The sequence below is a fragment of the Lytechinus variegatus genome, chromosome 13 (assembly GCF_018143015.1).
Source record: "Lytechinus variegatus isolate NC3 chromosome 13, Lvar_3.0, whole genome shotgun sequence".
Classification (NCBI taxonomy): Eukaryota; Metazoa; Echinodermata; class Echinoidea; order Temnopleuroida; family Toxopneustidae; genus Lytechinus; species Lytechinus variegatus.
Window position 1 is genome coordinate 8,503,874 of NC_054752.1, and position 144,179 is coordinate 8,648,052.

Here is a 144,179-nt window from a genome sequence, read left to right on the forward strand (position 1 = left end):
TTCCGGCCATTATGTCCTGACATTTTCAGCCTATTCCATGTTTGAGAAGGTGCTTTGTATAAACAAGACAAAAATAATGCAGATATTCTATTTTGATCAAACTCAAGTCTGAAGTAATAGTAAATTTATCCAATGACACACATTTTATCAAAGTTTATGTGTGTATATATATATATAAATATATATATAATATATATATATATATATATATATATAATACTCCATATCACACCTGTTTTGGAGCACATGCATTTGTGTAATGTAGTACTGATGAAATTGAATAGTGACATGCCCTTTGGGGGCATTTACCAAAATTAAAGACAGGCTTCGAAAGCAGTTTCAAGTGTTCCATAGCAGATGAAGTAAACAATGAATCATTCTGATTTTCTAGTCCTATGCGGTGAGAGAATAAAAAACATGTACATTTTTTATTATATTTTATGAATGCTGTTGATTTATTCATAATCATTTTTTGCATGCAGTCATATGGGATATCTTAGTCTTGCCAGTTTAATTCACAATAAATGAAATTAAATCAAAAGTGAAATAATTAAGATCAAAATAATTTTACTGATTGATAGATCATATGTCTTTTTTATTGGCATTACATGAAGTTATCGTTATATAATATACTGGAAGTGATTTGTATACATATTTCATGAGTTCAACAGTAAATTTTTTATCCATGTTTTTCTTTGAAAAATTATACCTTTTATTGATAACTAAACACTGACAAGAGGAAGTGACATTCTCTTGCTCCTTGTTGAAAACATTTTTTGGTCATATCTCCATCTGGCAACCTCAAACACCTCCAAAAAATACATGCACATAATATAGAAATAAATTAGATAAATGCAAACAACTTGTGGCATCTCTCTTGGCATTCGGAGCCAGGGACCTGGGTTCAATACCCGGCGGAGGCATTTTTTTTTCAACCTTTGATTCAGAATGGCTGACAGCTCTGAGGGACATTGAGTAAAGCTGTGTATCTTATTCTCTCATTATCACTTCTTTCACTATACAAATACAGTTTTACTTGTAGCAAAACCCAAGTTGCTTTTGGGTTTTCTAGGGATGACTAGGCCCAAATATTTTTCCCCACTTGTTAAAAGATTTCGTACAACAAAATGGTCTCTGCATGGGATTTTTTTTTTTTTGGGGGGGGGGGTTGTTGTGCCTGGCAAATTCGTGAGTGGTGTTAAGCAGTTTCTTTTCTTGTTGTTTTAACCCTTGATTTTGTGGCTGCTGTTAATCTATGCATTTCATAAAAGGCTTATAGGCTTATTCCCACATATATTCTCATATTTTATATTCATTTATATTTGATGGTAATATTGTGTTTGAAAAACCAAGCTTTTACTGGAGTATATTATTTTCAACATACAGTGTGATGATTTTCTGTCCATTTTCAGCTAAAGTATATCACATACAAAGATATCTGCTTCACAGCTGAAAAACATTGAAAAATAGTTTATAGGAGAAATCAAAACTACATATTGTTTAATTGCCAGTACATTAGAAAGTACTCTTTATTCGAGGTTTTCAGAATTAATATAAAATTGTATCTTTATAACTCTCATGGTAATAGGTTTGAGAGTTGAAGTATTATGCAAGAATTTTTCCAATGTGTGTGTACTTTTTGATCGCAGTTGATTTTATGAGAAAAAATATGTGCTCGTGTGTCAATTTAGCAGTTACTTTTTGTTTTAAAAAATATGTATAAAGCAAGGTGATGAGCTTTGTATGATTCAGGGAGGTAAATGGATTATTTTTATTGTAAAATAGTATACTTTACCTACTATAGGCATTTTTTTTTCAAACAGAAAAAAAAATTGCAGTAATTTTGTTAAAGAGATATGAACGAAATGCATTGCATTGTTGCATCAAAACGTTAAATGTAGGTTCCATGTGACCTTGGTTGCTTACATTATTGAACCAGTCTTGAATGTGTCACACTTTATGTATATAATATTACTTTTTTCCATTAAACAGCCACAAATTTGATCAAACTACTTACAAAATGGCAGTAAACACTATATGTTTTTTAACATTTTTCCTTTTCAGGATATTTATTATTGATAATTATTCAACATGAATTATTATTTACAGTTTTAACACTGAACATCAAAGTTTCGCCAAATATTGAAGACCTTCTGGAATACATTATTATGTCGTAGTACGTATACTTATACATAATGGAAATATTTGGGTATATTCATGTATTACTATTTGCGAATTTCTACCAAATTATATTATATGTAGAATGTTATTTATATACATTTGTGCTTCCTGGTGATACACATCCTTTGAAATCAAATAAAATTCTTCCTGAAAAAAAAAAAGTTAATTCATCTCTTTCTTTATGTGATTCTCCAACCCATATTATAAGCACAGTTCTTACTTCCCTCAGATATGTTTGCTCCTTGAATTGATAGGTATAAAATGAGTTTAGAACCTATTGCATGGGATAATTAGAATAAATGATATATGCTACATTTAATAAATAAGTTCATATGAATTTAATACACTGAAATCGCAATTGAGATCATAAGGGGATCTGATTCAGCCCAGCCCCCCACCCCCATCTTCTTAGGCGCCGAAATAGCCCAGTCTATTTTGGGTTAAATATATTTCCAGTTGCTTGCAGCATATGCTTCATCACATTGGTCAGATCATGGGCATGAGATGAGACATGCTCTAAAATGTTCATCAATGACCTACATGTATATGTGTGCATTGGCTCTCAAGCCAGAAATTTATCTAGACATTTGTAAAACACCCCATCCCCCGTGGGCACAGGAGCTCATTTTATAAAGACTTGTTAACAAATGCAAAATATCTATAACAAGTTCATCAATGACTTATGTGTGCATTAGCTTAAGCCTAAAATAATGTTGGACTTTACTATTTATGAAACACCCCCAGTCAATCATCTAAAGGCACAGGGGCTCATTTAAAAAAGACTTATTATACTAACAAATGCAAATTTTTTTACAACAAGTTTACTATTAGCCAATCAAATTGAATGATTTCACTAGCTTTAAACTGTACATGTACTTATTGCAAATTTGTTATCTTAACAAGTTTTATGAAACAGGCCTCAGGAGTGGTGACAGGAGAAAACATATTTCTTTTTGTTCAGCATTTTAACATGCCAGGGAGAATATAAAATTAAGAATGGTGTCATTAATTTGACAGGGTGACTTCATCATTCTTAGCAGAAAGGACTTTCCTGAGATAATACAGAACTTTGTGCTCAAAAGTTTGTGAACCCCACCATAAAATTCACCCCTTCATGCTGAGTGTTGAATTTAGACAACAACACTACAATATTTGGTGAGCCTGGAGGAACAAACTTTATTGAATAATATTTTATCACCTAATTTTACAATTACATTTAAAGATCTAATACATGGCAGAACTAGAAGACTTTATACTGTCTGTTTCTCTTCTGGTGGGATTCACTATTCAATTCAATTCATCTTTATTTTTTTCACTAACTTTTGAACACCTCCTATACAGCTCAAGGTACATGTGAACTTAAGTCATAAATTAACATGACACAGCATTCATTCATTAATTTGACGAGGCAGGCAGGCACTATATTGGGTATTTATCAACAAATTTGCATAACATCATGTAAAAATTCATGCACACGTACGTGACTGGCTCCAATTAACCCTTCATGTGATAAAGATTCTGTTCAAAATGTTTTAACTATGTGACTTATACATGTAATCAACCAGATATTCTTATCTATTCTGTGTCAATATAAATTGCTATCAAGGGTACTTGTGCCAGATATAATTACTTTTTTGATACAAATTGGACGGAATGAATAGACTCCAAACCAAAATCATTTTATCGTAATGATTATATTTGTTGCTATTGTACAAGGTGCAATACATGTAATGCTCAACAAATTTCCATTTATTACGTTTCAAGGCACGATTCTACTGTTCATCATATACATGTATACCTAACACTCGGATTCCTTTTCTTTGAGAGAATGCATAGTAAAGATATTTCAAATAGAGGACGGTTTGAGACAAAGAAGCATAAATGACCATGGAAGAAAGAAATGAACAATTCTTGGTGTGATTTTACATCATTTCACCCTGAAATATAAATTTTCTGATATTTACATACATGTATCTATATACAGGCATACTTAAAAGTTCTGATGATGTCATAAACCAGTTCTCTGACCATTCATCTCCATTCTATTCAACAAAGATATGTTGGCCCAAATACTACAAATTGTAGATAACGTGTTGCTCATATTATGAAACAAGTTCTTTTTAGAGACAAACAATGTGCAGGGAACCTCAGATATGGCAGCACTGTCCAACTAGTCCAGTTTGCGGTTTGAAACATCTCTAACTATCTACCAAACAAATCCTAGACGTTTCCTTGTGTTGGAGGGCTTCCCGATATGTGCGTATTTAACCTCGTCGGTGCTTCCCTTCTGGTAGTAAGGCAGCTCGACCCCGACTCTGTCGTTGGTCAGATAGCTTGGTCGGATACCACCCTTGCCATCGAAGACTGGTCCGTGGCCACCACCATGTCCTTCCCTGGCTGCCTTCTCAAGAGGATAGACGTTGCGCCCTCCTTCCTTGCAGTGCTTGATGACCTTTCCTGCATACTCCTGGAACTGCTGCTCCTCCACGGCCAGCAGATCGATATTCTTCTTGTCCATTTCGAGTTGTTCGGCACGGTTCATCAGCTCTTCCTCGCGACGCTCTTCGATCTGCTTGCCGTGGAAGTTCTTGAGGTTTTCATTCTCGCTTCTAATCTGCTTTATCTTCTCCTCCTGCTTCTTGGCGAAGAGGCGATCCGCCTCCATCTTCAGGTGGAGGGCCTCCAGCTCGCGGCGTCTCTCTTGACGTTCCTCTTTCTCCTTCTGCTTCATTTGCTGAGTTCTGAAAAACAAATGAACCAGAAGCTCCAGATTAACTTTGTGTCTCTTCCAATTGTTTTCAATACCCCAAGATCACGACCCGTAAAATAAAGCTTAGCGATAGAGCATGGTGCTGATTTCTACGACTGATTGCATTGTTTATTGTGTATGATCAGTCATAAAAACAGCACCACGATCAATCGCTAAGCTATATGTTACATGGCCCAGGAATCAGCATTTGTGTACCTGCCCAATGGTTTGTCTATCTTATCTTTTCTAACAGTATTAGTAATTGGCACTTTGACACTCATCCAAACTTTCTCATTCTTTCTTTCCTTGTGCGCCTCAGAATAGAATATTTCTAGATAGATGGCGCTATATAAATGCCTATTATTATTATGATTAAAGCATTCGCACAAACAATGCTGGCCATCAAAGCTATACATGTTTTATATAATCCAGAAGAAGGATAAGGTGAAACAACTGTTGAAAAGTTTTGTTACATGTACATTAAACTTCAATACTGGTTACAATTATTATAGTTGAATGCAATATTTATTGAATACCTCATTTATGAAAACGACATGGCAGCACTACATGTACATGTATGGTGGATACATGTAGGTTTTTAATTAAATCAATATTTCCTTTCTCATCTTGATTTACGTATGGATAGCCAAATGCGTCACATATCCTTAAAAATAAAAAAAAGCTAAATGTAATGGCTCAACACTAAGATCATCCATAATGCTCTACATGTAGATAAAATGAATAAGTCTCTTCAACATCAAAATTATGGGGAACGAGCAAAGCAAACAAACATTGCAAACAAATTTAGAAATTTTGGCTTCCCATATCAAGGTCAAAGTTAAAGATAAATTCCAGTTCTGGTAACGATCTCAAAATAACCTTCTACAGAATCTAATATAATGACCACGGAAGTGACTGTTTGTATGAATAAAAAATATGTGCCAAAGGATTCTGGAAGAAATTGTGTAATTGCTGAGAAATAAGCAAAATAAGCGCGGATTTGGTCACTTCTGTCGAGTCCTTATTGGCAATAATAATACACTGCCCCACGTGTGCCTATCTGTGTTGGCGATCTTCAGTGTGATCGTATTTCAGCTTAGATTTTATGATTTCACAAAGTTCAGTTTATGTAACTGTACCAGATCTAGATCCACGATGATATACATGTAGTCATACTTAACCTTGGTTTTACAGACTTTCTCAGGAAATTAGTGTTTTACTGCAACTACGTTCATTTAGCTTTAAACCGACTTTGTAATACGGGCCCCTGACATTGTAAGCAATTGTAACTAACCTGTGAACTGCCATCTGTTTGAGATCTTCCTCCAACCTGGATTGTTTTTCTTGCATCTCCTTCTCCCTGGCTGCTTCCCGGTCGGCTACTGCCTTGGCGATTCGATCGTCTTCATCATCAGCCTTTGCCTTATGTTGACTGTCAAGATCATTCACCATACGATTCACATGGTCTTGTCTTTGTCTATAGAAAAAACATAAGGTTTAGCTTACTTAGGAAGTCAGGTATCAGTTGATAACTTGGATCGGCGCCTCAGAATAGTTTACTAGATAGATGGTGCATACAGAAATTCGTTTGACTTAAATTACTTTGAATGTTATTGAAACATGGTTTTGCATATGAAAACTACAAAATCTTTCACAAAGGATATAAACTTGCAGTCAACATTTGTTGGATTTTCAGGGGGGGGGGGGGGTGGGTATATGATACAAGGGTCTAATTCATAAAGAGTTGTACAACGCCTACTTAGCTTGTTGTACACGAGCAAATGGGAGGCTGAATGTCAAACATTCGTACTGTTGCACACAAGAAGTACAATCCAAAAGGTACCGTTGCACGGCTTTAGGAGGTGACGTCACAATATGATTTAATTCATTGTGCTCAGTAAAGATGAAGGTGCAATAAACGTATAAGCCTACTGGCTAAGTGCACAATGCTGCCAAACGTCATGTGCGCTTGTGGGAATTTGCTTTTCGCTTTCAATAATTCATTTTTGCTCCCTTTTCATATATTACTGCAGGGAAAAACTCTGTTTTTTTCTTCATATTTTTGCTAAATTACGAGGCGTTGTACAATACAAATAGCTAATATTCTTATTCGTGCAATGGAAGAGACACTCTATTCAACTTGGCTCACGCCTCGTTGAATAGAGCATCTTTCCTTCGCCTCATGCGAAATCTCGCACCATCGCACTCATGCCTATTCGCTATTTGTATACTGTGAAATAAAATCAATCCCTATGATTCATAAAACAGGACTAAGCACTGAAAAAAGGTAGAAAGTGCTCTAGCTAAATGACTATACTTCACCTGGTAAAAATATGATGTATTATAAGAGGAATGCAGTACATGATTTATGTTTGACAAGTGGCCAGTCTCTTTCATATGTCTACACATTTCTGCACATAAAATGTGTCAAATTTGAAAATCCAAGATTGGTGCAGTCAAGGATTTCTCAAACTTCTCTAACGTTTTATGACTTTCTTGAGAAAATAAACGCCAGTTTTCATGACTTAACGATCTGAATGTCCCACATACTGATTACCTTAGCTGAAAATCACAAGGGTGGTATATTGCTCTTGATTATTTGAAACCTCAACACACAAGATCCTCTCAAGTCCATGACATTTTTATTCTGGAGGAAAAAGTTTTCTTAAAGTTTGAATTGACAATAATAACTGACAGAAAAGGTTGTTGATTTTTAGACACCAGAAAGTGCAATTAGGGGTAAACTTACTGCCAGAGTTCTTTCTCCCTCTCTCGCCTCAGCTTTGTCATCTTTGATTTGGCTGCTGCAAAGATGCGGATCTCCTCTTCCTCCTCCTCCTCTTTCTGCTGCTGGGCGGCGCGGATCAAGTCCCGGTCGGCTACGGTCTTGAGATGTGAGCGCATCAGGTCCTGCTTCTCACCAAGACGGATACGTTCAATCTTGGCGCGCTCTGCGTTGTAGTAATCGACCTGTTCTTTGAGTTCCCTACCCTCACGCACATCCTGGATCTTGTCAATTTCACTCTGCTGTATGTGTTCTTGAACCCTACAAATAAGTAAAATTGGAGGAGGAAAATGTTATAAACAAGTTTTAAATGAATTTAGCAAAGAATAAAAATAATTATAGAATACAGTAAATAAAGTGACAAGTAATAATTCATTGAATTTACCTTTGCCAAACAGAAATCGTGTTTTTTCGCTCTACATTTCTATGACAAAATGTCATTTCCACTATAATAGATCAAGTTTGAAACAGAATTACAGGTTTTCATGAATGGAAAACATCACATTCTGAAATGGAAAATCACTACCCTTAATAGTCATATTCTTTTTATATTTACAATGATGTTTCAGTTTTTTTTTATATACAACATGTAATCAGTTCATACAATAACAGCATGAAATTGAAAGAGAAATGGACTGACTAAAAAGCAGAGCTTGTAGGGTGAAGACCCCCCATTTCTAAGATTATATGAATAATGAAAATAAAATAATAGTATATGGATTTTTAAAAGTAGACTTACTGCTGTGACTGAAAATCTGCGATAGCTTTGCGATCCTGGAGCCTTTTTAGGGCTTTCTCCTGGTCTGCGAGTATGCCTTCTTCAAGCTCCCTCTGTGCTCTGAGTAAAAGCTCCTTGTCCTTGCCCCCCCATAGCAGCCTCTCTTGCCTTCTTCAGTTCCAACTGTGCATCACGTTCTTTCAGTACTTCGGTAAGCAGTAGGGCTCCCTGTCAAACAGTAAACAAAGCAGGACATATAAAAAGCAGTTGGATAATATTTATGCATGTCAAATACTAAGGCCAGTTATAACAGTTGGTGAAGTTGTCACACAGATCTATAAATGTGTAAAATGTAATTAAATCAAGGGTCTGATAAAAGAAGAAATAGAGAGAGTGAGATAAAGGATCCCACTCAACAAGTTGTAAATGTATTTTTTTTATAAAAGTGAAAGTAGTTTAGAAACAATTAAGTTAGAAAGTTCCCCATATTCCACTATTTATGGACTAATCAGAATTAGATTTTACATAAAGGAAACTACATGTATAAACTTTGAAAAAAAAGACGTCTAAATATAACTTTCTTGCATGCACCCTATGAGCAAAATCATTTTCAGTCACTCAATTCAGGGTCCGATAACACAAAGGTTAGCAATCAATCGTACGCATGACTTTCACAATGGATTGTACGATTTAGTCAATGCAATCAATCGTAGAAACAATGTTCTGCGATGATCGCTAAGCTTTGTGTCACGAGGCCCAGGCCAAGGTTTATATTCACTAGGTCTACAAGGAGATGGTCTACTTCTCAGATAGCTAATCCAATCTAATAGACAAACTGGGCCCTGTCTAACAAAGAGCTACGATTGATCCGATCAACCACAACTATGGAAAGCCAGCAACGTCAATATCTAAAATGGACACAAGTTCCAAATATTTTACAGATATTCATACAATAATTGTTTTCTTGAAAATTCAGTGCGTTTTTTCTTTTTTCAAAGGATAATGGGCTAATTTCCTGAAGAAAAAATTATGACATTGATGGATTTTCATATATTTGAGGTTGATTGGATTAATAATAACTCTTTGTAAGATGGGGCCCCCGGTAGTAGAATAAGTCTAATTAGGTCATCTAAGACGAGACCAAACAGAAAGTAGACAAAGCAGCCCATATTCTGACATCGGATTTAAACTCTGGTCTAAAGTTGTGGTTTAACTATGGATAGCCAATCCTGGCATTAATTTCTAATGGTAAAGGTTTAATCTATCAGCTCCTTTGGGTCTCAAATCATTTGTAATTGTCTGGGAAGGGTGAATAAGACAGCTGTCTTCACCATTCAAGAGTAAGGAAAGAGCACAGTGAACATAAGAAACATACAATCTACAATGAAACAAAAATTTTGACATTTATGGCTTTCAATAGTTTTAGCACAGAGTTAGACAGTGGTCTAAACTTGAACCCGACTTCAGAATACTCGCCAGTGAGTGTAGCCCAACTGGCAATTTACCAATTAAACTTACATGGAATCCCTTAACCCTGTCTGTCTGATAATATTGCAGCGTCTTTGCTTTCTCAATGGCTTCTTTTCTCTTTTGTGCTTGATATTTGGCTTCTTCAATGTCGATTTGGACCCGTTCTGCTTCTTCCTTCTCTTCTCGGATCTTGCGGGCTTCTAGCTTCTGTAACCTTTGACCCTGAAGGTAAATGTGAGAATAATAGGTAAATTATAGTCAGGAATATTGCATAATGTACCTTGTACAGTTGAATTAAATTTGGATGCTATTAACTACTGGTCATTCCTAAAACTTGCAGTAAACATGGACAACCTCTTTAACTTCTATGCTGGCAAACTCAAGCAATAAAGAATGCATTGTCATTTATTCAAAGCATTATCTTTTTATCATATTCTACAAATGTAATACTTTCCTAAAAAAATATCCTTTCATGTCCCTAAAACTTTGGAGAATAGAATTAGATCTATACAACCGACTACTCAACTTCTCTACCTGATCATTGCTATAAATTAACAAGTGGAATGCCTCTGGCCGTCTCACCTGCATCACGCGGTTCAATATAGCAGCAGTGCTGACTTTGAATACTACTCTAACTCGCACAAGATGTTCAGTGATACATGGTTACTCTTATGTCCACTTTTTATGAACTAGACCAATAAACTTACAGAGATATGATGGTTATTCAACAAAAAACCCCAACATGGCCAAAGTTCATTGACCTTACATGACCTTTGACCTTGATCATGTGACCTGAAACTCGAACAGGATGTTCAGTGATACTTGATTACTCTTATGTACAAGTTTCATGAATCAGATCCATAAACTTTCAAAGTTATGATGGTAATTCAACAGATACACCCAATTCGGCCAAAGTTCATTGACCTTTGTCATGTGACCTGAAACGCGCACAGGATGTTCAGTGATACTTGATTACTCTAATGTCCAAGTTTAATGAACTAGACCAATAAACTTTCAAAGTTATGATGGTAATTCAACAGATACCCCCGATTCGGCCAAAGTTCATTGACCCTAAATGACCTTTGACCTTAATCATGAGACCTGAAACTTGCACAAAATTTTCAGTGATGCTTGATTACTATTATGTCCAAGTTTCATGAATCAGATCCATAAACTTTCAAAGTTATGATGGGAATTCAACAGATATCCCCGATTCGGCCAAAGTTCATTGACCCTAAATGACCTTTGACCTTGGTCATGTGACGTGAAACTCATGCAGGATGTTCAGTGATACTTGATTAACCTTATGTCCAAGTTTCATGAACTAGGTCCATATATTTTCAAAGATATGATGACATTTCAAAAACTTAACCTCAGGTTAAGATTTCGATGTTGATTCCTCCAACATGGTCTAAGTTCATTGACCCTAAATGACCTTTGAAATTGGTCATGTGACATGAAACTCTAATAGGATGTTCAGTAATACTTGATTAACCTTATGGCCAAGTTTTATTAACTAGGTCCATATACTTTCTAAGTTATGACATTTCAAAAACTTAACCCTCAGGTTAAGATTTGATGTTGATGCCACCGCCGCTGCCGTCGGAAAAGCGGCGCCTATAGTCTCACTTTGCTTCGCAGGTGAGACAAAAACTAGTGAGTGCAGTTCAATATTGGTATTTAAACTAACCAATTTTCATTCAATTTGTGCATGGAAACACTTGCTTTTGATGAAATTGAAAAGGCTATCACTTCTTATCATAAGGTACATATTTCAGTATACCCTAGAAAAGAAAGCATGCACTGATATTAATTAGTAATTTTCACATATCTCTACCTAGAGGAAAATTAGAAAGCTTTAAGACTTTAGATCTACTTGTAGTAGAGTCCTCCGACCCTAACACCCATTGAAGCTACTCAATGAGACACCAATACTTACAGCGATAGTATTACTCCAATTTTTGACCATGTCCTTTGTCTGTTGTTGAAGGGCTTCTTTGGCTTCCCTCTTGGCTCGAATTGCTTCTTCTTCCCGCTGCTTCCGCTCCAGCTGAGCCCCGATACGAGACCAGTCTGACTTTGAGAGGATAGTGACCTCACGGAGATCTGTGCCATCAGGAAGGAGCATGCCTCCTGCTGGTCCGCCTGGGGGAGCCATCTTCGGCCGATTACCCATCGGTGAATCTGAGGAAGCAATAACATACTTGATTCACTTAGTATATTTCACTATAGGTAAGAAAACAATTCCCTTTTTTCACATAGGCCTAGAGGCTAGAGTAAAGTGATGAACAATAATATTTCCAGCAATGATTGTAAAATAAGTACAGAGAACATAATCTACACTCTATTATATTTCGTTACAATTTTCAATTTGAATTGATAATCTCAATATTTCATCCTAAGTGTGTACGTGTGTAATAGTTAATGAACTCAATTAAAGGTAAAATAAAAAATTAAAATTAAACAATTAGAGGTCTACCTAGCAACAATATATTTAAAGAACTGTATACTTCCGTACTGATATGTAGCTCGAAATTTTTCTCTTGCATTTTGTAATTTGTTCCTATTTTTTAACGAGGGTGTGAACAAAAAATGCTAATTCCTTGGCCACCTGAACCACATCAAATTCAGGCTCGCTGTATTATTGACTGATTTTTAAATCAAATTTGAAAATTCCAGAAAATATCTATGAATTTCAGAAAATTTGGGATCCAGTTTTGAGAAATTTTGGATCTGTGACTGGAAACTCAGTGACTGCACACAGGCTCAGCAGGCCACAGTGGCACAGGCTTCTCGCCTCAGCCCTCGGGCTGGGCCTGGGATACCATTGTTTTTCACTCTAGTATGCCTAACGTTACGCCTAGCAGGCTTTTTTGGTCTTTATTGGATGAGACTTTTTGGCACACTTGCTGAGTTTGCTCTTTAAGTTTAAAATAAGAATATTAATTGTGGAACGTTAAACTAATTCATGTCCAATGTTCTGGCAACTTTAAATACATGTAGTTAGGCACGCAAACAACCTGTCCTGGCTTCATTTCCCAAAAAACTCCTAACGTTAATCCTATCGGCTATCGCAAAACGTATCTACCCAGTTGTATTGTAGTGACGATTTTAAGTTAACGAATAGTCATAGATGTACCGTACTCATAGAAATGGAAAATTTAATTTGGAAAATTTAACGTTACAAGCGAAGTTTCATAAATTTTTAGTACAAAATCAAATGTTAGGAAATATATGATGGTGGGCCCCAAGTCTGCGCACCTAACAATTTGAGCTAAGATTTAACATGAATTTCTTCTTATTTCACAAAATCTTTCAGTTGATAATGTTCCTTACATCATAATGAGTTAGTGTGCCAAATATCTCATAAAAATTTAAAATAAATATATGATTTTCTTGGAAAAAACCTAGGGCAGTCATTTTCAGATTGAAAAAAAAAAATGGTACCCCATGTCTGCGCACTCATTCACTTTGCACACGATTTGGGGATTTTGATGACAAAAGGTTGTATTTTGAGACCGTCACATGAAATGCTCTGAATTCATCATTTTTCCACCATTTTGAGTCGGATCTTTTTATGAATACCTGTCTATGCATTGAATGTGCAAAGTTCGTGCTCGTTGCGTATATTCTTTTACTAGAATCGCGCAGATACGCGGGTGCGCAGACTTGGGAGACCGCGCAGACATGGGAGAACTGACCATATTATTTATAGATCTATCATCTAGAGAACAAAATAGAAGATGATTACAACTATTGAATTCATACTTTTAGTGTAATCCAAAGAACAAAGACAAAAACAAAAAGACTTCAAAAATATAAAGTGTCCGGACACCCGACCTCATCCCAAAACAACAGTCGCTGCATGCCAAGCCAATTATGCTAGCTTTGCACATATCGCGGCCAGGCGCGCCAGCGCAGCGGCAAGGCGACGTGGGCTCTGGCGGGAGTGTCAGAGGCAGATCTCGGAGACAGATGAATACTATTTCAGTTACTTACTCTTTGTTTGACCTCTCCTTCGGCCATGCCGTACTTGCTCTTGAGCCATGGATGCAGATGATAATTAATAGTTATAAAATATTGCAAATATATTCCTGTTTGATAATGGTTCAGTCAGTTTTCATGAAATTCTCAACTTTCGTCGTTTTTCAACGCTGCGGCACACCAGTCATCGGATCGGTAATACACGTCACAAAGCATGTACACATACGTTGCTAAGTGCCGCTGAGCAAGTGCGAAAACGCATGCGCTGTAACCAAGCAAACAGGTGTATTCGCCAAATACCCAAATACTAGCAGAGTAAAGTTAGAAAATAGTATACTAGTAGCATATTATTATACTGAGCAATGAAATACAGTACTACATTCTCTATACTCTACTAGAGAGGAAAATTATGAAGTCACTCAGACTAATTGGTTCTCGTGACTTTAGGAACCCCTAGCATGGCTATTAGAAACAAAATGAAGAAAATTAATGGGTTATTATCAATGGATGGGGGGAGGGATGACTGCACACAAAATATTGTTCACATGAAGTGAGGGATTTTCCCCCTTCTTTGAGGGGGCGGGGGGGGGGGGTCAGTTGTGTAACAAAATCACAAATTTAGGGGATTAAGACATTGTGGAAGGGCCGGCGTTATTTATATTTAGACATTTTATAATAATAATAATAATAATAATAATAGAGGTATATTTACCCAGGGTAGCCACTTCAGTTCCGAAAACTGTTGTCCCAGCGGGCCCTGCTGTTATTTTAAAAACAAAATCTAATTTTGTAATAAATGTCACTTCGCCAAATTTATAATTATTAATTTTAATTAATTAATTTATTTATTTATTTATTTTGCTTTAAATTTATTTATTTATTCATTATTATTATTATTTTTTTTTTTTGGGGGGGGTCCATGGCTCCCAAGCCTCATCTGTATGCCAGCGGGTTGGGAAGGTAAGCTTCAAGTACAAGTTCTGTTAGCTTTATTTCTACAACAAAAATAGGAACTACGTAGTACGTACATGTAAGGACTAGATCAATAATGTGAGCGCGAGGCGCGAGCTGAGATTATTGAAAAATTGCCCTGAAAATGAGCCATTTTTACTCTATATTCCTTTTTCATAATTGATTCCTTTGTACACACTCTTTTAAATTTCCATTCTCATTTATTTTGGGTGTTTTCAAATTATTTTACATCATAAGCCTTGATCAATAATACTAACTAAAATGAAGTGATATTTAAGAGGGTACGTGGTAAATTAAACGGGGCACACCCAATGCGATTGGTTGCCTGGAGGGGAAAAGTTCATAACGATAATCTCATATATAAAAACCTAAACATTAACATATTATTATATTTCATCCGAGAATTTTATTCTTTCTCAATCCACCTGTCTCTTTATAACAATTTTTTAAATGAATGATTTCACTCAATAACACTAAAAATAAGAAAATTCTGTCACCAACCAACTGGCTCTTTTCAGACTATTTTTTCAAAAATTTTGGGGTGAAAGATATTTTATTATTATCAAGAGGTTTTTATTTGATAAAACTTCGATTCCTGACATATATGAAAGAAAATACACATCAAATGAACATCATCTCTTCACATATTGATAGAAACATTGACTACTCATTTACACTAAAGGTTTTCTGTTCTTTCGTTTTGGAAGAACTAATATATATATATATCTTTTTTACTTGCTACTTATTTTGCTAAGAATATATTATGTTAACAACTTCATACAGTATCAATTCATTGAATTTCACCTTGAAACTCCATAATGACACTACGTTCAAAAGCATAGTAATAACTAATGTAGGCCCTTTATACCTTAAGTAAAAACTCTACTTACATTATTAATACTAAAAAAAGTAGTTAATAAAACCTAAACGTAAGATGGTATCTCCGTGTTTAAATATGTGTATACACTGTTAAGCAATATTGGTTAAGCCCCACTCTAACAACTATGGTTTAAAATTCAAATAAGTTGTTTCAAAAAGTTTAAACAACTGTTTAAAAGTTAAAGCAATAGTTGTTAGAAAGACGTTTTTACAGTGTATAGCGCCACCTTCGATGCTTAGATATATCAGACCTTAGTTTTCTTAAACTGTTTAAGTTGTTTTCAGGGAGATTTTTTTGAAGAGACGTTTATAGACACGATAGACCAGAACGATCGATTGAAGACACACAGATTTGTGTCTTTTTTAGTATAGACCACTTGTAGCAAATAATGTTTACAAAGAGTTGAGCAAATATACCGTAACAAAAGAGAATACATGTTCTATTCGGTAGCAAAGAAGACAAACCTTCTTACACAATGATTGTTTCTAATTCGTCTGCCGAGGCGGTATGATGCGGCTATATACTGCAGAGTTCACTTACATTCAATCATTTGAGCATCAAATAATCAGGGAATTGCTTTTAATTCATTTTTTTCAGAAACTACTCAGACTTATGTCGGAAATAGGTGGATGATTTTTGCATTAACCAACACGGTATAGTTCAATGAAACTTTCATAGTGAAATAGGCCTAAACATCCCAACTTGCATGAAGAATATTTGGGATCATTCCGGGGACTCATTATACACAATTTAGATACAAAATAGAAATAAAGTGTATTGCTATTATGAAATTAGAAAACATTTAAACGCACTTCTGTCATGTCTGTCTTCTTGAAAACGTAACTGCAAAAAGAAGTCTTTTGCCTTTTACAATATCCCTTTCTTTCATTTTCTTGTATGGCTTTACTACATACTTATAATTTCTTTATTTATTCATTCATCTATTTATCTGTTTATTTATCAAGGCCCATATGAACATTTATACCCTTGCAGAAAAAATATATGAACGATAAGATAATATTAATGGGCATAAATTATATGGAGTTCATAAGTAGTCGAAAACGAAGATAAAAAGAAAATATAATCTACATATTTCGAACAAATTTGCGATTACCGAAAGCCACTATAATATTTGATTTACTATATAGTCTATATGTGGCATGCATGGTGTAAAAAAAAAGGATTATATCTTTCGGCGGTTGAACAAAAAAAAAACACGCTATCATTCACTGTTAAAAAAACCTCTGATCTTACAAAAAAAGAGAAGATTTTGTAAAAAGCAATAACAGAATCATTCTGTAAATTCATAAAACAGGATTTTTTCTGCAATTTAATAGAACAGGTCTGTTTAAAAAGGGAAAATTATGTTTTCTTTAAAATTGGTAAGGTTCCATACACCAAACACCATTTTCCTGTAAGATTATATACACAATCTGGTAAGATGACAGGTGTTCTCGAGACTTTGCTGCAGGAACTTCTTTTATTTTAAGGAAAAATTTTCTAACAGTGTTTTTGCACTAATCAAAACTTCTGTCCAATTTCAAAGAGGCATGATTCAGAATGTTGTTTGGTATTATGCACCTTTTCTGACCATGCTGACTTCATTCACGGTTAATGATTCCCTGACCTTTTTTTTTAAATACAGAATGATCTCATAAGTTTGTTGTCATTTTCATACAGTAATAACTACAGCTATAATCCGAATATAGACATACATAGGGCAACTTCTCATCCGACCTAGTTAGAAAGTGTTAAAAAATAACAGTGAAAGGGTGGTTGAATCATCAGCAAACAAACGAAAGCCATAAGTCCTAAACATTTCGTGGGAGCAAGTGCAACACAATAGCAGGAAGCTATTTACTGGAATGCGCCTTCTCGTCAACATCTCCGCACTAAGAAAGTATCTATCGGATCTTGTGTTCAAATACATCAAACAACAGGCTAAATTGGAAGAGGGCTGGCTATTGGTATACGCCCTATAGGGCCTACAAAGGCATTTCTGCTCATATTTTGATGATTATTCAATTTCGACCTCGATGGACTATAGAAACTTCATACCTAATGACCTAATAGTATCCTTTAACATGTCGCGTAGAAGTCTTATGCTCTATTCCATTGGCTTCTTGAGTGGTGTGCTCTTGCTGGGTTCTCTGTCACAGGTTGGTCAGGTTGTCCGAATGGAGGAACAAATCCAGCTCAGCATCTCACAAGCCCCGGATCACATCCGACGCCAGCATGTCACCACGGTCAAAGGACTGGAAGGCTATGATCAACTTGTGACTCTTGAGGAAAAAGCTGGCTTGGTTGCTGGCGGTGAAAAACACTCTTCCGACGATGCTGCTGTCCCCACACGGAAGGACAACCTAAAACTAAATCAAAACGATGCTGGTCAATTGAATGGTCAGACGGATCCACATGACTACAAATACATCCACAACCCATCGCGGACTTGCTTGAAAAGGAGTGGAAAGAGATTGAAGGTATTTGTGATTTTTTATTCTATATCAGCACCTCATCATTTTCTCAGACGACAGACGATTCGAGAAACTTACGGGGACCGGAGACACTGGGACTCTTTAAGCATGTTAAGAGGAAAGGGAGTGGTGCGGACAGTTTTCCTTCTCGGCGCCACTTCTAATGAAACTCTGCAACGAGGCATTGATGCAGAGTCCGCTCACCATGGAGACATCGTCCAGGAGGACTTTGTTGACAGCTACCTCAACCTGACCGTGAAGACAGTGATGGGGTTGAAGTGGGTGACCAACTACTGCAGACACGCCCAATACGCCATGAAGATCGACGACGACACCATGATGAACCAACGGCTCTTCCGTGACAAAGTGCTGACCAACGCACCACTTACCGACTACGCCACTGGGAAAACATGGGTCCGGACAGCGCCGGTGCGGAATGCAAAGAAGAAGTTCTATGTGTCAGAAGAGGACTACCCCTTCCCCACTTTCCCGCCATACTTGAACGGAGGTGCCTATGTACTGTCTTCAGACGTGGTCCAGAAGGCCTTCAAGGCCGCCTTAACCACGCCCATCTTCAAATGGGAGGACGTCTTCCTGGGAATGTGCTTGCAGAAGGCGGGAGTTGGAGTCCGTGACATTGACAGATTTCTATTATTCAAATTCAAAGAGGGTGACAGTTACGACCGCCGAGTGCATCGAGTGAATTCGTATGTTTTCATATCGGATTTAAATGTCACTGAAATGGTATGGGTGTGGAACCAAGGACAAATCACCTGAAAGAAGAAAATAAGTAATACATATTATATTGATCATGTTAGAGTGTGTGCTAATGGACTTTGATATTTTTACTCTGGTTTTAGCCCGGAAGCCTATTACAGAAAGGGGAAAGCCTCTCGAGGAATAAAATCCTGTCATGTACCCATTTACCTCACCTAGGTTGCGTGCAGCACAGTGTGATGTGACTTAAAGGGGAATGAAACCTTTGGAATAAGTAGGCTTGTGTCGAAACAGAAATATCAAAGTATAAGAACAAAGAAAGTTTTAGAAAAATCAGACAGATAATGAGAAAGTTATGAACATTTGAATATTGCAATCACTAATGCTATGGAGATCCTCCTATTGGCAATGCAACAAGGGTGTGTGATGTCACATGTGAACAACTGTCCCTTTGATGGATATAAAATACCCTCAAAATGTCTCTTTCTGCTTTTTCTTGTGGTGATACAAACTCTTTATACAAATGCTCATGACTTTCTCAATATTTGTCCGATTTTTCTCAAACTTTCGTTGATCTGTTTCTTTGATTTTTCTGTTTTCACACAAGCTATCGTGTTCCTAATGTTTCATTCTCCTTCAAACTGTGTCATTATGACTTTCCCATCAAGCCTAAGGACTGATAGAGCAGCGAACTACCCATTTGCCATTTTTATCTTTATTGTATGTCATTTTATCTTCATTGTAATATTACATATTTTATTATGATAAAATGTCTTTCATACGCATGATTTCTGAATATAACAGTAATTCGGGATTGGATACCTTTTGCTAAAGAATATTGATTTTGTGCGAAAAAAAGAGGCAGGCATTTATTTTATTGATTTCGGACAAGGCAGTAATTTCCCCCCTCTTTGAGAAATGTTATCACTTTATTTGGAAAAGAATGCATTAAAATTAAAAAGCGTAAAAAATGTACAGTGTTATACCACAGTCGTCCATTAAAGAGATGCTGAATAGGTACATAATCATTTAAAGAAGATAGAAATCCCAAATAAAAATTGATACGGTTAAAGGGTGAAGCCACAACAACCTGAAAAGGGGTCAAAATGTTCCCCATTATTATGTAAATGGGTCGAGCATTTGTCATGGCTGTTTTTTTATTTTTATTTTTTAAAATCTTGGACCTGTCAAGAGCGTAACATTTGATAAAGAAATAATGTTAAAATGTCGTGCTACAATAGCACCATAGTGTGTTACAAAATGACCGCGTCTTGTGGGATGATTGTAACACTTGAACTCTTGTTCTGAAAGAATTATGGCTTCTAAATCAATTGTTTAACTCAACCCAAACTTATTCTTAATAAGTTAAGATACATATATTTCGTTTTTATTTAGGTTTAAGCAAGATTTAGTTTGAATAAAGTTCAATGATTAAGTAAAATTTTATGCGAACTCAGCCTGTACTTGCGTGATGATCTTCCTCCGCAATATAAGCAGTGACAGAACTCAACAAAACCACAGAAATGTACACATTAAAGGTATTCATTGGTATCTTCTTCACATTTTGCATTTAAAATAATAATAAAATACAAACCAAAAAGTGAGTTTGTGACGTCATCGGTTCCGTCATTGATGTGCATTTTAACTGTTTGTGAAAATAAGCGGACTTCACATCTATTTTAATTCAAATTGTGATGAAAATTTCGATGGCATGTTAGGCTTGAACATTCACATTTGACTAGCCCTTAAAAGCCCAATACAAATATGATTTTATTTATTATTCAAAAATCCTTTTTGCTGCTGAGATTGGGCTTGACAACGGGGAGAATTCGGATTGACCAAATGGAATGGGCTATGAAAGAAAAAAGCCAAAGCAAGGGTATACATGTATATGGGCAGTGCCACCCCACCCAGTGGCGGACCGTGACCCCGAGGAGACAAAGCATTGCTGGGGCACAGCATTGTTCACAAACAGTACAGTGCCCCTCCAATGATATGTCTCCTCCTGGTCAATGTCCACCACTGACCCCACCCCTCGCTTCCGATCCCCGGCTTTGACCTCGAGTGTAAATACATGTAGGTCAATGTAAATCTGAAGTTGTGCCCAATACGGCCTCGCTGTCTAAACAAGTAGGGCGCCACCTCACGAAGCAAGTGAGACTATTATTTTATGAGGAGCACACGGGAGCCAAATTTCATTTTTTTTTCTACATCAGTATAAATATTTCGTTGTCATTGGACGCTGTCGCTACCCAGAGGAATTTACGATATATCTCTCTTCGCCAGTCAAGGTAATGCAGCATTAATCTATGACACTTTGAGTCGTTTTTATATATACGATGGTAAGCAAAATTGTCAATCAATTCTTATTTCATAAGAATTTTCCAGTATAGTTCCAATAGTTTCAAAGTTATCCAATTAATTCTTATATTTACCGTGTTTACAGCGTGTAAACGCGGTAATTAATTTCAAAACAGAAAAATTGCTCTCAGGTTCTGCATATTTTCATTCCGAAAATCTTCCATGTGTTGGCCATACAGTATTTCTTCTTTTTTTGCGATACATTATATGACATTACGTCTGCATGCTTCGACATATAATTCGGCACACTGCCCCTCTAGCCAGACCCCCATTAAAATGATTGAAACTAAACAGAATAGAAAACAATTTTAATTTCTTATCTTATTTCTAAATTTAATAAGATACCGTACTATATGCCTATGTGATTTTTTTTCTTTACTTATTCACATCATCCTCTTAAAAAGGATTTGATTGAAATGCTGGACCTATATACATGAATGTATGCTACTCGAATGCTGCATACATTAATTAAACCTTACCGGGACCTTAATTACCATGCTTACCGTACTCACAAAGCCATGCATGTACTCCCTGCCTGTATACAGTCGTTCTTTATAATACAGCATTGTGCATAACGGTTTGTCCACTGTGCAAATTACTAATTAGTCTGTTCCGTATTTGCTAATTGCCATTTCCTGAACAAGCTGATGGAGAGTCCATATAGTAGCTTTGCAATGTGAAATTAATTAAGGTGAAGTCCCGGGGTGGAGTTCAGTGTTTAAATTTACAGGGACATGAACGGATGCTACGTATACATAGAGATGGTGCGTTTAGGAATGAAACAAATGTTTTTTTTTTATTTTAAAGAAAATATTTGGCTATATTAGTAGTCAGGGGCGACCGCTGGCTATTAAAACTAGTGTAAAGAGCCACTGAGAGGCATTGGAACTGTCGAGGGGGCTATACAGAGTCAAAAGTGACCAATCGCGTTGACAAGAACAGATTCTCTAGATAGTGAACAGGATCATAATGGAGGGATTCAACGTTTGTTGTTATCTTGGGTTTTGAGGCGCGTGTCATTCAGATATGAATACGCCTATGATTCATCAAGTTCATTATAATCTACATTCAAGTCACCAAGAATAAGGAATTCCATCATTCGTGTTGTTTGCTTTTCAAAGTATCTGTAATTTTCTCAAAAAATAAGTTGCATTTGTGTCTGTAGGTCTTTACAACAAACTAGTAACTTTGCTAATTACAGGCCTTGGATTTCTTGTTAGAGGACTTAAAGAACTCATCTCCTTCGATGCATGTTCGGGTACTCTTTACAGATACAGACACCGCCGCCTCGACGGCCATCATCTCTATCACAATTTTCACGATTTCACTAGTTATGTTATTGATCAACCATGTCTCTGATAAGCACAATGCATTAATGTTCATAGTTTTCAAATGATAATTATAGCTTTAAACTAGATTATCAAACAGATATCGAACAATGAGATGCGCTACTTTCAAGTTTTAAGAGTCTCGAATGATTGTTTTTGTTTGTTTAATTGGAAAGTGTTTCTTCTGCGCATCTTTATCGACACAGCCTTCCTGGCCAGATTTTTAGTTGTTGTTTATATTCTTGCAAAATTTACGTTTTTCACCAAGTTCATTACAAAGGTAGCACTTGTTTTTTCTTAGTAGCGGCAGTTTTGGTACTTGTGATTTGTTTCTCCGCAATAAGCATCCAGAGTAGTCACGGGAGGAGGAACATGCGCTAAATCATTCTGGGATTCCATAGTTTAGGTTCATTTGATGCATCTATGGATGGCAAGTTGCAGATGTGGGTTCTGCATATATTGTCATGGAGATTTAGGATGTGGGGATGATTATGGGATGTCTGGGAGCACTGGTTGAAGATAAAGTTCTCCGATTCTCGTGCCTATGTTGATAATCGTTTGAGATAGGAAGATTCGCAATTTCGATCACCATCTGGTTTATTATCTGTATAGGCCTATCTCTTTCAGGACCGAGATGTATGCCATCATTGGACAGATGCTGGGTTGACTTAGTTCGGTCGTTGTTGATGAAGCCCCATCCATGGGACAAGGCCATTGATTTTAGTCGAGCATTAGTGTCTTTTAGTTTGTTTAGGAATTCACTTTGATAAGCTTTGATTATGATGATGGAACCATGATGGAACTAATCGATATCGCATCTATTGAAGTGCATTCACCTTAGACTTAAAGGGCCAGTAGTAATCGAGTCATTCGCTGCCAGATTATTTGATCCGACATGTATGATGACCTCCTTAATTAGACAGGGTCTTTTCAACCATATTCTTCGTTGGTTCAAACAAATCTTCTATTTTGCACCTGGAAGGGTCTTACATTTAATTATCTTTGTTGAGGACATCGTAGATGGTTTGAGAGGCTTTATCATTGGATCTCCTATTATGAGAACATCACATTGTACATGTTTGTTCTCAACTTTGTTTGCTAGCATGAAGTCTCTTTCTTTCTTCTGCCTGTAATCTGTCAATTAATTGTTCACAAGATCTGTTAGCAATGGTGATTGTTTCATCTACTTCATCTTCAAGTATCAGAGTATCGTATCTGTTGTTTACTTCGACGTTTGGGACATGTAGGGGCCTCAATAAGGAGATGAGCTTTCATTCAGTTGAGTATTAATTAATGTTGCTTTGTGTAGGTGAGGTTAATGACTCTACCAATGACGACATCTGGTCTTTCATCTGAATCAATTGATACATATACTCTCTTGTGATATTGGTAGAGGACTATCAGATATATGTCGAAAGCCCACGAAATTTGCAAAATGATGAAAAATATTAGAGTTCAGATGATGATAGATCTTGCAACAGTCGGTGCATAGGCCATTGAAGATAATTTATGATCGTTTTCGGACATTTCATCTTCCGTATTTTTGTAATGTAGGATTTTAGAAGATATCCAACTGCCGACAATAAACAAGTTTACAGTAACATATTTGGGCAGTTTATACCGAAAAGAATCATTGCCCGATGGCCCAGAGCATTCGTTCATTTTCTGATTTCACAACGAAAAGGATGTAAGTCACTTGATAAAACGAAGATGATATTGTGTATACTATATTAGTTCAATTTTGTTTCGGTACGTAGAAATGAATTCAGCTATACGATATTATGAGTCAAGAATTTTAGAGGGGGGGGGGGGTAGAACTTACACGTGCGGGGGGGGGAGAAATGGGACAGTACGGGATCAAATGTTCAATTTCTTCCCCTTAATAACCATGACAGTCACTGTTTCGAACCTGTCTTTTATCAAACAATTTTATCTACAAAAGTTTGCACACTAAATAGCATAATATAAGACCTACCAGATATATGTGATATACGGGATATTTTACTCACAAGAACGACGAAAAAGCATCTGGGATATCAAAAGAAACTCGTTTATGACTCACTTGTAGAGCTGTAGACTATACTGATAAACCTGTTTTGAGCTTTGCCTGTATATTATATTGGCATACCTTTTTGCTAATGTAACCGGCTTGCTGATTGGCTGATTGTTTTTTTTTTCAAGTTACAAGAGTGTCCCATTTATATTTTTTGCCGGTCTCACATATAGGCCTATATAGGCGTATACATTCTTATTTCGGAAATCGGAACGGTGCCAGTTGGGAGTCATATCAACTCTGCTTCGAGTCAAAATGACTCGTTTCCCCCATGACTCAGTGGTTTTCAGCCCGTGAATCCACAATTCAAATAGACAATACAACTCTTCCACGGTGATAAAAGAAGCTTTCTTGTCCCTCCATGCATAATGTTAGATTTATATTAGACCTCTTAATTGGGTGTATTTACATCTAAAGTCGGTGCGTATAGACAGGAAGTCTTCTATAATTGGTAGAGGAAAAATGCAATATCCTTGTCCTTTATCTGCTTACAGGCATTGTCTACTAGTACTACTGTACTTGCGGATCAATGTTCTGTTCTACCATTGGATCCGTTTTGGCGCCCTTTCTTTTCAAGTTCGATGGGCCCATAAATACGCGTACCTGCAGTACGGCGCCGCTCAATTGCGAGCTATGTACTTAACACGGTTCATCGTTATCGAGACACCTGAATCTTGGCTTTTCAAACAAGGACCGACAAATGTGAGTACTATTTCATAGAGTTTTTAAGTGAAAAGTTGAAAATATAAAAGAAGGAAAATAGACGCGCAAATTATTGACACAAGCGAAACCCTTCGAATCGGAGATAAATCATTAAAATGCGCGCTAATGATCGGATTGGGAACACCCTAAAACATTGAACTTTTGTAAGAATATTTCCTTTTGGTCGTGGCTCTGCAGGTACCAAAAAAAAGCATAGTGGTAATAAAATTTGAGAAACTTGCGTGGTGTCCTATTCACATATCATTCAATCATTGCAATTTATTTAATCAACTTGATTAATTCGAAACTGGTATGTATGTAGCCATGGGCTTTCGAAAATCACCTGAGCAGAAAATCGGATAGACCTATATTAAGTACTGCCTGGAAGTTCAAAGCCAAGTGGAATGCTAGAAATACCCATATTGTTATGATTCAGAACCCTGCTATATTCGTTTTACATAATTCATTCATAAAAAATTCTTGTCGCTTCTTCCCGCTTCTTTTAAATTTATTTGATTTGAAGTTTGAATCTAATGGATGAAACCTAGCTCATTGTGTATCACAGCATCGTCTGTTAGGAACGGGTTAATAAGTCGACGTCGTTAAACCCCAAAAAATCTCTTCACCAAAATATGAATTCCTATTGCTTGCAGGTGAACAGCTGCTGTATTTTTTTTTTGAGGGGGGGGGGTGGATCCCAGACGCGGTCACCGTTGTACCCCTGGGAGAAAATACTTAATTTGTGTAATTTGTTTCTTATGATACCAAATGTAATGGAATATAATAGAGACCCAGTTGAATGGAAAAGCGGATTTGAGGATTATAGTCACGATGGTCACAATTCGCTTTAGACCAGCCATTCCAGGTGTTCTTTGTTCTCTATTAGTATAGGCCTGCTGTGTTGTTTGTTTGGTGGCCTAATAATGTCCCATTTACGTTGGTGCGTGCACATGGTCATGCTCGAGTTTATATTATACTTTGTATCTTATCCCTTGGGCAATTTACTCTGAACTATAGTCCATCTCTATGTGTGTATAAGTGAAGTGTATACCACCACACCTTAGCTCGATCGATCGATCATGATCTTGATCACGTCAGTGACAGACACTGAGAGTATACGGAGGAGATCATTTGGGTGTGGAAACGACCCACAACGAACAACAACAACAACGATCACGTTAGTAACCAGGTTTGCTTTACCTTGACTGACAGGAAATTTGATCCAGCCCATTGTTTTTCGCCATCATCGGTATACCTACAGCTGTCTACTTCTGAAGTGAATATGTTCTTATTAAGTCCTTTTTACTTCTGATAGAATCTCCAACATGAACTACATGAGCAGAGCGGCGGCCTCGGGTGGGCTACCCCGACCATCCGAAGAAGTCGGCTACTTGATCTACTGTCCAACTATGGAAGAATTGGACGACACTTGTATGAAGGAATTGGACCCTGAAAACGACTTCGAGAAAGATGATAAACTTCACTTGCAGACTGTCATTGCACTATCAAGAGTTAAAGGTAATTGAATTTTGTTTTATCCTTGTTTTCTGTTAAGCAGTAGCGATTGAACTGAACTAAAAATTGCTAAAATTATAAAAATGTGCTAAAATTGAACTAAAGTTTATATTTGTTATAAAACACAAATTGCACATGACATTATTATGGTTAGGGGTAATAGGAACCAGAAAATAGCATGAATGGTAGTCGAGTCTGCATGGTAGTGTAAGCTACGTACTTTCTATAGGCCTATACCAGAACTAATATATCATAAAAAGGTGCACTTATATATGCAGTTAAAATAGATAATTATGAAAATGCCCGCAATTGAATATATTAATTATATATGATACAGTATTCCGATAGTCAATCGAACAACACAGAATTTATACAAAAATTAGTAGAAAGAAGTTGGGATGAACAGAATGTCTATAAATTTGGGTTGTTTTTAATGAGAGATGAAAAATAGGCAACTCTTGCTCGAAATAATATTTTTTGAGTTCCATCGATTGGGACACGCGAGGTACAGTATATGAAAATAAAATCGTATGTGAAAGCAATATGTATCCCAGCTTTAAAGGACAAGTCCACCCCAACAAAAACTTGATTTGAATATAAAGAGAAAAATTCAACAAGCATAACACTGAAAAATTAATCAAAATCGGATGTAAAATAAGAAAGTTATGGCATTTTAAAGTTTCGCTTCATTTCACAAAACAGTTATATGCACATCTCGGTCGGTATGCAAATGAGGAACTGATGACATCACTCACTCACTATTTCTTTTGTATTTTATTATATGAAATATGAAATATTTTGGTTTTCTCGTCATTACATGTGAAATGAAGTTTCATTCCTCCCTGAATACGTGGAATTCCATTATTTAAACATTTTGTGCTTCAGGCAAGGAGGTCCTAATCGTAAAATTCGTAAAAATTGAAATATTGTATAAATTGAAACAATAAAAAACAAAAGAAATAGTGAGTGAGTGACATCATCGACTCTCTCATTTGGATGTAACTGGCTCGTTCATATAACTATTTTGTTAAAAATAAGCGAAACTTTGAAATGTCATAACTTTCTTATTTTACACCCGATTTTGATGGAATTTGCAGCATTGTGCTTGTCTGATTTTTCTCTATTGATTCAAATCAACATTTTTCTGAGGTGGACTTGACCTTTAAACAATGGGCGTAATAATAACCTGTTTCCTCTTATATCTATCAAACCTATGTCTTATAAAAATGAAATTTTTCGATTCTTGCGTTCCTGGGGTCCTTCAAGTTCCGTAGACTTGAGTTCTTCATTAAGTCATAATGGAGATTTCGCTCAGCTAATTCAAGAACAAAGTAGCTAAATATATTGAAAGTGCCCATCAAATGACATTGAACAGCTAGCGATGTTTGTCAAAAATTGGTGAAATGGAACAGCCGTGTCATACCCTAGGTTTCGATGGTGACGAAACGTTGAAGGGCATTTGATAAAACATTATCTATGTTCTTGAATCCGTTGCGCTTCGTGGAGCGAAAAACCGTAGTATTGGTGGTGATTGAATTTTTTATATACCTGATTGCTAAGAAAGCATGAATGTTTGTAAGCAAGCAGCCAGAGGACCGACGGCTTAAGGTCCCCTCCGAAAGACCTGGTACTGAGGATTAATGCCTTACCAAACATGCCAAAGGGCACTAGCGCACCAAGTGGGAATCGAACCCGGGTCATGGAATACGAATCCCCCGCTCTACCTACTGAGCTATCGCGCCTCCTTATTGTTTTGGAAGACGGTTGATTGTTGCTCTCCGGCCCTCGTAATTAATTTTTAAGCATTAATTCTTATTTCCTGTGTTTTGTTAAAACATTTCTTTCGGCAGATGAATTTGCAACCATAAGACAGAGCATGACATCGATAGCAGGGGAGTTACACTTGGAAAGGGCATCATCCAGCTACCAAGGTCACCATGAAGCAAACCGTGTTTCAACAGCAGGGTCCGAACTCCAGTCCCATGCTGCCTGTGAAACGAAGTACTTGCCTCAATCTTCATCTGCTGGCTTACAACATGCTGTTGGGTTCGATGGGATGCATGTTGCTGAAGATGGGGTAACTAACACGGACAGTCAATCAAGTTCATCCCAATATCTTGGTAGAAATAGGGTCGGCCCATCGGCTCACTATCTTGGAAGTAGCATGGAGAATCGTTCAAGCTCCTTTCAACATATGGGGAGAAACATGGTCGGTCAAATATTATCTCACCATCACATGGCGCACCTTCAAGGCTTACCCTGCAGTAAACACAGTCAAGTCATTCGGAAAAACGCTCAACGTAGAGGTGGTAACATGGTAAATCCACCAACATCGGCTCAATATCCTACTAGTAACCCGGTGAGTCCCCCAACATCGGCTCATTTCTTCTTGTAAGGTGTGAGTCCACCGGTGAAACATCACTCAATATATCCTACTAGTAACATGGGGTCCACCAAACATCGGCTCAATATCCTACCAGTAACATGGTAAATCCACCAACATCGGCTCAATATCCTACTAGTAACCCGGTGAGTCCACCAACATCGGCTCATTTTCTTGGTAGTAACATGGTGAGTCCACCAACATCGGCTCAATATCCTACTAGTAACATGGTGAGTCCACCAACATCGGCTCAATATCCTACTAGTAACATGGTGAGTCAACCAACATCGACTCAATATCCTACTAGTAACATGGTGAGTCCACCAACATCGGCTCAATATCCTACTAGTAACATGGTGAGTCAACCAACATCGACTCACTATCTTGGTAGTAACATGGTGAGTCCACCAACATCGTCTCAATATCCTACTAGTAATCATATAAGGTCGTCACAGCATGGAAGTAGTATTAACGCGGTCCGTCCATCAAACTCGTCACATCTTTGGGATAGCAAAAAAGTCAGCCCATCATGTTCATCTCAACTACTAGGTAGTAGCATCTTGAATCGTTCAAGCTCGTCTCAACATGGAGGTAGTATTAACGCGGTCCGTCCATCAAGTCCACCTCAACATTTGAGTAGTAACCTAGTGAATCATTCAAACTCGTCACATCTTGGGGATAGCAAAAAGGTCAGCCCATCATGTTCATCCCAACTACTAGGTGGTAACATCTTGAATCGTTCAAGCTCGTCTCATGGAGGTAGTATTAACGCGGTCCGTCCATCAAGCTCGCCTCAACATCGGAGTAGTAACCTTGTGAATAACTTAAACTCGTCACATCATAGTAAAAAGGTCAGTCCATCATGTTCACCCCAACAACTAGGTAGTAACATCGCGAGTCATTCAAGCTCGTCTCAACATGGAGGTAGTATTAACGCGGTCAGTCCATCAAGTTCACCTCAACATCTAAGAAGTGACTTGGTGAATCATTCAAGCTCGTCTGAACATAAAGACAGCAAGAGAGCAGTGGTTGATGAATCACGCCAAGGTCAGCCTATTATGTGTACCGCTCGGACGTCCCACTACCTAGGACTGCCGGTAGAAGATTTACCTGCTTGTTCTTGCAAAACGTGTGCGATTCTGAATACGTGTGCGATGCTACGTGCTCGTAACAGATCCATTTATGGGAGTGCGAATGATCGGAAGTGTTCCTTTTGCAACAAGGAATTCAAATACCGTGTTCACCTTGAGCGCCACTTGCGAACCCACACCGGGGAGAGACCTTTCAAATGTTCACTCTGCGATAAGGCGTTCGGGCAGAAGGAAAGTCTTAAGAATCATTTCGTAACGCACACGGGAGAAAAATTGCACAAGTGTGGCGTTTGTGATAAGCGGTTCTCACATGTGACGGGTCTTAATTATCACATGAAAGTTCACAATGGAGAGCGCCACCACGAGTGTCCAGTCTGCAAGAAGAAGTTCATTGACAGAAAAGGAGTCAAAAGACACATGGTAACGCACACTGGGGAGAAACCCGTTGAATGTTCAATCTGTCAGAAACGGTTCACGCAAAGGAATGCTCTTACAACGCACATGCGGCATCACACAGGAGAAAGACCTTTTGAATGCTCGGTTTGCCAGAAAAGATTTATGGCGAAGATACATCTCACCGCGCACATGCGCTCTCACACCGGTGAAAAGCCGTTCAAATGTTCCGTGTGTGATAAACATTTTCCACATTTAGGTAGTGTTTATGTTCACATGCGAACACACACAGGTGAACGGCCATACGAATGTAAAGTATGCAAGAAAAAGTTTAGACAGAGTTGTACTCTTTCAAGGCATTTGAAAACTCACCAAAATGAAGAGGAGGAAACTAAATCAGATTAACTAGAACGGAATTTAATAATGATAGTAATGTTTATTTTATATAGCACATTTTATACCTGTAAGGTTTTGCTTTACAGAAATAAAATTATACAAATATAAATTAGAACAGTGTAGAAAAAACTTAAACAACATCAATATTAATCAAATTACATATGGCTAAATTATGCTTCATTAAAAAGACACGTCTTAAGTTCTGATTTAAATTCAGGCAGCCACCAGTTAGGGGTGTTTCATGGAAGTCATCAAAACTGAATAAATTTTCAGTGCTGACAATATCAATGAAATCATTTGTTTTGATTGGCTGAGAGGTACTGGCCTCTGACCGTTACTTAAGTAATTTTTACAACAGGTCATAACTCCGTTATTCAAGAAAACATTCGTGTAAATGCAGATAGAATAACTATGGAAGCTAATTTTCAGTATTTTAGCTGGTAATTTAAACGAACGTTAAAGTTTTGTAATTGGTTTCGATATTTGTATTTTAATTTGTCGTCCCATAACCCAAATGACACACTTGTCGAATAAAGGGGTCAATTCTTACACCCCAAAACGGACCAACCGTTTCGACGGAATAGGTTCGGATACACATAGAATAAGCATGTTCCCGATTTTTATTTGAAAGTTTGCTTGTAGTTTAATGAAGAATCACGGATAATATTCACGCTACACATAATAGAGATTTTTCGCTTGACGACACACGACGAATTAAAGAACATAGAAAATGTATTGTCAAATGTCCTTCATGACAAACAACAACAATCAATAATTTTCTGTCAAAAATTTGTGATATAAGACAGCAGTGTTGTCTTGGACCCGGGGGGGGGGCACTTACATTGACGAGTGGATACCATGTGCGACCAAAAAAACACGTAAAAAGGATGTCTTTTTTACGATAGGGCACGATACGTACGTAACGTGATAAGGGTGTCAAAAACACAAAAATTATGAAAAAAGGGTATCTATTTCGCTAGGAAAATTACGTGTTTAGGGTCGAATTTGCGGGGATGATAAAACAAAATTAAAATGTTTTATAAAGGATGTCCTTTTTGCCCCAACACTTCGTGTTTAGAATCCGATTTGCGCAAGGTGTAGAAGGTCGGGTCGTACTAAAGCAAATAAGGTAAAGCTGACGACCGAAGGACCCCGAACAATAAAACATTCCCGTACTTGTTTAGGGGTTCATTTCAGGGAATATTTGCCAAGAGTATCGTTTTGTTTCCAATACTTGTTAAGGGTTGGGTTTCACACGCCAATACTTGTTAAGGGGTGCATTTTCAGAATATGGAAATTACGTGTTTAGGGTGCTTTTCGAGACCCCATGGTCGCGCATTGTATCCACTCGTGAATGGAAGTGCCCCCCCCCCCCGGGTCTTGGACCATCGAAAAACGACATGTTTTGCAATTTTTCGGCAGTGCCGAAGCTTAGAACGAAACTGCTCTTCCGATTTTCAAATATCCAACAAAGCCCTCTCTTAAATCTGTCGTGCTCCGCGGAGTAAAAAAAACTCCCTGTTTCTGCGATGTTCTCGATTGTGAATGCATAGACCTTCATTCTATAAACGCATTTGATTACGCGATTAAGTTGGAACTCGATTAATGAATTCTTGAATTGGTTTTGATTAAATTTTCGCTTATGTTGTAATATTTCATAAATAAATTGATCCTCTTAAAAAAATCTCAACTAAAATTATGTTTGACGCTTTAGCCTTATGAATTGATACTGAGTTTGATGATGCTGTGTTCTAATAAAACAATTTTGATAAGTATCATTAGCTATAACTTTGATATGTAATACCGTGTCCTCAGTGCGTATACATTCGTAATTCCGAAGCTTCGTTATTCCGATCGGTTCGGATATTACGAAGGTTCTTTTATCCGAAAGCGAAGTAAGGTTCGTTGTTCCGAAGGTTCAACAATCCGAAAACGAAATGAGGTTCGTTGTTCCGAAGCTTCGTTAATTCGAAAAGAAAATGAGAGGCGTTGTACCGAAGGTTCGTTTATCCGAAAACGAAATGAGGTTCGTTGTTCATTTCGTTTTCGGACTAACGAATCTTCGGAATTACGAACCTCATTTCGTTTTCGGACTAACGAACCTTCGGAATTACGCCTCTCATTTTCTTTTCGGATAAACGAACCTTCGGAATTACGCCTCTCATTTTCTTTTCGGATAAACGAACCTTCGGAATTACGCCACAAATGTTCGGATTAACGAACCCTTTTTCGTTTTCGGAGTAACGAACATCGAGGTATAGGCAATTTACGTGTTTCGGAATTACGAATATTCGGAATGACGAACCTTTGGAATGACGAACCTTCGGAATTACGAAGTGTAACCCTCTCAGTGATGCCAGATTATAATACAACTGCCAATTCGTCCACTCATCACATGGTCTTCATTTAGTCCATTCCGTCCATCAAAATTTTCGTCTAGCAACCGTTTGGTCCAATAACCATTTGGTTCAATAATCACTTCTTCTAATCACCAGTGCGTCTATGACCATTTGGTCTAATAACAAGTCGGTCTACTCCCCATTTTCTTTTCATTCGTTTAGCCCAATTAATTCTATGAGACCAAATGGAGTATGGACTAAATGGCTATTGGACCAACTAGCTTTAGACGAAAAGGTGGGTGGACGAAATGGCAATAAGATCATATAGGGATATTGGACGAACTGACGGTGGACCAAATGATAGTAGACGAGTTGGCAATTGGACGAATTGGCATGGGACCAGATGAAAATAAACCCCGCAACCGGGTATATGGACAGGAGTCCGTTTAAAAAAAGAGTTACAACTATGCCATTCAGTGGCATTGCAGCTACCATGAAAGAATAACACAAAAAGGATAAAAGGGTGGAAAAGGCAGAGGAGTGGCAGCGTTTCCCAACCTTATTCATAAAAAACCATCTCGCGCTTCGCGCTTTCATTAATTTGTTGGTGAGTCACTCCTTTGATGATTTACCACTTTCCAACATATTTCCTTTTTAGAGTTTATCAATCTTGGTTTTGATTGATTGCTGACCAAGAAAAAAAATGGGAAAAGGAATAAGTAAATCATTTTTGGAAAAATAATTTCAAAATCTATTACAAATTGTTATGATAAATTTTTGTGATAAAAATGTCGAAATTTTTGCACGCTCGCTTCGCTTGCAACTTTTTATAAATTGTATGTGATACACCAATAGCCCCTCAAACTTTCAGGCCCATCATGCCTCTGAGTACAAGCGTAATTAGTAAACTGATTAATGTACCCTTCTGAATCTAATGTTGGGGAATCATTATATTCAGCATGTTCAGTCGTAGGGCGTTTACGTAATCATTACGTTAGACGCTTTCTCTTACGCAGAGAACATTTTGTCATAAGTCTGTCAAAGTAGAGTTTGTCGAAAGTGAATCAAAACAGTGTCTGAACAAACGACATACATATATAATTCATGCCTGGACGATCAGGGCTCCGTAACACAAAGATTAGCGATCAATCGCTAAATCAACTGACCAATCATTATCAACGTTAGACCCGCATTAGGTTTAAAATATTGACCAGGGACCAATCAGAGCGGTTTTTTCATATTTGCAATTCATCGCAAACCTTTGTGTTACGGAGAACTTTCGACAATGTCCATTGTGATTTGACTTGCATTTCAAAGGAATTGGTGCGTTGTACAAAGCGTCTGCGAATGGATTGCAAAAATACGCTAGTATCATACATGCAGGGCCGCGGAACGGTTTATAAGGGGGAGGGGGCTAACCATGCAAAAAATAACAATCAAGGTCTTTTTCCGTTTTTGTACTCAGATTTGGAAAAATAAATTGGGGAGGGGGAGGCCTGAAGACACCCCCCGGTTACGCGGCCCCTGCACTGTAAAAACGCTGTTTAAAATTCAAAGCCAGTCACTTTAACAACTTTTGTTTAAACGTTAAAACAATCTGTTCAATCCTTTTAAATTCAGTCAATCAAGTGATGGGCTTGTTTAACAAGCCCATCACTTGATTGACTGAATTTATTCTTCTTCATTTCAAACAAATTGACAAAGTAAGTAGGAACAAAACAAATCAAAATATGAATAACAATCCTTTTTTATCAATGTGTTAACTTTAAAAGAAATGCTTACTCTCTTATAAACAAGATTAAACAGCGTTTTACAGTGTGTCATATTCTGAGATACTTTTAATCAAATTTACATGAATTTAATAATGAATTTAGTGGCCACTGATCAATTGTTTCTGTACTTGGTATCAAGATAAACTTTAACCATACTTTTCCACAAAGTAGTGGCTATGTTGAAGAATCCTGTTTTTATTCAAGATTCGTTTTTAGCTGTAGATCAAGAAAATTAATGAATTTGTGCCAATTGTCCTCTTGGACAATCCAGGTATATAGCTCTTGTAGAGGTGCCGTGGCTCGTAGAGGTGCTGTGGCTCAGTGGATAAGTCTCCGACTGTGAACCACAAGGTCCGGGGTTCAAATCCCATCACAGCAGTAGCGTTCCTAGCGTTTATCTACATTTGCCACTCTCGACCCAGGTGTAGTAAATGGGTACCCGTTAGGAAGGAATTCCTTGAATGCTTGATGCGCCCGATCAGGGTATAGTCGTGCTTAAGCCGGGGGAATAGTATGCAGCGCTTAGAAATATTTGTATTAAGCGCTATATAAGAAATTGCATATTTATTATTATTGTTTATTCTGACCCCCGTTTTTCTTACAAAGTTAAGCGAAATCAAAGAGAGAGAGCAGAGAAAATGTCTTGTCCCTGCAGCTGAAATAGGCGCCTCTCAAGGTAATACTACGATCATCAGCTGATTGCGATCCTATGCATGCATGTTTGTTCAAAATGAACTTGCTTGCCATCGGGGCGCCGTTTTACAATTGCAATTGATCCAATCAACCACAACTATGGAAAGCCAGCAGCGTCAACACTTAAAAAAATGTTTGTTCAGAATTTTCCAGATAGGATGTTTATTCATACATTCATGTTTTTCTTGAAATCTCAGGGTGCTTCTCTTTGTTTACAAAGGAAAATGACGTTGATTGATTGCCATATATTTTAGGTTCTCAATCGTATCTCTTCTTACAAAGAGTTACGATTGATCTGATCAAATGTAACTCAATGGAAATCCATCAGTGTCATAATTTTTCTACGAAAATATAGCACAATGTCCTTTGTATGCAAAGAAAAGCGCAATGAATTTTCAAGAAAACAGTGAATGCATAAATATACATCATAGCTAGAAAACATTTTGAACAAACATGCATAATAGATGTTGATGTTGCTGGCCGTCCATAGTTATGATTGATCGGATCAATCGTAACTCTTTGTAAGACGGGGCCCTGATGTCGGAGTTCCTGATGGGGATGACTGACTGTGGGGAGACATTCATTGTTTGTTTGTTTGTTTGTTTTATTTCCGTCATAAAAAATACATAACAATATATATACAATAGATACAAGGAGTAACATATACATACATAATGATTCAAAACATTGATTAAAAAATGATTGATTGAAACATGTTAAGAAAGTTAAAAGATCAAACTTAAGACAAGAGACGGTTGGATAACCCATATTCAGCTGCACCAATTATATGTGCGGCTGGTCTTCCATGGGGGACCAAGTAAAAAGAGAGAACAGAAAAGACAAAAGAGGGAAATGAAGGAAGAGAGAAAAGAAAAGAAAAAAGAAAGAAAGGAGAGAAGAGGGGGGGGGGGGGGGGGGGGGGGGGGGGGGGAAAAGGTCATTCATCTCTTGACTGCAATGGCGACTTTGCCGAAGAGGAACTGCCTCTGCAACTGCTTCATAATTTGCCGATGCTGACGCAGAATTCTTAGTGGGACAGGCGATGCCGGGGGACACTGCTCTCTTTAGAGGCTTTCTGAAGGCTTGTATGCCTTGTTTTATTTGTGGCCGTCAAAGGCACATCGATTCGTTTGTTCTCATTATAGTTAAATGGTCCGACATTGTTTTGCATTCTCTCTCCTTGTTCAATATTCCGCTAAGGGGCTAATCATGAATGTTAGGGGGGAGGGGTAGGGGGTTGCTGGTGGAAAGGGGTGAATGTTTGAGGGGGAAGGCGCGGGGGAAGAAGATCACATTGGGAAAAGAATATCTATTTTGGGGAGGGGGTCATTTAACATGACTAATTAAAAAAAAGCGGAAAGATCGTCACCATTAGGAATTACTTAACCCTATACCTTTTCAGCTATAGGCAGACCCCCGTTGGCTCCCCGACTACGCTGAATACCTCGGAATTATGATTGACCAATGTCGACTGGAAAACCTGAAACAATAATATTAAGATGTCCCTACTTGACCTACTCACCTAACATTCCTTACTTAACAATCAGCACTGATATTTTATAAGCGTTTGATGCAAAGTGAATTTGAATACTCCTGATGAAATTTTGGAAAATTTCGGAAAAGTAGGAATTTAAGTGATAATATTTTTTTTTAAAAAGCACCGTCAGAATAGAACCCATCGTTGTGATTTTGAACTGGAGGTAACCATCTGAGTGAACTTATATTTAACGAATTAGAAATCAAAAGAACGGTAGAAAGGAGAACACTACATACAACGTACAAAGTAACACATGCTTTATACCAGAAGACTACTTGGAATCAATATTCATTTTGAGTGATAGTAATTATGTTAAAGGTCAAATCCAACCTAAAAAAATGCTAGAAAAACTAGAATGATACTGAAATTTCATCAGAGTCGGATGTAATATAGGAAAGTTATGACATTTCAAAGCTTTGCTTATTTTTCACAGAACAGTGATAATTATGTACAACTCAGTAACATGCGAATGAGACAGACATGGCTTCTCTCACTATTTCTGGTCAGAATCACAATTTTCAGCTCGCGCTTCGCGCTCGCATTGTAACTTACAGGGGTCATATTAAAAATGATAAAATACCTTATATCTTGCTTCTAAGAATGAAAATTTAGTTTGGGTGACTATAATCCTTAACCCCTCCCCCTCCCGATTTTGGCTGCCGCGACACGGAAATGCGGATCATTTTGCCCCCCCCCCCATTTATGAAAGCTGGAACTGCTCCTTGGCATGACGAAATAAAATGTGAATAAAGATAATTCATGCATGGTCGCGGGACATCGGTAATCATGGTAATCGGTACTGATATTTGTCGGTAATCAGGCCCTCCACACCTTCTACTGGAAAAGGCCTAGCGACCCCCTGATCTCATGACAATTAAGAGAAGTAGAATATTTCCTTAATTTGCATAATTATAATGAAATACAAACGATATAGTGAGTGGATGACGCCATTATGATCCTCTCATTTGCATATACCAGGATAACCGTTAATTTGTGGAAATTTAGCAAAGTTTAAAAATATCATCCGATTTTAATGAATTTATAAAAATAGTTTTATGTTCATTTGCATTGTCTCTTTTTATTATAGTTGAGGGTCTACATCAACAACTTTATGGACACCTATCATTATGAGGGCGCCGTTTTACAGCTAGCACGGCCTTTCCCATATACTCTTTCATTTGAACTAGCTTTTTTTTAAACTCAGAATCTACGTTTTTAGTTCGTATTTTCAATCTTTGGACATATAAATGTGCTTATGAGATTGCATGGATTGCTTTGACCATGGACCTACTACGCATGCTTTGACCAACTAAATCTTGGAAATGTGTCACTCAGATCTGACTCAGTGTTGACGATAGGCGTTATCGTCAACATTGAGTCAGATCCGAGAACCCCAGGCGCTATGTAAAAAAAAGTTGTCATGATAACAAATGCCCATTTTATATACCAAAATTACTATTAGCCAATGAAAATAGATGATTTCAGATGCTCTAAACCCTCGTTTGGTGCAATTTTTTTTTTAGATTTCATTATTAACAAGTTTTATGAAACGGGCCTGTACTATACCTTCATGAAATTGAAATTTATTTTCGCTTCACCACCACAGTAGAATGCTGACAAATCGATCCCGAATATATGAGCGAATGTCTAACCGGTATATTTTTTGTTTCAATAAAAACTGAATTTCATGCGTTGGGAGTGTACGAAGACATCATATTTTAGGTAAGGATTACAATAAGAGGTTGAAATTCGTAGTTTTGGTAACTTTCAAAAAAGTAGAACAACTTGTAAGGCATTATCGTGAAAAAGTTGCCAGTCGTCCACCCACTACCGGTAATTTCGTCAGTGACTTCCTTCAACTCCCATTGACTTTGTACAGTAACGGTACCTCTACCAGTACACGTACGGTACTACGTGTATGCCGATTGCCGGTACGGTACCGATACCGGCCGTGTGTGACGTGTGTGAACCGTGATGATCATGTATGCATGCATACTGCAGCTGCTGCAGGGATTTCTTGTCAAGTATTAAGTATATTTTAGAGAGACTACCCTTTGTGGTCTTATTTTCCTGAAATGGTGCTCGTTCATGTCGTTGTGTTAAAAAAATGGGAATGGAAAGGTGTCATTGATTAATAATGACATTGGCATGCCGTTGGTTGGGAATGTTGTTGACTCATTCACTTTGCATGCGCAGCTTTGTGAGTTTGTCCTGTCACCACACAGACAGACACAGCACACTGAGCTGACAAAATAAACGGTAGGGCCTTGTGAATCATGGACATGATGGACTGGTAATTGTAATTTTTGTATTGGTAATTCATTTCACGATAAATGCCCCCTTTAGATCAATCAATGGCGCTATTGTGAAATAGACCAAAAGCTTCGGTCTCTGTTTATGTTGGCTGTTCCGCTGAACTCCATTGGCTCCACTCACCAAATAAAATTCAGAGACCTTGAAAGTTGTAGCTAGATCTGTACAGGGACTCGATGGCCCTATGTTTATGTATTAAGTTTGGATCAACCAGGGAAATAGTAGTTGCGCGACAGCCGAAATAAGTCACTGTTTTACTTTTCCCCCTTTTAAGTTTATTTTTTTCCTGTTTTGGTGCATTTCAGGCTAAAATGGAATAGTAATCTTTATTCTGGTACAGTTCTTTTTATATATTTTTATGAAATAAAGGCAAAAATCGATGAGCCCCATCGGGGGGATTTTGTTAACCCCTTAATGGTGGCTGCACAATAGCGAGCCGTCTGTGTACGAGGAGAAATAAAAAAAATGTTAAAAAAACTCTTTGAAACGGACGGCTGCCAGCTGTCTAGGTTTGAAACTGCAGTCATTAGCGCCAATATACAGTCAGTAGCGTAATTGTTGTTGTGATTTCTTGTCCAGTTTTTGCCTTAAATTAAAGTTCTTGTTTGGTAGTCTGAAAAAATATGTTGACAGTTTGCAATAGGCATGCCAATCACCATGCAAATCACTCATTCAATGAACAAGGTTATGATACATGTATGACCTTGTTCTCAGTTTCATTTCCATGTGTGGCAAAATTAAGGGTGGCAAATTTGGCTTATTTTCTCTTTTTCCATTGGACAAATGCTTGATTTTCTTACACTGTTAGTTTCCAATACAGCTATTCATCATATAAATTGGCTCTTATGTAAATTTGATTCTTTGAATTATTTTTTTCTTAATTAAAAATAGAGATTGAAAAATGAAAAATTTCTTGCCATATTACTTTCCACCAATAGAGGGCGTACACAAAAATATGCCCAAAATTCAAGTTTTTGAGCGCTCTAGTGAATACAAAAATTATTCCCAAGTTACTAATGAAAAATAAATTGCAACTGTATGGAAATTAGTAATTTTGGTCACAAAAGTGATATTTTAATGATTTTTTAAAGTACCGTAAGTAACGGTGTATTAACCGCACCTTTTTCTCGGCGGGATAGAAGCAAAAGTCGGGGGTGCGGTTTATACACGGTGACGGGTCTGAGCCAGCCCGCCGTAACCCCTCCCGTACATGTACGATGTCTGCCAGTTCACAACACATCGAGTGGCCGGGCGTAGCCGCCCAGGCAATGTCGTTTAGAGGGGTAATGGGAAGCGATTATTGCAATATTAATTAAATGTTGTCCATAACAAACGCACCCACCTTCATGACACTAATTTTGACTTTATTCTCGATTCAAAGTAGTGAAGTTCCCTGGCTAATTTAAGAGACGCCAAGCATACTCGGTAATATTTTGTCACCGCTGAGCGAGAGTTGAGTGAGCTTAGAGATTGCGTTGTAATGTGGTTATAGTGCGACTTAAGCTGGCGCTATTCAAAATCCCGTTTCGCGCCAGCTTGTTTTTTTCCTTCCTGTTTGCTTTTCATAAGATACCATGTAAACCACGCACGAGAGAGACGGCACGAAGCCGTAAAAAACAACTGGAAGAAATGTCAATTTCTTTGTTTCTTGAACCTTCCTATAATCCCGTATCCAAAATTCATGCTAAGACATCAAATTTCTGAAAGTGATTGTGAGATTGTGATGCAAGAAATGTGAATGTTTCTTCCTCCTACGCTGGGAAAGACACAGATCATAATTTGATGAGATGTACTGGCATGACTTGTACTGTATCGTAGTTTGCAATGTAATGGCAGTGCTGTGTGTGTACACTGTGACTGTGAGGTGAGCGAGTGTGTAATTTGCCAATATTGTCGGGACCGTTCTTTCTTTCTAACATTTGTAGATGAATCGATCAAGAACAGCATATTTCTGCATACCGGTAATCTCTTTGGATACTTTGAAATCTTAAAAACTTAGATTTTGTTTCTTCGTACCTCAAATATGCATGTAAATGTGAGAAGATTTTTTTTTTTTTTTTTTTTAGTCCAAAGTTGGGGGTGCGGTTAATACACGGGTGCGGTTAATACACCGTTACTTACGGTATGTGGTATGTACAGCATTGGCATACCATAGTCCTACCTGTAGATTCCCCACAGGCAGGATGGTTGCAGTGAACAAGTGATGCAAATCACTCATTCAACAATCGATGTATAATCTGGTTCTCAGGAATCCCTGTGTGGTTGAATAAGCTTGGCAATGCTTGACCGATTTTCTCTTGGTCTTGGGGATAAATGCTTGATTTTTGTTAAGAAGTCAATTTCCATACCATCTTGGCTCTGAAAGTAGGGTCTACTTTATTGAATTCTTTTAATTATTGAAAATAATTGAAAATAGACTTGTTGAATGACAATTCTGAAGCAATTTTACAATCCACCAATAGAGGGCATACATGTCCACTAAAATGCTAAAAAATTGTAGTTTTTGAGCACTCTGCATCTGGTGAATGTAACAAAAAGTGATTGTTAGATCACAACTACTTACATGTAAGCCAGAAATATGATCTAGCGCAAACGAGGCTTGTCAAAATATAAAAGACCACAATAGACGAATCTGCAATAAGCTTAGATATAAACTGCCGCCAGATAAAATCTACTCCCTCTATGATATAACCAGAGGAGATGCATTCACAACAGCTGTGTTACTCCCATCCGATGCTCTCTTTACCTTGCCTCCCAACTAAATGACGAGCTTCTTTTGCTAACAATAACATTGGATTTCCTCTATAAACTGCATATTAGCCATATTACATGTACATCTCTTTCCTCTCTACCATAAACTGCTGATGGACCCTCTTAATGCAGTACCCTACTGTTGATCTCTGATACAGTGGAGGAAGAAAAAGATCCCCAAGTTTCTAATGAGAAATGAATCACAATTATATGGAAATACCCCTTTGTAACCAAAAGTACTTAAATATCACTTTTGTAACCAAAAGTACTTATTTCCATTGGATATCAGTATTTTTGGTTACAAAAGTAACATTTTAAAGAATTTTGTACTGCATAGATCTACATGTAGATTCCCCAGAGGCAGGGTGGTTGCAGTAAACAATTGCATGCAAGGGTCCATTTACAAGTGTATTCTTTTCTACCCTAAATTAACAATTTCATTTGGTTTAGGCCTGCCAATGCTATAGTGAATTTTGATAATAAAAACAAGTCAAAATTGACTAAAGTTTAAACTTTCACTTGGTCTTGGGGACTTATTGGTAGCCCGAGGGCTTGATAATAAGAAACGTAGCATGAAATGTACATGTAGAATAAGAGATGCGGTTAAGATGTTGCAAGTCAAAAATATGTTTGCTGTGATTTAAAAATAATGATAAAAGAGATGCATATTCTGAAATGAAAATGTCTTGGATGGTGGTTTGTGTGTGTGTGTGGGGGGGGGGGGGTTGTGTCAAACTGTCCTCTGCCAATTTCATTAAATGAGAAAAAATATTAATTTTTCAAAAATTTATTCTCTCATATACATGTACTGCTACAGGTGAACAATTGACTGAGTATTGGAACTGAGAAACCAGCATTGATCTAGATCCCAAGGCAATATAAATTAAGCTTCACCATGGGTGGAACTTTCGGTAAATTGTTCAGTAGTTTGTTTGGCAAGAAGGAGATGAGAATATTGATGGTGGGCTTGGATGCTGCCGGAAAGACGACCATCCTCTACAAACTCAAGCTGGGAGAAATTGTCACAACCATCCCCACGATAGGTCTGTATGAATACGACATTGATTTTATATTTGAATGATATTATGTTAGTGGAGACACCAATTTATTTATCTATTGAAATATAGAAATGAAAGAAAGAAAAAAACAAGAGACATCATTGGTCTCATGTTACATTATCAGCTACAGTGGATCATCTTCCTCAGTTTTGAAAGTTGAAACTTTATTTTGGAATCAAACAGTTTTACATTTAGAATTCAAATATCTCCAGGTCTGTACATAGTAGACTAGGCCTGAATCAAAACCGATTTGTATTTTTGTGCAGACCGATGGACCGAGGAAATAATTGCACAAGAAATTCAAAGTCAGATATTTTGACAATTAACCAGTTTAGGAAAGTTTGCATATACATATAGAAGAGGGACTGTGGAAATAAGATTACCAACCATGTAGTCCTGAGTCCTGACTTCTTCAATTTTCTTGTTTTGATTTATCGGCCTGTATGCCCTGTAATATTATGATGCCTTTTACATGTACATTACATTACATTTGTGCCGCCATATTTTTTTGCAACTACGACCATCCCTTTTTTGCCCTTAGATGGTGCTACAACTCAAATGGTCCTGCGGAGTAATTCAGGGGTGTGAGAGTTCAGATTTTTATCTAATTTCAGATTTTTATCTAATTTCAGATTTTTTAAAATTTTGATTTTCAGCTTAATTTCAGCTTATTTTTGGCTTTCCTCTGTATGAAAAGTATGGGAGCTCTTTCTCTTTCAGACTTTTTCAACACTCTTCAGCTTTTTCAGATCTTTTTATTTGTGACCACTCACACCCCTGGTAATTGCAATCTGAGAACAAATATAGTAAATATGGATGCACACATGTTCAATGTTTGATATCTTTATGTTAAAAGCTGATAAATTCAAGCAAGAAAAGTTAGAACTCCAGCTCGGTAATCTTAGAGCCATAGTTCTACTTGTGTACATGAACAATTCAGTGATCCAGACCTACTGTAATAAAGACTAATGCAATGAGGAAATCAATATCATTCAGTGCAAGGACTTTTTCATGTACCGTAATGCTTTGTGTGATATTTTGCAGGTTTCAACGTAGAGACGGTGGAGTACAAGAATATAAGTTTCACAGTGTGGGATGTTGGCGGTCAAGACAAGATCAGACCACTGTGGAGGCATTACTTCCAGAACACACAAGGTATGACATGAAACCTACATACTGTATTGGAAGTAATCTTTGGGGGGGGGGGGGGGTGGTGCGATGTCCCCCCACCCTCAAATTTTGTATTTTATGATAGGAGCCTTTGGGAGATGGTAGTATTATTTCATTTCCACTTCAAGATAGAAATTCAAGAAATTAAATCATATTGATATTTTTCATGTTCTAAAATGAACATCTTTATCTTGTGTGGGGAGAATAATGGCAGACAAGTGTGGAGGAGAAAGAAAAGTAAAACATGTCAAATGCCTAAAGAAAGACTGATGAAGCAAGGAGAATGTAGACGGCAGAGTGGAAGAGAGAGAAAATTTGAGCCAATGGCCTGTATTCTGATAGCAGGTTTAACTTAAACTCGGGTTTAAAGTTGAGCTTTAAGTATGGATAGCAAATTGTTACATAAATCACCAACAGTAAAGATATCATACTTCAGCTCACTTTGGCTCTCAAATCATTCATGATTGTCTATAGTATAAATAGATGATTGTCTTCGATGAATCAGGAAAGAGCACAGTAAAGACAAGAAGCATACAATTTAATGAAATATGTTGATACCTTTGGCTTCCCATACTTTAACCTGAGTTTACAACTACAACTTTAACCTGAGTTTAAGTTAAACCTGACTTCAGAATACAGGCCTATATGTATAAGAGAGGGGAATAGTTAAAAGGTGACACAACATTTGCTGTGGTGATAGTTGCTCCATGCTTTATTTTGTCTGTGATGTAGGGTTAGGGTTGCAATAGGGTTATGTTAGGTTCAGGGTTAGGTTTAGGATAGGGTATAATCCAGGGTTGAAGTTGGTAATTTTTGTGTGAATAAGTCAGCTCGTAGTTCCTTTCTGTGCATGATCAAAAGATTCTACGCATGATCAGAGGAAGGTCATTTGTACTAAAGTGACATGGTGGTTTCAAATCTAATGAGATAAGCACCAACTTTGATGTCTTGATTATTCATATATTCTTTTAAATTGTACATTGTAGTTTTCATTTACATCAACAAAAAACAGCAATGCGTCCACGAACGACTGGTATTTCACAGTTTGCCAAGTACATTGTGCAACATGCTATGATCTGCATTCAAAGTAGGAATGCAAAAATACCTTCATAAAGTGTTCATTGGTGTGCTATTCTAGTCACCTGGTTTTATTCAATCTCTTCATCATGCTATGTAAGGCAGACTTACGTAATATCTTGCTTTGAAATCTGCCTATATTATAATGAAAAAAATGAAAGGTCATTTGACCAAAATTTTCCATAAGTAACTACGAACTGGTCTATTCATCGTGGAGTACTTGTCACAGGAGCAAATGTCAAGGAACCATTTGTTATGCTTGCAGGAGAAACAAATGATGAGACGAAAAGGATGAGGGTAGGCGGGAAGAGGGGTTAATGGAATAGAGAGGGAGGAGTTAGAGATATGACACAGCAGAGAGGGAGCAGGTGATAATTATTTCCAGAATTTTACAGTATTGTGGTTTGCTTTTCCTTTCCAGGTCTGATATTTGTAGTAGACAGCAATGACAGAGAAAGGATAGAAGAAGCCAATCAAGAGCTCACTAGAATGTTGAATGAGGATGATTTAAGAGATGCAGTGGTACTTATCTTTGCAAACAAACAGGTAAGAGGTCGCCAACATACTAGGTACTTAACAAGAATTTTGTTTTTTATACCTCCGTCCACAGTAATAATATGTTCCATTTGTCAAGCGCAGCTACTATAATTGCATACTGCGCTTGATACTTGGTATCATATCATTAAGTCGCCTAAAGCTGAGCTGCCATATTATATAGCAATCAAAGAATAAATCTTAATGGGTACCCATTCACCTCACCTTGGTCGAGTCCAGCACAATGTGGGTAAATTTCTTGCTGAAGGAAAACACGCCATGGCTGGGATTCGAACCCATGCCCCCCTCTGATTGAAAGACGAGAGTCGTAACCAATAGACCACGATGCGCCCACAGTAGGCGGTTTATAGTGTTGTAGAAGTCATTATTTCAAATGTTTAGAAGTTAGATGTATTATACATGTACATGTATATTCTCCATCTGACAATGGCAGAGGCACTAATTCCAACTGCTTGCAGTCGAAAATCTTATTTTTCTTTGAAAGATTGTTCTTTCTTTCAAAAATGTATATTTCGTGAAATAAAAGGTTTTTCACAAAGAAATGGTTTTAAGTCGTGCTTAGTGCTGACGCGCAATATTTGGAATAGAATCCTTCTGATAAATACGCAGTACTTAATTAGCGTGCGTCCTCTTTGTATGATTTGATCTATGTGGTGATGCCTTTATATGGCATGCAAAAGTGCAACTTTTCTTTGTGAAACACCCCCCTGATTCCCTTTTAAACTTGTTATTTCACTTTGTATACTCATGCACTCTTATGTCTTAAAATAAATATAGACAAAATGGAATGCCCTTGGCAAATACTATTTTTTTTTTTCTAAATGGTACGTAAGAAAATTCATAATCTGTCTGCAAGTCCAATCAACTTCCTAAGAGAAAAAAATCTAAGAAATAATTTTACTCAAATCAATATCTGTGATTGGTTCTCATCTGTTATATATTTTAATGTATTTGTTTTTCTGATTTTGTTGTAGGACTTGCCTAATGCTATGCAGGTTGCGGAAATTACCGATAAGCTTAACCTTAACCGGCTTCGTAACAATCGTTTCTGGTACGTCCAGGCAACCTGTGCTACTTCCGGAGATGGACTATACGAAGGATTAGACTGGCTCTCTACTCAACTTAAACAAAAGAAGTGAAGGAATAAATTCTTTTTAAGAGAACAATATCACAGGGGTTGAGAAACAGAAGTCCTTTGGTCCAAAAGAGTGAAATTTGAGGAAAGTGATGTTGGTATTTTTCTACCAAGTAAATTGTGTCTGCTTACTTTGCTACCATATATAGGTTAATGAGACACTTACATTAATAATAATGATAAGAATAACAATTGCATATTTACCCAGGGTAGCCACTTCAGTTTAAAAAAAAAAATGTTTTTCTTTGGGTCCTGCTTTAATCACATTTTGGGTAAATTACTAGATTTGCTTGGTAGAAAATGATTGAATACATCACTTTTTTGCAAATTAATGATTTCTGTTTTTCAACTGTCAATTTCCTCTCAATATTCCTGTACAAGTAGTACCATCCTATCATTATTATGTTTCTGGGTTATTATGCATGTGATATACATCATTGAGGACAACACTCACGCACAAGGTATCTTTGGAATAGTTCTATTCGTTTGGACTGTTTCACAGGTAACGAGTTGTGTAATTATTGAAAAGCCCGATTAAAACGATGTGCATTACTAAAGATAGCTACCTGGATCCTTCGATAAACCATCCTCACCTTCAAAACCATGACTGGTCAATAGAACCCCGTATTAATACCAGTCGTTAGCAAAAATTTCTATCAACATATATGTTTGGTCACATGATACATTTCAGCCAATCGCTTGATTGGGATCCATGTCACCATAATTATTATTCCTACTTAACCTTAGGTACTTGTGCGTATCTTAATAGATGTCTACAAATACACATGGAGCTGGATATCTACATTTACTCGGCAGAGCTGTGCATGTAGTTGCCATAAAATGAACGGCCCTTGTAATGTGCTACCTCGTCGTCTTTCATATGCTGGGCAAGGCTCAGTGATTCAACTCCACATTGTCTCACGATATCAGTCCGCATCTGCGGCCATCCGCCTTAAAACCCACAAAAAGTTGCCCATAATGAATTCTAAGATTTTCGTCAAGGTTGAAAAGGCATATCCCAAGTGTAAAATGCTAGATAGCCTATCAAAATTGGTTAACAAGTTCACAGAGAAGTACAACTCATTTCAGCATAAGCTTCTGAGAATAAGGAGAAAATGAAGTTTCAACATTTGCAGTTCACTCAGGCATAATACTTGCATAACGTGCAATCGGATGTGGGTTTCCCTCCAAAGCAGTCGAGGGAAAAAATGATGGTAAAGAAACTCTTGTATCTTGTTCTGACAGTCTCAAGAAAAAGAGCTGCTCTTCTGGTAACCTTGTTTTCAAAATTTGAATTTTGAAGACCAAATTACAATTTTAGCTAATTTTGCAACAACTTGCCTGGCAATTTATTGTTCGTTTTGAGGTGGATGATCGCAGGTATTTTTTCTATGGCAACTTCAGTCGCTGTCAGTAGCCTGTACTCAGTTGCGAAAGATCGCTCCGAGCGAGTGGACGTTATAACTCTGCGCTATGCAAAATTGTTGATCCTACATGGATGATCATGCGATTGGATCATTGTATGCCACCTTTAAGGAGATTGTGCGATATGCAGGATATTCAGTAAACGCCCTATGGGCACATTGTATGATGATTGTAGACCAAAAATAAATTGGGTAGAACAGCTTGGAAGCATTTTTATGATGGACCTACCCAGTATGTATACTTTGTTGTACACAAAACTTTCCACCTCCCTGTTTATATTAAATGCTGCTTTTTTTTATTAGAAGTTATTTAACAATCCTGTCGAGCAAAGCGCTATTCGTAGATTGAACAGTTCCAGTGAGGAAGATACCACAAACAACATGACTGCATGTCATGTGCATGTAGATCATGGCCAAACATGCATTGAAAAGGTTTGTTCCATTTTGGGATATCGCTTACATGTCCTGCAGTTGCCCCCTGTCATTTCACTATGTAGATAATATTGAATAAGTGATAAAGTGTGTAATCAACGTAACTTATGGTTTTTTAGAATGGGAAATTTTAATGAGAACTAATGAATTTATATATTGAAACTTCATACATTTAGATTAGAAACTATTTTAGAAACTCTGGGTATGTATAAATTGTCTATATAAGCAAGGAACTTGTAATAGTGATCATATAATGCAACATAATTGGGCGTGCCATGTTTTGCTTGTAACAATATCTACAGATGCACAGACTGTACAACAAGTGCTGTTTGGTTTCAACTAGAGTTGAAGTTCCTTATTACAGAGACCAACATGTAGGGGCTATGTTATAAACTGTAAGGTATGCATGACATGCACAACTGGTGAACTGTTATGCTAAATAAGAGATGTAATATTTCAACAAAACTTGAGTGAATTTCTCATGACCCTATTCAAACTTATAATACAAAGTAGCAAGCATCTAGATGTTCAGATGATCATTATCAGCCAAAATTTTACCCTACAAATATCAGATTTCATCTTCAGTAGGTTATGAAAACGAAGCACCAAGAATAAGTCACCAGTCTTGCGCACAGCCATGCCTAGCTGACAAATGGCTTTACAAAGTATCACCCTGAACACATAATGTACATGTACCTCACACTATATTAATCATTGAATAATAATTGCCGTAATTATGAGATGTGTGTTATTTTTAGATGTATTCTACATTTATGACAAATTGAGTTGATTGTAGCTGCCTTAAATAAATCTGCATATTAGAAGAATATGAGGAAGAAACAGATTAGAATGAAAATAGGAGATCTTCATGAACGAATACTGTATTTTATTAGTGGATATTAGAATTAGAATTTTTATTTTGATATTGTGCTTATGGTAATGATCTTTTTTGAGAATTGTTGAACTCCGGGGCTCGTTGCTGAGAGAGTTTCCATCAAACGCAACTTCATTTTTATCCAATCAGTTATGTGTATTTGGGACTCGGCTTGAAATTTGGAGTTGCGTTTAACGCAGATTTGTCTGGAATTGACTCTTTGCTGCTCAAGTAAATGCTCTATGGAAACATTTATTAGTTGGCAAAGAGCAAAGATTTGTATTGTTAGCAACCATTGCTGCAAGATATTCTAGCGAAGACCAAGAACCAGTTGATATGATCAATTTCATATCACTCTTTGTCATTCTATTGGATGTTGCAAGTATGTGAATAATTGATAAAGCATTCTCTGCTGTTTTCTTTTAAAATTCCATGCGTTATTTTGTAAGTATGTCTGATATATTTGGTACAACCGTTCAGCTATGCTAAATGTGTATTGTTTACAAATGCGAGGAATGGCGATTTAGAGAGGATTATTTCATGCAAGAAATACTAATGATTTTCATTATTTTGCTTTGAGCCAATTGGGTGCTCGGATAACAGTGGCTTATAACAAATAGAGAAAATCTCTATTTTATTCATGAAAATGTTGTTCCTTTGATCACAATAAACTTCTTGTTCTTTTGCCTTTTCCGTAATCCAGGTGGGTGTTTCATAAAGCTGTCCGTAAGTTACAAATTAATTTACACATGCTTAGTAATCTTAGTAAGTGGAGCGTTGTGGCCCAGTGGATAAGTCTTCTGACTTTGAAACAGAGGGTCGTGGGTTCGAATCCCAGCCATGGCGTAATTTCCTTCAGCAAGAAATTTATCCACACTGTGCTGCACTCGACCCAGGTGAGTTGAATGGGTACCCGGCAGGAATAATTCCTTGAATGCATGAGCGCTGAGAGGCAGCTCGAGCTAAAGCCGGGGTAATAATAATAATAACAATGCGCCTCGGAATAGAATATTTCTAGATAGATGGCGCTATATAAATGCCTATTATTATTATTATCTTTTCTGGTGGTCAATGATATATTCCTATATCTATGACTGAGCACCTTGGAACATGTTCCAATCATGCATACATGTAACTAAACAACAGCTTTGTAAATCATCCACCCATCCAATCTTTGAGTCTGATTGTCTCTTTATCATTGTTACCATGTTAGTATCAATTGGATGGCATTGTTACTATAATAGTAACTTATATGCAACCGGGCCCTGGTAGTGTCATGAAGCCGTTTGCAAGTTAAAGGACAAGTCCACCCCAACAAAAACTTGATTTGAATAAAAAGATAAAAAAATCAACAAGCGTAACACTGAAAATTTCATCAAAATCGGATGTAAAATAAGAAAGTTATGACATATTAAAATTTCACTTCATTTCACAAAACAGTTATATGCACATCTTGTTCGGTATGCAAATGAGAGAACTGATGATATCACTCACTCACTATTTCTTTTGTATTTTATTATATGACATATTTTTTTTTCTCGTCATTGTCATGTAAAATGAAGTTTGATTCCTCCCTGAACATGTGGAATTCCATTATTTTAACATTTTGTGCTTCAGGCAAGGAGGTCCTAATCATCAAATTCGTAAAAATTAAAATATTGTATAATTAAAAACAATAAAACACAAAAGAAATAGTGAGTGAGTGACATCATCGACTCACTCATTTGGATGTAACTGGCTCGTTCATATGACTATTTTGTTAAAAATAAGCGAAACTTTGAAATGTCATATTTTTCTTATTTTACATCCGATTTTGATGAAATTTTCAGCATTGTGCTTGTCTGATTTTTCTCTATTAATTCAAATCAACATTTTTCTGAGGTGGACTTGACCTTTAACAAAAAAAAAAGAAAAAGAAGAATAATAAAAGAGGTTGCCACCATTTTTGGAGGCAATATCCCATAAAATGAAATATGAAAAGATCCACATAATGGGGGGGGGGGGGGTGGGGGGAGGAATGGAAGCATGTGCCATATTTGACCCTCCCCCTTCTCCGAATCCTTGGCGACGGTAGGTTAGGCATGGTTCAGAACTTGGTCACAACCATAATATCAACATTTCATGTAAAATGTATCAAGATGTACAGACAATGTAGCGTGTATGTTCACCATATGAACACAGATCCCCTCTCGTAGATAGTTGTATTCATTTCATATATATATATCCTTTTCCTATGTTTTTGTTTGGTATATATAATATATATATATGTATATCAGAGCCTGGACCAGCAGTCTTGTCTCTTTCTACATTGACTTTACATTGAAGGTAATACCCCAAGACTATCACAGCAAACACTGTGTATGTGCACATTGTATTGATAGTTATATTCGGGGATGTGGTTCATGTTTTGTATATGTCTAGATCAGTAGAGATTTGTTCCAATACCTAAGAATGATTGATTAAAATCATGTTCACATTTCATATCAGTTGGTCGTTTATCATTATTTGCAGTTGTTTTGCTATACACCGCATCCCAGAAAAAAATGAAACCGAGAATTATTAATCATTTATCAGAACTTAATCACAAAAACTATACACAAATTACCTAATGATCATTTTAAAGCTTAGAATCTCCTCTTTGACCTGGTATAAGTCAGATTATTCCTCATTCATACATAAGTGGGCAAAAAAATGGATATTAACTGTAATTTGGAGGGTCAAATCTGAATTTTAAAGGGAAACTTTACCCTAGCAAGTTTATTGTAAAAATAGAAGAAAAAATATTGAAGGTTTGGAATTTTAGGTATTTGATTTTGCATTTCCACAAAATTCAATGCCTACTCTTAAATTAGATACCTTCAGAAAAGGGACAAGAAATAAAAAAAGTTCTGTTTGTAAATAACATTTTAATTAAATATATGAATATATAAAACATCACAGACGAGGGATATTGTCAATACATTTTGTTAGCAATCAGCCATGCATGAAGTAGTATAATAGAGCAACAGGTACCATAGGAAAATTCTGAAAACATAATAAAGAAATCATGAAAATGCAAGCGTGATTTCAAAGAAATTTATTTCTTGACCATTTTATCACATAAAAGAGCAGATTTTGAACTTATTAGGCATGTCATTTTTGTTTTGAAATTCAGATACAAGCATTGATTCATAGAAACAGAACTTTGTTATTTCTTAACCATTTTCTGTGATTGATGTATCAAACTTAAGAGCAGATTATGAACATTTTAGGCATCTGTTTTTCTTTTGTGAAATTCAGATAATGCCCACCAAGTGACTTTTCAGTTTCCTTCTTCAATTTGTTCTTACCCTCTCGAGTCTTGTGCATGAATGATAAATCATCTAACTTTGATATACTAGATGGAAGAGGAGACACTATAGTGGAGTGTTTCAAGAATATCGCAATCAATTGCAATTCAATTTCAGGTCCCTAAATCAATCATAAGTCTTGCAATCAATTGCAATTCAATTTCATGTCCCCAAATCAATCATAAGTCTTGCAATTCAATTTCAGGTCCCTAAATCAATCATAAGTCTTGCAATCAATTGCAATTCAATTTCAGGTCCCCAAATCAATCATAAGTCTTGTAATTAATCGCCATTTTTGTACTCCATTGCGATTTACAATTTATGCTATGATTAAATTTAATATGTTAATTATAAATTTGCAAGGGAAGTTTGCGCTTGATTCTCACATTTATTGTGACACCCTGTAAAGCTTTACAATGGTACGTGTGGGTCATTTGTCTATCAAATTTGTGACTACGTTATGATAAATCATCAAGAATTCTTGGTTTCACTTTTTGTGTGATGCACTTTATAATTTACTGGGCATCCAATGTTTAATTAGAATGCATATGGCCCTGTTGATTTGTAAGCAATTATGTAAATGTTTGACCCATTTTATCTTCATTTCGGAGCACTAGCCTACCTACGGGGGGGGGGGGGGTGGCAATCTGCCCCCCCTGATGAGTCACAACCCATGGAAGGGACGTATCCATGCCCCCCCCTGATGAGCTTGAAAACCTTTTTTTTTCTGGTACGAAATCCTATATTTGTGGTTGAAGACCTTTTTTGTTTGCTTGTCAAACTTTTGGGTGGACGAATTTGCCCCCCCCCCTGTGAACAATCCTAGGTATGCCACTGTATAGGAGTGACCCCTTCCCCCATGCTTTCTTATATCTGTCAGATATTTTTTTTACCAATTTATCTTTATTTTTGCGTGAAAATTACATGACACCTAGATAGATCCTTTGTCATTTGATTGGTTGTTTGATGTCATCCAGCACATTTTACAATGTCATCATCCATAGTGCAACATTAGACCCATACCATTTTGTCCATTGCACGCTCGCCGAGACCACCTGTGCTACAGGTAAAAACACTTGTGTTGCAGTGCATGTCTTGTATGCGACATTAAACATACCGCATTCCCACTGAATTTGCATTCAAATTTATACTTGTCAAATAACAAGGAACTATTTTCAGGTGTCATATAAAACAAATAATGAATGTTTATCATTCATGCAATGGACAGCATACTTCATGAGGTAAAAGATGAAATCAAATGATCCATTCGCAGGCATAGCCAAGTTGAATGGATCAATTCATCTCTCACCTCATGAAATATACTGCCCATTTTTACAATCAGTTGTAAATATTATCTGTACCTCTTATGTTACAACCCCTGGGGGCCGTTTCATAAAGCTGTTCGTAAGATACGAATGACTTTACGCACGACTGGTGACCCCTTCTTGTGCTAGATGATACATCCCTATGTCATTCATTTAGGACCTAAGAACATGTTCCATTCGTTCGTAAAGTTGTGCGTAACTTTACAAGCAGCTTTATGAAACACCCACCTGGTGGTTGTCTTCATAAAGCTGTTTGGAAGTTACAATCATCTTCATGAACTACTGGTGATCCTTTCTTAGGAACTACATTGTAAATCTACACCCATGACAAATTTGGTGCACATAATTTAGCTCTAGAAAGGATCCCCAGTCGTTCATAAAGTCATTGGTAACCTAAATAGCTTTATGAAACACCCACCTCGGTCCAGTTTCATAAAGATTTGTTATACTAACAATTGCATGATTTCTATAACAAAGTTACTATCAGCCAATCAGAATGAAGGATTTCAGAAGCTTTTAACTGTTATTGTAAATTTGTTATAATAACAAGTTTTATGAAACCGGCCCCAGATGTCAAAAGTTGGTTTGATTCAAGCACTTACCTATGCATTAACAAATATGAAGGTGAACCATATTTTTTTATCAAACAAACATAGGCTACATTTACAAGTTGGAATTGATAATTCATAAAAAAGTTTATACATTTATTTTCATTTCAGCTGACAAACGGTTTGAACATCATAAATGAAAATTCACCCATTCCTGAACAATACTGAAATTCTATCTGATATGACGTAGGAAAAAGTACAGTCATCATTATTCATATCAAAACTGAATCGGAAGTATCCAGCCTTCATCCATTTCCTGTACAAGTTCAAAGATTTATGTACAATGTTCAGTGCAAGTAATGTATAAAGTGGGCAATTCACTCAGTTGGGAATGCTACATTCATTTACAACATCATTACTAGTATATGAAATAAGTAAATTCAGTTAGCTCATGATCAACTTTTATCAAATGACCTCTCCCATTTTTCATTTGATACAAAGTGCTCAGACTTTCAAGTGAAGATGCTGCGTAAGCTATTCTGACTAGCATCCTATGATATTCAAATTTTAAGAAAGAAAGACAGGGTATAGATTTCTGAAGTGACTCATCATTATTTTTACTGGCAATTTGCTCTCAGCAGATTTGCAAGTTTTTCAGTAGCTTGAAATAAGTGATAGTGTAAATTTCTGACAAACACTTCATGACCTGCTAATAATAACAACGCGCCTCGGAATAGAATATTTCTAGATAGATGGCGCTATATAAATGCCTATTATTAATATTATTACCTGCTTCCTTTGGGGTATGCTTCATGGTGTATTTTCAATTGGTCTAATGCCAATTCATCCGATTTCCAACTCATCTACTATCATTTGGTCTACTGTCGTTTCGTCCACTGTCCACATGGTCTAATTGCCAATTTATCCTCTCAACATTTCACTGACAACCATTTGGTCCAATATCTATTTAGTCCAGATACAATTTGGTCTAATTGGACTAAGTGTTATTTGGAAAAAAATGAGTGAAAAGATTATGGGTATTAGCCCAACTGGTTATGAGATGAAATGATTATTGATGAACTGGTGATTAGACAAAATAATTATTGGACCAATGGCTGTTAGACTAAATGAATGTAGATCATGTGATGAGAGTACGGGTTGGCAATAGACGAATTGGAAAATTTACCTACTTCATAAATCTCAAAGAGGGCTGAAAATAAAGTAAAATTCACAGAGCAAAATGCTGAAAAATTGAATTCAACAAATTCTAATAACAAATCACTAACTTATTGAATTTTAAAGGTATATTTTGTGAAAACAGTAAAATGCATGCTATCATGAATATGGAATAGGTGGACTGATGAGGAAATGTCCACACTTTCCTTTTTCATAAATATTACATGAAATTGAAATCATATTATAGTTTCATATTTTCATAAATCTGCTTATGATATATATCCATTCTAACAAAATAAGTTGCAGAAATAATGATCTCAATCAGTATCTCAAACACTTATATGCATGTTGTCATAAATATTCATTAGGTGGGCTGATGATGTCATGTCCCGCTTTCATTTTCCTATGTTATTACATGAAATAATGAATGTTTAATTTTTACATGTGTGAATATGTCTCCCTTATAATGAAATAAGTTGCAGCAATCAATACATGCTCTGTATGATAAATCAGTTGTCATTTAATTTTTTTTAGTTCTTGGAGGAAAAAAAATGAATAAACCTTTAATACTTCATATAATAAAATACAAAAGAACAAGTGGGGATATGACATCATCAGTTTGCTCATTGAATATTCATGAAGTTATGCTTAGAACTGTTCCACCAGAATAATGCAAATATTTTAAATGTCATAGCTTTGATATTCCTCGTCCGATTTTGATAAAACTTTCAGTGTTATGTTTGTCTGATATTTCTTCACCCATTCAAATCATATAATTTTATGCATGGAGTACCCTTTAAAATGCAATAACTTTCTTATCCTTTGTCTGATTTTGATTAAATTTTCACTTCTTTTTCGTCTGATTTTACTCTATCTGTTCAAATCATCATTATTATCCTGGGGACTGTTTCACAAAAGTTGTCACTACTGACAAGTTGCCTTTCTCCGACAGTGCTGACAACTTTCATGAAACACCCACCTAGAGTAACCTTTTAAGAAAAAAAAGAAAAGGAAAGAAAGGAACCAGAAAAAAAGAAGGAAACATAGTACATTAATTTCCTAAATGTCACATTTTTTTTCTCAATAGAAAACAATTCTTTATGCTTGATCACAGACAGCATTTTAGAAATTTCGCCCCATACGGCTGGTCTGGCTTCTCAATTTTTTCGCTCATTGTGCCAGTGGTTAGCCTAAAACCATTTTGGGTAAAAATTTCATGAAAATAACTACACGTCTGCAGCACACAAGTCATTAGGTTGGCAGATATAATGCTAAGGCCTCATGTTTCGGGGGCCAGGTTTACTGTAGAATGATTTTGAGGTCACCACAAAATGAAAACGGGCCGATAATTACACTGCTCCACTTTGCCTGTGCCATTACGGTAACTGATTTTACTTGGCCGATCTCTGAATACTTGTACATACATGTATACCATTACCGTAATTACCTAATGACTTGTGAACTAGAATATTGCCTTCAGTTTGACAAAATCATATTATCTGCTTGAAAAATTCACCAAGCATTTTCTTCCCCCTTTCCTCAAGATCGGTAGGTTTATCGTAAGGATTGTGCAGTTCTAAATTTCTTGATCTATCCTTTCTGTGGTCATCTTTTCTTCCAGAACCACCCCTTCCATCGTTCTTATCCCTTGTATCTGACCCCGGTCTATCTTCCCTCCCCTTTTCCTTTCTCACATCATCTTTTCTCTCTGCAGACCGGTCCGTTCTTCCTGAATCATAATCACTGTTTCTTCTATCTTTCCTACGACTTTCAGCCTTATTTCCATTTCTTCCATCATGATTCTCTCTGGTAGATCCCTTCCGCTTTTTATCCTCTTCATATTCATCTCCCCTTCTATACCTGCTGTCATCCTTCCTATTTTGTTTGGGATTATCTTCTCTCCCTTCCGTTTCTGCCCTTCTGTCTATTTTTGCAAGATTTCTTCCCAGTCTGCTTTCATCTCTGTCCGTCCGATGTGTTGACCTCTCGTCTTTCCTTCTCTTTCTTTCATCATCTTCATCGCTGTCAGAAGATCGGCTCCTCTGTTTCTTATCATGCACCTTCTCCTTATTGCCAAGTCTCCTTTTGATATTCTTCTTCTCATGACTGTCATCACTATCACTACTAGACATCCCCCTGCCTTGTCTTCTTCTGTTTCCAAACGTTTGATCCTTCTGATCACTTGTATTTCTATCTCTTTTCTTCTTTTTCCTAAAGCTTTCATCCTCACTTTCACTGTTAGAAGAATCTTTCATACGGTCTCTCCTTGCTTCTCTCCTGCCTTCTGACCTTCCTGTCTGCCCTTCGTTCCTTCTCTCACTGTCCTTCACTTTCTTTCCTCTGTTATCACTTTCATCATCACTGTCCGATATCTCACGTTTCCTTGTCGATGATTTGTCGGACGATTTTCTCTTTTCATTTTTTGATCCTGCCTTTTTTCCTCTGTAATCACTTTCATCATCACTGTCCGATATCTCACGTTTTCTCGTCGATGATTTGTTGGACGATTTTCTCTTGTCATTTTTCGATCCTGCCTTTTTTCCTCTGTAATCACTTTCATCATCACTGTCCGATATCTCACGTTTTCTCGTCGATGATTTGTCGGACGATTTTCTCTTGTCATTTTTAGATCCTGCTTTCTTTCCTCTGTAATCATTTTCATCATCACTGTCCGATATCTCACGCTTTCTTGTCGATGATTTGTCGGACGATTTTCTCTTGTCATTTTTAGATCCTGCTTTCTTTCCTCTGTAATCACTTTCATCATCACTGTCCGATATCTCACGTTTTCTCGTCGATGATTTGTCGGACAATTTTCTCTTGTCATTTTTAGATCCTGCCTTTTTTCCTCTGTAATCACTTTCATCGTCACTGTCGGACATCTCACGTTTTCTCATTGATGATTTGTCGGACGATTTTCTCTTGTCATGTTTAGATCCTGCTTTTTTTCCTCTGTAATCACTTTCATCATCACTGTCCGATATCTCACGCTTTCTTATTGATGATTTGTCAGACGATTGTCTCTTGTTGCTTTTAGATCCTGCTTTCTTTCCTCTGTAATCACTTTCATCATCACTGTCCGACACCTGGCGTTTTCTTGTCGACGATTTTCTCTTGTCATTTCTTGATTTTGCTTTCCTTCCTCTGTAATCACTTTCATCATCGCTCTCTGAACTATGACGTTTTCTTGTTGATGACCTGTCTGACGATTTTCTCTTGCTATTTCTTGATGACTTGCTGTATTTTGTTTTACCATCACTGGACTCCGATTCAGAGCTGTAAAAAAAAAAGTTCTTGATCAGTAAATAAAACTATAACAGATGTCTGCTCTGAAGAGATCTATGATTAGGCTAGCCCATAATCTAGACAGAGGTTGCAGCTATATCTTATTTGTTTAAGCGGATTTATGATTGAGATAGTCTACATAATAGCTTCAATCCTCTCTCTTTCTTTGTCTGTTCTCCTATTGAGCGCATAGATACGCCCATGGGCAGTGATATGCACTATACAAGCAATGTTGTATTATCATTATTACTATTATTATCTGTGATGTGACGCTAAACATTAGAGATGTGTCTGATGCGGCAAGACTACTAATAGTGTGTGCAAAGCACCCATTGCCTATATTCTCTCGCTATGCTTTGTTTTCTTTTACCAACAAACTTCCACAAGATATTCGCTGATAGGAGAATAATATCTTACAAAGAGAGGGTATATTTGCTATAGCGTCACTGCATCATAAATATTGCTTTATAATGTGTTTATACATGACAGCAAAGATAGGCCTATTTATAATAGATGCAGACTCTGCCTATCATTTTATGTCAATATTATTAATTCAGCTAGCTTTTGATAACTTTTAAATACCTTTCATGATCTTCTTATTTTGAAGTCTCATGACTGTGAAATTAAATGTTCTTTTATTCAAATTTATGACTTGCCACACCAAAACCAACAAGATACCCAAGATGAGTCTTTAGATTTTAATTGAGCCTGATACCATGCCTACGTGATACAGAACATTCTATGCTTTAACATGATATATAAATTGTTAAAATTGACAATAGATTGGGGGAAAAAACAAGTTTGAGGTTCACTCAAGCATGAGATGTGCACACTTTGTAATCATTATGAACTTCCAAGCTGTCTGGAAAAAGGAATGTAACAAAAAAAAATCATGTATTTATTGTGTTATTGTATTGTTTTATTTAACTCTACACCTTCAAAATTCTGATAGTATGAAGCAGAGTTAACCTGTCAGATAAGCTCACTTTCTAATTGTGACTTTTTGAAGACCATATAATTGTTTTATTTTTTTTACAGTGAACCTTCCTGGTGGCTTATTGTTCGTTTGGGGGTAGCTGGTCACATATATGCCCACTAATTTCTTTGATTTCAATGGTCATATTTGTTAACATTACCAAGGTTGTATTCAGATAGATCCGGAACTTTGATATGTGCTGTATATCATATTGTTCATTCATGTATGGAGTTCAAAACACCCAGAAAGAAAAAGAAATGAATTGAGCAGACTTTTTCCACATATATTACCGTAAAATCATTTGATTTTTCAGCTGGGAAGGTTAATGAAAATGATTTCAAGATTGTGTCACTACACTCCTCACTTTTTTGAAGCACTACATGTATGCAATGATTTCCAAATGCAATTTTTTTTTCAGTGTCATTTTCAGAGCATATCACTGACAGAGGTGGCAAATAGGACCTTGCAGCTTAAGCCCCCATCACACTTATTCTGAATCAAGCAGAATTGGACGGAATTGTTCGACCACCAGTTGGTCAAAATACCCCTAGAATGTTTTGAACATGACCAAAACCTTCGGGACGACCAAAAGAAATGACAAAAATATTTCGAATGCACTCAGAATGCAGTCAGAATATCTAAAATGCACCTAGAATGTCCACGAATGCTGCATGAATTCTCAATCTGACTCCATTGCAGTTCATTTCGACTAGTGTATGATGATTCACCTGGTCAATTTACTGAATATTCAACTCCAGTTTGGTGACTTCATAAGTTCCTCAAAAAATTTCTAGATTTTTAAAATATTTTTTTCGTTCCAGCTTCTGCTTGATTCCTGCTGATTCCGAATAAGTGTGATAGGAGCTTTAGATTGTCAAAAATCAAATCAATGTTAACGGGTGCCATTAAGCGCTGTGGACACGAATCCTCATTACCTGTGTATCGCTGAATGGCTCATATGCTACCGAGCGAAAAACCACTAATGAACTAACCTTGAAGAGTCTTCTGTAGAATCAGAATCACTCTCATCATGACGTCTGTTCTTCCTCTTCTTCTTCAACTGTTTGGTATTCCTTCCTGTCTTTTCTAAACTCTTCTTTTTCTCCTCCTTGAGCTCTTTCAATGTTTCTAACCTAGATAAAGATAGTGATGGTGAAGGTTGAAGATGAGATCATGCTGAAAAACAATGCACTTTATCAATCAACAAAGCTAAGCAAATTTGCTTTATTCAAATTATCAATAATATACATGTAGGGGAGACTGCGGTTAGTTGGAACATGGGGTAAGTTGAAAAATTGTATTTTTCTTTCACGCCTGTAAAGTAAATTTATGCAATACTGCCCTCAATTTATTGTTATTGATACTTCAACTGTTGTATTATTAACAGCAATAAATTGAGGGCAGTATTGCATAAATTTACTTTACAGGCGTGAAAGAAAATTACAATGTTTCAACTTACCCCATTTTCCAACTAACCCCGGTCTCCCCTACATGTATTAATAATGTAATAATATAGGGGTTTTTGTATAGTGCACATTATCCACCTTGTTAGGTGTTCAAGGCGCTCCGATATTTCCCCCTACTAAGCCTGTCTACCTATTCTGGTGCTCACAGCTTGAGGAATTACTTTTTCTCTTCAACTGGGTCGAGTACAGCACGTCTTCGTGGATTAATTTCTGGTGACACAAAATTTGTTCCTACGACATTTGCTCCACTCTTAATACAGGTATATGTATCTCGGGGAGCATAGGGTTAGAGTTTAATTGTATAAGTTTTTGGTTCAGAATAATGTAAAGATAAGGATTAGGGTTTAATTAGTTTTGGAGATTACATTTCATGATGGATTTAACGTGCAGTTTTTCCATCGGAGCAAATGTCATATAACCAAATTCTTGCTAAAGGAAATTATGCCATGACTGGAATTCGAACCCACGACCCTCTGTTTCAAAGTTAGGAGACTAATCCACTGGGCTACAATGCTCATTATAAGACGAGGGGGGCCTGATTCAACCCCCTTGACATTTTTTGCGATAAATCCGGTGCTCAAAATGTCTCAAATGCGTCGCTTGCTGATTTTTTACTTTCAAGTCTTGCACAACTTTTGAGACCAAAACTGCAACCCCAGGGTACGCAATATTTTGTACGTGCATGCAGACCCAGAATTTCTCAAAAACGTGAATTCATGTACAAATACTGTTTTTAGTCAAAATTCATAAACACATCATTATTTCCCCTTCTCCTGATTAAACTCAATTAATTTCATTTTGTTTGTGGTTAAAAATAAAGTCCTCAACAATTTTCACTGAAAATACAATAAAAAAAAAGGACAAGTAAAAAAAACCCCAAAATATATCAGGAATTAAGAAAAAAATACAATACACAGGAAAATAATAGTGATATGATATTGAATTATTTAAAAGTACATTTGATCAGAATCCTATAAAGAGTCTGTGAACAAAAAAAGGCATTTTATGGGTTAGGGTTAGGGCTAACCCTAAGGTGATATTATACTAAAAAGATATATATTTAAACAAATATGAGATCAAAGTTTTGTTGAGTGACAAAGAAGAGATACTTACCCTTTCTTTCCTTTGAGTTTCTGAAGTAGAAGATCATCTAAACTACCAGACTCTGGCTCCTTCTGCATTTAAATAAATCAAGATAGTATCACTGATGTTATAATCATTAGTGCATTATGTAACCAGCCACTATGCCCTAGGTAGTGTTTCATAAAGCTGTTAGTAATTTAAGAGCAACTCAGGAGTGACTAGTGAACCTTCCTTTTGTGTTAAACCTTTGCAATTGAATATTTTGGTGTATACCATTTACCACAAGAAAGGATCACCAGTTGTTCTCAAAGTCGCCCTGAACTTACGAACAGCTTTATAAAACACCCACCAGGTGGATGTAAAGCTGTTTGTAAGAGTGACTTTAAGAACAACTGGCATTATTAGCACAAGGAAGGGTCATTGGTCAGTTGTGCGTAAAGTCGTTTGCATCTTAAAACAAGCTTTATGAAACGGTCCCATGACATATGCTCTGGCGACAAATACTCTGCTCTAATTTCCACACACTAATGGAATGGCCAACTTCAACCCTGGATTTAACACTACACCCTACCCTAGACCCATCCCTAATCCTACATCTTAGACGAAATTAAGCCAGGAGCAATTGTCGCAGGAGCAGATGATGCATCCCCTATGAAACACCCACAAAGTCTGTACAATTAAGTTAATAGATTTCTGTCATTTGGGCTCAGTTTCATGAAGATCTAATGATTATTAGAATCACAGTGGTTGCAAAGCTCAGCACACTAATAAAATCAAGGTTACTAGGTTTCTCACATCATACACACACATCTACATGTATTTAGCGGAACCCCCGTTTATAAAGCTTCATGCATATCTATAGATCACAAACTACTTCTGCTCACAGAAAATAAATGAAGAACAAAAATAGAAATTAAAAAAATATTAATATGTCAACTTGTTTCACCTGTTTTAGGGTTTTGTAGTGACTTAGTATTTTCTGTTGGAAATGAATGAAATAAGACTTTGAAACCTTAACCCTATCTAGGCCAGGGTATTTTGGGAGTTCATATGGGGGGGGGGAGCCCCCCCCTTGAGATCTCGGCCGTTGAACAGGCGATCACGCCAAAAATTGGCACGAAGGTTGTCTGGAATGTAATCTACAAAATTGTATAGTAATTTATTTCTTGCGAATATTTATTACTTATGCCAATTTATGTGTAATTAGTATGCGAAATCGTACTTTTTCCTCTAACTCCATAAATAAAGCTCCCAATGTTCTAATTTTGGCATAGAAACTCTTTGTGGTGTTCTTAGCAAGTTCACATGAAAAAATTGTGATATCAGATCAATTTCTTATGTATTATATTGTTTTTTGCAATTTCTTATGTATTTCCTTGTTTTTGGACCTTTTGTTTTTCATAGTTTTTTTCAATGAAATTCATTGGGGACTCTTCTAAGATCATAAACAGCATAAAATACATACAATTAGACCAGAAAAACTAAAAATAATCATACATTTATGATTATTGGTTGAAACATCAATTTACATTGACTTTGTACACAAAATCACGTTTTTGAGCAATTTTTGGTCTGACATGCACGTACATGTTGCTTAATTTCGGAACCGCGTACCTGAGTGACACAAAATTGGTCTCAAAAGTTGCGCAAGACTTGAAAGTAAAAAATCATCGGCCAGCGCGGTCAAATCATTTTGCACGGCAACAATATCGCGCGACTCGTTGAGGGGGGGGTGGCCTAGATAGGGTTAAATCTTCATCATGTTTGCAAATTAAGCTTGAAGGTACACAGAGGGGGGATGGGGGGGGGCGGCTACAAGGAAAGACGTGTCTCACTTTTTTCTTCTTTTTCTTCTTTGGTGGAGGGCTTGGGCTTGAGGAGACTCTCTTTACTTCTGTCTTCACAGATTGAGCTGGCTGCTTTGCTGGGACCTTTTGTCCTCTGAATCAAGAAAAACAGGTGTAATTTTTATTTCACAGTTATCATATTTGCACTCTACTTCATCAAACCATGAATGCCACATGTGTGAAATCAACTTCATTTGTTCTAGTATCTACAGAATGAAGATCCTAACAAATATTGTTCACCGTTGCACAAACTAGGCATTTTGTAATTCTTTTCCAATAAAATGATCGATTAATCCGCCGTGGATTTCTCTTGTAGGTCAAATTGGCTCGTATTTTATACCAACACTAATATTTCGGTACAATCAAGAAAAAGGAGTCCTCTCACAGAATAACTCATTCATTTAATTGGACCTACATGTAGCTAGCTATAAAAAAAACTAGCTAATGCATAATCATTGGAAAAAAGAATAAAATTTGATTCTGATAATCTATCATGGGCAAATGTCCCCTTTAGATGTAGGCAAAATATTATTTTCTATCTTTCAGGGCTAATTTTCATCACTGACTACCACAATCTGCAACACTTAATAAAGCTTTAACATAAAAGTGAATGGGGATTTTGAGGGGCTCTTCTGAGTGTCAAGAGGGCAAAATCACCCCGAGCCACTGTATAATTTTTTTCTCTGATGTACTGGAGCGTTGTGGCCCAAAGGATTAGTCTTCTGACTTTGAAACAGAGGGTCGTGGGTTCAAATCCCAGCCATGGCGTAATTTCCTTCAGCAAGGAATTCATCCACATTGTGTTGCACTCGACCCAGGTGGGATGAATGGGTACCTGGCATGAATTTTTTCCTTGAAATGCCATCGCCCTATAGGCTTCGGGGCTAAAGCCAGGGTAATGATATCCAAGTCCTTTGGAAGCGCATAGGGACATTATGACATAATGTGCTATACAAGAACTGCATTATTGTTATTATTATTATTATTACTGTATACATGTGGAAGTTAAAGGAGAACGAAACCTTTTAGGCCCGTTTCGGGTACACGTGTACACGCACGGTCAAGTCAGTGCACGTGTACAAAATTCCATCACCCTGTACACGGTAGCATCTGCATAAAGCTTGCGTGGGACTGTAAAGTCAGTGAACAAGCTCACAGCCTCACATTAATTCTTAGTTCTCAGACACTGCACATGTTTTAATCACTAATATGTCAATACATTTCAATTAACCTAGAGTGAGTTTACTTCCAAAATCGCCAATTTAATCCACATTTATTCTGAAGACTCAAGTCTTTGTACCACACGAAATGGGTATGCTCCGGTCAATTCAGCAGCGATCTGTGCATGTATGTACGGTACAGTATGCAAAAATTTAATGCGCTGCTAAGCTGAGTAAACTTTTCAATTGCACCAATTTTTGTGGATTGATACTTCTAACTTCTCAGGTAAGCTTTAAAACTGTGACTTAGGCTACATTTAGGAAACACTGAAAAAATACCGTAACTCACTCTCACTCAGTGTTTACAACGTGTACACGACCGAAAAACACGCCGTGTACACGTGCATCAAAAATAGACTTTCAAACCGGGCCTAAAACCTTTGGAACAAGATGGCTGGTGTGAAAACAGAAAAATCAAAGAAACAGATCAACGAAAGTTTGAGAAAAATCTGACAAATAATAAGAAAGTTATGAGCATTTGAATATTGCGATCACTAATGCTATGGAGATCCTCAAAGTGGCAATGTGACAAAGATGTGTGATGTCACTTGTGAACAACTCTCCCCATTACTTTAGTGTATATCTCACTTAAATTGCCTCTTTTATCACATCTATCAGTAGATCATGTGTTCGTTCTATAGGAGGGCATGTAATACAGATTTTCAAGGAATACATCATGGATAAAGCGTTTGTAACACCACAAGAAAAAGCAGAAAGAGACATTTTGAGGGTATTTTATAGTCCATCAAAGGGAAAGTTGTTCCGATGTGACATCACACATCCTTGTCGCATTGCCAATGGGAGGATCTCCATAGCATTAGTGATTGCAATATTGAAATGCTCATTACTTTCTCGTTATGTGTCCGATTTTTCTCAAACTTTTCTTGTTCTTATTCTTTGATTTTTCTGTTTCGACACAAGCCTACTTATTCTAAAGGTTTCATTCCCCTAAATCCATACTGACATACGGTACTCACAGAGCTATCATTAAGGCCTCTTTCTCTGCTTGACGTACTGCCTCAGCCTCAGACAATTCTCCTTCTTTCCGTTCCTTGTTAAACCACTGGAGGTCTTTCCCTTTCTGCCATCGACCCACAGGGGCTTTCAGAGAATGACCTGAAATGATGATTATTGTGGAAACAAATATGAAATTATATAGTGAATGTTTATGAGTGCAATGGACAGAAATACTTCATGAGGTGAAAGATGAATGATCATTATTTCATCTTTTACCGAATGAAGTATTCTGTCGATTGCACGAATGAATTTCAAACATTCATTATTTGGTTTATATGACACCTAGAAAATGATTTTTTTTCCAAAATGAAATACATAAATTTTGATGCAAAATATGCTCATGCAGTGCGAGTTGGTCTGTTGCAGTGATTGTTACATTCATTACATCATGCGCACTGCTGGTGCATGAGCTGCAGTCTCTGTGCGCGAGTGCAATGGGTCAATTCCATTGTGACTTATGGGACATTTGATACTTTTTTCCACATAACTGAGGTGCATATCTGAAATAGTAGCTGCACAAACATGGATTTACTTTATTAAACTGTAAGAAGAATATTGAAACTTACTATATACAAAAATGTATGCTTTCAGCTTGTTTGCATAGGGTGCTATATCATCAGAAATGTCATTGTGACTTATGGGACGTTGATGGACCACACAAATTGAGCTCTTTTGTTCAAAGTGCCATATCTATCTCAGTTTTATGACAATGTTTTTAAATTTGGACTTGGAGATTAACCAGTGATAGTGCTCACTAACAGTACTTGAATTGGACTTGATTCATTTCATTTGTTTCAGTAGTTGTGTGCAATCGTGTGTGACTTATGGGACAAGTGAACGTGACTGATGGGACCCTATCTAATTTCATGGAATTTACATTTCCTCTCGATGACTTTTTAAGTCAAACTTAATTTCAGCATGAATAAATATTCCCTAATAAGATGACACCTTTAATAATTCATGCCATTGTGTCAGAAATAAATTCAACAAAGGGCAGAAACATCTTATCATGCACTTCATTTATATAAAGGGAACATTAAACCCCAAAAAAAGCTTCCTAACTTGTCATCAAGTTTTAAGAACTGTAATCAAATAAGTACAAAATAATCAATAAACAATTACAATCATAAATATTTAGCAAACAGATGAAAAATGAGCAATTAGAAAGAATGTACACACTTTCCATTGTGACTGATGGGACACAACGATAGGACATATTTGTTACAGATGGGGCAAATAAATGTTGCTTTTCTCTATCTGTCTCGTACAGTATAGTATTAATAAATGAACCTTGACAGTGTATACATGTAAGAAAATTAAGACATTAATGCTATCATTAAGTATATCAATATTCTTGTTAATATATTCTCTTTTGTGTCAAATGCTGATATTTTTCATTAGTTGTTGATGTTTATGATAAAACAGATGGATATCAGTGCACAGGCAAGTTTTTGACAAAAAAATATTAAAATTTTTGCATAAATTCTTAAAATTTTTTTTTTTAACTGGACTGTCTAGAAAACGGTTGCAATCGATTTCTACTATCTAAAGTGCATGTACATGTATACATGTACTTGTATAGTAAAAAGTGTATTCATTTACATGGAAGATTTTACTATTGTCTGTACAAAAAATATGAAAATAATTGATTTTCATGAAAAATCCAAGATGGCCACCAAAAATTGCCAATTTGGAATCCCATGGGACACGATTTGACAATGGGAACATCAAGATTCATTAACTATAGACTTCAGGCATTAAAAAAATGTTGGTTAAAAATATATATCATGGGGGTGCACCCTTTCACAACTTCTTTTTTTGCCAGCTGCTTGGGCTGATATGTCATCTCTTTCATAGAAATTCTGAATGTCTGTTTTAAAGGACATCATCATTTATAGAGTACCAAAGTGATGATGTCAGTTGTCATGGTGTGATGGGGGCCTGGTTCTAAACAAAATAACCAGGGGGCCGTTTCATAAAGCTGTTGTAAGTTAGGAGCAACTTTAAGAATGACTAGTGATCCTTTCTTATATGCTAAAACATTGCCAATTTATGATGACATTTTTCACAAGGATCATCGGTCATTCTTAAAATCGCTCTTAAGTTACGAAAAGCTTTGTGAACCAATGCCCTTTTACGACTCTCAGAATGATGGTAACAACCAGGGACAACACACATCACCATTTTTGCAAACACAATTGTGTAAGATGATCATGCAGCTGCGACTAGGTTTAGAACCGGCCGATTCGATGTTCATGACATTGTGACATCACACTTCGGTCCTCCTTAAATGCGCATGTTCCTTTCTATTCTCAGGCGGCAGGAATGATTCTGAGAAAACTTGATTGCAAGCTTCTGAACAATTTTTTGGCATTTACAGGGGCTTTAATAGCTCTGCTCATGGTAGCCTTAAATGCATCTGAGGACTGGTGCTCTTATTTTGACAGGATTCAGAGGGTCGCTCAACTACAAAATTTGTGACTGATGGGACATTGACATAGGTTTTAATAGTTTCCATGGAACTACATGTATATATACCAAGTTCATATCATATGTAAAACAGTGGATGTATACTCCAAGGGGACAAGAAAACCAAGAGAGTGATCTGGACCTTAAAAATGAATAAAAGCTAGGGTGAAACAAACCCAATTTACCTGCACTCAGCTTTGCATTTTAGCGATCATATTCAGTTTTCTCCTTCTTTCTGGACTGGGCACACAATGCAAACTTTTTTTTTGTTCAATGCACTGCCTATGATATTCAGACTGTTTTTTCTGACAGTCAGCATACTGTTCTCCAGCTTTTAAGCATTCTTGTCTCTCTCTTTGCTGTCATGGACAGCTTTAAGGTGGCATGGTTTACGGACTGTATATGTGACTTATGGGACATGTGACTTATGGGACTTAAATGTATGTTTCCCCAGTATAGCTATTTTAAGTCCAATACAGATGCAGCTTGATTTGTTGATGCAAGCATGTACTGTGGTAGATAAAAAAGTCCAATACTTGTCTGTAGGAGTCTTTGGCAGCATATGAGGGAAACTTAATGCTCAAAATTGTGACTTATGGGACATCAAACATACACAACTTGAAATGTATTTTGTGCCTCACAGTTTCACTGCAGCGTGTAAAACAATACAGCTAATGTTCAATCATTGCTTGGAGATCACACGGACAGTGGAATTTTTCATCAGCACCCTTTGCTTGCCAGGAGCCAGGGATGGGTGAAAGTTGTACACTTTCTATGAAATCTTAGTACCAAAATGCAACAGAGTGCACATTGCATATTTTATGAATGAATGAGGGTATAGTAAATATAGGTGTGTTTTTGTAAACCTTAAACTGTATACTTATAAACAGTATAAACAAAATTGCTCAGAAAAGAAATTTTTGAAAATGGAAAAATGCAACATTTGGCTGGAATTGACCAATGGACAAAATCATGTGGATCCCAAATTGCACGATGAATGGATCCAAAATTCCACGGTTGATGACGTCATTGCGAAATGGGCTGAATGAACGATATCAAACAACCAATCAAATCACAAGGATCTATCTAGGTGTCATATAAACTGGAATAATACTAATTATAATACCTTTCGACTGATGATACAAAGCGCTGCTATCAGGTATCATTACCCCAGCTTTAATACAGCCATCCCACTATTTCTAAAGCAGTGTGCATATTTGTGTATTGACCAGGGTGACCAGACATCACATATTTTGCTTCTTTGTTCCGGCATCCCGACAAACCCTTTCAGTGACATAACCAATACATGACGAAGCAGAGACAACAATAAAATGGTTGGCTAAAGTTTTGCGGTGATTTTCTTGCTAACCCAATACATTGCAAATAAACTGGCCTCCTGCTTGTGAGTGGCACTAGGTACGTAGGATCGGAGCAGATTCTCAATGATGCAAATGATAACATGATAAACAATATATATTGACCATAATTGAGTTTTCATAACTAGATCTAGTTGTTTCAGCTTTCGTTTTGAGTCTTGTTGTGTATGATGCCCCATGTTTCATCTAATTGTTAAGTTGACAATGTTTCCCTTTGAAATTTTATCCATTTCTAGAACATTTAAAAGTTTTGTTTAAAACTTCAAATATATATTTCAAAAACACCAAATATCAATCATTATGATTTTTGTTAGATTGGATTATATTTTATTGCTTGAAGTTGAACTTTTATTCTCTTTCTCTCTTTTGGCATCCTATCTGTCTTTCCTGATTGCCCCTTTTTTGTTCCATCTATCTTTACTTCCTATCTGTCTTTCCTGATCTCTCTGTTCATTTTTCTTTTTTTTGTTCTTTCTCTTACCTGCCTCCTTTAAACTTTTTTAATTTCCTTCATTCTTTCTTTCCTTAAACTTTTTTTTTGCTCAGACTTCTCCCTTCCTCTCCTTTTTCTTTTCATTCTTTCCTCCCTATCTTTCATTCTTTATTGCATTTTCCCTTCTTTCCTGCTTTTATTCTTTCTTTGTTTCTTTATCCTTTCTTTCCTCCTTTTTTCTTATACTTTTTTTCTCATTCTCCATTATTTTGTCTTTCATACATTTATTCATCTTCCCTTCCTTTCTTTCTATCAATTCAAAGAATGACGGAGAATTTTTTCTCTCTTTTATTCTTCCTTTTATTTTTTCCTTCATTCTTTTAGTACCAGGTACTTTCTTTCATAACTTTCTTTAATTTCTTTTTATTTTTTTCTTTCACTTTCCCCTTTTTTCTTTCTTTCTTCTCAATTCATCTCTTTTCTTTCTCTCCTTCATTCTTTCATTCACTCCCCCTTCCAATTCTTTATTTTTTTTACAAGTCTAACTATAAACACTGACTGTGTAGCCTTCGACTTCGTTTGACTTGTCTTTGACTTTGTTGATCTTTTTTCAAAAAAGTTTTTTGTCTATTGTCCCGAATTTCATTTTGTGAAACTGGTCACCCTGGTAATGTGGTATTGACCTCGAATAAGAAACTTGCCTTGACTGTTGGCAAATGCAAATAATTTCTGGAGGAGAAATTTGCTTGAAGTCGGCCGGTGCGAAACTGCATTAGTGCCCCAAATGAGCGCTAGTGCACAGCAGCCGGTCAGGCAAGGCACCCCAAAGGCGTGGGCGGTTAGATCACCGACACCATAATTACTGCGACATCGGTCTAGTCGGTGGATGCGAAAGTGCACTCGTACCAAAATTGAATAAGGAACAGATAAAATAATCATCTAATATTACCTAAATAACATTCTCTATCCTTATCGCTCTTCACACTATCCCATGTGAACTGATCCTGTCCTCCTCTGTTCCCTCCTCTCGGTACATAATACATGATTTGATTTTCACTTCGAGCTTGAATTTCGTGGGGAAATCGACGTTTACATGCGTGTACGTACCTAGCGGTGCCTAAATTTATGAAAGTAAGCAGACGAGTAGTAATGTCTGCGTCTATCTGCCAGTCTAATGTATAGAGAATTAAGCCAAATTTAGCTACAAAAATGCATATTTATTACATTAATAATTTTTTATACTTAAATATAATTTAAAGTATTTGTTACAATTATTGAAATAATTTTACTATTGAAATATTAGAATAATAGTACTATTTAAGAATTTGCGTAAATAGAATCTGTAGATTTATTAGACTGGCAGCACCGAGGGATCGAGTTGAAACATTTTCTTCAGCTAAAATTCAACTGTGATGACTTGTGAATTTACGTGCTGCAGCCAAAATGGAAGGAGAGTTTGAAAAAGCAACAGCTCTAATTTTGACAGATACTAATGCCGCCCTGGCAATTTTTCACAGTATTGGTAAGAAGTTGTCGTTTTATTAATAGTATTATGCTGGTTTAAGTTACTAGATTATGACCAGTATTGTTTGGTTCGTCAGTGACACTGCTCTGTGTTGGATTTTTTTCTACACTACCATGACTACAGTCCCAAACATGCGTTTCCATGTCCTGGTCACGATTCTCAGTTTCGCTTGAACTAAATCATTGATTTGATTCAGTGGATCATTGATTCAAGGCCCTACTTATACTTTAGTCTTTACCGAGGTCAGGGCAAATAATTTTGAAAGTCTTTAAAGGAGGAAAGAATGGACATGATTGATGGAGTAGGTCTAAAGAGAGAATGAAAAGAATGTATAAAGGAAAGAAGAAAATGCCAAATGGATGAACAAAAAGAGGAGAGAAAGGGAGAAATAAGCAAAGAAAATTTTAAGGAAAGAAAGAAGGAAGGAAATCAGAAAAAAGAAAGAAATGAAGAAGGAATGTAAGAAAAAGAAGTAAGGAAAAAGAAAGAACAGAGAGAGAGTGAAAGGATCAGGAAAGAAAGCTACGAAAGATGGAAAATAAAGATAGATGGAACAAAACAGAGCCAAAAAAGTACATGTAGGAAGGACAGAAGAAAGGATTAGGAAAGAAGGATTGAAAAGAGGAAGAAAGCTCAAACTTAAAAAAAATCCAATCAAACAAAAATGTTATTGATATTTGTTTTGTTTTTTTAGATATATATGAAAAAATTGTTTTAAAAATGAAATGTTTTAGGAATGAATAAAACTTTGTCAAAGTGAAACATTGTCAAACTTTTTTGCTGCATCATCACATTAGCAATATCAAGAGCCTTTCTCTCATCAAAAATACCTACTATTATGTAGGGACATGACAGTAATTTTCTGTAATTTCGCGGAATTCATGGAAACAGCCTTTTGAAAGTAACTTTTTAAATGGAAAATCATGGAAAAGTATTTTTCCTCAAAATGCACAGAACAGGAACAGAAATTACTCCAAAATACAAATATTTACTGGCCGCAAAACACGATCTCACTTCGCTATAATCATGAAAATCCAAACATCATGACTGCACTTGACTCTATCCGATGATATATCGAAAACATTCACAAGTGCAAGCTCAATTTTAGCAAAGTACCAACGTAGAAGGCAGCACACGGCCGTGTGTTGCTGCCTTCTACCTTTGAAGATGTATAGCACAATATCGAAATAGCGGATAGGCAAAAGACGTTGACTGCTCAGAACTCGCATGTCCAAAAAGCCCCAAAATTATCAATAAAACTTCATCCAACCCTAAGATAGTGGTAATAATGTAAAAGGTGAGGATGCATTTATGCTAATTATGATTGTTAAAAGATGTTATGTAATCATTTACATCTAACGAAGACAGATAGAGAGTTTTTGGTACAGTGGCTGATACAATGCCAATACAAGTATTGTGTCATCGCTATAATGCATACAAAATGCGTATTGATGATGTTCTTTTGTTGATAGTTATTGACATCGGTATGATATTTGTAGTGATATGTCAAAAGAGATTTTTCTTAACGATAACAGCCCTATCACATGCACACATCTTTCTTCCAACTACAAGTTCGCACTGATCATTCACGACTTGCTCCTCAGATCACATAACCAGATCAGTAATCTGAGAAACCATATAATTATAAAAAATTCCCGCCAATTTTGTGATTATTTTAGTTGAAAAACTATTTTTAATGTGAGATTGTTCACACTGATTTTGAGTTCGATCGGGATGTGCAGGTGTGCACAGCAGCATTGAGAACCAACTGTACGTGCTCCTGCATACCTGTACCTGCCATACAGGCGGGAGGCCCAGCAACCAGCTACATGTATATTTATTGCTGACTTTGTTCGTGTGTGTGTTTGTGTATAGACCAAAGAAAATGGCGCAAACTGGCTTGCAATTCAAGTTGAGGGAAGTTGTTAACTTTGTTTTTTTTTTCTATATCTCTATTCTGTATTTTACTTGTGAAATATGGGAAAACTTTGTAAAGTTTCATTTTACAGGGAGAATTTTGCTTCCCTGATTCGGGCAAGTAGTTTTTGTTTTTACTTCAAAACACTTGCCTGACTCTAACTTTTACTTGCCTTTGGTAATTGGGCAAGCGCTGATGTAGCACCCTGATCCATGTTATTTCCTAGTCTCGCCTGCATAGCAGAGCAAGAGTTTAGACCTTTTCCTTTTTTTTCTGTGACCTTTCTTTTTCTTTCTGTGGGTCCTTTCATATTTTCTTTTTTTAAATTTCTTCCCTTCCCTTATTTCACTTTTTTTCTTTCTCTCTTTTCTTTCTTTCCTTTAACTTTCATTTATTTCTTTTCTTCTCTCTTTCCTACATTCCATCTTTCATTTATTCTTTCTTCCCTTTTTGATTTCATTTCTTTCTATCTTTCTCCCACTCTTTCCTCCCTCCCTCCCCTCCCTTCCATCCTTCCTTCCATCTCATTCTTCATTCCTTCTCTCTATCTTTCCTTCCATCCCTTTTTCCATTTCCCCTCTTCCCTTCTTTTCTTTTCTTTGTATTTTTTTGTTGGTGAGAAAATCATTACTTTGATAATATACATTTAATGAAAAAACAAAAATTGTACAATGTAAATACAAAAATAACATTTGAAATTGAATTATTAAATTGAATATAGATAAGTAGAAATAAAAGAAAAGAAGAAGAGAGTAAGAAAATGCCTTTTCTATGGGCAAGGGCTCACAAAAGTAAAATTCAGTGCTATTGCCCAGAGGCATGCGAGCCCTCACAGAAAAACCATTATCAAAGTATTGCACATTCCAGTATATACAATTTAATGTTATTAAATTTAAAACAACATGTTATAAGTTTGGTGGTTTGACTATTTGTTTTTCTATGTAGTCAAGCAAGATGTGGACGCAGATAACGAAGACGGTGTCAGGATCAAAGAACAGAGTATCATGGAACTTGGCAAACTCTTAGCCAAGTCGAAACAGGCTGATGGTAAGAGTACACGATCTATTTTGAATTATTTTTAAAAATCTTTTTGATTTTTTTTCACATTCTGACAATATTTAGCACTTAGACTTTATTGACCAAGAACAGTTTAATAGCCTGAATTTTATTCGTGTCTGTGCATTTTCCTTCATTTTCTGATTTCATCTGTTTGATCTCTCATATTTTTTTCTGTTTTACTTCTTAAGTTTTTCTGACTCGATCTTTTGATCTATATCCCTTATTTTGATCTCTGATCAGTTTATATCTTTTCTTAATACTTTTGCCATGATCATGTTTTTATTTATGTATTCTTCACTTTTAGATAGTATGTTGTTCATTTGGTTTTTATAAAGCATCAGGTCCCCTGTTGAGTATTTACAAAATTGAATCACTTTAGTATTAAAGAACAAGATTTTGAGAAGACTTTGAAAAGATTCAACAAGGATACCAGTTTTGAGGCCTATGAGAATGCTATTCCACAGCGCTTATAATTGGTGAAAACTCTGAAGTTAAATTTTCATGCATACATGTTTTAATTTTGTTTGTTTGTGTTTTCTTAATAAGTGTATTGTTTCCCTCCTAGTTTTGATATACAGTGCAACTCATTTTCCTGGTACATTTGAGTCTAACTTACATTGTTGCCTTTCATCTGTCTTTGATCTTTTTAGAACTTGGTGGCTTGATAAAGTTCACCCGTCCCTTCCTGGCGATGGTAAGCAAGGCCAAGGCAGCTAAACTAGTAAGAGGCATGGTGGACCTGTTCTTAGATATGAATGCAGATACGGGGAAAGAGGTAAGTGGCTGTTGCACTAACATGTTTTGTAGACCTCTTTTGCTGTCAAGCATCATTTGTATGGAGAATAAGGCTGAATTGTTATGTCATGAAAAGAAATGTTTAAACATTGTAAATGAATGGGCGATTCGTTTAACCTTTGTGCAAAAGAGGAAAAGGGTTGAAAAAACAAAAAAATCGCGAAAAACACCCTTGAAAATCCCCCAAAATGTTAGTGATGTATCTGATCTGGAAAGGCATGCCAAAAGATGATAGTTCAATATTTCCTGACATGCAAATTAATTCACTCTACTGGCATGTGAGGGCACTAGAATAGTCTGACTCATCATCTAATAACAATTGTTTAACAAATTCCTTTAGTATGTAGTTGTACTGTATTAGTTTTAGATATTTTTAAAAAAGTGTTGCAATCTTCCTTTTGGTGTAGTATTTAATTATGTTTTTATTCTTAGATTGAGCTTTGTCAGGAGTGTATTGACTGGGCCACCAACGAGAAGAGGGTGTTCCTACGTCAAGCTTTGGAAGCCAGATTGATCGCTCTTTATCACGATACCAAGAAATATACAGATGCACTGTCAGTGGGTGAGTCCGGGAAGCAGCTTTTCATGGAACAAATTGTCATTGATTTTCACTGACAAATGATATAAGCTACTGAAATCCTTGCATCTGATTGGCTGGGAGCGAATTTGGCAGGGGAAATCACAGACTAGATGCTGCAGGAAACAATCTCCTGCAAGTAGCTGTTTGTAGACACTGCCAAAAACCAAAAGAAAGAACATATTAAAACATTTGAATTCTAAATTATTGTAAATTCTGTTTGATTCTCTATGAAATATCACTTTGTGTGAGATTAATCATTTGGTTTCATGACTGAAATAATTTTAGAATTAAAAATCTTGAAAAGAAGTCATATTCTATTTTTTCTTGCATTTGTGTCATTCATATGAACTGATTTCAGGTATTAGATTACTATTGCTTGATATCTTCTCGTATTGTGATTATAGCGTCACTTCAATGTTTCACAAAGTTCTGATAACAATGTTACCAACTGCCAAAAAGGTCAGACCTCTCCTCAATCAACTTTCTGCCATGTATGAATGACAGGCTAGCTGACAGGTATAGCAATATGTGAATTATATAAGCCTTGAGAAATTGCTAATGGAGACCGATCACTATGGCTAGTTTTAGTTTCTGACCTCGAGACTCAAGAGAGTATTGTTTTTAGCAACATAAAGGGTGAAATTTAAAGTTTTGTATGATCAAGATGAATTCTAGGCAAATGATAAGTGAAAGTACACACATGCAAGGCATATGCTAACAAGGACACATTCTTAATGGGACGTAATACACTTCAATATTTAAAGCGATCTTCAAATGTCTTTGCTGGAAGCATTGGTTGAAGTGCTATCGTACAATACTCTTTTAACTTTGTTTTTGTGTTGTAACAGGCTCCAGGTTACTGAAAGAACTGAAGAAGTTAGATGACAAAGCTTTGCTCGTTGAAGTCCAGCTCCTAGAAAGTAAAGTGTATCATGCTCTCAGCAATCTTCCCAAAGCCAGGTAAGATTACCCTCAAGGTTTTATCTCAATATACTAATGTATGAATTAGGTGAGAGGCACTTACTGAATTAATGCCCCTCCAAGGAGTCGAATATCCCTCGGTAGTACGTGGTGTCCAGCGAAGGTCTAGAGGTCCTGTTTGTTGCTGCTGAACACGTACTTGACTTGACCTTCACTCTCCAGACACAGAACTCTTACTGATTAACCTTGACACTGACTCTTGGTCATCAGGGGTATATATTTGGGGGTATTGCAGGTGCGCCGTGCTTAAGGTTCACTAATGCACGGAGGTGAGTGCGGGGCTATTAATTGACTATATAGCCTGTTAAAGGGGAAGTTCACCCTGAAGAAAACTTTGTTGTAAAAATAGCAGAAAAAATAGTAAAAAATATTGGTGAAGGTTTGAGGAAAATCCGTTAAAGAGTAAGAAAGTTATTAGAGTTCAAAATTTTGGATTTGTGACGTCATAAATGAGCAGCTGCCCCATGTGTTATGTAATATAAAATGTATGAATTTCAAATTTTGTATGGTTCCTGATGACTTAATTTTGTTTTCTTTTCATGATCGGATGTGAAATGATTTGTCTATTGATATTCAAAAGTTACAGTGAAAACCATTTTCAATTTTCTGAGAAAATGACATTTCATTGATGTTTTACCATTCGCTATGTAGGAATGCTGCTCGCATATGACGTCACAAATCAAATAATTGAAATTCTAATAACTTTTTCATTATTTGATGAATTTTTCTCAAACCCTTCAGCAATATTTTTTATTATTTTTTCTGCTATTTTTACAATAAACTTTTTGTCAGGGTGAACTTCCCCTGTAAGTAAGGTGACATTGTCTAATGACCCTTTATGCAACAATACAGTTCGACCTCTCACGTTGGGACAAGCACTAATTCAGATGAGGGATTTATCTGGATCTGGGAGACCCAATATTCAATACACACAGCCGCCTCCGCAATGGTAGCTGCACGTGATCTATTGTAGTGGGCGTACAGACAGTATTCACTGCAGTGTCAGTGCAAATTATAGGCGGTATTTTTACGGAAATGAAATCGATTGGTGGCCAAAACTCTTGGATAACTTACCTGCTGAAATGATTGAGGTATACATTGAGCATAATGTACCTCGAAAGAATAGAATGACTCGCTGAAACAAACTTAGAAATTTGGATCGATGCGGCTAGTATCGCAGCTTCGCAAAATCAACCATTGGTAGATTGTATGCTCAAATATGATAGATGGCGCTGTCGGCATGTTGAGGCCTAGCGTGCACTAGCTGGCGAGACATCTTTTTTTTCCTGAAAAAAGAGATCTCTAACGTGATACAATGGTTGCGCTGCGCCCTAATTTACTGGAAAATTATTCTGTCTAAGTTCTTTCGGTGATTTGGGTACGATACTTTCATAAAAATAATGTAGTTGTAGGTAGACTATATTGGAAAATGTATGTAATCAAAGTCAGTTTGCATAGGAATTTTGAGTTTAGAATGAAATCTCACATCCCCATGTACTAGATTAAAAAAAAGAAAAAAAATCTCGGCAAGTGTGCGTCTGGATAATAGAGAGATCCGGATAAGGGGAGGCCGGAGGAGAGAGGTCGGACTGTACGTGGTCCTCTTGCTCTCAGCAATCTTACCAATCAACTGTAGTTGGTTTATGTTTAAATTGTTCCCAAAGCTGTACGGTTTAACTTGTAAATAAATTGTGGTTGCAAGGATGGTAAAATGGCTCTGAATGCTAAGTCTCATTGAGACCTCTAATATACTTTCCACACTACTTTTTTTCCTTAACACCGGGAAATTGGTGGGGCTAAGGGGGGGCCTTAGCCCCACCAATTTCTTGGGGTTAAGCTTAGGCTTAGCCCAATTTGTTTTCTCACTACGTTTTAGCAAAATGGGCTAGCACGGTTAATAGTGCTGTACTATCTGGCCCAAAACTGGGCTAGGGAAAAGTAGGGTTAAGCAGTAGCCAATCACAGAAGTCGAAATTGCACGTCAATCACACTCTGTATGGTAAAATCATCAATATTAATGAGCTGTGGGATAGTCCGGTGTTAAAGGCGTTAACCCCGGCTAAGTAGATAGTATGGGGTAAAGAAATAGTGTGAATAAAAAATAAAGATAGTATGGGGTTAAGGATAATCTGGGGTTAAGGAAATGCAATTGGAAAAGCATACAAATCTGAACTAAAGACCCATCTTTTCCAGTAACTTCGTGAATAATGTGTGACATATTGGGGAGCTGGCACTTTTTAATGTTTTTTTTACTGATAAATGGCGGTATACAAATGCTGTTCATCATCATCATCATGCTTTCAGTACAAATTTCACATCATGTAAGAAACCTTTTCAACCTAGATGCATGGTCAGACAATTCAGTAGCATTTTTCATTTTCAAAGTGATAATGAAGCACGTTTCTTTTAGCTCTAAAAGGGTCAGGTATTCATAAATCATATAATTCAATATTTTCATTTTTTTACCCCCGAACCAAACTAAGCAATATTTAAATATAAAGTACAACCTCTCAACTTGTCTTTTTCACACATTCAGGGCTGCATTGACTTCAGCTAGGACTACAGCCAATGCCATCTACTGTCCACCTAAGCTTCAGGCAGCTCTAGATATGCAGTCAGGTAATGGATTAAGATTTTCAATAATAATAGTAATAATAGTCAGTTTTTACATATAAAGTGTTAAAAGCTATAGTGGATGGCAGTAGTCGGGCCCAACAGGCACAGAAGATATCTGGGCCACATCTTACCAAAAGTTACGATTGATCCAATCAGTCGTAACTCTATGAAAAAATCCATCAATGTCGTAATTTTTTCTACAGGAAATTTGCAAAATGTCCTCTGTAAACAAAGGAGAACACACCAAATTGTCAAATCAATGAATTTATGGATACACATATCTAGAATTTTCTTTGGAACAAACAAGCATTTTTATATGTTGACGTTGCTGGCCGTCCATAGTTGCGATTGATCAGATCAATCACAGTTGTTTGTAAGACGGGGCCCAGATCACCACTCATGAAAAACGCTGCTTCTAACACAACCACTAATTTCAAATGAAAAGTGTGTCAAAACTAACTCCTTTCAAAGAGGAATTGCACTTGTGTTCATTACCATCTTTAATTTTTATTATTTGCATATTTTACATTCAACATCATTATATTTGATAAATATTAGTATACTTTCAAAGATTTTCTAATTTCAGATTGTTATTACTATGTTGTTCTTTCACTTTGGCTGTAAGACAAACTTGGCCTGAAAAAAAACTTTGTAATGCTGTGAAATAGCAACCAACACTAAATGAGTGTAGCTAGAACACTGTACATATACAGTATAACTACATCTCCATGTACGTCAGAGTGTAAAGAAAAGAAAAAGAAGTGTTACTGAGTTCACTTTCTTGAATTTAGGTAGATTTTGAATAAGAACGTTTTAAGAGCTGTTCTGAATAAAAATTTGTAGCGAAAATATACCCTGGGTAGAAGACTGACTTTAATAATGGTAGACAAAATTTCGACAGTGAAAACAAAGATGGAATTTCATATGTTTTTGTTTCAGCTTTGTTGTTTTAAACATAATTGCATTTTTCTTATTGGCTAATAATTAAAATACCACTTGAATTTCCTTGTCAAGCCTTAGGCACAGTACCCTAAAAGCTGTTAAATGTTTCACTACTGTTAGAGTCTGCCTTTCTTGCCTCAATTTATATATTCAATCCTCGAAATACTTGTAGAAAATATGAATTAGTTAAGGGCTCTGTTTCATTAATTACAATCAGTTGCTTGTGAGCTTGTTAAAATATCCAGGTGACTAATTCAGAGCATCCTTATACGAATCCTCCTTTTCAGGTGTTCTACATGCTGCAGATGAGAGAGATTTCAAGACGGCTTTCTCCTATTTCTACGAAGCTTTTGAAGGCTACGACTCGGTGGACAACCCCAAGGCAATCGATGCCTTGAAGTACATGTTACTCGCAAAGATTATGTTGAATTGGTAAATGAAGATTACCTGTTCTTTATGTTTGGAATCACTCATTTGTCAAATGTGAAGAACTGTTCTCCAAAAGGGTTTTTCTCCCTCTCTCTGAAGCAAAAAAAAAAGAAAAGAAAAGAAGCTATTTGTAAGATATTGAAGAAAATCATATGCTATTTTTTATGTGATATTATACCCTTATAAACCCTGCAAATCCACCCTCCACCACTACAATCCCATTTTGTAAAAGGGAAATCTAATTTGGAGGACCAACTACTACCTACCAAGAATTAGACCATTCAGAACAGTTCACTTTGATTTTTTTTTTTTCTAAGTTCAACCGGTCTGAAAATCTTATTGGCTGAACAGTGTGAAAAATTGTGATTAAGAAAAGGAAAGGGTGCACATGTTGTGACTCCTTATGCATTGCAAAATTATTCTAGGAGTTTTGCGGATTCTTTTTATATGCTTTATTGATGCTTTAGCATTCATGTTGTTCCACCTCCCTTTCCTAGCCTGTAGTCCCCAAAAATGGAATATTCAAGCATAATAATATTCCACATTTATATAGCGCTTAAAATATTGGAACGACGTCTCTAAGCGCTTTACAGACATACTATTACCCAGGTCATCAGATCCTTGAATGCCCGCATACCTTCTCCACTCCCTGGGGGGCATTCCAACAAGAGTTCTAAGACTCAATTGCTAGGCATACTACATATAGGCTTTCACATCCTACCGGGTACCCATTTAACACCTGGGTGGAGAATGGCAAAGTGTGGATTAACGCCTTGCCAAAGGACGCTAGGCCATGGTGGTATTCAAACACACGACCTCTGATTACAAGGCGAGAGTGAGAACTGCCACACCACGACACTTGCATTATACATCCAGTCTCAAATTGACATAATTTTTTTACATGCATAGCACCTGAAAACTCAATTTCTTTCTTATATCATCAAAGATTCATTTTGGTGCATGTGAATACAGCTGGGCCCCGTCTTACAAAGAGTTACGATTGATCCAATCAACTGTAACTTTATGGAAATCCATCAGTGTCATAATTTTTTCTATAGGAGATTGGCACAATGTCCTTTGTAAACAAAGAGAGGCGCAGTGAATTTTCAAGAAAAAACAATGCATGAATATACATCATAGTTAGAAAATATTTTGACCAAACATGCATAGTACATGTTGACGTTTCTGGCTTTCCATAGTTGCAATTGATCGGATCCATTGTGAACTTTTTGTAAGATGGGGCCCTGGTAAGGAGTTATGTTTACAAATTCTGGGTCCCATTTCATAAAGACTTGTTATACTCACAAATGCACAATTTCTATCACAAATTGACTATCGGCCAGTCAGATTGAAGGATTTCAGTAGCTTTTAACCATTATTGCAAAGTTCTTTATAACAAGTTTTATGAAACATGCACCTGATCATAATAATACTCATCCTTTTTCTTGTGTTGTCAATATTGTATTCCAGTGCTGATGATGTGCAATCAATAGTAAGCGGGAAGCTTGCTCTCCGTCATGCGGGACCGAGTGTAGAAGCCTTGAAGAGCATAGCAAATGCCAGCAAGAATAGGTCACTATCAGAGTTTCAAACAGTAAGTACAGCCGATTGCTTATCTTCTTTTACGTAATAATTTCAAAGGGTCATCTCTGTGAAGGAAATGAAATATTGTAAGCTGTTTTAAGTTTTGACCTTTTGAATGTAAGTTTTGACCTTGGAGCTTTATTTAAGAAGCTATTGTATTATTTTTTATTACAATTCACAACTTTCTGACAGAGCAAGATTGGTTTTTCAATATTTTTTAATTTTAATGTGTAACATTAAAAAATGTGCAATACATTTCCCAGTAAAAGGAAGCTTTTTTAATCAATCTATGCGCGTAAGCACGTTGGAATTTTATTTTATGTCATGCACTACATTGTCATCTTTTAAGGTTTTATTGAAGAGACAGCTCTTCTCTTCCTATTCATTGTAACTCTATTTTAAGTACCTATGTATCATGCGTGTCATGGTGTGTGTATGTGTGTGTGTTTGTATTGTAACATGTGTTTTCTTTTCCTTGTTTTTGGGGACTATGACTTACAAGTGTTTTAACTTTCATATTAGTCTCCAATTTCATTCATTACATTAAATCTCGATTGTTGCATGTTACTTTGTTTACATTTTTAGCTCATCCGGCCCAAAGGGCAAGATGAGCTTATGCTGTGGCGTGGCGTCCATCGTCCGTCGTCTGTCGACAATTTCAAAATGCTACTACTTCGCCATTTCAAGTCTGATTTCAGTTCTGTTTGCTTTATATGATAGCACTAGGTGGGGCATTCAAAACTTCTACACAGAATTTTGAAATTCATTAAATATGCTAATTTATGCGCATTTGTCAAAATTCACAAAAAATGCTACTTCTTTTTTTGTTGAGCGATTTTGATTTTTTTGCTTCCATCTGGTAGAGCTTCATAAGGTTCACCAAACTTCTACACAGAATTTTGAAATTTTGACCAGAACAATTTTTATGCTAATATATGCGAAATTAATTTATGCATATTGTTAAAAATTCACATAAAATGCTTCTTCTTCTTTATTTGTAAATATTTTCAAAACTCACAAAAATTGCTTATTTGTTGATTGATTTTGGTTATTTTTGTTCCATCTGAGAGCTACATTAGGTTCACGAATGTTCTACACAGAGTTAAGAAATTTTGACTAGATAATAATTGATACTCAATTCATATGAAATTTATTCATAGATCACAAAAAATGCTTCTATATCATTTCTTCATCAATTTCAACTCTATATCCTCAATTCATGTCACCAATATAATTCACTACAGTGTCAACTCGGCTGAAATTAAAATTGTGTTAAATTGTGTTGCGAGATGCCGGATGAGCTCCACATCGTTGATGTGCTAGTATGATTTTATGATTGAAATAAATTGAATTGAATCCACATTTTTGATGATTGTTTTACTTGTATTACGTCAGAGTGACATCACATTGGTTCAAGAATGGTGCCAGAATAAAGCTTATGGCATGCCTTTCCCATTCCCGCAATTAAAGGAGAATGAAACCTTTGGAACAAGATAGCTTGTGTGAAAACGGAAAAATCAAAGAAACAGATCAACGAAAGTTTGAGAAAAATCAGACAAATTATGAAAAAATTATGAGCATTTGAATTTTGCGATCACTAATGCTATGGAGATCCTCACATTGGCAGTGCGACAAAGATTTGTGATGTCACTTGTAAACAACTCTCCCCATTAGTTTCGTATATATTTTACTTAAATTGGCTCTTTTATCACATCTATCAGTAGATCATGTGTTCTTTCTATAGGACATGTAATACAGATTTATAAAGAATACATCAAGAGCTTGTATCAACCTAAGAAAGAGCAAAAATATACATTTTAGGGGTATTTTATAGTCCATCAAAGGGAACGTTGTTCACATGTGACATCACACATCCGTGTCGCATTGCCAATGTGAGATCTCTATAGCATTAGAGATCGCAATATTCAAATGCTCATGACTTTCTCATTATTTGAATTGATTTTTCTCAAACTCTCGTTGATCTGCTTCTTTGATTTTTCTGTTTTGACACAAGCCTATTTATTAGTTACAAAGGTTTCATTCCCCTTTGAATAGAATGGCAGGAAAATTGAGAACAGGTTGATATAAAAAAGTGATTGAAAAATAGATGAAGAGATTGATTGCATAAATTTTGAATAAATAGGGAATAAAGGAATATAATTTACAAATAATGCACAGATGAATTAAGACATGAATGAATGGATGAATAAATCAATATATTTTCATTTGTTGTAGACTCTTCAGAAGTATCCCTCGGAGCTTCAAGAGGATCCAATCATCAACGCCCATCTAGCATCGCTCTATGATAACCTCTTAGAGCAGAATCTATGCCGTATCATAGAACCGTTCTCCAGGGTACAAGTTTCTCACATAGCAAGCATCATTAAGCTACCCTTGGTAGGTTTCCTTGTCTGTTTTTAAAGGGAGTCTTTCACAAAGAGCTGGATGTGACTTATGTGGCATTGCAAGAAACTTGCAATCAATTGCAAGTCAATTTTCAGCCCCTAAATCCATCCTATGTCTTGCAATTAATTGTGAACTTATGATTGATTGGTAATGTGCTTCTTGAAACAAGGAAGTGTGATCTGATTTGCTGCAGCTAAAATTGATCTATTGATTGTAAAATTGCAACAGAAAATTTGCATTTGATTGCAAATATTTTCTTCCAACACCCCCTAAGAGTCATGTTTAGGTGGTAACGTGCTTCTGTGATGTAATGCTTAATGTTATTGATGAATATGTAGTCGTGCATATACCCCGATCCATGAACTGATCAACATGATGAAACATTGTATACCACTTGCATTTTGGAATTTAAGTGCAATGTTTAGTCATACTTAGATCTTTGTGTTTGTGTGTACAATTATGGCAAAACTTTGCACAAGTTGACCCCTGTGGGACTACAAATATATTTTTGACTAAAGAGAGTTTGGGATCTAAAGAGGTAAATAGCAATGTATTTTATTTTTCAAAATCTATGAAGATAAACGAGCAAATAAGCTTAACAAAACAAACAAAAAATTCTCTTTATCAGTTATAAGGTGATTAGAGAATAACTTTCAGTTGGGATTGAATGTTTCTGCTTTTGAAAGTTCAAATAAGTCCATCCTTACATTTGTCTTACATGAAATACCAAATGATTGATACTTTTCTTTTATTCCATCTTACAGGATCTTGTGGAGAGAAAGTTGTCACAAATGATTTTAGACAAGAAATTTCATGGTAAGTTTGGCTTGTTGCCCCAATCATCGGTTGATCTGTATTTCCCTTAGCTGCCTAACTTTCCCACCTGAATGCACCTTTAAAGGGGAAGTTCACCCTGAAGAAAATTCTGTGTAAAAATATTGGTGAATGTTTGAGGAAAGTCTTTCAATGATAAGAAAATTATTAGAATTTTAAGTTTATGATTTGTGAGATCATATGTGAGTAGCTGCCCCATATGTTCTGTAATATAATATGTATAAATTTCAATTTTTCAATGGTTCATGAAGACAAAAAAAAAAATCATTTTTTCAGGAGTGGGTGTGAAATAATTTTGTCTTTTAATATACGGAAGGTACAATAAATACCATTTTTATATTTTTGAGAAAATGACATTTCATTCATTTTTTTTTATTCATAATACATGGGATGCTGCTGGCATATGATGTTGCAAATAAAAAAATTAAAAAAGTCTTTGATGGTTTTCCCTTAAACCTTCACCAATATTTATTATTAATTTTTTCTATTTTTTTTTACAATAAACATTTGTCAGGGTGAACTTTCCCTTTAAGGTGTCTACCATGGAAACTTTCATTTTGATTGGGTGTAATATTCATAGCCTTTGGTTACACTAAATTTATTACGTATTTTGTTGCTTTGGCTGTCTGGTCTTGGCCAAAATTCATCCTGGGCATGATTCAGACCAAGTCAAGACCATTCTATGTACATCAGGGTTCAAAGAGAGCGTCGTTGGGCTTATCTAGGTCTAGTTGTTCTGACTCTTGCCTTTAAAACAGAGGGTCGTGGGTTCGAATCCTAGCCGTGGCGTGTTTTCCTTCAGCACGAAATTTATCCACACTGTGCTGCACCCAACCCAGGTGAGGTAAATGGGTAACGGCAAGAAATAATCCCTCAAAGAGCTGTGTGCACCTGAATCAATAGCCTAGCTTAGCCGGGTAATAACAATAGCAGGGCCCGCTGGGAGAACAGTTTCCGGAAGTGAAGTGGCTACCCTGGGTATATATGCCACTATTATTATTATTATTATTAAATGTTCAATCCTTTTCACTCTTTTCTCTCGTTCTCCAGGTATTCTCGACCAGGGTGAAGGTGTACTGATTGTCTTTGAGGAACCCGTTATTGACCAAACCTACGAGATGGCTCTAGAAACCATCACAAACATGGGCAAAGTGGTAGATGCCCTTTATCAGAAGACCAAGAAGCTCTATTAAGTCTTTTGTATCCATTTGGTCTACTTCCAGTTTGGTCTAATCTGCTGATCGTCCTTCTCCACCATGGCAATTGGTGTACTTTCTCTTCGACTGAATTACCATTCGTTCCATCCATCATTAACTGTAGTTTAGTCCAATGTCCAGATGGACAAATTTCCACTTGGGCTAATTATTATTGTGCACTTTATCAAATGAAAATTTGGTTCATACACAGTTCATCTAATCGTTTAGACTAAGTGGTATTAGACCTAGTGGATGAGGGAAATGGGTACAGCATAACTGAAAATAGAAGAACTGGTGCATGGGCTAAGAGGCAGCTAGACCGAATGGTTAGCTGATGAGCTGAGGAACTGTAATAAGACCATGCGGGATGAGAAAAAAGTGATACATAGACCAACTGGGTGTAGAACAAATAACATTTTACCTATTAGATTGTGTAGCACTAAGAAGGCATCAGAAACCATCAATTCCAGGCTATCTTTGCCCCGATACGTGAAATATGTGGTAAGTGAAATTTGAGTGGAGTTTTGTCTTCAAAAGTTTGAACTTTATGGGAAATGTGGATATTCTGTCTCCCTGATGTGACCCTTTGTCGATCACACTACCAACTAACTTGGCAAATCCATTGAGAATATTTCATTGGTAATATTTATCATTTGAAGATGTAAGCTCTTCAGATTGCAGTTTGAAAGTCACTTTAGCAAGTAACTTATCAAAAGACCCATTTGATCATTCAGGGGCCGCGGAACCGGGGGGGCTTCAGCCCCCCACTTTTTTCCAAAACTGTGTACAAAAACGTAAAAATGACCATATAATTGTGATTTTTAGCATGGTCAGCCCCCCACTTTTGGCTCAGCCCCCCCACTTTGAAAACCGTTCCGCGGCCCCTGATCATTGACTGAATTATATATAGAATTGAATTGGAATGAAAAAGAAAATAGTTTTTACGACAAAACATACTGTATGTATATCTTATTTGTGGTCATATGACATCCCAGTCGAAAGTTTTCCATGTAATAGATCAGGGGTCCATTGCAAAAAAGAGTTGTGTTTAAACACAAATAAACAAAGATCAACTGCCGGTCCCTAATACATGCATTCCATGGGTTGAAAGTCAAGTTGTGTTTGAATATTGGAGTTGGGATTGCTTACAAATCTTCCTGCAACGGGCTCCTGTAATAAACGGATGTCTACAGACCAAATGTGTGCCATTTATCGTTTGAGGTGGATATTTGAGAATTCTGAGGTGTGTCGTAGTACTCGGCAGTCAGCACCACAGCCAAAACTCCATTCATGGTCACTTTATTGAAATTCATGTGGGTAACAGCTTTCATAAGGACTGAATTATTATTAGCTGACCCCCGGACTTTGTGAAACAGCATTGGAAATACATGTTTTGGAGATAACTTTGGGAGCAAGCAAATTCTGGGTCCCATTTCATTAGAAAGTCGCTGTGATAGCAACTCTTATTGGAATGTCAACGTTCATTGGAAGAGCCAATCAGGAGCAGAACTTTCAACGTTGTCATGGTAGTTGACATTCCTGCAAGAGTTGCTGTAATGGCAACTTTTTATGAAATGGGGCCCAGGTGTACTAGCAAGAAATTCTCATCAACAAATAACTTTTCAATCCCTGTTTATAACTTGACCACAATTGAGCAAAACAGGAAATACTTTTCAATGTATTTGCAAGTAATCGCGACAACTCTTGGGCTCGAATTCACAAAGGTGGTTTTGAAAGCCCATGGTTGAATCCATGGTTTATGCAGATTTCCTGTATAAATTACGCTTAATTTAGCGCGTATCTGGTGCGTGTATAAAAAATTCCAATTCTGTTGTGCGCTTTTGTCACAGTGCGCCAAATTGACGCCTGTTACCATGGTTAGATACGCTATTTTATTAATGAGTCCACTGTTTTTATTCATGAGTCCACTCTTCAAACAGTGGACTCATGAATGAATTAGCGTATCTAACCATGGTAACAGGCGTCAATTTGGCGCTCTGTGACAAATGCGCGCATCAGCATTGGACATGTTTTATACACGCGCCAGATACGCGCTACATTAAGCGTAATTTATACAGGAAATCTGCATAAACCATGGATTCAACCATGGGTTTTCAAAACCACCTTCGTGAATTCGGGCCTTGATGTTCTTAGCCCGTTGGAGACAGTCGGCATATTTGCTGGATGGGGCCTCAGGAAAATGCATGTAAAAACAATTTAATCCAGTCCCCCATGGGTTAAATATAGATTGACGATTTTCTACTCTGAGCAAACCACTAAACGATTTCACCATGCTTAGGTAGCCTAGAATAAACTTAAACTAATAGCCGTGAAACATTGTCTTCATTCACTGTACATATATGTATATGCATTGATAGGTTGATACTTGTCTCCAAGTATTCAGTGATGATTTCCTTTTGTAATGTTTATTTGTTTCTTTCCATTTGAAACCATGGAAAGTAAAATGTACATGTATCTCAGTAATGATTAAAATCAGACTTTTGCAATGTCGCCCTTTTCTATTCTTTATGTGTAATTCTTTATTTTTCAGTTCTTTGTTTTTGTGATGTTGTTATGCCCGACAATATTCACTGAGGCTTGATATGACTTTTCAGGATATCCTTTCTAACATCCTTTCTAACATTCTATTTTTAGAAATTTTCATTCTAATTTTTCAGAGTTTTTACAACATACAACCCTTTTCCATAATAGTTACTTAACGTAGCCATTCAAAGGTAACCTAGTTGAAACTTGGAGTCCATATTAAAGGGATATGAGGTAAGGGGTAAAAGGAAAATGAGGTGGGAAGACTAGACTAGGAAGTTTACCTGAAACACCCTAACAACAACAGTGTAAGAAGTATATTTTTGTTGATTATTTGTGTTTGAAAAGCAATAAAAAGTAAAACAAGCGAAAAAAGAGCCACCGACAAATAGGCGTCAAAAGATAGCAAGGAGGCGATTATCACAGCGTTCGCCCCCAGGCGTCAGATGATAAAAGGGGCGTAGTTTTAGTAGTTGGCCCCAAGCATCGATTTTCCGAAGATACGCCACTGCTATACTGTAACAACGCATTTCGTATCAGAGGACTTGCATTGGTAGGAAAGCAAGTCAATTGTTTACATGAATGAGATTATGAGATCGAAGTACGAACGAATCTTTTTTATCGCAGAGATGGAGGAGCGAAGAAAACATGGGGAGGGGAAATTCTCTTGGGGGAATATTAAGACTACAAGACGCATTAATTAAAATTTCATTAACGTTGGCCTTCTTGAGTATAATTCCCTGTCATCGATCACGCCACCCTGCTTTATTTGTTTACGACCCAGCAGCCACGCCCACCACGCATGCGTTGAGCACGTGCATGGATGCAATCCGCGCCTCCAGCGCTCCTTCATATTACTCTGACCTTTTCGAGATGTCGAGTGCATCGGTTCCCCCGGGCCTGGAGGGTCCCCTCTCTCTTCTTTTCTGTTCCAGTCATACCGACGAAATCGACTCCAAACCGACTGATATTATGTCATTGGAAATAACGTGATGGCTGTGATCGGTCTGGAGGCGGTTTGATCAATGTGGCTTTGGCACTTGAATGGAGGATGGAGGATTCTGAGGAATGATTTCATTACCCTGGTGGAGTGAAAATGAAGAGACGGTACATTATTGTCAAATACAGATGATCATGACTGGAGACAATGTCCCTAATCTATCTTAGGAGGATAAAGTCCTCAATGATTAAATTCATAAGTCGAATTTATCTTCGATTAGCTGCAATGGAAATACTAGTATTATAGGGGTCGCTCTTTGTGTCAAGTCATGAGTCCCAGAAGATTGCAATTAATATTTCGATAATTTGAAAATGTTCCGCCCTCATACGCATATCTAAACTCATAAGGAATGAATGTTTGCCTCTGATTATTTTCTTTCATTTCTTTGTTATATATCATGATTATTCCTGCTGTCTGTCCCTAATACCTTATGTTTTCTTTATATATTTTACATAGAAAATGTATATTATATTAAACGTCTTAATGATTGGGCCGTATGTAAATTCTATTAGCTTGTAGAGGTGTAACGGTTGAAATGGCATATCTAAAGGCGCTTTCCCCCACACCGTCACTTGTTGTTTTTAAAGTGGGAAGTAGGACCCACGCCACATTTCATTAATTCTTGGCCTACATCAACCGAATTAATCAAAGGCATTGCTGATACAGGAATAACAACCTTTTATATAAACCCAAAGCAAACTAAATTCACAGAGCTTTTTAAAGTGTAGCCCCGTTAAATCACTCTTTTTCCAAGTTCAAGTATGTTTCAAACTTGCTCCCCTACAGGATTATCTCTTAGGAGGTTAGGTATATTGCCACTTCAATCTCGATGTCCCCCACCTGTCTCCCTTTTCGATGTGCACATCTTCACTTTTAACTTAAATCACATTTGAAGCTTAAGTGCATGATTTAGCAGAGTTGATTGCTTTTCGTTATTTTCTTGTTGCTGTGAATTGCCACGGTTAATGAAAGCACGTCATGTTACAAAACGGAATGCGAATGCTTTTAAAATGTTCATCGGCGTGCTCTCTCATATTTCTATTTTCTACTTAAATTTTTGACCACAGACTTGCCTAGGGATGGGAGGGGGGGGGGGGCTTGTGGACCGGGCTTTATTGGATGCCATGGACCTAAAAGGTTTCTCGACCTAGGAAATAAACAAAAGGAACAATAATAGAAAGGTAAAAGGGTAAAATAAGATGTCCAAATCCATCACCAAATTAGATTTTGGCGTTCAAAATATCAAAGATTGCTCATACGCTAATTAGTGGCCCCCTCAAATTTCTGGTTCATTACGCTACTGCCCGTCCGCTTTTTCTCTTCTATTATGTTGTCTCTTTATACATCGACCCATCCCCTCCCCCGCTCGCTCTTTCTCTCCTCTCTCTTTCCCACTCATTCTCGCTACCCTTTCCCCTTTCCTTTATTTTTCTCTATTTCCATTTTCTTCTCTACCTTCCCGCATTCCTTTTATCTTTCCCTCTGGTCCTCTCAATCCAGTCTGCTATCCTGGGGCCCGTTGCAGAAAGAGTTGCAATCAATCGCAACTCTAAAAAATCACGCGCAACTTGATATTCAATCCTTGATTCAACCAATCAACAGCGCGCATTTGGGAAGTTGCGATTGATTTTTTGACTTGCGTTTAAACGTAACTCTTTCTGCAACGGGCCCCTGTTAGCCCTTGGCTAACCCTTCTTCCCTACCATCAAAACCAATGCGCAATATTTATCGAGATTCTGTGTAAGATCGAACTTCTCCTTTGCAATGCACAATGTTACCTATAAACAGGGGGTGATTGAACCATAAAAAGATTCAAATTGACATTTCTCCGTGCACGCTGGAACATGGTACCTTTTTCGATTGGTGGCAAGAATAAAATGCATCCCAAACAAGAATGCTGACAGTGTTAAAGGGTGCCGAATTGAAACCCCTTTTCTCTTAGTCTAAAGCCACAGTGAATGTAATTATATAATTCTTTTGGAAAATAAATCGAATTTGAATTTTGAACTTGAAGTACATTCCGTATGATTGTTCAAAGAAAATAAAAAACTGAAATTTATTCCTATACTTGAAACATTGTAGCCCCACTATGGAAGCTTAAAAGTGCCACCGAGATGTTGAGATAATTATCTCGGGAAGTCGACATCTTGATAGCATAAGATAAGATGACGAGATCCCAGATCTCATCATGTCAACATCTTTAAGAAGAGATGATGAGATGACAAGATCCTGGATCTCATCATGTTGACATCTTTTGGAAGAGATGATGAGATGACAAGATCCCGGATCTCATCATGTTGACATCTTGTAGAAGAGATGATGAGATGACAAGATCCTGGATCTCATCATGTTGACATCTTGTAGAAGAGATGATGAGATGACAAGATCCTGGATCTCATCATGTCAACATCTTGTAGAAGAGATGATGAGATGACAAGATCCTGGATCTCATCATGTCAACATCTTTAGAAGAGATGTTGAGATGACAAGATCATCTCATCATCTCATCATCTCTTCTACAAGATGTCAACATGATGAGATCCAGGATCTTGTCATCTCATCATCTCTTCTACAAGATGTCAACATGATGAGATCCGGGATCTTGTCATCTCATCATCTCTTCCAAAAGATGTCAACATGATGAGATCCAGGATCTTGTCATCTCATCATCTCTTCTAAACGATGTCAACATGATGAGATCCGGGATCTTGTCATCTCAACATCTCTTCTAAAAGATGTTGACATGATGAGATCCGGGATCTTGTCATCTCATCATCTCTTCTAAAAGATGTTGACATGATGAGATCCAGGATCTTGTCATCTCATCATCTCTTCTAAAAGATGTCGACATGATGAGATCCAGGATCTCGTCATCTCAACATCTCTTCTAAAAGATGTCGACATGATGAGATCCAGGATCTTGTCATCTCATCATCTCTTCTAAAAGATGTCGACATGATGATATCCAGGATCTCGTCATCTTATCTTTTGCTATCAAGATGTCGACTTCCCGAGATAATTATCTCAACATCTCGGTGGCACTTTTAAGCTTCCATACTAGTCTTCAAATTTTGTGAGTTTTCTATGGAAGCTTAAAAGTGCCACCGAGATGTTGAGATAATTATCTCGGGAAGTCGACATCTTGATAGTAAAAGATAAGATGACGAGATCCTGGATCTCATCATGTCGACATCTTTTAGAAGAGATGATGAGATGACAAGATCCCGGATCTCATCATGTCAACATCTTTTAGAAGAGATGTTGAGATGACAAGATCCCGGATCTCATCATGTTGACATCTTTTAGAAGAGATGATGAGATGACAAGATCCTGGATCTCATCATGTTGACATCTTTTGGAAGAGATGATGAGATGACAAGATCCCGGATCTCATCATGTTGACATCTTGTAGAAGAGATGATGAGATGACAAGATCCTGGATCTCATCATGTTGACATCTTGTAGAAGAGATGATGAGATGACAAGATCCTGGATCTCATCATGTCAACATCTTAAGAAGAGATGTTGAGATGACAAGATCATCTCATCATCTCATCATCTTTTCTACAAGATGTCAACATGATGAGATCCGGGATCTTTTCATCTCAACATCTCTTCTAAAAGATGTTGACATGATGAGATCCGGGATCTTGTCATCTCATCATCTGTTCTAAAAGATGTTGACATGATGAGATCCAGGATCTTGTCATCTCATCATCTCTTCTAAAAGATGTCGACATGATGAGATCCAGGATCTCGTCATCTCAACATCTCTTCTAAAAGATGTTGACATGATGAGATCCAGGATCTCGTCATCTCAACATCTCTTCTAAAAGATGTTGACATGATGAGATCCAGGATCTCGTCATCTCATCATCTCTTCTAAAAGATGTCAACATGATGAGATCCAGGATCTCGTCATCTTATATTTTGCTATCAAGATGTCGACTTCCCGAGATAATTATCTCAACATCTCGGTGGCACTTTTAAGCTTCCATACCCCACAAACATTTTTGTATTGTATGTAAATAAAACTGCGCAAGGATCAAAATCATATGAACTTTTTAAATCTATTCTCACTGATTTATCGGAGCTCTAATTAAAGAAAAAAAAACATTTAAAATTCAAATGAAGATATTGTTTGTTTGGGTAAAGACATCTTGAAGGTCCTTGTATTAGTTATTTTTGCTTTATTTGATATAATATTAGCCGCATGTGAATATATAAGTCTTCAAAGTCTGAATTTTATTAAGAAACAACAGGCAGCTAAAATCTGGATAAATCGAACTGAATTTGAATTTTGAACTTGATCTACATTCCCTATGATGATTCAAAGAAAATAACAACTTGACATCTATTCCTTTATTTGAAACATTGGAGTTCAAAGAAAATAAAAAAAAAACTGACATTTATTCCTTAATTTGAAACATTGGAGTTCAAAGAAAATAACAAACTGACATTTATTCCTATACTTGAAACATTGGAGTTCAAAGAAAATAACAAACTGACATTTATTCCTAGACTTGGAGCCCCCTCAATTATTTTTGTATCGTGTGTAAACCTAACTGCACGAAGAACAAAAATGATATGAACTTTCTTCGCCTATTCCAACCGACTCATCGGAGCTTTGTCTAACAAAAAGAAGCCGTTTAAAATTCAAATGAAGATATTGTTTGTTTGGATAAAAACATCCTGAAGTGCCTAATATTTGTATTTTTTGCTTTATTTATTATAATATTGGCCGCATGTGAAAATACAAGTCTTCAAAGTCTGAATTTTATTAAAAAACAACAGGAAGCCAACATCCGGATGAACCGAATTGTATTTGAACTTGCCTTTTTTAACAACATTCAGTATGATGGTTTAAAGAAAATAACAAACTGATTTTATTCCTATACTTGAAACATTAAAAGCCCCCACAATTATTTCTGTATCGTGTGCAAACCTAACTGCACGAAGAACAATAATGGTATGAACTTTCTTTGCCTATTCCAACCGACTCATCGGAACTCTGTCTAATATAAAGAAGCCGTTTGAAATTCAAATGAAGATATTGTTTGTTTGGATAAAAACATCATGAAGTGCTTTATATTTGTGGTTTTCACTTTATTTAATATAATATTAGCCGCATGTGGAAAAATAAGTCTTACAAATCTGAATTTCATTAAAAAACAACAGGCTGCCAGCATCCGGATAAGTAATAAATAAAGTTTCTTTACCTATTCCAACCGACTCATCTGAGCTCTGTCTTAAAAAATTCAAACAAAGATATTGTTTGTTTGGACAAAAACACCCTAAAGGGTCTATATAAGATATGCTATTTTGCTTTATTTAACATATAAGCCGCATGTGAAAATATAAGTCTTCAAAATCTGAATTTTATTAAAAACCAAAAGGTAGCTCACATCTGGATAAATCGAACGGAATTTGAATTTTGAACTTGATCTACATTCCGTATGATGATTCAAAGAAAATAACAACATGACATTTATTTTTATATTTGAAACATTGGAGTTCAAAGAAAATAACAAACTGACATTTATTTCTATACTTGAAACATTGGAGCCCCCTCAATTATTTTTGTATCGTGTGTAAACCTAACTGCACGAAGAACAAAAATGATATGAACTTTCTTCGCCTATTCCAACCGACTCATCGGAGCTTTGTCTAACAAAAAGAAGCCGTTTAAAATTCAAATGAAGATATTGTTTGTTTGGATAAAAACATCCTGAAGTGCCTAATATTTGTATTTTTTGCTTTATTTATTATAATATTGGCCGCATGTGAAAATACAAGTCTTCAAAGTCTGAATTTTATTAAAAAAACCAACAGGCAGCCAAAATCCGGATGAACCGAATTGTATTTGAACTTGCCTTTTTTAACAACATTCAGTATGATGGTCTAAAGAAAATAACAAACTGATTTTATTCTTATACTTGAAACATTAAAAGCCCCCACAATTTTTTCTGTATCGTGTGCAAACCTAATTGTACGAAGAACAAAAATGATGTGAACTTTCTTTGCCTATTCCAACCGACTCACCGGAGCTCTGTCTAATAATTAAGAAAACCTATTAAATTTCAAATGGAGATACTGTTTGTTTGGATAAAAACATCCTGAAGTGCTTTATGTATGTGGTTTTCACTTTATTAAATATAATATTAGCCACATGTGGAAAAACAAGTCTTACAAATCTGAATTTCATAAAAAAAATAACACGCTGCCAAAGTAAAATTCAATATTATTGCCCACTGAGGCATGCGAGCCCTCAACCAAAACCGCATACATTCGTAATTCCGAAGGTTCGGTTATTCCGAAGGTTCGTAATTCCGAAGGTTCTTTAATCCGAAAACGAAATAAGGTTCGTATTTCCGAAGGTTCTTTAGTCCGAAAAATGAGGTTCGTAATTCCGAAGGTCCGTTAGTCCAAAAACAAAATGAGGTTCGTAATTCCGAAGGTTCGTTAGTTCGAAAACGAAATGAGGTTCGTAATTCCGAAGGTTAGTTAGTCCGAAAACGAAATAAGGTTCGTATTTCCGAAAATGAAATTAATTCATTTTGGTAACAAGAACGGTGCTGTTTTTGCAATATAACAGGATATTATGCAATGATAAACTAACGAACGATGATATATGTGTGTGTTATGGCCCAAGCATGTATTGATTTAAGAATAGCATACAATAAGCATGCGCTTAATTTCGATTTTATCTGAACAAATGCTGCCCAAGCAATGGTTTAAAGATGCAGGGGATTAAGTGTGTTGGTCATTTGCGAGTAACCTCCAGATAATAGGATTTGTATTGGAGGGGATGTCGAGCTTCTGCTGGTAATAAAAATGCTCAGATAAAATTGAAATTAAGCATAAGCTTGATCCGGGCGCCTATTCTTAAATCAACATGCTCTAGTCACAACGCACACCTATATCATCGTTCTTTAGTTTATGCATAATATCCTGTTATCTTGCAAGGACAACACCGTTCTTGTTACCAAAATGAATTAATTTCATTTTCGGAAATACGAACCTTATTTCGTTTTTGGATTAACGAACCTTCGGAACAACGAACCTTATTTCGTTTTCGGAATAACGCCACAAATGTTCGGATTAACGAACCCTTTTTCGTTTTCAGATTAACGAACATCGAGGAAATCTATAGGCAATTTACGTGTTTCGGAATTACGAACCTTCGGAAAAAAGAACCATCGAAATTACGAACCTTCGGAATTACGAAGTGTAACCGTGTTTTTTGGCTTTATATTCTTATTTTTAAAATTTCAATTAGCCCTTATCTGTAATGGTCGGCTTACGCTGCTGCCCGACCGGACGCGATTACCCGACGTGATGGAACAAACAAATTTATTTATATGATTTGTCTCATTTTGGATGAAGTTAAAAAAAAAAAGTAGGATCTAAACAGCTAAAGGAAACGGCCGAAATAGAGACGTTGTGTCGAATTTCCGACATAGGACTTAAAGTTTCTTATTGGAAAATCCGAAGGAGACCTGAAGGAAAATTAAATGAATTTTGTGCCAATCTGATTTTTTCTTGATATTTCTATATCTTATTTATATCCGTAGGATGCATTTTAAAGTCGAACTTAATTAAGAGAAGGAGGTATATTCATCAGGCATTTTAATCGTCAAACAACAAAAGAGAATGGCTCGCATTATCTTACAAGTTGATACTAGGTCCCCCAAAGTGTAGAAGTATTGCAGAAGTTGTGATGGGGTTTCAATACAGGAGAGGTGGAAATTCCAAATAATCAAAATTGTTTACAATGTCCTAAATTATAGTTGCCCACAATGTATTTCAGATTTGTTCATTCAAATATCAAACACCCAGTCATACCGTACCAGAAATGCTGATGGTTATGGGATCATTATACAAAAATGTAGAGAAAAGGATATCAGTTTACTGTTCAATTCTGCTGAATAATATTCCATCTGCAGTAAGAAGGGCTGCAGCCTCCCAATCATTTATTTCATCCTATTGGAAAAACCGTAGATCTTAACCCACGTTATACGACACAACTCGCTAAACTTTATTATTTTTGTATCGTGCTGATGTTGTTGCCCTTGGCTTTAAAAAAAGTGTATGTGTGTAAATGAAGCAGGGCCCTCTGGGAGAACAGTGTACGTCACTGATGAGGATATCCAGGGTAAACAAGACTTTATAATAATTATAATAAGATAAAAACACGATGATCATTGAAAAAATCGACAAAGTTTTCCTTGAAAACTGATCTAAATTAAGGGCTTTGCCTTTATTACCCCCCTCGTTGATAAGAGAAAAGAGTGAAAAAAGAGAGAAAAGAGTGAAAGAAGAAAAAAAGAAAAACAGGTCCACTGTCAAGATGAGCAACGGCTCACGATAGCAAGTCGATGGAATATGACGTCATGGCACTCTTATCTTGTTTTCCATTATACACACTATTACCGTGTTTACACATGACTCGGCTCGAGTGTTGAATCCTCAAGCAGGGTCGAACGCTGCGAAGAGGGCATGCTGTGATCGCGTTTATACGTATATATAAAAAGGCGAGTTCAACACGGCTCGCGGATCTTGAACGGAAGAAGAATTATGACGTCGCAAATTAAAGGCGGGAAATTCAACGCCGGAATCGAATCTTGTCCGTGCGAACAACAACAATGCCAAAACGCTCCCTTCGGGAGCTTACGTATACGTAAGATCGTATCTCTGTGTGCCAAAAGTGAAAGCGCGCGCAGTGACCTAGGTCAAGAGGGTTCGACACGGCTTTCTGTTTACACACGAAAAAATTGCCGAGTCTGACTCGGCTCGCGGGTTGAAACCTACGATTTTGGCGGATCAAAAAAGCCGTGTTCGACACGGCTCGCGGATCACAGTGATCGCGTTTACACAGCATAAAATTGCCGTGTTCGACACGGCTCGCGTGTCGAACCCCGAGCCGTGTCCCTGTGTAAACACGGTATATGTTGTGGACCAAACAATTTGTCTTCTCCAGGCATGTAGGCAAAGCAAACACGGTGATATCAGAACATATACACATCGGATGGGAAGTTGTAGATATAATGCTTTGAAGAACCGGATAGACACGCTCGACAATGCATGCCGCCATCCTTTTAGAAATGGAGGAGCTTGAATTGATTCCCTTTTTTATATAGTATATATCAAGCAGGAACATCCGATGTGTTCAAAAATTCATATTACACACACAGTTAAAAGGGGTATATGAAAATCTGTTCACTTTAGTTCAAATAATGATAGTAACAATAATAATAATAAAAACAATAAAATAACAACAACAATAATTATTATAACGATAGACGACGGTGATGATAATGATAATATTAAGAATTATAATAACAGTCAATTCTCAGAAACGCATGTCTCTATGGGGGTGGAAAGTTTGTTTTATTTTTTTTGTAGGACTGACATGTGCTCCTTATAAAAGGAAAGTTTTAGCACATGCCAAAGTCTGTCATTGATCTGATATCAAAAGGTATTTAGTTCCACAATTCTTGTCATTATCCAAAAGTTCTATTATCATTAAGAAGTCTCGGACTTAACTCATATTTCGGAGAGAAGATCCTTCGATTGTGAAGGAAGATTTCGACTAAATATCCTTTGCCTTGAGAGTTCTGGTCAAAACTATGGGCAAGAGAATATGGTACTCCAGAATATGGTACTATTGGAGGCACCGAGGCCCATGATAGTTTTAACCAGAAACTCGAAATTATGGCAGAGTATACTTGTTTTATATTTTGGATCAAAAAAGGTAATTTCTGGATTGACAAGCTTTGGTGTTATGTTCAATCTCTAGGGTGTAATTTTAACACCTCAGGGTGTGGTCCTCTATTAACACCAATTGGTGTCAGTTTTAACACCACAGTTTTTACAGTGTAGAGGACGTAATATTTTGTTCAGGCAGAATGCTCGTTTATTTATTCAAGCAGAGAGGTGCTCGAACGTTGTAAATTTGTCAAGAAAATGTGTTTTTCAGGGGTTGCTTCCTAGTAGGACAAAAAAAAAACAGTTTCAGACGGTTATTAAGGAACTACCCTTTTATAATCCTGGGTGAATTTTTACCCGAAAATCAGGTCTAGCTGTTGGTGGGCTAAAAAAAGACCCGTATATAAGTCACTTGTCACACAGAAGTTGTAAATTTTGAACGGGATCAGAGTGCTAATATAGGCAATTTGGGAGGATATTTGAGACGGACTATATAATAAATTCAATTTATTTCGATTATTATTATCATTGTTATTATACTATTAATTTCATTATCATTATTATCATTACTAATATAATCATTGTTATTCGTTTGGCGTCAACTGTGCGGGAGACGAAATGCAAACTGAATCACTATGACCCGCAGGTCTTTCCTCCCAATGTGACTGATTGGGGGTGCAGGTGGGCAGGTGGACAGCTACACCCGTGTTTTGTTAAGGCACATTTTGGTAAAAAGTAACAGTAAATATGGTAAATATCCCCAAATGTACAGTTACCAACATGTGTCGACACAGTGTCGTGGTTAGGCCTAAGACACATCGTAAAAATGACTATGTTTTTTAAAAAGATATCTTGTATCATTTCCAATTCTAATCATCAGCAATATTGTTCCAGAAATGGATACAGAGACCCTTCATTTCCTATTTCCTTTTTTTTTCTCATTTGATTACATATGTCTGTATTTGTACTCTGTTATTGGTTTTGTTATCTATTTTTGAGGGGCCCACATTGTACAAGCATTGCTTTTTAGTGGGTCCCTCCATTTCCATCTTTATTTAATTTCTATTTAAAAATAGTATACTTATTTAAAACCTCCAATGTGTTGCCCAAATCGTGTAATTTTTTTTCACAACATATGTATTATTTTTGTTTCTCTGCAATGGATACAAATACTTATGTTTATATATATGGTATACAATTTGTTTTTGTTTGATGGAAGTGAAATAAATAAAATTGAAAATTGAATTAAAATTGAATATATATTTATTATCTTTCCTATCATCCTTGTATATACGATTATCACATAGCATCACTAACAAGAGAAATACTTTACAGCATATCGATGAGCAGTTCTCTTGACAATCTTATGTCACGGCAAATTTCATGTCTTTCATGACTATTTGATTTTCTTGTGTCAAAAATGTAAGAGAGACTACATTGTATTTTTCTCAGATATTTTGTATCACCTGATAATGGCTTCATATATTAATGAGCACGATGCTTTAAGCCCCTTTCACAATTGACATACGACCATTTGCGACCTTTTGGTTGCGATCGGTCTTGCAACATGGCCTATATGTTATCTCACCTAGTTGCAAAACTGGGGAGCGTTTCATCAATATTTTCATCCGACAAGTTGTCAGATCTGAAATCTTTCCATGATTTTGATTGGCTGAGAGGCAATGTTCCTATGGTAACTGTTGGATAAAATGGGACTTGTCAGATAAAAGGTCCGACAAGTCCTTTCATGAAACGCCCCCCCCCCCCCGTCTCTGCACATGTAGGTCGCTAGCGCATGTGCAAGTGTTGTACGACCTCCAGTGGACTAAATGCGAACTCTTAGTTGTGCCAAGTCTCGCACCAAGCCGTACAACGTTGAACAACACTCACACGATGATCGCCTGACCGATGGTACGACATGATGCGAGTGAATCGATCGTATTTGATCGCGTTTGGATTTTGAACATGTTCAAAATTCAGATGTGACCAGTCACGACCACCTCGAGTTCGTGCGACCGTCCACAACGACTGCGAGTGCTCGCAAGACACAAAGAGATCGATCGTGCACCAACAAGAAAAAAAACTGTTGAAGGCAATTCCCTCGTAACATAGATTTAATCATGGACCTACTACCTCTATGAGATAATGAAGCCCATTAAAAGTTTTAAATGTCTAGTCTCATTTTTTTGGTTTCAAATACAAAAAGAATATAATAACATTTAATATTCGTTTTATGTATCAACATTTCTTAATCAAATCACTGTTCTAAATTGTCTTGACAGGAGGCGCGATAACTCAGTCAGTAGAGCGGGGGGGGGGGGGGGGGGGGGGTTCAAGATTCCGATGACCCGGGTTCGATTCCCACTTAAGGCATGGTAAGGCATTAATCTTCATTGCCAGGTCCTTTGGAGGGAAACTTAAGCGGTCGGTCCTCTGGTTGCTTGCTTAATCCCCTCCAATCACCATTCACCATCTTATTAAAACTAGCCGTAAGTTTATCTAATGTTAACACGTTTATAATGATTTTTGTTCTTTCTTATTTTTCTTTTGTGATATCGTCTAATTCCATGTTTTTTTTCTTTTGTTGTCTGTTTTGTCGTTTGTTAGTGTCTTTGATTGCTTGTGTTTGTCTTCAGTGTCTGCCACTGCTTAAATATGTGGGGTGCATAATACATTTACTCTTTCAGCTTTTATTCGATCCCGATTGCTTAGCTGTAAACTATTTTTTCAATGTCATATTCTGTAATATCTTAGACTAGGTAATTGTTCGGTTGGAGACTCATTCTGATATGATATATTGTGGCATGTTTTGGGCTATATGATATACTCAATTACTCATCTGCTATTGATTTGTTCTATTATTTTCTGTTCTTTAGATTTTTTTCTTCAGATTATGCGCGCATGTTGTTTTAAGTGAATGATCTACAAAGACTACATAAATGTCATTTTGTTCTAACCGGATATTTTGTATATGACCTGTGGCCTACTAAGAATTAATTCCATGTTAAGTGCTTATCACTTATATTTATTATGGTCACTAGCAGTGTCTCGATAAATCCATTAATAAGATGAATGGGTGCAAGAACCGAATAAATTGCCCAAATCTCAAGGGCCAAGCAAGTCACTTTTCGAATCGTCAACCACGCCGATAATAATTGTCAAGAGGCGAGCTCACGGCGGCGGAACATCGATCGTATTGCTACGCTTCAAATTAGGATTGCATCTGAATGACGTCATAGTCAAACGTTATGACGTCATGCTCCTAAATGTTACCCTCGGATGGAGGCCATGTTGTAAGAAGGGAATTTCTCTTTATTTGATGATGAATCAAAGAGATCGTTGTGGTGTAAAGAATATTGGAATATTTATTTGATCAGTCGGCCAATTCATTTATTGTGAAACAAAGTGGGTAATAACAGTCACGACTGAACTAAATATCGATCAAATTTACATGGTTGTTGACTACAATAAGATATTACACAAGTACCCCATACTGTATTGATGTATGAGGTATATGAAGTTTTCTATAGATAACACTTCTAGATAGCTCACCTATCTTTTCAGAATTTGTTTAAGTCAAGCTAATTAATCCTTCTTTATTCGCTTCTATTAAAACAGCATAACATGATGCAACTATGGTTATATCATGAGAGAATAATTAATCAGTTTTCCTTTTCAAGTTGTGGTCTTAAGGTGATCTTGAAAAAAAAGAACCTACATCCTTTCAAAATAGCAAGCCAGTATATCGTTCCAAGAATCAAGTTCGAGCCACAAAACTTGTGTTTTAAGCCCACGACATGTTGAAAAATTTTAATACATGATACCAAGGCACGTTTTTCTGAATGATGATATCTTAATTTGGATTTTTCCAGTAAAACATTGGAATTTTTCCCACTCTTTTTTAACTGAAGGTCTGAGAGAAGTTTAAAATCAAGAAAACGATGATCGATAACTTGATTTTTGACAGAGCTTTGTTTTTTTAAGGATGTTTTATTGTATTCTTTCAAATCAAAATACACATTTACATTCCACAAGCAATTTGTACAAATTATTTGAAACATGATTATAAACTATACAATAAATTTAACCCATATGATTATACAAATTATACATTAATCTTCAAGCATACCGGAAATTAATACTGATGCGTTCCAGCAATTACACAGTGAAATATTAGCAAGATGCATTACATCACAAGAGAGAAAAAATTATGAAAAAAGTGATGTTCTACCTTATACTGTATGTTCCTTTTCGGAATCGATGGTTTATTTTTACGGCATTTTGCTTTTTATTCCTTAAATGCCAAAGCAGACTATTTCCTGTTTTTGTTCTTTCTTATACAGTTGAGGCCAAAAGTTTACATGCACCCATTAAATTAAGTGAAATTTGTTTGCCAAACATTGCATAATTTACTATATCTTCAGAAATATAAATACTACCATGACGAATCTGGTATCAGAAAGAGCGTATTAAGCTCTTTCACATGATTTGAATAAAGTCTGGATTAAAGTAAATTTCAGGTGGAATTTTCTTCTAAAAATGTAAAAATGTATGCTATTCATTGTTATTATATTTTCAAACATCGTTTCAAAGAAATACATAAATGTCAAATGTATGATTTATATTATATTTTCTATCATATTTCACCACTGAACAAAACAACATATGAAATGTTTGTGTTGAGAAGTAACTAGCACAAATGTGAAAGATTTTTGTCAAGTTCTTATTTTTAATTGAATAGTTAGGCAAAAAATTACACTTAAATATTTTTCAGCTCCTAATGACAAAGTAATTGATAAAGGGGCATGACATACTCATTTGTTTGATATCAAATTCGTCATGATAGCACATATATTTTATAACATACAGTAAACTTTATGATGTTTGACAAGTGTCAACTTTTCTTCAAATTTCCTGGGTGTATGTCAACTTCTGGCCTGAACCAAAAATGTATATATATCTTAAATGTGTGAAGTTAAACATGTACAACAGCTTTGGCAACTCTTTATTTAATTTTTTTGTGAAAGAAATGGATGAAGAGAACATTGGTAGGCGTACCTTAAATCAAGGTTTCCCAGAGCTATCTACCCTTTGGAAAAATTGGCAATGCCGAAAAATGTCTCTGCCGGGAATCGAACCCTGGCCCCCAGCTTTCATCATTGTTTATAATATATGTGTGAAGAGAAGAGTAAAATCAAGGATGAAGCAAAGTATACACTATGTTGTAAAGCTTTCGGCCCTGGCCTTCTTCAGTTTTTATTTGCTAAACAAAACAATTTGCTTTATTTGTTTTGTTTAGCAAATAAAAACTGAAGAAGGCCAGGGCCGAATGCTTTACAACATAGTGAATACTTTGCTTCATCCTTGATTCTACTCTACTCTTCACACATTTTATTTTTTTTTTTAAAGTGCACACCTAGTTCCAATAATGCATATTGCATTTCCATTTATTTGAAAGCGGGATAAAAGAGCATTGGAGATTGAATGCCTTATATATGTGCTCAATTTGGCAACCATTTCAAAAGTGTTACGTTTTTTTTGAGACACACGGTATATATATATACATATATATATATTATATATATATATATATATATATATATATATATATTATATATATATGTGTGTGTGTGTGTGTGTGTGTGTGGTTTGTGTGCATGTGATAATTGGTTTGAGCAATTGCTTGATGGAATTAATGTTTCAGTGATTTATCGATTGATTTCATTAATCAAAATAAGTGACTGGTTAATAATGTGATTATTAATGGAAAAAAATGATCCACCAAAATTTCAGAAGAAAAGTGATAAAAAAGGAAGGAGTAGGTGAGAGGATAGGAAGATGGTTTATGTGTGTGTGTGGGAGGGGGAGGACAGTGGGTTGCGTAATGTTAATTATAATTTGGAATATTTCAATTTAGCCAATTCCCATTCATCCTTAATCCGTTCACATCTACCAGATCAATGATACAATAAGATGGGAGTGGAAGTGTGTGTGTGTGTGGGGGGGGGGGGGGGTGGGCGGTGGTATTTCGGGATTCATAAATATCAGAGAAAAAGGAATGATATTCAAGGTATTCAAAATATCCTGTTGATCCATCGATCATGAATATCTCATATCAACCTTATTTTGTAAGCTACAAGTAACTTACCTGTCCAAAATTGGAAGGAAAAATCCTGCGCACGCACATTTTCATACCTCTAACTTAAGTGAACACTGTTCATCGAAGCATGATTTTTTTTCCAATTTTTCATATTATATGAAAGGTTGGTCCTTCAGCTTTCTATACATATCGACATTTCTTCATAAAATTACATATGCTCAATTTGGCAACCATTTCAAAAGTGTTACGTTTTTTTTTGAGACACACGGTATATGCGCGCGTGTGTGTAAGTACGTGTTATTTCCGAGTCTCCAGAATGTTCTTTTAGTAGACTTTGGAACCATCACGCACTATACATGCGCTTGGAAGGAATGAAAAGCCCCCTTTTTCTTACCCATGTTTGAGTTTTCGTATTTGGACGATAAAAAAACCCCGGTATTGTAGGATTTCTAGTAAAGTTCCAGAATTTTATAATGAAAATCACATTTTACTTATTGGAAAAAATGTGTACATTACATTTTTGTGCTTACATTTCTAATAAAAAGGGTAAGAACGTGATATATCTTTTCATTGAAATAGTAACAGTAAAATATAATTCTAAAAGTTAAGCACCATTTCCCCCGATTTCCTAAAATACGGTACTACACTTGTATTGTATGAAAGGCGTCGTGACAAACCAGGGATCACCACTTAAGACCATTTCCCTTCCTCAACATACTGTCTCACTGCCTCTCTATTCTTGCTTTAGTACTGACTCATTCTATGCATGTCAATTGAGTTGGAAAGACGTGGGTGCAGCTAAAATAAACGCGAAATTTCTTTCATTTTTCTAATTAGCTCTAGTATTCGACCTACTGTTGGGTACGCTGTACTTTTTAGCTTTGTTTCATGCACCCACGGAAATACACTCTCTCCCTCTCCCCTTGCTATTTCTCTCTCAATACTTTCCCCCTCTATCATGACTTGTCTATCCATGCTCTATCTGGTAAACCTTCTCACTTTCTCTGTCTCTATCTTTGTTGATATGGGTGGGTGTGTATATGAGAGAGGGTGAGGGTGTGTGAGTGTGTGTACGTGTTTGTCCCCTTCTCTGCATTTTCTCAGTCTCTCTCTCTCTCTCTCTGTCCAACCTTGTGCCCTTCTCGGTCTCTATATATTTTGTCTACCTGTCTGTCTCTCTCTCTCTCTTTTCTCGTGTTCTTGAGTGTCTCCTCGGACTTTCATCCATCTCATCGCAGGGCCTGATCAAGGAATGACGTCATCTTCCTAGTCGTTGATGAAAGGTACTCGATATTGAACCCGAGGTTCTTTCAAAACAAACATGCGAGAGACGAGCTTGAATAAAAGACACAGGTGATGAGAGAAAGAGGCGCTACTTGAGGAACGCTTGTTGCTTACATTCAAAATCGTTGCAAGGATGTGAGAAAAGCTCTTCCGCATAGACGCCATTGACACCCAAGACGCGTTCACCATCTCCACAATCACAGGCATGTTGGGCTCACGCATTGCAGTTCTGGTTGCGAAAACGAGGCTGCGCACAACACACCTTTAGCTGACCACCATTGTAAGTGCCGTTGTGTGAATTAATGCCAAATAACTCGGGGCGTCGGAATGAATTAGAATTAGTGAGTGGGAGGTGTATAGTCCACCGGGCGATATTTGGTTCTATCGTCCACCACTTTCTCCTGGCAACACCATAATCTTCTCCCTCAAAATCTTTTCAATTTTTCCATTATCTAATCCTGACTCGAGCATGTCTCATCTCATCTCTAATGATCACCAAAGGCAGTCTTTTCCAGATAAGCACGATCTTTCTTAAATCCTTCAATGCTACATAATGCTGTATTCATTATCAAGCAAAAGTGTTTACGTGTGTCATGTTATTCGAACTACTGGTGGATTTAGATTGGGGGTTACCCGGTCGTATAATTACCCTTTCAAGGCAGAAATCTTGAATTCTGTCCGTCATAACTATGAAATGATGACCCACTTTTTCTATAGGTAGAAAAGTCAGCACAAATTTGTCATTTTGCTTAGAACCACGAGGGAAGGCAGCCATTTTTTCTTAACTGAAATGATGTATCTGTACGATATCAGATGTGTTTCGTTTTTCCTGAAACTTGAATAACCCAGCTAACAAATGGACGTGGTCTGAATGTTCATGAAACATTCCAAGTTTGTTATTTGAACTGTCAAATTTTTTTCAGATCATCCGCTTATGTTAATAATAAAAATAATAAATCATAACAATAATGATAAATATATCTAATGCCAACATTAACAAAAGCATTAGAAACTTTCAAAAATCGTAATCATTAAACTTAACATTCATATATACAGTACGTCCCACAAAAACAAAACCGAGATTTAGCGATAATTTAGCATACCTTAATCATAAGTACGATAGACAAATGACCTACTGTTGTAAAGCTTAGATTCTCCTAATTTATCTGATGTTACTTAGATTATTCCTCACTCACGCATGAGTGAGCAAAAACGATTTGAAGAAAGGATACCCAAAACTCATTTGACGAGGGGTATCTGGATTTCGAAAAGAAAATCACTTGCCTAAAAAGCTCAATAGCTGCTCTTTTATTTGATATCTTAATCACAGAAAATGGTCAGAAAGTAAAAACGTTGTGTTCCGTCGAAACAATGATTGTATTTCCATAATTTCATTAAATAAACGCGTTTTCATGGTTTCTCACAGAAGATATCGCTTGGTTTACATAAGACTTAATGCATGGCTGATTGTTAACAAAACGGTGTGTCAAGTGAGTGCGAACGCTAGCCTGTAAAACCTCTTCATTAATATGAAATTATTGAAATTCAAGCCTTATTTCAAATAACCCGAACTTTGTTATTGCTTGACCATTTTCTTTAATTGAGGTATCAAATCAAAGAACAGATATTGAACTTTGTAAAAATGTTGTTTTGTTTTTGAAACTCAGATAAAGCCCACCAAGTGACTTTTTGGTATCCCCTCTTCAAATTGTTTTTGCTCATTCATGCGTGAATGAGAAATAATCTATGTAATTTCAGATAAGAGAGGGGATTCTAAGCTTTACAATGGTAGGTCATTTGTTTATTGTATTTGTGACTTCTCTAATATGCTTTTATAAATAGGCAATGCTTGACACTTGATTGGAATGTCTTAAGAGTGTTCATATTCCTGATAGTACTTGGTCGTCTATTCCACATAACAGGGACCACATAGCAAAATGCCCGATCTCCATAATGCTTGATCCGGGGAGCATTTCGTGAAAGGACTTGTCGGACGTTTTATCCGACAAGTCCTGTTTTATCCGACAGTTACTATAGTAACAGTGCCTTTCAGCCAATCAGAATCCAGGAAAGTTGTCAGATCTGACAACTTGTCAGACGAAAATATTGATGAAACGCCCCCCAGGACGCGGAATCACTAGGGTGGTAGATGTGGAAGGTCGTAAAGAATAATGGCCCCGCTTCACGACAAGAAGATTCTTGATGTAAGTCGGTACTGCATGGAGAGCTTTGAACACTGATGCCAGGATCTTGTATTCAATTCATCTCGACACAGGAAGCCAGTGGAGTTCTTTTAAGGTTGTAGTAATATTTCGTATTCCCCCAACACTATTAAGAACTCGGGCAGCGTTGTTGAGTATTCTTTGAAGTCTTGAGGCCAAAAATATAGACCAGCAAGCAGGGCATTGCAACAGTCCACTCGCGACGTGACAATTGTATTGATGAATTTTGCAGCACCTGACTCAGAGAAAAATCTTCGAATCTTCGCTAAGTTTCGCAAGTACTGGAAAGCACTTTTGCAGGTAGACGAAACATGTGTATTCATGTTCAAAGGCCTGTCAAGAATTAAAGTTCTTAAAGGTCGGAAGTGGAGTGCTGGTGACGTGAATCAATGAGGAGAAGATTTGTTTCCTCATTTCTCAGTTTCAGGGAATTTCTCTACATCCATGTCTGCATATCTTTTATACAGTTCTTAATACGAAAGGTATACATCATTTTGGTAAAGGCCTTGCTTGAAAGCCAAAGAACGTTGAGTGTCTTCTGCGTACAGATGGTAGTGATGTGTACATAGTAAATAGCACCGGTCCCAGCACAGATCCCTGCGGCACATCACAATCTATGATGTATTTCTTAGATGTGGTATCCCCAACTGCTACCTACCATGATCCCGCCTGCAGATATGACTGAAACCATTTAATAGTATTTCCAGATATTCCAGAACGGCGGACATCCTTCTCTGAAGAAACTCGTAATCGACAGTGTCAAACGCTGCTGAGAGATCAATCAAGACAAGAAGCACCATCTGCTTTTTGTATATTAACATATTGCTTGTCACTTTCATTGAGACAGTAACTACAGCATGACCAGTCTTGTAGACCGACTACAGGTCTCCAGATAGGCAACTGTCTTTCAAGTACAGAGGTACAGAGGCGCTGAGTTACGACTTTCTATAGAACCTTTGAGGCAAATGATAGCTGAGAGATGGGCCTATAGTTGATTAGACAATCACGATCTTGTGTGCTCTTATTCAGAATGGGGAAACGGGAGCAACCCTGAAGCACTCTGGTACAGATCCCACTTGTAGCAGATAACAAGGAAGAATCAATAATATATTAAAGTCAATGTCATATCTGCAAATGTATTTGGTGCTTTCTACACCATCCACAAAAAATCCTTTGTGATGATTTGACGATCGTTACTATTTTGGCACTTGAAGCTAGCTGAAATTCTGTCCATTAATGCTCAGGAGGTGTTTCAAATATCCTGGTAGAGGAAGCCAATACAATAATTAGTTCTCTAATCCTATGAACTTTTCCTTGGGAAAAGACGCTGAAACATCCGTGGGTAACGCAATTTATTTTGATCTGCCAAGAAGACTATCTACAAGTCGAAAAAAGTTGCCTATGGTCAGCATTGCAATCGGCAACCTTCTTCTTGATGTAATCTTAATTGACACAAGACTTATCTGAGGAGATTACGCTCATTGGTGAAACTCTGCCGATCGGTTGATTGTCGAGACTTCCTCCAGCGTCTTTCAGCCCTCCTACTGCACTGTTTCTGTTGTATGTCAGAAGTATAACAAGTCATTTGCTCGCGGTCACCAATTTTCATTGTCTGAGCTGGAGCGTGAACATCTTCCGTGTCCTCCATTACAATGTGGAGGAGCTCTGCTTGTTGGCCGACGTTTAAGTTAATGTAGTCTCCCGGACTTAGGAATGTTTCAACATCCTCCAAGAATGACGGCAAATCAATCGACCGAAGTTTCCTGTAACTCTTAACCACGACGTTGGCTTGCTGAGTTTACAGACAAGGAGAACGGCCAAATAGTCTGATAAAAATGACCAAACTTCCACGTTACTGACCGTAAGTACGTAAAGAGACAAAAAGAATATTTCAAAATTCGTAAGGACATCCGCGATCGCGGCTTCAATAATCTCCTGCAAAAGGCTATAGTAGACTGCCCTGCAACTTTTCTTCCAAATTAGCCTCCCTATGTATACTTCACCCTCCACGAAATGCCATAAAATTTAATAAATAAACCTGTCGTGTTTTGTCAAACACGCTCCGACTTTTTGTCATTCTTTCGGATATATTCTTTAGAAAATGTCTCTGTCGCTATATACTCCCTGATAGAGGATAAACTTATTGAAAACATATTGTTTAGAGTCAGTATAGTGCTGATTCATGTTATTGGATGGCGAGAGGAGGTAATGGCAATGTCCAAAATATTTCGGCGCTCTCTGGGCGCCAAATTATAATGCAGAATTTTGCACTTGAAGCTTCCGAAAGGTTTACTGTTTTATATGTTTAATAGTATTTTCATGTCAAGTCTGATGGTTTTATATCGGTTTGTCAAACACATTTTTGCAATGGATTCTTAAAAAAATTGGCCGAGCAAAAAAAAAGGGGGGGAGAGAGAAAGAAGAAAGGAAAAAAGAAAGAAGAGAGAAAGAATAGACAAGAAAAGAAAGAAAGAATAGAAGAAAGAAGGAGAGGTGAGTGAATGAAATAATGTCAGGGAAAGACTTGCAAACAAAACCAACAAATCTTTCATGTTACTATATAAAATTTTTGCTTCCACTTCGCGTCAGAATTGCCTGTTCGATGAGATTCATATCTGGCTCAATAGGCTGATCATGGAGCAAGTTTTAATGTCAATATACAAAACATATTTTAGCTCGGACATAGAGCTTTCATTTTTTTTTTCATTTACAAATTTAAGTGCTCTGTAAAATGTCCGTTTTATGGTCTACATATCAGCATTTTAGGCTCATGCTGCGTGGTCACATGGTTTGATATGCCAAGTTCCATAAACTTCTATTAAACAAATGTATTCAGAATGCCTACATTCTAGATTTTTAAAAAAATGTACTTAAATAATCCAGTTTCACATCAGAATAACAATAATTGTCTGCTCACGCTTCACGATCGCATTATTAATGATACCCAATTGACTATATCGTGTTTATGATTTACAAAATATGAAAAGAGTGTCCCGCTTTTAGGTCTAAAATCTAAATTTTCTTCCTTTAGCGCTTCGCACTCGCATCAATTGTTTAGTTACATACCTATCCCATTTATTAATACAAAAAGTGCTTAGAATTACCATATTTTTAGGTCGGAATGTCAAAAAATATTTGCTTGCGCTTCGCGCTCCCATAATTGAAATACATACCGTATTCGTGGGTAACTGTAAGCAGTCCTTAACAGGTCCTTTTTCGATAATGCTAGAAGAGCTAGTATAAATTTCTGCTCGCGCTTGGCGTTCGCAGTAATCATCTAGTTACATACGAATCTTGTTCATGATCATATATAACATTGCCCAGAATATTAAATTTTCTGTATAAAATACATGAATGTAAAAATAAAAAAATTGGAATTGAAAATAAACGAATTGAAATTTAATTGAGACAAAAATCGCTCGCCCTTCGCACTCGCACTTTTTATAAGGCTTATTAGATTATTTCATGTTTATGTTGTTTTATAAGAATAAAACTAAGAAGTGACTGATCAGGGAAAATATAGGTGAAGATAATTTCGGGCCCCGTCCCTATTGGCGAAAGTCGGATCCGCCCTTGTGACACATACACACACATCGGAAAAAATTGGGCCCCCTGAAAAAGGAAGGACCCCCAGTGCCCCCCCAAATAAAAAAATCCTAGCTACGCCACTGGCAATGAAGGGCATTTGACGATGCACTTTCTATGTTCTTCAATTCGTTCTGTGTCAAAATGCCTAATTGTCCTAAATCAAGAAAGAGACGATCTGATTTACACAATAGTGTCAATGTTCTATCGACATGCTTGCCAACACGTGAATGTCTTTTAACCTACGATTGGATCGAGCTACTTTACATATCCTACATTTCCTCGACACAGCATCCCATGTCTATATATTACGAGATCATGAAGTGTCGTGAAGAATTTGCCCTACTGCGCATGGTTAATGACGAGAAGGAGGAATAAATTCCGCCTTCGCTCATCAGTTCATTTTAATGTTTACCCCCCCAAAAAAAGAATTCTGTGAAAGTTTCTTATTTGTAAATGATATAAAACTATAAACCAATTAGCCCAGAATAATAGCACCACCAACAAAAATATCTTTATAAGAAAATTAGAAAGAAAAGAAAGAAGGTTTGCAATCAAGATTTTGACTGTGAATAGTACGTGAACTGCTATTTTGTAGAAACGTGACCGCTTTTAATAAATGAATTAATTTCATATCATATTTCTTCATTCAGAAATCTTGCACTATCATGAATGAAAATAAAGAAATACTTGATTGAAGTGACTTTGAAGGAAACAGAAAGATGAGTATTGCATTATATCACCCATCTGGCCATGCTGGCCTACATGTGACTTTCTTTATCATTAACTAACTCGAAGCTGTTGCCTATTCTGCCGAGATTCATTTAAAAAAAAAATCTCTATACCGTCACGACAAGGTCGCTAGAAATCGTGACAAATACCATGGAGGTAAAACAACATGGAATGACAACGAAATGCAAATTAATTCGTGGAAATTTCGAAGTACAAAAGACGACACAGGTGCACCGTAGTCAGGTGTCGACCTGTGATGCCGCCAGTTTCATAAGAAATCTGAAGAGGGATTTGTGCTGAAAATGGATCATTACGAACATTTCCAACTTTATTTGATAAAAAAATGTGGATATAAAACACATCGCAAAATACATCTCAAAGCCTTCTTATGTCCTTTAAATCGGGAGAAATATGTTATGAAAACATTTTCAAAATGTGAAAAAACATCAGAATTTGACAATTTTTATGTCAATATTTTTACAAATTTCCACACACTTCGAATTAAGATTAGAGGTGTAATGTGTCACGGTTAGGGCCACATGCGGCCAGTCGAGTAATTTCAACCTATATTTCAATAAGTCGGAGTATCAGACCAGATGCAGAAAAATGCAATTATCATTAGGGTCCTACAAAAGCATATTTCCTATTTCATCTGGCCAGTAATTAGGTAGGAACCTTTTTTCTACAGTCTGCAAGCCAAATCCAATGAAGGACATGTCTAACATACTCTATTCTTGCGTCATCAAAGTGGCTTTAAAGAGAAAGTGTTTGGATGGTTCTCCATCTCTTAAAGCTCCTTGCAAATTCATGTTTCATTACCATTTAATTATACGTTTGTTTGTGTGCTCTCTTTTTCTTTCTGATGACAAAAACGATACGGTATAGTATGCAACACCGACACACAAAATGCATATTTGATTGAACGACGATGGTAAAACAAATATATTTATGTTCTAAACATAACAGAAAAGGTAAAATAGAATTAACTGTAAAGATTTAAAGGTATACGTTGTCAGAATTGGACAGTCTTGTTACGTCCTGTACCTGCCGCCATCTTCATTACGAAGATCATCGAAGTAGTTTGCTCGCAGCTGGACGTCAGTCCTCAGCTATTCGCCTAGACACATGCGCAGTACACATACGCTGCGCTGCTGTTGGTTACATCGGCGCTGGTCCAAACATCCGCTGACATCACTTCACACAACAGAATGAGACGCAACCAACCTGCCAACGTCTTCGAACAGCAGCCGAAGCATACGCGAATTGAGAATCGTCTATTTTTGTCAGAGTTCGGGCATTCAGAACATGGCATCTGCGCGTCAATGGGCAGCTCGCGTCGTCCGCAGCGCGTAAGTACGTCCAACAGCGCCACTCGAAAGCCAGGAACGTATACCTTTAACATGTAATTACAAATTAATGACTGCCATTGTGAGCGAATGTGCTTGAAGGCAAATACAGAACGAATCGAAGTACAAGATAGAAGGTTATATACATTATATCGTATGTAAAAGAGAAATAATACAGGCAGTAATATTCAGCAGTGATTCGAAAGAAATTATGGCACAACACAATTCCATATTCAAGCGATATTGTTATTTAACGTAATAATATAGGATTCTTTGTTTTGATTTCGACCAGTGACTTGGGAAAGATTTTGTAGGAATGGTACTTGTTTTTAAGAAAATATTGACAAGCAAAAAAAAAAGAAAGACAAAAATATTTTCCCACCAAGATTAAGGAAATGTTGGTCAAGAAAAAATTGACAAGTCCTTCATCCCCGCCAACAAAAGCTTTCTCTCCAGAATGAGGGTGCTATTGCTCAAGAAACTTCTACAAGCAACATAGACAGAAAGGCCCGTATTCTGATAGCAAGTTTAACTTAAACTCAGGTTTTAAGTTGTAGTTTAAGTATGGATAGCCAATTATTACATAAATCACTAACAGTAGAGATACCATATTTCAGCTCTCAAATCATTTATATTTGTGTAGGAAGTATAAATAGATGATTGTCTTCACCATCGATGAATCAGGAAAGAAACATGCAACAACAAAAAATTGATACTTTTGGCTTCCCATACTTATACCACAACTTTTAAACTGAGTTTAAGTTAAACCCGACTTCAGAATACAGGCCCATATGTTTTAACTTCCGCAGCACTCCTGCTTCCCAGGGGCGTGGTTACGACCGGGAATAAGAAGGTCTAGTTTACAAAAACGTGATTCTTACTTCGTATGATTAAAATGAATATATCAATTTGCTATCATAACTCATCAATTGTTATCATATACTAAAGCCCTACACAAAGTTTAATCATATATTTGTTGTAATTGTTCATGAAATAGAGACACAATTACTTTTTTTTCATTGTTGGAATCCGACCATGCTGGTCTGCATGTGACTTTCTCTTATCATTAATTGAATCGCGGTGATTTGCATCCCTTGGCTGTAATGCCTTGGTGCAAACGTTCGCCAACCCTTTCTACAACGCGGAGTAGAAAAATTATTACAAAATTAATACATCGTAGATTAGGAAAGAATAACACCAAAGGAGGAGAATGACACTGAACCCCCCCCCAAAAAAAAAAACAACATCAGATGGTGTCCCTAGAAAACCTTGCTTGAAGGAGTTATAGTCTACACCATAAAGATTGAATATGCAAAGGAGTTGTAATGACACCATCGGAGCATTTGTTTATTAAAACTTAACACCCCAAAATTAAACACCGAAGTAGCATGACTGGTATACTCTTCTAGCTCTATGTACACCACTGCAATTTTTTTTTGCTTTATAATGACGCGATCAGATATGACCTCAATACAATCACCCACCCCTCTTTGCTTGCAAAGCTGCATTAAGCTAATGTCCGGGGAACGCAGTGTTATATACCATTGACCTAACTTTTATTTTGGAGCCGTATATATAGACATGTATTTTACCATGGTCTGGCTAAAGTAGTCATATGTGTGTATGGGGGGGGGGGGGCTAATACGCGTGCATTGTGCAATTATACATTTACTTTAAGAAATACACATCATTCCAGTTATAAAACATTCCATCAACAACTTAATGATTCGTTTGTAAATTAGGGGGAGTGTCGCCCAATGATTGGTTGATATTTGTAGTTTTACTGTGCGACAATCATATTGACGAGGTGGAGCGGAGGTTAATGATAACGTCAATATGTCGTATATACTGTGAGCGTTGTTATGAATTTGGTATGGGAGTTAATCTCAACTATTTTTTTCTCTTTGTTTTCATATCGGTGATTTCAATTCACATCAACGTGGTGGGGCTTTCACAACCGCTCTTGCGATCGTTTGCGGTCATTTGGTCACAATCTATGTTGAACACAATCGCAACGGATGTAATGGCGATTGCAAACCTTACGATTGGTCTGCAACCCGATTTCAGAATAAAAGTTGTAGAATTTGATGCTAATATTGAGACTTTAAACATTTTACTGTGTAATGTTCGAAATCATCGTACAAATACCTATGTTAAAATATGTGACTATGCTATCATTCTTTTAAGAATAAAAGAGAATTTGATATCTATTCGTAATGACGTCATAGCAGTCGTACGATTGGCTCCGATTTGAAACTAATTTGGTCTTTACTCCAAAATAAAGGTTTGTAATCTTTCATGATGGTTATATTAGTATTTTTTCAATTAATTTTAATCTCAAATAAAATGATATGTTCCATTCACATTTTCTGAAAATTAGCAAAGTGCGATTTGTTCCAAAATCGGATCGCGAACAGTCGTAAGGTGTGCGGTCGCATTAAGGAGTCGCACCAGTGCTAGTAGGCGGGATGATTTGAATGAGTGGATGAGTTTGTTTGTTAGCGCGCGTGTGTGTGCGTGGGGACATGATTTTACAAGAATTGTTCTGTGTGTGTGAGAAAGGAAATTGTTTTTAGGTGATAGGGTGTGTGCCATACGCACTCCTCGATTTAAGCCTCCCTTTTATTCTACTGAAAATGAATGAATTTCAATACGTCACCACCCCGAATAATTGATGCATATACGAAATCTAACAATGAATCTCTTTATTCATATTTCTTCGTATGTAGATCCTTGTGCGTCTTAATGATCTATCCAATCAGTTGTCATGTTTGTGACATATTTCCTCTTGAAGACATTTTGTGTGGACTTGTTTTTTTTTCCAAGTTCATGTAAGAAAGGAAAAACATGTTCACCCATTTATATTATGAAGCTATTGCATAAAACTCTGTGTATCATAACTTTCCATTCTCTTCAGATATTTTTCCCAAATCTAGATTTGTTCTTTTCCATATAACTGAGAAAAGTTGTTCCATGCTGGTGAACATGTGAAATTCTTCATATCTAGATCATCTCGATCATGGTCGTCTAAATATCCAGGGTTATGAATGAGGGTATTGGAAATCATTAAAGTAAAATGCATTTCATTATTTTGATCTCTGCATGTGCAAACGCCTGTATCTTGTGGTGTGATCTTAGGGAATAGTAGTTTCGTGAGCAACAACACAGAGCAACAAAATTTGAGGGGCCAGAATTATGGGTCAACATTTCTAAAACGTTTGATAGCTTTAGTAAAAAAAAAAACTCATTTTGTGATCGATAAAATGACATCATTTCCTTTCCCTCTCGTTTTCTCCCCCCCCCCCATTTATTTTTCATGGCTTTTTTGTACGCCATTGATAGGGTATATTATCAGTCAATGCGATCAACGTCCAGTGAGCTTAATTAAACGCATAAGTTAACATTTATTGACTTTAAAATAATCTGAGCTACAATTTCCCAGTTGCCGCCTGGCTCTGCGATATTTTATAAAAAGGAATTCAAGCTCAGAAAAAAATCTCGCCCCTCAATCATTATTTAATGCTCTAAAAATTGAAATATAAAATGACAGGAAGCGCAATAATTTCACCCCATACACTAAAATGTGTGATATTGTTTCACCAGGAGATTTGGTATTTGGCAATTTTCAGTAATATATATCTTTCTCAGGGGGAAGCTAATGAGACGTGTTTATCCGTATGAGGCGCCGATTGTACCAATATTATATAGAACAATTATTTGTATCCACAATGAATTTCAATGTGTTCTGTTTAGTGCAATGTATTATGGTATTTAGTGCATATATATTGTTATGTTTTATTTGTATATTTTCATTATATATGATGTTTTTATTGTGAATGAAATAAAATGAATTGAATCTTCAAGTTATTTCTATGTATTTCTTATCCAATATATATTCAGTACAACATGAATCAAAGTTCACCATTTCGTAGATAAGACCCTTGTAATATAATTACGATCTCATGCTGGCAAATGGCTTATTTCACTTTTTTTTTTGGGGGGGGAGGGGTAATATCATCTAATGATATTCCATGTTATCTGTTTCAGAAATAATTGATTTCGATAGAAACGGGCTTATACGGTTTTGAAAATGCTTGTGCCTTGACCTCCAATAGTCTAGCTATTCAAGAATCTTTCAGTACTAGTGCTCCATATACCCCTAAATTTGACTTCTTAAAAAAAGAAACTATTAACAACTATTAAATTATTAACCTAAACTAAGGTTGCTAATCGGGCGGTGCGAGGTCGGGGGCGCAGTGAGGTGAGTCCTAAATGATTTTGCAATATTAAAAAAAAAAGAGGTCTGACTGGAGAAAACATAAAAAAGACAAGGGGGGTGGGGGGGGGGGGCGAGGAGGTTAAACTGCATGTATACAGGTGGTATATGATCGTTTATATTTATTTGACTAAAGAAACTATCCATGAAGTGACCATACAGACGACCCCCCTCCCTAAATATCATATTTTATCCAGGGAAGCCACTTCAGTTCTGAAAACTGTTTTACCAGCGATGTTTTGAGACCGACGTGCCTCTCATATTCTCCAAAAAATGTTTCTGCCGCATAGACTCTTTTCTTTTTCGAAAATAATATAGATCAAGATCACGACCATGCGGTCGACATGTGACAAGTTTATCACTTTTACCATCAAATTTGGTTCCATTAGAGGAGCTCGTGAATATTCAGGCTTTGCATACTCGTGTTCCGAAATGCGGTATCAGATTGTCCTAGATCTAGAACCAAGTTAAGAGGACGAGATGTCCTGAATTTAATTGTAACTCTTTGATAAAATGATCAAACTTTGTAATTGGTGAAATAACTTTAATAGTAATATCTATGTATAGATATGATGTGATTCGAGGATTAAGACAATATCATGGTCATCACTAAACAAAGATTAGTGATGGAATTCATTATGTAATATGCCTCCCACGCTATATGACCCAAAAAATTTGAGGGGCCAGATTCGGCGTATTGGGCATTTTTTATGATGCAAGCGAGCGAAGCGAAGGAGGAAAAATTTCGACATTTTCATAACAAATGCACTTTGGTGATAGATTTGACATAATATTCAGATAATAATATCATATCCAGGGGGACACAAAATCAAATGTCACCTCTTTTTGGACGAAATAACATTTCATTTTGAGTGCTAACCTTTCCTTTTTTTTTTTTTTGCTTGTCAATTTTATATATTGGACGTAATGACCTAATATTTTCCGTGGTAGGTTTTTCCCTTTTTTTTTTGCTTGTCAGATTTCCCGGGGGAAAGATTTCCGCACATGCTATTTCACCTTTCTCGCTTCCCTTTTCTCCTTTTTTTTTCTTGTTCGTGAATTTTATATTCCTTTTTTTGAGGGGGGGGGGGGGCAAGCGCCTCAACCCCCTCCATCTGTATGCCACTGCTAAGAAACAATATCAAAGTTGAACAAACAATTTTATAACATTCGTAAGATTTAGGGCATATGTATTAGATGGATATGACTTGTGTCACAATTAACCATGATCGCCATCTTCGAGATCAGTACCGTTGGCTTGCGTGCGTTGATTCCGCAGCCGGTGCATCTCTGATAACTCCGTTTCCGTATATTCATATAGACTCTGAGGGAGGGCGCTATCGTATTATGACGTCACATGCATAAAGGTCTATCAAACAGCCAATGATGTTGCCTACCTGTCTATCTCAAGACCAGTCCATCCCTCAACTCTTTATTTCACAGTCGATGAAACGGACCAGGACTTTCGACGACCTACGTACGGTCGGTCGGTTTGGAGTTGGTTTCTTTGATGAAATTGTACAATGCGAAAAAACCGGTGTTGATTTAAGACCAGCCCGGTGTGTAGGTCCTACATCGGAAAACTCCAGATAAGTGTTAAACAACACCAGTTACGAGACAAACCAATATTGGTTTAACACTGATTAGTGTTGTTTCAATGCCTACCTGGAGTTAGTCTAAAGCTGAAGTCATGGAAGTGGTGCTGTTAACACCCACTTTTCCTATATAGATACCGAGCTGGCGTTAAATGAACAGCTGTATATTTTTTGCAGTGTATATCATTACACCATGGGGGCTACATGGCATTTGTTTCAACGACAATTCCTCCGATGCAAATTTCAAGAACTAATGGAATGGCCAACTTCAACATTGGAGTTAACTTCCTAAGTCTAACCCTAAACCTTAAACACTGCAAAAACTCAGGTGCTGATTTGACACCAGCCCGGAATATATGTCCACACCAGAGAAGTACTGAAACAACACCAGCATAGAATCGAACCGATGTTGTTTTAATACTAGTTGGTGTTGTATAAACACCTATCTGGTGTTAGACCGAAACCAAACTGGTGTAGTTAAACACTTTTCTGGTGTGGACATATATAGATTCCAGGCTGGTGTAATCAACACCGGTGTTTTTGCAGTGCATAAACCCTATTGCAACCCTAACCTTAACCCCATATCTTAGAAAAATCAAAGCCCGGAGCAATTGTCACTGGAGAAAATGTCGTGTCACTCACAAGGGCACCTACCTTTAAAAGATTAATTAATACATTTCAGTCCTGATTTTATTTCTACCGGAGATGTCTCTGATTAGATTCCTGTCATTTTGTCCTCAAAATTTTCCAAAGGTATTCATTATATTTTTCTGGATAACATAATTCCTAATTATTGGTTTCATGTGAAATATTATTGTCCCGATTTTTCCCACCAAAGATGCGATGATACACTTCAAGAATTAGACCCCCCCCCTTGTTCTTTCTCAGAACTTACGATGCATCAATATTCGAAAAGTCCTTAGAATGAAATCCAAGCAGCATTTGTCAATTATTGAAATATTAGATGTGTCAAGTAACAAAAAGGAAAAGAAGGTTTGGGAAAAACTGGTGACGGGAATCTCTACTGGTAACCTACATGGGTAATAACTTTTGACATTCCTCTGATCCAATCATTGTAGTCGGAAACCAAATTTCGATACTTTCGATTGCTGTTGAATAAACAGATATTGTCATCTCAGGGATAGATCCCTCAGATTTTTAAAACCAAAATCATAGTTTACATAAACCTTTGTTAAACATATTCTTAGGCCAAATATCACACACCAATAAAGGAAAATTTTCCTACCGGATACCCATTTACCTCACCTCGGTTGAGTGCAGTACAATCTGGGTAAATATCTTGCTGAAGGAAAGAACGCCATGGCTGGGAATGGAACCCACGTCCCTAACATTGTAAGATGAGAGTCATATTACCACTAGACCACAACGCCCCACATTAAGAAAATGTAGCATAACGACTGTATGAATAATAAAAGATATCGAGAATTGTTCCCCCCACACTTCATAAAAAGGCCGAAAATATGGCAAATTTATTTTGAGTTTTTTTCTTCAATTTACCAAGGAATTGTGTCATTTTGCGATTTAGAAGTAAAATTTTTCCACAGTTTGAAAATAATTCGATTTTCTGAGTTCTGTCATATGTCTCAATGATGACACGATATTTGCTCCTGTGAAAATTGCCCGTCTAAGGAGTAGGATTAGGGTTTGGGTTGCCAAAGGGTTTTCGTTGAGGATTGGGTTTAGGATATTTAAATCCAGGGGTGATTTTGGTCATTCTATTAAAGTGTCGCCGGTGCTATGTCATTGTGCCATTTCTAAATGGACCGATCTGATATTAAGGTCACATATCACTCATTCAATACCCATTCTTCCCAATCGTTGTGCACTTTTCTTTTTCATTCTAAATAGCGGTTTCAGTTTGTTTTCATATAGTTTTCACTAATTGTGTTGAAATACAAATACACGCATTAGTTATGATCAATGTTACCGGTTTACGTTTCACTAAACATCCTTCAGTTTCAATTTATTACCGAATTATTCATCCTTTCGGAGACTTAATTTATTTTGCTTAGTTACCACTGAGTTTCCATGGTTACCTGGTCATATATTAAGTTATGATCAAGGTATCGTAATATAAATTTTACAGTTATTGTATCACTTTTAGACAGTCACGGTTCTCTTAAAAGAAAAGAAAGTTCCCCCAGTAGAGTCTCGAGATAATACATCCTTTATATCATACTGCACTGTGTAATCTTATACGCATTGTGCGAAATTACAGAAAACGGTGTATGTTGAATGATACCCTATAAATTTCCTGTAATAATCTTTTCCCCCTTTTCAAATAGACATTTCATTTCATTTATTTCATTTTCAACAAAATATAAATCAAATAAATACAATCATAACAAGTCAACATCATAAAAAATATATCAATGTCATAAAATCAACTTGAGAAAGACATGTTATAAAACAGTTACATAAAATAATCATGTGTAAAGAAATGATTTGTGATTTATAATATGTGAAAATGGGGATCCCACTGAAAAGCTAGGCTTGTATATTGTGGGCTCCTCAAAATATGACAAACGAGAAATAAATTTTACATATACAAATCAAATCAGAAACCATGAGAGCCAACAGGAGACATCATTAAAAGAAAATATCAAATAACCAAATATGAAAATTACGCAAAAAACTCAGGAATGAGAAAACATAGAAAGAAAGCGGATGAATGAAAGAGAGAGAGAGAGGGGAGAGAGGAAAGGGGGGTGAGGAATGAATGTGAGAACTGCATATGAACTAGGCCTACATGTTTTGTGAATTGCAGAAAAATTCTTTTTATAACAATTTTGAGAATGGGTGTGTTATTTTTCTGTAATTTTGTAAAATTTCCTTTTTCGTAAAGTTTCTTCTGTAATATATATATATATATTTTCAACATTGTGGGTATCATCTCAATTGCATTCTTATGATCTTACATATAGAGGATATGCAACGTTAAAACTCCTCTCATGTTCAAATGCTTATGAAAACCTTGCTTTCTTGACAGACTACGATTATTTTCCTTTGGTATGTATTTCAGTACTTTTTTTGCATTGAAGTTGATGACCTCCTCATTTATGTTTAGTATGTGTAAGTGTGGGTGGATGTGGTTATGGGTAGGGTATATATGAGTGCTTGTAATAACTTTCCTTTATACACTGTAAAACTGCGGTGTTAAAACTGACACCAACTGGTGTTAATAGAGGACCACACCCTGGGGTGCTAAAATTACACCCTAGAGATTAAACATAACACAAAGAGTGTAAATGTAATAACAAAAGCTGTTGTAATAACACCTATAGGTGTAAAACTAAACACCACCAATTTAACACCGGTGTAAAATAACTGGTGTGGTCCTCTATGTACACCGGCACCACAGTACTGTAGTGTAGTTAGCATCTTAACCTTATTATATATTTTTTCTCTTTTTTGTATTTTGCAGATTAGTATATTTTATGTTAATAATCATAAGTATTCCAGGGCCCCACTCACAAGCTTTACTTTTAAAGGGGTACTAAAACGAATTCGTCTATACTATAATCTAATTGATGTCTGTTTATGCGTTGTATGTATATCTATTTTGGTTATGATGTGATGTTTTTTGGTTTGAATGATAAATTTGAAACTTGAATCTCTTCATACTATTACTACTACTACTACTACTACTACTACTACTCTATTACTCCTATGATAATAATAGTGATAATGATAATAATATTGACGATAATAATAGTAATGACTACTACTGCTACTATATACTACTACTACTACTCTATTACTATTATAATAATAATAGTGATAATGATAATAATATTGACGATAATAATAATAATAATAAAAATGACAATAATAATAATAATAATAAAATTATAACTATAATGGTAATGATGATTACATATGTATAACGCATAATATTCGTGATCTCTATGCGCTTTACAAATGAATTATTTATAATAAATTTAACACGTTGCTATTTTTATTTTACATTATTATACATTAAACATACATTGCATTACATTCTACTTAACATCATACAATGAAATTGAACTACACTACGATGCAACAGTGAAAAGAGAGAAGAATATCAAGTCTATATAATTCTTTTATCATTCTTTCAAAATGATCTTTGAAGTTTGAACTCTTAATAAGAGTGATCAAGGTAATTTCATTTCGGAAAGCTTGTGAAAAATTGTCCATAATTACGCTCCTTGCATTGACGTCACTAATGAGAATAGCAGGAGAAATGGGCCATTATCATCATCATCGATAACTGATAATCATCATTTTGCATTATTTCTCCCTTTTTTACATCTCCAATTTGTCATCAAAAGTACAGTGATATTTTTGTAAACGCTGATCATGGATTAATCTATCAATTATCTATGCTTATTCTGTCTAAAAACGGCACGGCAGGCGCGGGTGACATTCTGACATTGACGTAAATAGAGAAATATAGTAAATTATTGATGTACATCCAAATGAAAATTCCTTATCATTCGCTTGATCATTATTCTAAAAAAGGAAAGAAACAAATATATTTATGATCGTGATGATTGAAAATTGCTTTTTTGTTTTATTCTGGGATTCAGGCATGTCGGGGCTGGAAAGGTCAAAATTATTTTTATAGAGACAATGATAAGTTTAAAATATGGGAAATGTTCAGTATACATTTGTTTTTAGCGAAAAAGCCCCCCCCCCGGAATTGGATGGTGAACATTGCAAATCGCGATCTGTATTAAATCGTTGACGGGTGTTAAAATAAACAGGGTAGCTTTCAAATTAAAGGAGAATGAACTCCATTTGAGCAAGTAAGCGTTTGTGACAGCAGAAAAATCCCACGATTAGATCATCGGAAGTTTGAGTAAAATTTGGCTGGCAATAAGAAAGTTATGATCATCTGAATGTTGAAACCGCTAACGCTATATAGTGATACTCCCATTGGCAATTCAAACTCAATCTGTGATGTCACTTAGACACCGAAAATATATCCCCCAAATCTCTTTTTTTGCTCATTCCAATGATACTACAAACAATTCTTCAATGATATAGAACATCTGATCTTACATAAAGGAGATTTTTTTAATATTAATATGGACTAAACTTATTGGGAAATTACAAGTTAATGACATCACAAATCTTGATCGCATTGCCGCACCACCACCACTACTACTACTTACTACTACTACTGCTACTACTACTACTATACTACTACTACTCTTACTACTTTTTCTGCTCCTACTACTACTTCTAATACTACCACATTGCTGCTGTTATAGGCTATATATAGTTAGGCCTATATACTTATAATGCAAATGATTCTTCTCTATATACTAGGATTGGGATGTTATGGCAGCATACAGGGGTGGTATTCTGGAACCCTGCCATAACTTTTCTCATAGATTTTGCCATTTCTCTCCGAGAAGTGAAACCAGTATGATTTTTATAAATCGGTATTCTGAACATTGTCTTTTCCCTGTCATATCTCTCAAAGTTCCCGCCCATCTTCTCAAAAGCAAACCAATCAAAGTCATCGTTAGTTCCCAGTGAGAGGAATAGATATGTGGGGCCTAACTAATTGTTGCATGAAAAAATAATTTTCAGAAATTGTCATGGATGATGAGTGAAACTAATATCACAATCTAAATCTAAATAATATCATTACATGCTTGACATTCAGTCGGCAGGATATCGGGATATTTGGTACTAAAATATAGAACAAAATTTATGACTGCTACCACCCTGTCATAACTTTTGTCTTTTTTTTTGCTTGTATAAAAGGATTAGGCGCATTTAAAGCCGCGTATTTTTTGGTGCTTGCTATAGAGAAGAGGAGAAATTTATGACAATTTTTGTGACAAAATTTATGACATCTATCAGAATACCGATTTTGTCATATCTCTGAGAAAAGATAAAATATGGAGAAAAGACAATGTTCAGAATACCGCCCCAGACCTTTTATCATCATCCACATGCATTCAGAATTTTTAAGGGTATTTATGTATTTGCACAAAGTGATTATTTCCTTTAGGGACACTTCAAAATTATTTTTTTGCAACTCTTCCCCAAGATTTTGATGACTTGCAGGGCCGAATTCGATATGAGGTTGCGATGATACGTCATTGCCATGGTGAGACGAGCTGTCCAATATATCCTTCCACGCTCCTGTCCTTAAAACATGTTGATGGTGTGGGTCATTACGATATGATAAGACATTAATTTTTTCATTTCTGAGAAAACGCTTCAGGTAAAACTTCATTCCAAAAATTACATTGGAAAACATTATTCTATCAAGTGCACATTTTACCCACAATATACCAAAACTTAGAAAAAGTGGTGTCTGCACCTCTTGTCAGCGATTGATTTGGTCATGCGTGGCACAAATGGTACAAATAGGGTATTAATGGAAAGCTGATGAATTTCTTATGTATATCCATGCGAAATAATTTCACAAAATTAAATATTATCCGAATAACAGCCCTCTAGATTTGGATTATTTTTGTCTGAAACGCACTGTATAAAAAAAGACTTGATTTTGTTCTGATATTGTTGCGATATTATTATTTTCCACCAAAACCATCGTTAACCTCCTCCCATTTTCATTTTTATACACTGCAAAACACCGTCACCTCCATCTTGGACGCCATATAGGTATTGTCAAATTAATCGTTCCCTTTGCTCATGTTTTATTCAGCTCCTGCAGGCAGCTCACGTTTCTTTCAATGTTGGAAATGCAACGCCAAGGCCAGGGTCAAGTCTGGACTGAGAGGCTGACCTTGTATTATATATTATCATCCATACCATCAACACGTGCTGGCAATGCTTACACTCTCTTCCTCGTTGGGGTTCACATGACAAGGCCTTCATCAAGAAACAAACAATAACACAGATATAAACCTCACATGTCATACCATATGGATTTTTTTTATCTTGATTTTCAGTCATCATCATTTAATATTTAACCACTTCTTCAGTTTCGTAGTAGTCAGAATGGCCATCCGGATGTATAAATATTTCATAATTTGTTTGCCCTCAACTTTCTTTTCTCCAATCATATATTTATTATAGCATTTTATCTATAATGATAATAATAATAATAATAATGATAGTAATGAGACTTATATTGCGCCAAAACCACTCTGTCGAGTGCTCAGGGCGCTTTTTAGGAAATTATAAAAGAAATTAAGAAGAATTGAACATTATACTTAGGATTAATCTGATTCCAAATTTTTTATCAAAAGTAAAAAACCTAAAGCTAAACGACTGTCATCATCATTGATTTCCAGAAGTATAAACAAAAAATAATATGAACTAAAAAAAGAAAATCGTCAATTTTTAAGCCTTAGTCTGCAATAACCCAGTTTTAGCCCACGCAATCACTTGAAAAATGTATGAGAAAAAAAGTATGAAGTAGGGTTGAATTTGGATGGAATGTTTTTTTTTAAATCTCATTGTCCAAAGTACAAGCTGGAAAGGTTTTATATTCAGAAAGTGAACTTGTTTAGATTTATACTGGCCTGAAAAATTGACATTTGAGGGATTGTTTGTAGAAGTCCATGAAAATGATACCCATCTCATTATTTCATACAAATATGTGTTTTTAATTTTTATATGCATATATTTTACATATATTACATGTATATATCTTATAGGGATTGGCACCAATACTTTAAACGCAAAATTCGGAACCTAGTACTTAATACTCCATACGCTTAACTTGACATTCTACGCTCCTACTTGATTTTCGATACTCAAAACTAGACACCCAAATATTAGCAAGGCTCAATTAGTATCGATTAATTTTTATGTATTGATAGATCAAGCTGTCTATTCTTTGTAAGAGAAATTGATTCGCGAACCTTGTTTTTAAATGTTAGATTCTTAACCATTGGAGCGAGAGTTTAAAAGTTCTTTGTTTTATGTTTTTAAACTTTGTTATCGTTTCTTTATAAAGTTAACATCCATTATTCTCTTCATAAATTTACAATTTCTTATTTATTTTTTTTATTTTTTTAAATTATTCTTATTCTTACGCATTTTTATAACAAAGCGAGACAGAAATATTATTGATGACGTATACGTAGCATAGTTTTGGAAATATGCAAATGAAGGGGGAAATAACTTACATATTCTATTAACGGATCCAAAATATCATTATTCATCTCCCTTTGAAAATATTTTCATTTTGCCCGGTATTAAATTATCCTAAAGGACAGATGTAAAAGTTTACTTATTCGTATCGGAAATATGCTTGATCCTAAACCATGTTAACAGTTTCGTGAACGATTGGTTAAAATATGAATTCAAGAGAAAATTTTGCAACATTTTATAAGAAAAAGGGTAGGGGTAAAAAAACACATAAGTTCCCAATGAGGTCCCAATATTCTTGTGGATTATGTTTATTGGGGAGAATCCTGTATCTCGAGTGTGATCACGAATGTTAGCCCGGAAGCTTTTTGTTCGTAGGCTTTTTCTTGCTTTTTATTTTGTGAAAAGACCTCTGTGAAAAAGCTCGTCTGTAACCGTGGGAATCTTATACATTTTTTTTTCATCTCAGATTTTTTTTTACTTTTCTTTGTTTCGTATTTGGAACCTCTCTGTCACAAAAAACTCTCATTCTGTGATAGGTTTTTATATCTAAAAATTACTTTTTTACCTTTTTAATGTTCCTCAATTTTTTATATCTTGGTCGTGAAAATTTTGGGGTGACAAAGGCCCAAAGCCACCCCCTCCTGCACGCCAATGTCTTCAGAGCATGATTGATACTGTATACATGGTCATACACAAGATGGAAACATGAATAAATCGCTTTCAATTCCATGAATTCTGACAACGGTTTCCTGTTATTCATAGCTACTTTTTTTTCTTATCACGATTACTGAATGCTAAAGAAGGAAAAGAGAGAGAAAAAAACCCCATCACTTTAGCCTTAGAGTATCATCTTCCATTTCATCTTTCCTCCTGGTGGTTTCCATAGCGACCTTGATCCATTTCTTTAACATTATATCAATGGGTCATGTATCTCTTCATTCCACTTGGCTATATAGCGAATGCATGGTGGATCGTTGCTATCTTCTTACAATTTCTAACATTGATAGAAATTATAAAGAGACAACCTGATGAAACATTCTTCCCACTCTCTTCCTCTGTTATTTCAATATGAATGATTAACCTTAATGCAGGTTTAGGGGATATATCAATGTCTAGAGTATAATACACAATACAAAACGTATACCCGCCTCTGTCATGGTTCGTAGAATATCATAAAAAACTATGATTTAAATGAATATAAAGAAAAATCTGTATACGAAAGTAATCGTGATCTTTTTATCTATTTCAACGTCCGTTCCTTTTTAAGGAAAGAACTCAAGTGAAAACGTTGTTTGTTGCTGTTGTTTATTTTTTTTAACGGCGCTCTCATTAAAAACAAGAATATAATACGGTAATCAAAAGGATCTTATCGCATCAAAAAATTATCACATCAAAATAATGTTTTTATTTTGTAATTTTCAGTAAATAAGCCCTTATATTTTGAAAGATCTTGAGAAAAATCTTAGAAATTGGCAACGTCGTTTATGCGAATTTTACAACAGTTGTTTTTGTTTGAAGTTTTAAACAACCAAGCCTGCTTTTTATAGAGACAATATTTAAATGTAAATTTTTTTTATTTACAATGTCTTGTTAAACTGTTGCACAACTACTGAAAAGTTTGTATAGTAAAAGACGTTGTATAAATAATTTAAACAGTGTTTTTATTTGTACATGTTACAATATCGGCTCAATAAAGCTAGATATTTTGTATTTTCCAAAAAAAAATGTTTAGTGCTATAGGCCACTAATGTATCTATATTTGTTCAATACAACTCAGTCATGTTTAAGTTAGGTTAGAATTGGCTATTTGTTGTTGAAATATTCTTACATTTAGAACTAATTCCGAACCAAATTCAGATCACAGAAGAATCATGCACACTTCAGATGTTGGGATACATACTGCCCACTGTGTTGGGTGATGTATGTTGGTTAAAATAAAATATTCTGGGCAATTCTTATCCAATTGTACAAATTTATTACCCAATTATTAGTTTTGTTATCCAATTTGGGCAGATTTCAACCAATAGTTATGTGGACAGTATGCTGCCCACTTTGGTCAAGAGTTTGGCATTTTTTGCCAAACTATTTTAAGAGTGTGTGCCACAATCTGTCACGGCGTATTTCTTCGAAGCACTGATACCTCCATCCAGTCAGAAGGGAGGGGAGGGAGGGAGAGAGGAGGAGAGAGTGGAGAGAGGGGGGGGGGAACTTCTGTCTCCTCGATTACGACAAAACATCCAATGTCATCATGTACAAGGCACCGTAAAAACCCTAAGCGATGAGCTGCTTGCTTTTAAGCAAAGAGGCTAATGTTTTATGTTTTTACTTTGCTGCGAAGCACGGGGGACTCAGCTTTCTCGAATGGGGCAGATTGGTCATCGAACACGGGTGTTATATACCACTATATTATGTGCATATGTTTTTCGCACATTTTCTTGTCGGAATTTAAATCTTTGTTCGGCCATTTTCCTATTCAGAACGATACTGATGTTCTCTTCCATTACTTATTTGAATGTGTGACTCTGTAAAATATAATTGTAATTATAACTTATAATTATTATAATTGGGTTCCAATCGTGACTAGTGCGCAGGAATTAGGGGGCAGGTTTTGATTTTAGCCCTTCTCCTAACTGCTAAATATCTTCTATAACTTCTATTATATGGATTTTATTGCAAACGTCAGAAAACTCCACCCAAAGTGTGCAGGCCAACCATTCAAGTCAAATTTTAAATTGATTTTTAAAAGGACGCCCTCAGAATCAGCATGGTCGCTTCGCTCACTTGCCTTTACGTATTTTTGACCATGTTACCTATCTGCTCGCAATTGGAAAAGTTTTCTAATTTTGATATTAAAACATGTATGAACTTTTACCTTTTATGATATCATATTTTAATAATGTATTTCCATAGGAGATGAAAGAGGTAGATCTCTTTAGTTACGCCATTTTCTTTTTAATCACAAAACGTGGCTTTTAAACATATATAGTCCAGGAAAATTACTGATTGGGGGTCAACCGCAAACAAATTGCAATATAATTTTTTTTACCGCGGCAATGCATTTCCCTGAAGTTCCCAAAATGACTGACAAACGAAAAGTCCAGAAAAATTCCAGTAGTGAAAAGACGTCTAATTTGCATAAACCCAAAAGTGGCTGCCATCATAAGAATTTTACATGTTTATTGGTAGTAGTACAAACACTGATCTGACCATAGCACTTTCAAAAATTATGATTTAAAGCATTTAACTTCACCAGTGTTATATCTTACCATAGGCTTCATTTCAAATTAGGATGTAAGTCTTGTGTGACCTCTGCTGACCTCAAGAGGTCAATGGCTCTAAGGCCAACGACCTCGAAATATCAGAAAATCGATGTTTTCACGAGTTCATGTTAAATATGGTTATGATAAAAAAGTTCTCTAATAATGGCTTTCAAAGTTTCATGATATTCTAGAGAGAATTATGTGCCTTATAACATTTGACCTTTGACCCTGCAGAACTATCTACGGTCAATGATCTTAACATTATAGAATATTGACACTTTGCATCACTGGTTTATGATAAGTAGGCTTCTCGTGTAAGAAAATGCGATACAATTTATTACAGCACAATGCATTTTCATGTAGTCCCCAAAATGACATATTCTGCAGCTGACCTCTGTAGGTCAGCGGAGATCAAATCTGACTTACATCCTTTTTTTGCAAGGCATAACATGATAAAAGCTAATAACACCCATTCTCTTTGCATTTTGATAATTTTAGATAATGGATCCATGAGGTCATATTAGACTTTGACTTATGTAGTACAGAGCATTATACCTATTTTCATTTTTATTGTCTCACCTGCGAAGCAAAGTGAGACTATAGGCGCCGCTTTTCAGACGGCGGCGGCGACGGCGGCGGCGGCCGTCAACATCAAATCTTAACCTGAGGTTAAGTTTTTGAAATGATGTCATAACTTAGAAAGTATATGGACCTAGTTAATAAAACTTGGCCATAAGGTTAATCAAGTATTACTGAACATCCTATTAGAGTTTCATGTCACATGACCAAGGTCAAGGTCATTTAGGGTCAATGAACTTAGACCATGTTGGAGGAATCAACATCGAAATCTTAACCTGAGGTTAAGTTTTTGAAATGTCATCATAACTTAGAAAATATATGGACCTAGTTCATGAAACTTAGACATAAGGTTAATCAAGTATCACTGAACATCCTGCATGAGTTTCACGTCACATGACCAAGGTCAAAGGTCATTTAGGGTCAATGAACTTGGCCGAATTGGGGATATCTGTTGAATTCCCATCATAACTTTGAAAGTTTATGGATCTGATTCATGAAACTTGGACATAATAGTAATCAAGCATCACTGAAAATTTTGTGCAAGTTTCAGGTCTCATGATTAAGGTCAAAGGTCATTTTGGGTCAATGAACTTTGGCCGAATCGGGGGTATCTGTTGAATTACCATCATAACTTTGAAAGTTTATTGGTCTAGTTCATTAAACTTGGACATTAGAGTAATCAAGTATCACTGAACATCCTGTGCGCGTTTCAGGTCACATGACCAAGGTCAAAGGTCAATGAACTTTGGCCGACTTGGGTGTATCTGTTGAATTACCATCATAACTTTGAAAGTTTATGGATCTGATTCATGAAACTTGTACATAAGAGTAATCAAGTATCATGAACATCCTGTTCGAATTTCAGGTCACATGATCAAGGTCAAAGGTCTGTAAGGTCAATGAACTTTGGCCATGTTGGGGTTTTTTGTTGAATAACCATCATATCTCTGTAAGTTTATTGGTCTAGTTCATAAAAAAGGGAAATAAGAGTAACCATGTATCACTGAACATCTTGTGCGAGTTAGAGTAGTATTCAAAGTGAGCACTGCTGCTATATTGAACGCGCGTGATGCAGGTGAGACGGCCAGAGGCATTCACTTGTTGATTTTTAAATCCTTCTTATTCCATAGAAATTGTTTTCAGAATATGCACTGAATTTCATTCACATAATAACAGTACTTCTGTCATGTTTATTGCAAAGCCAATCATTTTAATGGGGCTATAACGCTCCCTGTGAAACTCCACAAGTTACAGAAAGTAACCACTGGCAATGGCTGGTGTAAATTTGATAAGTACGATCTGAACCATGCTAGCATTGGTCCATAGCGCATCACGTGATATGATCGAATCTAGTCTGCTGGCAGGGGCGTTGATCCATCTTTCAGATTGGGGGGGGGGCAAAATCATGAATCAATTTTCCAAAAGCGCTCGATCACACAAAACAAACTCACATGCACACACCACACACACACACATTTGCCTATATGTATACACATACACACACAACACACACACACACATATATATATATATATATATATATATATATACATATCTCACCAGCAGATTAATGCGAGCGCGAAGCGCGAGCTGAAAATTTTGATATTTCGATCTGAAAAAAAATTGAGTTTAATGGACGTTTTTAATAAAGAACAAGATATATATATCCAACAAAAGATTATTGCAAGTCGAAGTGGGAGTTCTTTTGAGGTTTAGAACTGAAAACGGGACCATATTCACCTATTTAATCATGGAGAGTATAGGTTTTTGTTACAGAAATGATGCGAGCGCGAAGCGCGAGCTGAAATTTTTTGATATTCCAATCTGAAAAGTGGACATTTTGAGCACGATTTTAGACGAAGAACGAGTTGTGTATCTCAATCTCGCTTGCTGATTTCTGTGTAACATTACAATCTTTTTTATTTTTAGCACATGCGGAATTATTGGGGGGGGGGGGCAAAACGATATGTTTGCCCCCCAAATATTTTCATTGGTGGGGCGATCGCTCCCTGCCCCCCCCCATAATCGACGCCTCTGTCTGCTGGGCAAACCCTTCATTCAAGTCAAGGGTCTATGTGTTCAGCCTACTCATGACTTACGTACTGAAGGCTCTCTCGCTGTATTGGAACAACAAGTTTTGTATGTGCTAGTCTTTGCGTGGAGGCACACTTATTGATCAAAGTTCTAATCAGGGTCTGTGCCTGCAGACTAATCGAAATCGGTGTATTTTCCCAACCGTTCCACCTTCGATGAATGTATTGACCAGCCGGTCAACGAAATTGTGTATGGCGCCTTTGTAAATTGCTGGAATATATACAGTGTAACCTGTCTATAGTGACCACCCAAGGGAAACACAAATTGTGGCCTTTATAGACAGGTGGCTGCTATAGACAGGTTCTTATACACACAATCTGCCTCCATGGGAAGCGGTTTTAGTGGTCACTATAGGCAGGTGGCCACTATAGACAGGTGGCCAATAACACAGGTTTGACTGAATTTACTTTAGTTAGCCAAAAAGGGCCAAAATGTGTCATGATTTGTTTAATGTCGAAAGAAGCGACACGTTTTTTGTTATTGTTGTTGGAAATTTGTAGTTGTCTCGAGAGGGAGCCCTATTTTTCGGACATGATGATGTGGCACGAATTTTGAATCAGTTAATTTCACTGACATGCCGTATTTCGGCGTATTTCTCTGTTTTGATGAGCCCAATGTTGTAAGTACAGAATATATATGATATATCATCGTATTTAAGGTTTCAATAATTATATGTATCAATAACTTGGAAATATGTTGGCTCTATAAATGAATATTAAGAGTTGAAATGGTACGTTGAAATTTGGAATCAATCTGTGCAGGTGTGGGTTATGTATGTATAATGTACGTGTATTACTGTACTGTAGCGAAGATGTGTAGGCGTGTACATGTACCAAAGCGATGATAGGTGTAAAGACGTAGATGGAGAAATAATAAATAATAATAGTACAGATGATTTATGTAATGAACATTTATGAGCTAGCCTGTTATATGTTGAAGCTGAACGTATGAATAGCTTCAGTATGGTAGCAAAATAGATATAATTTGAGGATTTACGTGTTTGCATTGCCTATAGGTTGAGTGTACAAGTTACGGTTACAGTGTGCATATTTAATTAGGTCAGCACGTTTTCTTGTGTATAATTGTATTGCCAAGTAAATGGTAAATAATAGGATAGAAAATGGTTGATACATTTGTTTGCTTATGATTTGGGGAAAATTGTGAATATTTATCGTCGACATATAATATAGCTACATAATTAAGGAATTCTCATAGATAATTCATATTGATATTATATATCATTTATATAACAACTATTTGTTACATACTAAGGTGAAGCAGGATATGTTATTGAGAGTTATGTTGTTTATACCTGCGATTTATATAGTACATGGATGTTATTGAAAAGGATGTTGCCATGTTCGTATGTCAGATTTTTTAATGATTCCATGTTTCATTTAATTGCAGGTTGAACCTTGCTACTTGTCATTTAACGCCGCATGGTCTCTCAACGGGTCTGTCACGGTAGTCTGTGGAATTTGAAATTTTAACGTCACTTACAGCCTTCTCGTGAGTATGATGTTGACAATTAATAAAACTAAAAATATATATTACATTCATTTTTTTTTTTTACTTATTTTTACTTTAAATTTTTAACACGTGTTCACGTTGGTATCAATAATGCATTAAGCATTTTCATTTATTTGAAGAAAGATATAATACCAATGTATCATAAAATTGTCTTGGTCAAGGGCCGTGCCGGGAATCGGTATTCGGGCGTCTTAGGCCACTCCGCCAACCACGGCACCCGAACATAAGTTGGACTTAAGCCTAGCGATCGTTTGCAGTCGATCAACACTCGATATAAATTGGAATCAATATTGGAACCGGACGGCAAAATTTCAAGGGAGTCCGAGTTAGATTTAACGTTAGGTCTTATTCAGTTACTAAAATGGAGCCTAGATTTGTGTAGCCGCAGGAATAACTGTCGTTTCTGGGGATTTATTTAACACTTTCTGGATATAAAATTATATTGGTGAGTGGTGCCAACCGTAGCTCCGCGGAAAGAAACTGAAGCTTAGTCTAGATGACTAGATTTAGATCTAGATTAGTTTTGCCAATGTCAAAGATTTGTGATGATGTCTGATGAGCAATGGGGAAATAGATCAGATTTTGGACGATAACGTTCGGTAAGTAAATCTAGATTCAGGCCTAGGCCTATGCCTAGATCTTTAAGTTAGGTCTAACTTTTTAACGTGTTAGATCTAGATCTAAACTAAAGTATAAATATAAGGTAGAGAAATGTAACTTTTAATCTTGTTAAGGACTAACGTTGTTAGTGGTACTGCTAACGTCTAACGAAACGTTAGATTTGGTCCTGGACCTGGTTAATAGAAAGATCATGACCACCACAGCAACAGTACATCCACGACCTAGTCTGACATAGATCTAGATCTAGTCATCTTTTATCTCGTCCCCGAGCTCGATCAGCATCAGCACCTAGTCATGACTCAACCGCCAACGTGCATTTTCGGCCTGCCTTGCCCTTGGCCTTGGTCCTGGACCAGGACTGGACTCTAACTTGGATCTAAACAAACTTGATTTTGATTAGAAAAGGGTCATCTACTGTACATAACACGTTAGGACTAAAGTCATACCAGTTCCATCGGTCACTGTGAATGTCAGAAACAAATCTAGATCTACTGCATGCATCGTAGACCCCACCTAGATCTATCGAGATTATCTATCTTCACCATTCAAGGCTATCTAATATAACAGATATTGACTGATGGGGTGTGTAAAATTATATTCTTTGGACCCCATGAAGGATTTATATTTCCCCTCGTGGTCCAAAGAATGTTTATATTCCACACCCCGTCAGGCAATATCTGTATATTACATAGTTTTATAATAACTTGGTCCCATTGTTGAAAGGGTAGCATTTAAACACACAGAAAAATCAGGTGCATGTCCTGACTACTCGCTTTTGATTGGATAAAATCAAGTTTTGCAGTTGCATTTGATTGCAACTTTTTTCTACAATGTTTTTAAAAGCCCTTTGGTATTAAACATGTAATATGGTAAATAATTTCAAACATTTTATATTTTTCCACACAAGTTATATGCATTTTTTCTTCACTGACTGGCGTAAATCCTTGCGTCACACCTATTGTTTAGGGGGGGGATCTATTGTTCCATCCCACCTGAACAATAGGTGTGACGCAAGGATTTATACGCCAGTGATTTTCTTTGAAAGTGACCCTTAAAATATTGGGAACGTATAATAATATGAAACTTAATCTGCCCCTCTCACCCCTACTCTATCATGTGGAGCGTTGTGGCCCAGTGGATTAGTCTTCTGACTTTGAAACAGTGGGTCGTGGGTTCAAATACCAGCCATGGCGTAATTTCCTTCAGCAAGAAATTCATCCACATTGTGCTGCACTCAACCCAGGTGAGGTGAATGGGTACCTGGCAGGAATGTATTCCTTGAAATGCGTGCGCGCTGTACTCTTAGTAATTACGGCTGCCAAGCTACAGCTGGAGTAATAATATTCAAGTCCTTTGGAAGCACATAGAGACATTATTCACAAGAACTGTATCATGTCTATCTCTGAGACCTCAACCGATTTCTTACACAATAGATCCTCTTTCATAAACGATGAAACCATTCATGAAGTTATTTTCAATGCATGTTTTAATGACCAAAAACAGGAAAATTATCCATTTTAAGATATCAAGTCGGGTGTATGTCTTCACAGTGAATATGAAAAATATTCTGGTGATTGGCCGTTTGCTTCATTACTTCCGTCTTTCAAAGTACAATATACGGAATCCTTACGTATTTCATCTTTTTCTTTAAATGCGCCTCCTCCGTCTGATATATTTTGAAAATATTATTTTCGTTGGATATTTATATGATTTATTTGTTGAATTACCTTCAATAAGTCTATCTATATATATATAATTAGCAGACATTACTGCCTCCCCGTTCCATTGGCCACACATTTCCTTAAATCATACAGTTTTATAAAAACTAGGTCCCACGGTTGGAAGAGTAGCGCTAAAAAAATATCAGGTGAAAGTCCTGAGTACTCACTCATGATTGGATTAAATCTAGTAGTTCTACTTTTGGGGTTGTGTTTGATTACAACTTTTCTGGTTTTTGGCAAACTACTGAAAAATTTGACTGTATATGTGATTCCTCTAAATCAATTTTATTTCCATAATAGAAATGATTGATGTATTTTTAGTAGCTCTTTATTTCTCAATTATCGTACTCTCTTTTTATTTCTGACTCTCCATTGTTTCATCACGGAACTTTATTTCAAAAAATCGCAATGAATCAATTCTTATTTGTCAGGATGTACATTCCATTATATTACTGCCTTTTCATTTCTATTCTAGTTTTTGAGCTTTTAAAGTGTGCATACAGTTCACAATCGCCCTTTTCCCCAAGTCACAATAAATGTGAAAAAAGAAAGAAAGATCAAAACCACATTTTATCTTTATCATTTCCCTTATTATATAATCAATCACTTCAATAGCCAAAACCAGAATGGAGTTACTGATAAGCTGTTGGTTTAGGGTACAAAGTGGCACGTCACGTGTGACGTCAGCACAATTGCTTTATGGTGAAGGAAATCGTTTGGTCGTGTCACACACGTGTGTCTGCCAGTCGGCTTACCTCACTTCCCTTTCAAAATACACCCTGACAAAGCGATTCGTGATCCCGACTGGTCTGCGACATCCTTGCTCCTTGCACTGTAAGTTCATGGCTAACTTTAAGAAGAATCCAGGGTTGAATCAAGTCATCAATAAAGATGAGTAATGCTTTTAAAGCCTTTTGAGGTATTGATGGCGAAAGTGATAATTTTGAAACTGACGAAATAATGTGGTCGGATTGTCCACCTTTTGATAGATAGATACGATTGTGAGATAATTTTTTTAACCCTTAATTGCATTTCTGAAACTTTCCCGTTAGACAATGTTTAGATTAAAGCGTCCCTTTGGACACAGGAGAAGGAAAATTTACGTTTGACTTTTGGAACATGATGATTTAATGACCTGGCACCCCAAAATCGCATCAGGGCTTTTCGAGCTAATTGTGTATGGTTGACTTTAGATGAAATCCATGGTTAAATCAAGTCATCATCGATAATAAGTAATGGTTTTTAATAAAGCCTATTTGTAGTATTGTGATATACATTTGAAACCGACTAAGTTTGATTGTCAACCTACAATGAATAAATAATGACATTAATAATAACGTTTTATTCACGTAGGGTACTCACTTTAAAGTCGGACTGCCTAACAAGAAAGCAGAATGTCCAATGGTATGACTCGGCCGGGGATCGAACCCACGACCTCCCGTTCATGAGGCGTGCGTTGTACCGTTCAGCCACCATGCCCAGTCATGGTGGCTCAGTGTGACATCATTTTGTTTTTATTTTAAAGTTGATGTGTGAAACTGCCCCCATAGACTTCTTTTGGACCCACGCGAAGGAAAATCGAAGTTGCCTTTTAGAAAATGTTCTAATGATCTGGCACTCAAATCAAAAGTGGGCTTTTTGAGCTTGTACTCTTCTTGTGTAAAATACTGGTAGAACCAGGGAGGTCAAACTTGGTTCCAGCCGAGTCCCAACCTCCTGGTAGAACTGACTGAAAAATATACAGTCAAACCCGTGTGTTAGGATCACTCAAGGGAAACAGAAAAACGGACCACTGGAGACAGGTGGCCCCTATAGACAGGTTCTAAAACTCATGGGACTACAATATGCATTACTTCCAAATGGAATGCAATTTGGGATTTCGCAAAACACAGGTTTTCACTGTTACCAATAAAGGTAGCTGCTATTTGGCTGTGTTTGAACACCGCTAAATAGGCCAAATAGAGTCATATTCTCAGGCGGTGTTGCAAAAAATATCGATGGATCAATTTTATCTGTCGCAGATCATATTACAATCTTTGTTCATGTTGTTCCAAGAAGCAGATTAGCAATCAATCGCAAATTCCCAAAGACTCATGATTGATTTAGGGACCGAAAATATACTTGCAATTGATCGCAAATTTCTTGCAACATCCCATTTTAGTTCAACGATCGTAGACAGAGTGGCAACAACGGGTATCCCTACGATTGAAAGGTTGTTGATATTTAAAGAAGTAACAGATCACCTCTTAATTGAGTCTGTCTAATTTCAAGACTTTTCAGAAGAGTACTCGCGCTACACTCGTGATAAAAATGACTCAGTCAAAGATGTCATGTGATAATGAGATCATCAGAAATACATTTTCCAACCTTGATTTGTCTTTTTCCTCCTGAGGATTTTTTTTATTGTTCCATCTCCAAAATACCATATGGGGAGTAGCGATACCAGGGTGGTTTGTTTGGGGGTGGCAAAAGGACCTAACGGCGACGTCATAAATTCATCGTATATAACATGGATATTTAGAGTTAAAGATAAATTCTAGTAGTTGCAGTAAACACTGATTTCATGAGAAAGTCTGTCAACCAGGCTTAATTGTCGTATATCATCGATGATCTAGATCTGGCACCGTTACATAAACTGAACTTTGTGAAATCTTGAAATCTACGCTGAAAAATGTTCACACTGAAGATCTTCAACACAGATAGGCACACGTGGGACAGTGTATTATTATTGATGGAATAAAGACCCGACGGAAGTGACCGAATCTGCGCTCATTTTTCTTATTTCTCAGCAATTACACATCCTTTGGCACATATTTTTTTATTCATACAAACAGACACTTGGGTGGTCATTATATTAGATTCTGTAAAAATTCATTTTGAGGTCATTACCAATACTGGAATTTATCTTTAAACGACCAAATTCCTTTTAATATTGCTCTTTCTTATTTCCGTTGTTAACCATATTTATTTTCTTGTTGTCATTTTTTCTCGCCATTGTGTTGTTGTAGCAACTTGATAATCGGGGGGGGGGGGTGGGGGGGGGGGGGTAGGCCCTTCGCCCTGAAACACCGCCTTGCACGTAGGGAAATGTAATTCCGTAACCAATATTTCTACAGCTTGTGGTTCTATTTTGCTTTTCTGTGTTTTCTGCTAAGTCGCTTGGCTCGCGCGCAGTTTTTTTTTAAAGAATTTCC

General features: G+C 36.5%; 7 protein-coding genes across 11 annotated transcripts; 5 read left to right on the forward strand and 2 right to left on the reverse strand.

Annotated features, from left to right (window-relative positions):
* Positions 1 to 3,863: 3,863 nt before the first annotated feature.
* LOC121426268 (coiled-coil domain-containing protein 173-like) lies at positions 3,864 to 14,113 on the reverse strand. The gene is given in 8 exon segments (XM_041622504.1): positions 3,864 to 4,922; positions 6,225 to 6,407; positions 7,680 to 7,976; positions 8,455 to 8,582; positions 8,584 to 8,661; positions 9,952 to 10,125; positions 11,843 to 12,087; positions 13,903 to 14,113. Coding segments are annotated over 8 exon segments (1,689 nt in total). The 5' UTR covers positions 13,952 to 14,113; the 3' UTR covers positions 3,864 to 4,387.
* A 3,075-nt stretch (positions 14,114 to 17,188) lies between these two features.
* LOC121426483 (beta-1,3-galactosyltransferase 5-like) lies at positions 17,189 to 19,187 on the forward strand. The gene has a single exon (XM_041622807.1). The coding sequence runs from the start codon at positions 17,776 to 17,778 to the stop codon at positions 18,988 to 18,990; it is 1,215 nt and encodes a 404-aa protein (XP_041478741.1). The 5' UTR covers positions 17,189 to 17,775; the 3' UTR covers positions 18,991 to 19,187.
* Positions 19,188 to 26,308: 7,121 nt separating this feature from the next.
* LOC121426627 lies at positions 26,309 to 29,284 on the forward strand. Its single transcript, XM_041622989.1, has 2 exons — positions 26,309 to 26,892; positions 28,740 to 29,284. Exons 1-2 carry the CDS (start codon positions 26,700 to 26,702, stop codon positions 29,282 to 29,284), a joined length of 738 nt encoding a protein of 245 aa, XP_041478923.1. The 5' UTR covers positions 26,309 to 26,699.
* LOC121426448 (zinc finger protein 260-like) lies at positions 29,189 to 31,969 on the forward strand. 5 transcript variants are annotated; one of them, XM_041622752.1, is made up of 3 exons: positions 29,189 to 29,203; positions 29,374 to 30,167; positions 30,255 to 31,969. In XM_041622752.1, exons 2-3 carry the CDS (start codon positions 29,374 to 29,376, stop codon positions 31,159 to 31,161), a joined length of 1,701 nt encoding a protein of 566 aa, XP_041478686.1. In that variant the 5' UTR covers positions 29,189 to 29,203; the 3' UTR covers positions 31,162 to 31,969. The 5 variants fall into 5 exon arrangements, with proteins under 5 accessions (XP_041478686.1, XP_041478687.1, XP_041478688.1 ...); XM_041622753.1 differs by having other exon boundaries at positions 29,374 to 29,863; positions 30,032 to 31,969; XM_041622754.1 differs by having other exon boundaries at positions 29,374 to 29,770; positions 29,942 to 31,969.
* A 7,143-nt stretch (positions 31,970 to 39,112) lies between these two features.
* Positions 39,113 to 50,747, forward strand: LOC121425925 (ADP-ribosylation factor 2). The gene is made up of 5 exons (XM_041622033.1): positions 39,113 to 39,215; positions 43,375 to 43,600; positions 44,660 to 44,770; positions 46,284 to 46,408; positions 47,392 to 50,747. Exons 2-5 carry the CDS (start codon positions 43,453 to 43,455, stop codon positions 47,554 to 47,556), a joined length of 549 nt encoding a protein of 182 aa, XP_041477967.1. The 5' UTR covers positions 39,113 to 39,215; positions 43,375 to 43,452; the 3' UTR covers positions 47,557 to 50,747.
* A 7,359-nt stretch (positions 50,748 to 58,106) lies between these two features.
* Positions 58,107 to 72,925, reverse strand: LOC121426311 (cylicin-2-like). The gene is made up of 6 exons (XM_041622562.1): positions 72,782 to 72,925; positions 67,515 to 67,653; positions 65,306 to 65,411; positions 63,501 to 63,562; positions 61,914 to 62,054; positions 58,107 to 59,936 (listed from the first exon to the last, which is right to left on the reverse strand). Exons 1-6 carry the CDS (start codon positions 72,873 to 72,875, stop codon positions 58,151 to 58,153), a joined length of 2,328 nt encoding a protein of 775 aa, XP_041478496.1. The 5' UTR covers positions 72,876 to 72,925; the 3' UTR covers positions 58,107 to 58,150.
* A 296-nt stretch (positions 72,926 to 73,221) lies between these two features.
* On the forward strand, positions 73,222 to 89,081 carry LOC121426285 (26S proteasome non-ATPase regulatory subunit 11B-like). The gene is made up of 11 exons (XM_041622521.1): positions 73,222 to 73,354; positions 76,221 to 76,322; positions 76,985 to 77,109; positions 77,562 to 77,691; positions 78,558 to 78,669; positions 81,227 to 81,309; positions 82,536 to 82,680; positions 84,148 to 84,271; positions 86,497 to 86,658; positions 87,432 to 87,483; positions 88,552 to 89,081. Exons 1-11 carry the CDS (start codon positions 73,276 to 73,278, stop codon positions 88,692 to 88,694), a joined length of 1,257 nt encoding a protein of 418 aa, XP_041478455.1. The 5' UTR covers positions 73,222 to 73,275; the 3' UTR covers positions 88,695 to 89,081.
* Positions 89,082 to 144,179: the final 55,098 nt, after the last annotated feature.

Coding starts and splice junctions, on each gene's coding strand:
- LOC121426483 (XM_041622807.1), top strand. CDS start 17,776: ATGGACTATAGAAACTTCATACCTAATGACCTAATAGTATCCTTTAAC.
- LOC121426627 (XM_041622989.1), top strand. CDS start 26,700: ATGAACTACATGAGCAGAGCGGCGGCCTCGGGTGGGCTACCCCGACCA. Junction 26,893..28,739: donor TGCACTATCAAGAGTTAAAG/GTAATTGAATTT, acceptor TTCTTTCGGCAG/ATGAATTTGCAACCATAAGA.
- LOC121426448 (XM_041622750.1), top strand. CDS start 29,374: ATGGTAAATCCACCAACATCGGCTCAATATCCTACTAGTAACCCGGTG.
- LOC121425925 (XM_041622033.1), top strand. CDS start 43,453: ATGGGTGGAACTTTCGGTAAATTGTTCAGTAGTTTGTTTGGCAAGAAG. Junction 44,771..46,283: donor TTACTTCCAGAACACACAAG/GTATGACATGAA, acceptor TTTCCTTTCCAG/GTCTGATATTTGTAGTAGAC. Junction 46,409..47,391: donor TTATCTTTGCAAACAAACAG/GTAAGAGGTCGC, acceptor ATTTTGTTGTAG/GACTTGCCTAATGCTATGCA.
- LOC121426311 (XM_041622562.1), bottom strand. CDS start 72,875: ATGTATTATGTACCGAGAGGAGGGAACAGAGGAGGACAGGATCAGTTC. Junction 65,412..67,514: donor GAGGCCTTAATGATAGCTCT/GTGAGTACCGTA, acceptor TTCTTGATTCAG/AGGACAAAAGGTCCCAGCAA. Junction 63,563..65,305: donor AGAAGAAAAAGAAGAAAAAA/GTGAGACACGTC, acceptor ATTTAAATGCAG/AAGGAGCCAGAGTCTGGTAG.
- LOC121426285 (XM_041622521.1), top strand. CDS start 73,276: ATGGAAGGAGAGTTTGAAAAAGCAACAGCTCTAATTTTGACAGATACT. Junction 82,681..84,147: donor GCAAAGATTATGTTGAATTG/GTAAATGAAGAT, acceptor ATTGTATTCCAG/TGCTGATGATGTGCAATCAA. Junction 84,272..86,496: donor CACTATCAGAGTTTCAAACA/GTAAGTACAGCC, acceptor CATTTGTTGTAG/ACTCTTCAGAAGTATCCCTC.